This window comes from Pempheris klunzingeri, chromosome 5 (assembly GCF_042242105.1).
Source record: "Pempheris klunzingeri isolate RE-2024b chromosome 5, fPemKlu1.hap1, whole genome shotgun sequence".
NCBI classification, from domain to species: Eukaryota; Metazoa; Chordata; class Actinopteri; order Acropomatiformes; family Pempheridae; genus Pempheris; species Pempheris klunzingeri.
This window is the reverse complement of record NC_092016.1, coordinates 20,575,296-20,719,474: the sequence shown is the minus strand read 5'-3', so window position 1 is coordinate 20,719,474 and position 144,179 is coordinate 20,575,296. Positions and strand designations below refer to the sequence as shown.

General features: G+C 42.1%; 1 protein-coding gene across 1 annotated transcript; it reads right to left on the bottom strand.

Annotated features, from left to right (window-relative positions):
* Positions 1 to 35,248: 35,248 nt before the first annotated feature.
* Positions 35,249 to 123,101, bottom strand: tmtc2b (transmembrane O-mannosyltransferase targeting cadherins 2b). Its single transcript, XM_070831038.1, has 12 exons — positions 123,019 to 123,101; positions 82,501 to 83,077; positions 63,338 to 64,184; positions 61,597 to 61,711; positions 60,986 to 61,071; positions 59,040 to 59,224; positions 57,661 to 57,739; positions 54,598 to 54,719; positions 48,550 to 48,631; positions 46,914 to 47,028; positions 42,133 to 42,196; positions 35,249 to 36,256 (listed from the first exon to the last, which is right to left on the bottom strand). The coding sequence occupies exons 1-12, from the start codon at positions 123,099 to 123,101 to the stop codon at positions 36,077 to 36,079; spliced, it is 2,535 nt and encodes an 844-aa protein (XP_070687139.1). The 3' UTR covers positions 35,249 to 36,076.
* Positions 123,102 to 144,179: the final 21,078 nt, after the last annotated feature.

The following is a 144,179-nucleotide window of genomic DNA, read 5'->3' as shown; positions in this document are numbered from 1 at the left end:
ACATGGCAAGTATTTAACTGCCGAAACATGTGTGGCTTTTATTGTGTAGGAAATGCAACGTACTTGTCATCAAAAATGCATCTACAAAACAAGGCAGGTCTTTTTTTTTTTTTTTTGACAGGAGTTATAAATATTGCAGGGAGTTTATTTGGCTGCACTGTAAACCCATACGACATTTGCTCTTCTGTTGTATTTGTAACACAGTAGCAGCTCAGTGAGCGAGTGTAAGTTGTACGAAACTGCACCTGCCATTCCATATCAGCAACACATGGAAACCAAAACTGAAATAAAGGATTACAACTTTTAAATCACTTTATGAATGATAATGTGATATAGAAATGTCTGCATTGAGCTTGAACTGTCATCCATTACAGGCCAATCAAATCAGTCACTGCTCATGTTGAGAAAGATGAAACCGGAGGGAAGAGACGGCGGTTTCCGTAGAGATGCATGTGCACGTCTGGAATGTCTCTATGTGCGCATGATGTGTACTCTCTCTGTCCCACTGTGCTGTGGATCCCTGTGGTGGAAAAATCACTCAGTCTCCCCGCAGACATGCTATGCCTGTAGCACAATTTTATTCTCTGCGCAATTCTTTTTTGGCAGTATATAAAAGTGCCGGCTGCGGCTGCACAACTCATCACAGGCTGCCAACAAAGGTTGTGGCCTGGTGGAGGAGGGCAGTAGCCTGCTGGTGGATGTACAGCTGCAGTGTGCACTGTAAATTAAACATCAGATAAACCTGTATATGCATTCAAGGCTGTGGGAGTGTGGGAGTGTTGGTGCACAGGCCTTTGTGGGTCTGAATAGCAAAGCAGCTGAAGTCAAGGAGGTGCAACACATGCTGAGATGTGAAGAGGAATAAGCTGCTGATGAAGAATTGGGGATTATTCTAGAGGAGGTTTAGGAAAGGGAGGGAGTGCAGATGAATAAATAACTTGCTTGTATTTTTCAAATAAAGGGAACTAGTGTTCTTTCATTAACCCCTTCTGGTGGCAGAACCATGGAAAGCTTAATCAAAAGCAGACCTCAGAACAGGAGCAAGCGTTTCCCACTCACCTTAAAATGATCAACTGCCACTTTCAGTTTTTAGTCTTCACTTTGTATCTCATCTCTCACCTCAGCTGGATCAATCTGGAGGTCTGGCACCAGACATCCTGATAACGAGGAGAAAATGAGAGGAGCGGAAGCCGTGAAAGGAAATATCCCTTCAAATGTGCCCCCTTCTTCTTCCCTTGGCCTCCGCTCCCTCCTCCCTGTCCCCGCTCCAACCTCTCAACCTTTATTCCCAGGCTGCACACCAAGCTGGGCCCTCCATGGAGAGCAGGAAGCTGGACTGGGAACTGGGAGCCTGCTGTCTCCAAGCCAAGGCAAGCGGGTATGAGATGTCTGCCTAGGAGAAGGTGGCCACTTTCCCAACTATGAGACAGAGTCAAACTGACAGCCATGTTCAAGAGACCCAGGGGAAATTACAGAGCCTGAAAAACTTGAGTGCAAAGGGGCACAATGTGAAAACCAGCACCCAGTGGATGAGCATAATAACACACATTGTGCTCACCGGTCCCCTCATATGGAGAATAATTAAGCAAATCTCTATCTGGCACACCGAGAGCCTGGGAAAGATTTGTTGGGCTTATGTGTCTTTTGGGAAGATTGGTAAACCACAATCCAGACAACCTTAAGAATCCAAGTTTTGTCACCAAGTAAAAACCGCTAAACTTTATCCCCATGATTACAGATGTAGCCTACATTATTGTTTGTTTTTGCTTCCCACATGTTTTACAGATGATCATGATGAAATATGTTGCTCATAAAAAATTGGTGAATGTGTTTTATATTTTGGTGTCAATACAACATGTCAAATACTTCTAAAATCTCCTGTGCACAAAGAAGCTGTCTTACTGATGCTATTCAGTGCTTTGCCAGCCCTGTGTACAATAACATTGCAGTGCAGATTTCATAATTGTTGCTGTGGCATTTGCTTTTGTCAGATCGCACAAAAATGCGCATTTAGCTTGAGGGAGGGAGCCTATTTTTGCAGGAAAATCCAGTAATCCACAATCAGTTTGATCTGAAAATTAGAAACTTGTGACAAGTCTCTCTTGCTGGCTGATTAGCAGTGGGCGAACAAAGGCGAGTTTTATTTTCTGTGATTCATTGAAAAGGAGCACATTGTAGAGTCCAAGACAGGCAGCTAAATGAAGCAACCTATGGTCGAGTTGGTTTCATGTAATTGAAAACACACTGTTCACTTGCATTCTTGTGGCTGGGAAGAGTCTTGTTTTCAAGAGGTTAACCTCTCTCTTTTTGTCCTGTGTGTGTCATACGTGAATTATAGTGGAGAATTATGATTTAACATCTTCCACTCTGTTCTCACCCTTAGAGGTCCTTACGGATGTTTTCAACCACATTACCATTGTGGAATGTCTGAAACATTAGTTAGATGCTAAGAAATAGTTTTTTAAGCGCTGTGGAGAGCTGGTTTTTGTGTATCATCCAAGGGGTTTCCATAAAACATGTTTTGGATTTGAGATAACTGTAAATGTCAGCTCTGTGGGTTGATTTAGAAATTGCTATTTGATGTTTATTTATGACATGTGCAGATGGTAAAAAAAAAAAAAATCATCAATAACAGAAAAGAAAAAGATTAAGACATTAGCTAGATCTGTTTTAACCATAATGCCTCCAGTCTTCCCTCTACTTTCCTCTTAAAGGGTCAGTTAACCCAAATGATTTAACTTATTGCACCTCTAATGATAAAATATTTTTTTGCATGTTTTTTGTGTTTTATCAGTGTTGCTGTTACTCTGGATGATCCATGCTGTGAACACCGCTGTAGCGATGAGTACAGCCTCTTACAGCCACAAGCGTGGCTGCAGACTTCTTTTTTAAATCTAACTTTTCCATACCGTCAGACCTGTGTTCTGCATGACTAGATAGCCTCCCACAGACCCTTTAAGTAGCTTTAAAATCAGATGTGACACACCTACAACATCGCGCTCATATTCTGCCTCTGCTCTTCTTCTGCTTCACTGAAGCTTTGTCATACTTGGAGTGAAATAGTGAACTAAAAGCTAAGAGTCTCTGTTTTTATGGCTGCAACATCACATCAACTGAAAGTTCCAGATATGCTGTGTATAATTTATTTCCCTGACATTTTGGACATCTTTGAAGTCTTTGGAAGCCCTGGGAATATGTCAAGAGATGAAAATAAAGTATTGTTTAAAGTACTTGAACAATGCTTATTTGCACAGCACGAGTCTGTAACCAAAGCAACGGGTTTGCATGACTGAATGTTATCAAATATTAATTATTCATACTTACTACTACTTGCAGTTGCTCTGTGTTCAACACTAAAGGTCTACGTCTCGCTTATTCTTCCCCTCCAGCTGTTACACCCTCACAACAAATGATTGATCGTCCCAATGTCCTGTGAGAACTGACAGCTGGTCCCTTATCCCCTCAGTGGCCTTGCTAACCAGAGAGCTGTAATCATTTTTGACCGGACAATATCTATGAGAAATGCAGGCCGAGGGCAAGGTGTCCTCGTTGTGTTATAACAAAGATATTAAAGGAATCTGTCTTCATCTTCATCTTCGGGGGGTTTTGTTTTTAATCCACTCAAAGACAGATGGCAGGTTCCAACTGCGTGCTCTTCCTCTTATAGAATATTGAAGGATGGGAGACTTGACACACACTCATAAAGCTGAGAGAGGAGAAAATCCTGTTATTTGTTTGGAACATTACACCATTCCCAGACCAGTTTGCGAGGTCATGTAATATGTGCTGACACAGATAGCTGAAACTTCTCCCTCTCAATTCTTGGTGTCTTTTCATCGGCTGAAAGAGATAAACTTTGCCCATATCAACATGGAGTCTGGAAGCTTGGGATAAATAAGTAACTGAATAAGTTTGAGATAAAAACGTCGCGTGTGAGAAAGTAACTCTGAGGTTTCCGTCTGCATTTTTGGAATATTTTAACAACTACTCTGATTGTCTTTGCTCAATGCAAAAACATTTCAGCAGGTCCATAATTCAAAAAAGGATGACTAGATCCATAATTTAGGGCGTTCTGCACTTGTCTGCCAGAGAGAGCAACAACACAACAATTCTATTCCTGCCATATATGTACTGATACATAATTCAACAGGTAAACAGAAGGGAAAGTGTGTTATCCAGCCTTTTTTAGTTGGTGGGTATTCGTGAAAAAGTGTGTGGGAGACTTGAAGAAAGAGAAGGGTAAGGAGAACCAGATTATAGCATCATGAATCATTACAGATTGATGGATCGCTGCAAGTGGAAACTGGGATTATGCCTTTCGACGCGGCCTGTCATGCTGGAGTCTTCAGCTACTGTGACTGTGGGACTATCTGACTGTTCCTAATATTTCAAAGCCTCTTACTCAATGAGCGTGACGTCCAGGGACGGGCCCGGGCATCATGACGACTTCAGACAAGCTTGCCACATTAAACATCCAGTATGAGGGATTTAGCTTGATCTACAGTGGGACTAAAACCAAAAGTTAGATTGCTACTGTAGCACATGGAAGAGTCGTAGTTTAGTTTGATTACCAAACCTCCAAATTTGCTGGTACTTTTAATCATTAAGAGCAAACGTTGAGGTCTGGAAAGGCAACGGGATCCACGTCATTGCCCTGAATATCACCACTGACCTTTAGTTTTACTGCCAAACAGATGGTTTGTTTGCTCTCTATCTCCACGCTTTATGGTCATATAACCTCAATGTGTATAAATATATGCTGACAGTGCTCCTCGCTCCCTGACTCAGGGCAGCATTTGAGCAAGAAGCGATAAAGTTTTGTTGGAGAGCTGCTGTTATCACAGAGGGAGGTCTCAGCTAACCTTCAGGATGAAATAGGATGTTTTTTTGAATTTATTTGACTTTTACAGGACCATGAAAGTAGGGCAGAATTTATAATTATGTAATATGGGGCAAGAAGAGTCATTTAAAAGACACTATACTATATCATTCCCTTTTCCAGGGGAATTCTCTCAGCTTATTTACTCACTGGTTTTCTTTTTAAATGCATGCCTGGGTTTTGTGTTATCTGCTGTACTTATGCATTCAATTGTATTCTTTTGGTTTTATTGCATTACTCACATCATGACACAGCTTATATATATTGTACACCAGGCATATCATTGTAAACTACGTGACCTTCAGCTCTCAAAAAAGTTGGATGTAACTTCAACATTAGAGGCCCCTTCTTAATGTCCCGCAAATATTGCACAGGGATGCTGAAGGCTGTGCCAAAATGTGTAGTTTTCTGCAGTTTGTCCCTTCTCCAAAGCTGGAAAATTAAGCAGACTAAAAGAAAATGAGGATTTAATGAGGGATATAAAATTCAAAGGCCAGTATTTCATTCATTTAATACCTTATAGCTCCAGTGGACTATCCTTTTGCATCTGGTTTAAAGAAACCTACGGGAATGTCATCACATGGGTGGGCCTACCGTATTTAACACACACACAGTCACATAAAAAATTGTAATTTTCTCCATTCATCAAAAAAACTAGAAAAAATAGTAAACGATGCCTTTCTAGTTTGCACCAGCAGAGGGCTACACATTGCCTTCTGACATTTTCAAAAATATTCAAAAATTCTGTTCGGTCTAAAAATGTCCTCATGATATGGGAAATTAAAACATTTTTACGTTCGGTTCTGCTTTAAATGTGCAAGATCTGGAAATGTGGGTGACTTCGCAGAGTCTGGAAGGTTCAACTTTGAGCCCTTTATGACCGGTACACCCATACGAGATGAAGGTTGTGGTGGTGAGTACGGAGTCTGGGTTTCCCAGAGGAAATAAAGGCAATAAAGGACTTTCTAAATTGATATGGCTGGTTTGAATCATTTCATTACAAAGGCAGGGAAAACAGTTATTCTCTATAAACTTTTCCTCCAGACTGAACATTTTTAATGTCTTAATCTAGATAAATGTTTTGGTCATGAATCGCACTCATACATATAGGCAAGAAGTGGAGGAAGGTTAAATACATAACCAGTCGCTGTTGTACAGCACCATAGTGCATTTATTGACCAATCCATGTGAAAGAGAAGTGTCAACTTTTTTACTGATGTAAGTGCTGTTTTTCTCTGTTTCAACTTAATCAGCGACCTACTGTACAATATCACTCGATGTTCAGTTGAATTTAAGTGAAGCTAAATTCCAGCCTGAAATACGAGAAGAGAATAATCTCGGTTGGAAGTGTCCCTCTTTCAGCATCTCACAGAGTTACTTAATGAATGACTTGGAGAATATGCAACCTTGTCCTGTCACTGGCACGGATATATCTTTATCTGAGAGATAGCAGAATTCAGTATTTATGAAGTGTGTAAATACCTGAATCACCTTTTAAGACATCGTGTACACATAATGCCTGCTACATGTGCTGTCTGCAGTAACATACATCAGAAAATTAAATCAATCCGCTGGGGTTCCCCTGTCTCTCGTTGTCTGCCTCGTCCACTGCAGTCTGGCCTTCCTCCGTTGCTTTTATGTAAATGTGGCAATAAGGGGCCCAAATACATGTGCACTTGCAGAGTGGGTGCCTGCAGCTGCAGAGAGGAGCTGCAATTACTCAGCTGGAGTGCTTCAGAGCTTTGACTTCAGTCAGGCCTTGAGATGTTTGATGAGACATCAAACAGGTAAAAGTAAAAGTTGTGAATGTGAAGATTCTCTGACTCCTGGCTTCTCCTCTTTTGTCATCAAACGGATGATGGGTATAATGAGGCAGACATCACTACACAGGTGGTTTGCTTCATTTGTTTCCACCCAGCCGTCCTGCTCTGTGTTCATTACATCTGTTTTCAGTGAAATCTGAAATCACAGCTCTCTGCCCTTCTTCCCAGTTTTCACCGTAGACTGACTGTGCTTTTAGTGCCGGCCATCCAAGAATAGTGCCCTGCTCTTCGCGTAATGTGACAGCTGTTGCTGATTTCCTCATTTTTTTTAGGGCTCTGCCAGCTTCGCCACAGCAACAAACCCCCACTGCATCTTGGGTCCTTGATCTGGTGCTGGCATAGAGTCACTATGAGGGAGCTCCCTGAATTTACTTTAAAATGCACTTTTTTGTGCACATTGGACTTGGATGTGAAAGATTTGCCTTTATTTCAACATATTCTTATATATTCTGCTTCCTTGGTTGAGCGCAGACATTTTGAGGTTGGAGTAATGGGAACAATAAATGAATTAAAGGCAAATTCACAGATATTAAAACAAGCCCACACAGTCAGCCGGGGGCTTGTATAAAAATACTCCGGCAAGACACTTACAGCAACGTTTCTGCTGTATTTGAGAATCTAATATTACACCCGCACACGTTCTGTGGTATCACCCAGAGGCTCAGGCATGTTGAGAAGCTCATTAATCACCAACCTGCAGTCATTGCGTTTTGTGTGATAGATTGCAGCGTGAAGACAGCGTACAAATGACAAGGAGGAGCCTCTGCGTTTGAGTGCTGTGATACCACTATGTGTCTGTCCAGCTGTGTATGCGCGTCTCAGTTCACATTTAACCCTTTGCTTCACTGTGAATGGCCTGACAGTTGATCGCGCAGTGTGACTTTGCACAAACATGGCATGACTTACCAGCAGGGGTGTACGGTGGTGGCCACCTCAAAGCAGATGGCGGTAATTCTGTTAACATCTGTGTCAGCCTGCCCCTGCTGTAAAATAAATTTCCCTTCTAGGCCTGAGACAGGACTTTGTCTTCAGGAGCGTTAACATGCCATGTAATCACACTGGGTCTGTGAATGTCATTAGCTTCCCTTTGAAAAATTTAAGGGAGCAAGAGGAAGGAGGCTTCGCTTTTTAAAAAACAGGTGTGTGTGAACGTTTGCTTCCGCCTAGAAAACCCTCTTCGTGGTTTTTACACTCGAGACTGCAGTGTGCCAGTCATTTTCATAACTCACATGAAATCCATCTGAAGAAGCAGACAGATCCAGGAATGGTGCAGCGTCTCTTATTCGAGGACTCTGCTGAAATGTTAATCAAACAGTATATTTACAGTAGCCACTCCAGCAGCCATATACCTTACAGTGTATGAAGCAAATTGTGATTGTACACTAATGAGCCTTGAAAGAGAGCATATTCCACAAAGGTTTGCCTTTAATTTGTCAAGTTAATGCTGCATTCAGCAGAACAGGCCCCACAAGGGCTGACCTGGCAACCTGCAGCCCTTTACTTTCCCCTCTTTTTCTGTCCTTTCCTTTCTTTTCCATTCCTTTTTGTCCTTTCCCCTTGTTTCCTTCCCTTTCCTTTTTTCCTGTCCCTTTGCTTTCAGATTTTATATTTACACATTCAACGAATGAGACAAACGTCCCTTTTCCTTTAATTCGTTGTTTCATTTGCTGTCCTTTTCCTTTCCTTTCCTGTCCCTTTTCTCTCATTTTCCTCTCCTCTCCTTTCCTTTTCTCTCAGGTTTGACTACTTGTGTATTCCACAAATGAGACAAACTTTCCAACTCACACTGGCTCGGGCTTCTCTTTTAGCTTGAAATTTACGATGCTGAGGTGCAGCAGGGGTGTTCGCCGTGCGTACCAAAGGGAGAACGGTGAAAAGGGCATTTTTGCAAGCTGTCCTCTGACACGCCACCCACACGGCCCTAAACGGGGTGTTATCCTCTGGCCATAAATCACTGCGGTCATTAAATCACACCCCAGACACTCTTCTGCCCTTTCTCATCACAGTGGTTTCTCTTCATCTTTATTCAATTAGGGAGATTAATGGCCCGGGATACAGCACCCAGGTTGACATTCTGTTATGGGGGACATGACTGAAATGTCACAGTGTGAGGAGGACAGGATGTGAAAGGATGGGCAGGGGACGCCTATTTACTCTGAACACATGGTGATAAGACACACCGAGGGGGCTATTTTTCCCTGTTTATGGATACACCTGTTGCTACTGGCTTGATACGGCCTCAAGAGAACAGCTTAAATTAGTGTATGACATTTTAATGTCATACACAATATCACAAGCCTGTTTTTTTATATTGTTTTCGGAAGATGTGGTAGATACATTTTTTTTACTTCAACTTTCAAACATCCTTTCACTCTGACTCACTCTAAAGAGAGAGACATGGAGCTCGCTTTCCAAATGAAATGAAGCGGGGACTGACCACTGTTGCATCGGTCAAACAGTAGACCGCATGTGAATAGAAGCCCCAAGCAAAGGCTTTGAAGGCTCCTTGTTAGTCTTGCCACTAGATTGGCCACTGTAATGTAAATTAGGTGGTCAAAAAAAGCCTGTTAGGGTGGAAATATGAAAATGTGGAAAGAAAGGACACTAAATGAAAAGGGCACTAATTTCCTGATGTATTGTTCTGTTGCTAAGGAGAGCCGAGCTCTCAGGGGACGTTTCATCATGAAACGATCTAAATATAGATTTAAAAAGTATATTTTATACATTGGCCTTACTGTGATGATGGAATTTGGATGGCTAGACACTGAGTTGAAAGGCTGTAATGGTAGAATAAAGCCTTTCATCTCCCGTCGACTCAAATTTGTATCCAGCCATGTTAGTAGCACAGTGTCTGGCATGTACGTGGTACACTGAAGGGAAAATTAAGGGGCAGAAAACAGGATTTTTGTGGATGAATGGATACATGCTCTGTTGCATGAGACCCATTACTGTTTAAGGTATTTTTCAGCCAGACTAATGGCACAGCTCCAGAGATGGTGAAGTCTGTTTGTTGGTTGGTCAGTCATTTGGTTGGAGCCACCACTTTGATCCAGGCTGAAATATCTCAACAACTATTTCCATGCATTTTTCTGAAGGCATTCATGGTCTTTGGATGACTCTGGTGATCCCCTGACTTTTTCTTTAGCCCCACCATGAGGTTGATATTTGTGGTTTGGGGTGAACTGTCCATAGTATGTATAGCCATGAAATTTGGTACACACATTCATGCCCCCTCAGGTTGTAACTCTGGTTGTCCACTCAGTTTCCATGTAGCACCATCATCATTTCAAAAACTGTCTTTTGTTTCAGGCAAAAGATCCGCAAACCTAATGTCATTCCCAGCAGCTCCAGCTGTACTTTGTATTGCGAAGGACTGTCCAATGTTTTCCAAATTATTCCAAAACCCCAATAGTCTGAAAAATGTCCCATTGGACCCCTCTCCTGCACTCTTCGAAAGTCCCCCATGCATGGGGATCGATGCCAACGGTCCCTTTTTTTGGACTATTGGGGTTTGAGAATAATGGACTGTCGGAACAGTGGAATGGCACCGTGCTTAGTGCTAATTAGCAAATGTTAGCATCGTAACACACTAAACTGAGATAGTGAACATGGTAAATATTATACCTGCTAATCATTAGCATGTTCGCATTGCCATTTAGTTCAAAGCCCTGCTGAAAAACAGCCTTACAGAGTCGCTAGTGTAGGTGTCAAGTCTTTAATTGGAATTAAGTGTATTTTCAGCTTTAGTTTGACTGATTTATTTTGACATGTGAACAAGAAATCATATATATATATATATAAACAAAACAAAGTATGAATGTATTATTTATGAATGTATTATTATGTGTAGTATTATGTGGAGATTTCTATTCTATCTAAAAATAAAATCTATGATTAGATATAACCTCAGTCATTTTCATAAAAAAAATGTGTTTAATGTGTACTCTCTTTAAAAAACTTTGTAATCGTTAGTAAAAGATTAACAGTCCTGTAAACTCTTTCCATCTGTGGGGGCTTACCAACATATTTTGCATTTCACTTACAACAGGGGTGTCCAAACTTTTTTCCCTGAGGGCCACATACAGAAAAACATACAAAGGGCTGGGCCACTCACTAGAAGTGAGCTATGTTGCTGACTTTAATCCACTAGAGGTGATGTATATCGCCTCACCTCTAGTGGATTAAAGTTGGCAAAATCAATCAAATGTAGGTAGCCTAAATGCTGCTTGATAACTGAATATGATTCAAGAAAAAAAAAACAGCCTTTCCATTAGTGGGCTTTAATTTATTAGTTGTGGTACAAGCTGGTCTTTGCCTTGCAGGCTCTTGTTCAGTGTGTTCAGTGAGATCCACTAAACATGCCAACCAGAGAGGGTCACTGAGCTCATGAAGAGGTCCTTCTCTCTTCAAAACTGGTCCATTTCTGATCTCAGGGAATAAAACCGCTGCAGCACTTAGCCAGCGCACATGAGAACGGTAGAGCAGCGCCCCGCAACACCAGCACCAGCATCAGAGAGGGAAGCTTGAAATAGTCTGTGCTAGAGCCCTGGTGCTCGAATTAACAGCCTTACCTCCACTTTCTTGCTCTTCGGCGGACACCGTAGAGGCCTGTCCCAGCTGGAGCCCCATCCGTCGTACCTCCACACAGCTCGTCCCATTTAACTCCAATCACGACAACTGCACCTGGCACAGCTTCAAAAACATCCTCCCCCGTCATGGTGCTCTTTAGACTGCCAACATCAAGCAGCTTTTCCATAATGCAAAAGTGATCGTCATTAGTTATTAGCTGTGCTCTCATCACACACCGCGTCTCAAACTTTCTACACTCACTTACTCACATTTCCTTAATTCTGCCATTTTGGGTCACCTGTAGCACATTTCTTCTTCTATTACTCATTTTATAGAGAAGCTGCCTTGTTCAAGACAGTTACTCCACCTAGTGGTGAGACTAAGAAGTACAACACAGTCCAGTGCAAGTTCCATGTGTGGGCCGTATTCCAATACATTTTTAGAATTTCCTGCGGGCCAATGAAAATTGGACCACGGGCCGCAGTTGGCCCGCGGGCCGTAGTTTGGACACCCCTGACTTACAACATTAATTGTCTGTGCAAGTATCAAACTTTCCACTTCCAATGGATCACACATATGAAATGTCACTCCGTAAGGAAGTGTGTGGGGGGGGGGTCTGTGAGGTCTGAATGTCAAGAACACTTTCTGAAATGTGCTCTATGCAGTTGCAGGCCGCTTATTAAAATATTATGGTTATTATGATTCCAGCGTGGCTGTTTTCATTTCATTAACAACACTTTCGACATGAAAAAAGTGTAACGTGAGTTATAATAAAAACTGCAACAAACTAAAACATGCAGACATTTGAAATGATTATCAAATGCTAAAAAGTGTTCAAGACGAACTTTTCCTGCATCTGCATGATATTTCAAAAACATCTCATCCACAAAAACAACACACAGTCTTCAATCTCACCTTCACATAACCTACTTTGCCTTCCCACACAGTTTGGAGGCAGCTGGGTGAGGATGGAGGCATTTCAGTTGCTGTGTTACAGGTCTCTCATCATAGTCTGGAGTTGACTCAAGCAGCCGTTGGCTGGTTCGTCTCTGTCGTCATCTGGCAGGTGACTGACAAGAGCAAACACTCAGGCAGCCATGGTATTGTTCATGAGAGGGAAATCTCCTGGGAACCCTCAGCAGACTTTCCCCCCACATTTACAAACCCTTAGAAACACAGACGGGATTGTCTACCATTAGTTAGTATTCATTTCTTCCTCTGTCTGATTGTCAGGCTCTGGGCAGCCATTGTTCAGAATGTGTAGTGTGGGTTTAGATGCTGTGCAATGTGACAGTTATCGTTAGTAGAGCTGACTGGAGCCTGGCAATACGCTTTGCGAAAGACGAAATGAAATAACATTTGGTATCAAACAGTAATGAAATGAGGTGCCATAAGAGTTTTAGCACAAAATGCATGTACTACTACTAAGGCATTTTACAGTTTCTGTCAGTTTGAAAGCATAGCCTTTTATTCCACATTTTATCTGCAGCTGACACACAGGACTCCTTTGTGCATTGCTTATATAATTAACCTTTAGTCATCCGTGCAATCCAAAGCACAGTGGAGCAAAACAATCAAGCATACGTCTTCATGCTCACAAATACGGTTTGTCTCTGATGAAATGAGGAGGAGTGGAAAGATCTTGGCATGAGAAGTAATATGATTATGCAGGGACTCGCAGGTGTAACTTCCAATTACTGCTCTTCTCGGTTTAATCCAAACAGAACCACCCCAGAGCATCACCATCTACATGTTTATGAATTGTAGTTTAAAGGGTTGGCTGCACTGTGTGTTGTTTTTACTCTGGGTGGTACCCACTCAAACATGTTTAATCATCTTCTGTCGTTGCTGCAGTAACATCAAAATCAATCCTATTCTGTATTCAGTAAGAAAAATGAATGCCGTCTGGTACCAAAACTAAAACAAGGACTTCAGGCAGGGTGTTTCGTGTTTTTGTTGATTTTATTTCCCTGATTATAAGGTGTGAGCACCAGCTTGGCACTAGCTGCATATATTCAAGCTGTGAGTGTTTTGGCAGTCAACAGTTGAGATGATTCCAAAGCCAAGAAAAAAACCAAGCCAAACAATAGCAACTGACAGCTTATGGTAATGAAGCTGAACACTTGCAAAGAAAAGCAGACACAACAATTGCTGTCACATTTTTACTTTCACAACACTGTGATATCTATAATGTGATATTTTGAAGCAACGTCCCAATAAACAACTTACAAGTTACGCACACTTTGCACAAGTTATTGCAAAATTATTGGTTATTACATTATCAAAACAAACTAAAAGAGTACTCCTCAGATTAAGCAATTTACTCATCTAACGTTGGACTCATAATGGAAGTTTTGAAAAAAGGATCAGCAGACACGCAGCACAACCACAGATATTTTTTTTGTTTTATTTTTTTCTTTTATTACACACACTCATTTGGAGATTCTGATGTGTTAGGCTAATAGCGGCTAATGTAGCCATTGAGCACATAACCTCAATCTGAGATTAGGAGTGGGCTACAGAAGACTGATGAACTCACATCTTTCTGACTCCACCCCCTTTTTTTTTCAAACGCTCACCCAAGTGACATCACTTGAGGCAATTTATCAGGCTTCCTCTGGAACCACATATGGCTTAATACAACAATCCCAAGATCTCTAAAGAGACTTCATGCATGCGTAACATCAGCAGAGTTTCCTTTTAAATACACAAAGATTTTGTAAAATTTTTCTTCTTACAACTGAAGAAAAAAAAAACAACACAAGGGTTCAAATGGCTGTAAAAACAAAAAGTTTTGTCGAATGCATAGGCAAAATCATAGAGATGTTACATATAGATGATTTCTTTTCTGACAAACATAAAAAGGTTGTTATAATGGTGGTGGTTGGCATTCACCTGAGACACTGGTAGTGCCAACAGCCCACCTGACACTTATTTAAATGCTCTTAAGAACAAGAGTTTAAGCTGATTAAGTTATCATAGTCTACTTTAGCTGCCGGTTGCCTGTTCTGGTGTTAGTTTGAAGGTTAAGTAAATACTGAGCAAAATTGAGAATTGGTTTTGGATGGAAACATTTGAAATACACCAATATTTCTTACACGATAGTAGAGGTGCCAGTGAAAATATGGGTTGCTCCCTTGGTTTTCCAGTGAGACCACTGTTATGGCAACTTCGAGCACAATTACAGCCCTCTTTCCATTAAATGGCCATTTGTCACTATGGAGAACAAAATCCAGCCCCTCACACAGGCACGTCTTTTCAGGAGCTTTTTCAACTGTCTTCATGGCCAGCGGATGTCAAGGTGCGCCCATATGGTCTGCAGAGAATTACACAGGCCAATAGTATAAGTGAGTCTGTCTATGAATGACAAGAAAATGGATTTAATCAGACCATCCACAACTAGGCAAATACTACTAAAAGGTGAATGGAAAAGGTTGGACTTGCTCAACAGAGGGAAAGTGCACTTTCATGCCAGAATAGTTCATACTATGCTCCATGGCTGCAACAACATAAATGATGTCATATTGTCAATATTAAATGCATCACTTTGTGGCCAACACTTGATTGGATCTCAAGAAAAGTCTTTAGACTTGCCTGCCAATTCTACTCTCTGCATTAGCATGAAAAGCTGAGTGACAATAAACAAGATTTCTGTTAGTTCTAAGCCAGTTGTTGTCATCAACTTTGCACCGCTTGCCATTTCTCAGGAAACCTCAGCTTCGTAGGCAAATATACGCTCTGAGTCTGAGCAGTGATGCTTTCACTTTCCCATTCTTCAATAGGATTGATACTTAGAAGGAGGGGAGGCAAACAAGCAGCTTGGCAACTCCATTAGCATAATTGCATCATTAATTGAGAATCCCTTTCACTCTGAGAAATAGTAGCTGGTACTGGGTGCAGCTTCTAGTCAAGAAAAAGGCTTCACACACAGTGGTTTGTAACGAGCCAGAGAAATGCCTGCTGCCTCATTAGTGCTAGATCCCTGCAGGCCTCCTTCTCTGAATACAGGGGGGGTCTGACGCCTGTGAATGACAAACCCATGGTGTTTGGTAGAGTGGAGGCATTCAGGTGAAAGTTATTACACTTTTCTTCCCACACTCAGCCGCATAACTCTGCTTTAGTGTTTCCCTCACAGGGACACTCCAAGGTCGATTGTATCTCTCCAAGTAAAGCAGCCACCAAACTTGTGTTTGAAGAACTGCTGTCTCGTTCATAATGAAGACACTCTCCCAGCATTCCTGCATGCTGGTGCTGTGAAACAGAATGGAAGAAGGACTGTGTGAAGAGGATGAATGAGTGAGTAATTAGGAGTGTAAGGCTGATCTTGAATTAGCAAAGGAATGACAAGAGTGACAGCCGGCTCTTTATTTTTACACAGAGAGAAACCTAGTGAGTGGGCAGGACATGATTCACGACAGGCAGTGTCAACTGCATTCAAGAAACAAAGGAGAATGTGTAATGATGCACACCGGTAAAATGACTCACTTTTCTACATCATGACGCTTGTGAGATTGTTCTGATTGACATCTGAGTGCAGTGAAAGGAAGAGTTTGAAATTTGGCAAAATATGCACATGTGCTTTCTTGCTGTGTATTAGATGAAAAGATTACTCCCACCCTTCTGTCTGTATGGGAAATATAAAGCTACAGCCGGTAGCTGGTTAGCTTAGCTTAGCATACAGAGTGGAAATGGGCAAAAAAAACTAGTTTGACGCGTAGAAAATAAAAAAGGTGGATTGTAGCTCTCACACTTGTATAAAAATAAATTAATTATCTGGTGTTAATGGTTGAGCTTTAAAAGTGTTGGTTGGTAGATTTGTTGTCTTTGGACAGCCAGGCTATCGATTCCACCAATCCTCTCAGCAAGAAAGCGAATGTCAAACTATTACTGTAAGAGGATGTTTATTTTCAGACACCGTAGTCATGGTGCAATGTTGGGAAGAAAAATGATAAAACAGCATTTATAAAAACACATTTCAGTCTTTCTGGCCTGTTCTCACTCAACCATCTCCTCGCTTGGCCAAAACAACAGAACGATGAAGTGAGGGAAACGCTAATTATCATGGCCAAGCTGTTCAACAGTCCACATCCTAAAATGTCTGGTGGCTCCCAGATGAAAACAAGCCGACAGTATTAATGTAACTTGGTTGAAAACCGGTCTTTCATGGAGGCGTAAATGGTCTCTTTCAAAAGCAATTACTGGGTACATTTCCTCAGCTTGCATGGCTGAATAATTACTCAGCAGCAGTGTCAGAAATATGGCAAAGTTAGATGCAATGCAGTTCACTTGAACAAGAAGAGTTTACAAGATGTAAATATTCAAATCATTTTCAGCTTTCAATTACAACATTAAAGTCTTTTTTCCCCCTGCAGTTTATGTTGAAAGCAGCTACGAGACGACAACTTAATATTCCTCTTGCTGCCCTAAAATGAACTGTAAACATTTTTATCTGACATCTCGTAGGGATGTTCAGGGTTGTTGTGATGTTCGATTCATTATTCAGGAGAGATAAATAATGCAACAAGTGCCACAATGGGTCACATACGCTGCAGCTTGTGCTTCTAGTGGAACATGGGGGATCTCACACAGTATGTATTTTTTTTTTTTTTATTATAAAGTAGCTCTCTGTTTTCAGTGTGGAATAATAAATGATTCTCTGAACCTTCCCACTGATGAGGAAGTTACATGGATTTCTGCTATGTATCAAACGTGAGACAGAGAAGAGACTTCAAATGCGCCAATCTATTCATAATGAACAATGCCCACATGGGAGTGTGGTCTGACATTCATGGAAAGCCAAACACACTAAAAGGTTTGACTTTGCTTGTGTTGGATGGTGAAGTCTGTGATGAATGACAAGAGAATTATGATTTTTGCCAGTTCGTTACCACCCAGGTGTGAGTGACAAAAAAAAGATCCCTGAAAACTACGTCTGTGCTTTTATTGTTTTCAACAAGAAGTAATTCTCATACAGTTTATTTCATGACTTTTGTATCTGCATTTGATTTTCTTTTTTGTCAGGTTAAGAGCCAACACACTGTGTTGGTTCGCTGCATCCACAAGCTTTGTAAATGTCTAAAAATAAAGGTAATCATACATCAGGGCGCCTTGGAAAGTTGAATTTGTGGTGCTTCAGCCACCTCGGAGCAGCAAATCCTTGTTGAAATGCCAAAGCCAACAGATGTGTAAATGTTTAATTAGGGGAAACAGAGGGTAATAATTACTATGGTAATATTTAATCACAGTATTTTTCAATTCTACTTTGTATTAAGCTCATATTCTGTGATTTAGATTGGCACTTTACCATACTGCACATTATGGCAATGTTGGCTTAAGTAAGAATAAGTCCTTATGAATGAAACAGATGTATTTGCGACAGAGCCAAAGGTTCAAATTTAACAAATCTAATCTAATTGATATTCTCATGTATCTGCTCTGCTTCACCGGATGAATTCAGTATTTTAGAGGCAGAATAGCCTCATCTGTTTTGAACATTAACCAAATGCATAACCCTGTCAACTACAAATTATGCTTATATACTAATAAATATTTTTTGCCGTGTAATAGAATTGCTGTCTGGATTATATTCACATGCAATGGTTTTCCAGGCCGGGATATATTACATCCGTACACTGCACACAATTTGAAGGCACAGCGGTGCTTTGTGCTAATCGGCATGCTAACCTGCTCACAATGACGACGCTAACTTGCTGAAGCTAAGCAGGTATAATTTATACCATGTATATATATGTTAGCATGCAACTTGGAACATTAGCATTAGCAGCATTTAATTATCAGCATAAAACACTGAATACAGCTTAGGCTGATGGAAATGTCATTAGTTTTGCAAGTCTTCGGTTACACACTAAAGTATTCTGACCTGATTGCGGTCCTCAATAAAAAATTAAGGGATGGACCCACACTGGGTCATTTTTAACCCAATGATTTTTAGACTGTATCATCCTATTAGAAGGTGTTTCAGTTCTCAGCTATGTGGAGAAAACTCCTGGCAGCTTTCAAGTTTTTTGTTGATTCTGTTGGGCTAAAAAATGTGCAAAGACCACACCCAAGTTCAGTGAAAACATCGCCAAAGCATGCTGTCTTTCTGTTTAAAAGGTGGACTGTTTTTTTTTTAACGTGTATTGACATCATTTTTTTTTTTTTACAGTTCAACAAATGAATATCACTGTTGTCTGAAAGTTTTGTTCAGCCACTTAGCACACTGAGCTGCTGAGACACATCACTACAAACCATCTTAATGCTCTCACTAATACACTCGCCACCCAAAGAAGGTCAAACCATGGCAAATATCACAGTGATGAAACAGGAAGATCTATCACATCAGCATATATGGCCACTGTCTCCGCTGTCATTCCACGGCGTGATGAATGGGTGTTTCTGAGCAACGAAGATCGGTTCTACTTTTTCATGCTCATAACAAATGGAGCATCCTTCCCACCGGGAGCCTTTTAAGTGATAAGCTGCATTTATTTCCCCAATGCTTTTCTTTCTTGGTACAAAGCCGTGGACATCTGCTAAAGCTGATTACCAAACCAGACCTGTTTCATGCGTTCCTCTGTTTTTTCCTCCCATGTCGACCTTTGGGATTGTTTATTGAAAAAATCATGAGCAATGAATGGAGCCATCCAGGGAGAGGATGCGTATGATAAAACACAGATGGTGGATCATCAAATTCTTGATGATGTCAGTTAGTATAGTGCAGACAAGTGCGTTCTGTTAAGTGAGGAGTACACTGACTGAAAACTAATATATTTGATTAATGTAAAGGCATGCGTGCTGTAGACTGCAGTCTGGGTGAGAGTGTAATTCATGCTTGATGATAGTCAGGTCAGGAAGCTAAACCAGTATATTGTACACTAAATCTGGCTGTTAAATCACACTATTTGTCAGAAAATGTGAGACTTAAAGAAGACACGAGATAATAAAAAGTGCTTGTGTGGAGTTATAAATAGTAGAGTAGAGTCTAAGTCTCATAACGCTATTGTTGGACACAAAAAAATGTCCTTTCTCTCATGATCATTTCTGTGAACATTCATTACTATCCAGCTCCCTGTTTACTTCTAAATATTCTGAGGAGGATCATTTCACTTAAATGCCTTTAACCCAAACAACTGAAAATACTGTGGTTTCTGTTTTTACCTTCGTCCATCATAGAAACAACAATCCTCAAACCACAACCACCCTGTAGCCACAGCTGCCTCCCTGCCCCGAGCTCAGACCGCTCTCATATCTGGCAAAATGTTAAGGTGCCTCTGCGATACATAAACAAAACCCGAGCTCGCATTTCTCGTGCATAAACAAGCTCTCAAGAATTCAACATTTGACCAGAAAGTTAATCTAATTGTGTTTAAGTATGATGCCTAAAGTAGTGAAGCCTATCTTATGATTAGAGGAGATGATTACATGGTGAAAATCTACAATCATCTCGTATGAGGTCTGCACACCAGCAGCGATCCACTTTGGCTCAATGCTGAACATTAAAACAAACTCAGGCTTCTTCTAGTTGACCAAAACAAAGCTTCTCAGATCCCTGTCTTGGATGTTTTCCAAGGCATGTTTTGCTCACTTGTTGGACGATCTTGGTGTGATTGGTTAATTTCTCCTGTGATAACCTCGGGCACATGTAAAGACCCAGCAGAGGAGGTCGCCATGGTGGCAGGATAACTAGGGAAGATGGATGTCACGGAGTAAACCTTAAAAAAGTCTCAAAACATGTTGATGAATGATAATTTGGCACGACTGACCTCCTTCTCTTCTTCTTTCCCTCATCTGCCACTTAACTTATCCCCCCCGAAGAAACCATGTGCCAAACACACAGGCAGCAGGCACTGCAGAATGTTTGTGTTTACCTTACAGATTTACACTATAATCTTTTCTACAAAATTTGAACCATTTGAGTTGGATCGTGAACAGAAGATGGTTTGGATTATGTTTTACTGGTTGCAATGTTTTGTTTCCATAAAAGCAAACAGTATGGACGCATACTATTCACATGCACTGCTGCTGTTTATGAAACAAGGCCTGCGAGCGAGCTCAGGCAGTAAACTTGAACATACTGTTCCCTACAGAATTTATTAAACTTGGCCGATTCCTGAAAACCCAAGTATACATTCATTCACAAGGTATTTTAATGTCCAGCACTGACATTTTGAAAATTATCAGTATGGTAAAGGTTACAGTTGTGATTGTGGTAACACCAAATTAACTATAGTTAAAGGAGTATTACACAAATTTAGCAATGCGCTCCTATAACATTGTTTGGACAGTAAAGGAAAAATCTGAATCATTGCAGTACGACCAAAGATCTCGTCTTTTTTATTCCATGCTTTCCTCTTTCCTGTGCCACAATTACTCACTGTGCAACTTCACTGCTGACAATTCACTCAGACAGTCAGGTTTGTTTTCTCCGTGACAGCCAATGTAACCATGAGCTGCTAGCCTCAAGCAGAGATTAGGAGCAGGCTACAGAGATCTGGTAACATCACGTCTTTCAAACTCCACCCTACGCAAGATTTTCAAATGTACAGTCTTCAGCCCTAACCTATGCCTCAAGTGGCATCACATCAGTCAATTGATCAGACTGTGCAGTTCCCTTTAAAGCTTCAGTTCCCTATAATGTTTAGAGAAAGCTGCGTAACTTCAACACGTGAATGCTAATCTGAGGTTTGTGACAGGGCTCGACTTTCAAGCTTCTGCATGAAAGGTAGATGTGCTACTACATACATTCATCCACCAACCAACCTTTCCACTTCTTTTGCTACCTAATGGTACCCGACCTCCTGCATTAGCACTAAACACTGGTATTTGAAGTAAATCATGAGATGTGACCTCTTCACGCCTAGAATGCTAGATTAAGTCCTCCCCCTGCAACACATATCCAGCCCACCCTTTGCATTATGGTGGTGTTCATAGGTTGTTGGTGCCCTGCTAACTGTTTTGCTGCCACACGGCTCACCTGAATGCTAAGCATCCATTTGCAGCCACTGCTGCAGTTCACTAAGCATATAATAAGCTCTACCTCCACCCTAGCATCCACCTGTAGGCTCCAGATGTATTTCTATGGGAGTGATGAGGTTAGAGGCTAGATGCTGAATATCAACTCTGAACATATTCTTCATTAAAATGCACTCCATGCGGGTTGGTGGACTGAACTGGTCTAGTGGTGGAAGCTCTAAGGTTACGAAACATGGGTGTGAACAAAAGGTCACCACATCAATTCCCTCAACAAACGAGGAAAAGGGCAGGGTAAACAAAAAAGGTTGGGCTCTACCTTCTTTCAACCACTATTACAACAGCACCCTTGAGCAAGGCAGTGCAGCCTGCTCCCTCTGTGGCAGAATATAAAATCTTGCTTTTTCATCTCACCTGTACCTTTTCGTTCCATCGGTTCTCTCTCACATGTGGTATCCTGCACTTACAGCTAATAGGGAAGTCTGCCCAATATGGCCCACAGATGTTCATTTGAAGGGTCATTTGCTGTCGATGTTGTATTAACACAAGTGTTTTAGTTGACTGACCCAACAGTGATTTATGATCTCAAGGGAATTCCAGGAAATTGTGGTGAACGTGTAATTGTAGGGGAACATTTTTAGCTCCTTGCAGTTCACTGGACATCGTTGTCCGGTCAGGGGTCTGGCAATCAGAGTGGCAGTTGGTCGAAAAAGGGTTGTTGGATGCCTGTGAAGCCGTGGCTTTTATTCCTTATTGATACAATCTTAATTAATTAGGGGTTTCACATAATTAGTCTTTCCATAGAGTCCAGTAAATCAGGTGGGCTGAGCGGGGCCATGAATCACACAGTAAATCATACAGAAAAGAAGGAGAAGTGGAGTCTTTGAACCACAGGCCGGCTCTGCCTCTGCACCACCTCCATCCTCCTTCACGACTTCCTCCAGGTGTCCATCACACAAAGAGCTGCTCTGTGACTCAAACCATACCTGGGGTCATTACAAAGCAGCTCTCACACAAGGGAAGTCTTTGTCCAGGTGGTGGATGTTTTGGTGTGTTAAAAAAAATATTCAAATAAATTAAGAAAGGATCACTCTTAGTGCACTGCTTGTAAACTCAGCAGGCCGTCTCAGTTTCCTGTGGGGAAAAAACACCATTAAGGATACATCCATAAGCAGTGGGTTTTCGCCCTTTTGTGGATTTAACCTTAAGACTGATTTTTTTGTTGTTGTTGTTGTTGTCGAGCTGTTAACGCTGTAAACACTCCTGATCAACAGACAGCTCTAAGTAGAATTTAAATGTAAAATATCTGCAAACGGTCACACCACAACTCGTGGCAGTGTAACAAGACCGAATGCATTATGATATCGAACATGCTGTGGTGTGTGTGTGGCACAGTATGATGACAGAGAGCCTAAAAGGAACTATCTTTGATACAGATTGCTGTTATTGAAACATTTTGCTTCTTTCCTAAGGCTGGGCCATTTCAGTGGACAAGTCGAATGGATCCCTGCAGAGACGCAAACAGTCACTGAGTGTTTCTAACTAACAGAACGTTTTGGGTCTGGTGAAATTTCTGTATGCTGAATCAGTTTCTAGCATACATTTGGAGTCATAAATCATCAAATCAAACGTCTTCAGTTTAGGCACAGCTCTCAGAATGTCTGAAACTAATCTGTTCCCATTGGGCACACATTAAAACAGTACTCAGTCTTGTTTTTAAGATCCTGTTGAGTGGTTCAAAACACAAAACAGAGCTTATTATTGTACAAACTGTGGCTAATGTATTTCAAAATTCAACGTCATCTCCACAACTTGGTTTTTTTCATCATTCTTTTGGCAGCGTTTTTATAACTTCTTATCAGCAGTGGTTTCCAAAGCTGAAGGAAATAAAAGGTGGTTCAACACAAGTCATATCTGACATCTTGTGTGACCAACCAAGGAACAGGCCATGTTTCTGTTTATTTTACAAATGGAGAGGAAATCCACTTCCATGTGTGTGACCAGTAATGATTTGGCTTTAAATTGCCCTTGGGATGGTTTAATTCACTTAAATCCCTCTAATTAAATTCTTGAACTTTTCTAACTCACACACTCACATCTGCTTGGACGAATAGTTAATCAGCAGAGACTTAAGAGGATGACATTCAGCACAATATTCAATGTGATCAATATAAATCTGATTTCATCTGTTTCTTTTACTTCATTACATTCTAAATTAAAGTCTAACTGTCTCAAAGCTTTTCTTTTGTCCCACTGTAACATGGTACTATATAAATAACTCCAATGGCTGTGAAGAATGAGAAGACTCAGATTCCTTCAGAATTATCAGCATAACAGAAATAACAGAAAACATTTTTGCTTTGTCAAAAGTGCCAGAATACATTATCTTCTGTAATGCATGCTGCGGCTTAAATGAGGAGATAACAAAAGTTATTTGAGTGAGAAAACACTGTAGATTATGCTGGAGACTTGGAACTGGGAAACATTAGTAAAACATGACCCTAGAATTTCAGTGACTGTGTATTAAACCAAACCATTTTGCATCCAGTCTGCTGAAACAGCAGCATTTGTTTCACAAAAGTACAATGGCCAAATAAAAAAGTAAATTGTAGATGTTTTATATTTGCATACAGTCTGTTACATGGTCGATGCTGACTACAAAGACAGCACACGTGCCATCTTACAGTGTATTTAACTCAGAGAACTCCATCTGTTCATGTTGGATAACTGGACAGAGAACAGAGGAGGAAAATGTTATTTTATAGCTACTTTCAGTACATTGCTAAGCCTCAGCGCTTGTGTTGGACACAGAAACAGCACTCCTGATAACTGTAAGCAAGCTAACAGGCAGTTTCTCCCACAACAGACCAGAAGATTAACAAATGATCCACAAGGATGAAAAACAAACTCAAATGCAAACAAAAGAAAAATGCTTAAACTTCCAAGGCAACTGTTAGAATCTAGACCGGGATCAGCAGGTCATTGTGCTGCACATATTCACCAAGACTTCGCCTCTCGTCACTGAAAGCCCCCCAAACCCAGTAAAGCAATGTGGTTGAAGCTAATGAAGAAATATGACTGGTTTAAGGCTGACAGCCTAATGGCTGCGATAGTAAGAAGTTAACCACCAGCTGCTTCAGTGCCATTTTATGCTCGGCATTAAGTGAATATCGTTTTGCCAAATATATAAACATCTTCTGATTGCTTCCAGAGTTCACTTTTACTCTTCCCACCAGAATGGAATAACACACCAAATCCACTCAATTGATGACTGATGTGATGAATGAAAAACAGTTACTGTTCGCTACCTCTGGGCTGGTGACAGAAATATGTGAAATTACTCCAAAGGAAAAAGAAATCTTCATTTGGTGTCCAACAACAGCCGACTCATAAACTCCCCACAAAGACTGCTGAGGCTGATATGAGCCCATCCATTATTCATGCTATCTTTGGAAATGAGTTTTAGACGCACCATACATTTCACTGGGAGATGACAATTCAGAAGTTTCAGATAAAGCTGGACACATTTTATCGAAAAACTGGACGGGTGTTTACAAGTCTTGTCCTCATCAGTCTTGCTGTCGATGAACAGCATCAAAATCAACAGAACTTGGGTTTTGCTGCTGGTCTCAAAGGAGACTGTTTGTTTTCTCCCCTGCCTGCTTTGATACACAACAGAGGCAGTGGTGCGTGCTGTTTTGAGGATTTCTCCTCACATGACGGAGGTCCGTGGGCCTCGAGCTAGTTGCATGGCGGTGGATGGCAGAGCTTGACACAATCAAAGGCATCAATTACAATCAGGCATGTAATGGGGCTATCTGCATTGTTTGAAAAAGAGCTGATTTGCAAAAAGTCCTTTGCCTTAAGAGGGGGGAAAAAAAGGAGGAATTTCTGACAGGAGACACATTTGCGTGTGAGCAGAGAGACTCCACACATGTGAGTGAGGCTGCATTTAGGTTTCTTAGACGGATGAAAAACACAGACACGTCTTGGCAAACAATGAATCGAAATGTAGCCGTGTCTGTTAATTGTTTTAACAGCACTGAGTGTGTTTGAGCTGAACAAACACTTCATCATTGTAACAAAGTGAAACTTGGTCAGCTATTTTACTCCATCAGCTCAATGTTTAAGCGTCAAATGGTTTGTGTGCACTCATACCTCTGAAGGGCCAGATCCAACGGTCTTATCAATTCCAAGAGAAAAATGTTGATGGTAAAAACAAATGCACAGGAGATTGATTTCAGCTTAAAGAGGTATCCATTAAATAGCAGAGCTGCATAGTATTTCCTCAGATGCCTGGATAACCTTTTCATGTCAAAGGACGGATTAGTGTTCTTAGCGTATACTCTAGTGTCTGTGGCAAACACACACATAATTATCAGCACAAGTGAATTTCACATTTAAAAAAGCATCAAAAAAGGGAAACATACTGTTTTTATCAGAATAAACGGCCCCCAGGATTCTTCTGGAGCTCAGTCAGGCCCACTGGTAGATGTCCAAACCACAGCTTTGAGAAATTTTCCATCAGAATCCATATCGGACCTGTCAGGGGGCCTCTAGGCTGGAGCGCTGGTGCTGAGCGCCCTGAAGCCCATTTGCAAATTACCTCCTTCACCAGAGTCGAGTGTAGGATAACACATAGCAGCTTGCCGTCTGTCCAAGACCCAGCTACCTGGGTCAGCTACCGCAGGGAGAGGAGATATGGGGCAGTACTGAGGGGGGTGTAAAAGCTGGCTAACCAAACCCTACCGATACGAGACCTGTTGCTCCTTCCACATTCACCCACCGGTGTCCCATTTCTGTTATTATGGGATTTTTTCTAAAGGAAGTGTCCAGAGTTGTTAGCAGCAGACTTTTTACTGGTTTTTGACATAAGGGTATAATAAAGCAGACCCTGGTAGACTTGAGCGTGGTCTTCGTGTTCCAGATTTGCATGATGGATGGTGGCAGTGGCTGAGTGGGACAGGTTGCCTGCTCTAATGGGTCTCTGAGGAACTTAATCAGCCATTCCCACAGCGCTAAGGATAAATAACAAGCTGGACAACTCTGCTTTAGGGGGGTCCGGCCAAGAAAGAGCTGACTGATGGCACTCTGGCAAAAAATAGAAAGAGCTCCCTTTAGCAAGATAATGAGCTTAATCAAGAGTGAAGGCTGAGAAACCGAGACACACACCCTTTAAATACATCTTTCTTTCCAAAAAAGCCAGATGTCAGTCTGTGCACATTCACAAGGCATCTAAATCTGGGTTGTAGGAGAGCGTGAGGTGTGGCAGTTCTTGCTCAAACCACATCTTCAGTTTCTGGACAGTTTGCACAGAAAAACAATACATACAGAGCTTCACATACTCCTCATGTTCAGTGGAAGCTGGCCTGGCCGCAAAGGATGAGACTGACATGAGCTGTCAGAAGTGAAGTGTAGCTTTTGTCACTATTTCATATCTACATGCTCGTATGAATGAGCAATGAACTCGCAGTTGTAACATCAGCAATATCTGCTGCATGAACTGATGAACCGTAACAGAGTGCAAGCTAATTGATTTCATGACATACAGCCTATTTCATTGTATGGAGCACAGTACAGCTAGTCTGAACGCACTGGTGAGAAAAGATCCAGCCTTCAAAGTAGTTCTATTGTCAGACAAGTGAAATACATTAAAAGAGCAATGCAAAGCTAATAATAAGAACAATGTACACGCTGTACCTAAAAGCTGAAATAGAGTTAGAATAAAGTAAATTATTCAACAACAAAAACAATGTTCTCCTGGAGATGAACTGTGAATTGCAATTCAATTATAAGCAGTGATTATTGTAAACAAACACTCTGCGGAATGACAATTTTCTTCGAGACCAAAGGTGCTACCGTGCGTTAAGAGATTTGAAGACAAATAATTTTGTAATGTTTGGCTGTCTGGTCCATCAGCGTCAGAGGCTCATACAGACTGTGTAATGGAGAGATGAAAGATGGGCAGGGCAGTGCAGCCTGTGTTTGAGAGGGGTGGCTGTACTCCATCAGCATGGCCACGGCACTGGACAAATGGGAGCCCTGCCCAGACACCAGAAACCTGGAAACACTCTTCCTTTAGACAATCAATCTGCAGTCTCTCTCAGCTCAAGATGCATTTATTCAAGCTTTCCTTTGACTCGCCTCCTTTTATCTAGTCTTTGTAATTTGGTGTATTAAGAACTGTTCTTGCTTATGTTTTATTCTTGTTTCTTTCTACCGAATTTCTGATTTGTTTTCATGTAGAGTCTCTATGGTCATATTTTAACAATTTTTACTCTTGTGAAGCACTTGGTGACTTTGTTATGTGATAGATGAGATATTAAATATACTTTACTTACATACTCACAGATGTAAAGGCTCAGCAGTTGCATCCTGAATCCCCCCTGGTGCTATAATGGAGGTTCTGATGAAAAACCCACATCATTTCATAAGATTAACACAAAGTCTGATTGTTGATTAAATTAGCAAAAGAAAATAGTAAATGAAATTGAAAGTAAACATGGGATTTCTGAGTTTTCGCTAAGTCTTCCAATGAATTGACTTCCATATGATTACTTTGTGCTGCAGTATTCCAAAGTCAGTTTCTAGTCATGTCTCCACTCAGTCCCATTGTGTAGACATGTTTCCCTCATTCTTTGTGTTTGCGAGCACATTATCATTTTATGCTTTGTGTTTATCTCATTACGTGTTGTGAAAACGGCCTGACAACAACACAGATGACTGAAAAGATTGCTGTGATGTGGTTGTGGGTCAGTTCACTTCTGTCAGAAACACTTACATCACATTGGCAAACGGAGATGGGAAGTCAATTTGGCCTGGCGCTAGACTTCTAGTCTCAGGAAGACTCCCTGCTGCAGCAACACAGCAGAGCAATGTGAAAACACAACACATGATAAATAACATGCAAATAATCCCCCAGTGGGTATTAAGTCGAAGTAAACACCATCCAAGGTGCATACAAACAGAGCTGAAGCAGGACCAAGGAGCTTCTAACAACAGCAGCAGCCACAGTAAGTAAGAAACACAACTGCATTCAGACTGGATGTGTGTTTGAGGCCATTAAATAGTCCCCAAATCTCTGCACTTAAGTAAGGTGGCTGATAGACTTAAAAAATACTGTAACTGAAACAAGCACTGACTAAATTAAGAAACACCAATTCGACAATATGCGGCATAAAGAGAGATGCAGCCAACAGAGAGGAGGGAAACTTCAAACTGATGATTATGCTGCCCATTAGTAACCACAAACAGAATAGTCAGTGTTTCCAGTAATATCAGAGTAATGCAAGTAGGATGTTAAAACTAAAATAGGCATCGTTGCAGTTTTTTAAAGTTGTAATGTGTTGAGCTCTCTTGGCCACCACATTTAAGCGTGGCAATGTTAATCAGGAAAGCTGGGAAGCAACAAGCGTAGAGTAGGAGAGTCCAACCACAGTCAATGCGCTTATTGCGCTTGTCTTACACCATTCCACTACATAGACTGATCTTTTGATGGCTTATTGGTCAAAAACACTACAGGTGCGCACTCTAATGTTCCGACGGGTGCAACCTTGACCGGGCGTGTCATTTCCTCTCCTGCAAATCATTTAGTGACCCCTTACAGGTGACATGATTGCATGCAAAGTCAATGAAGTCAATGAAAATACACGATTAGACTTCTCTGTTAACTGTTGTTTCAACTTTCAACCAGGATTTTGTGAATCTGCTTCATGAACGTTCTTGTGAGAGGAAAAAGTAGATTGACTGGAGGAAAGCATCTGAAGTTTCTGAGCTGAACACAAACACACAGGCACACACACTGTTAGTGTGTCTGTTGCTAGCTATTGGCTGTTTGTGGTGAATAAATCTGATCAAAATGCAAATCAGATTTGCATAAATGACGTGAAGAGAAGATTCTCTGTCGAAATGCATCTTTTCACTTATCTTACAACCCCTTGTATTTCTGATATTCCATAAGCAATAACATCTGATCATCTCTCTGTCAAAACAACACACAAATTAATCACATATGTTTAAGTCTATTGATGAGACCAAACTCTATGTTTAAGATATGCAATCTGTTCACCCGCATTGTTGCTCACACAGTTGAGGACCTTCGTCATGGCTGTCAGTGTGTGTTAAATCGCCCGGAATCACCTCTCTGTACGTCAAATGAATAATTCTTCTCTATCGTTAAGTTGCACAACATTGATCTTCTGGCGGTAGCGAATACTGCCCAGAGGAGATCTGAGCTCACACTGGATCGCACACAACCCACCTATAAATATTGTCATGGAGTCCTTCCCTCCTCAGCATACATGCAGTCCATGTGATGGTCTGAATGGAAACCCAGCTGTCTGGAAAAGAGCCTGTTGTTTTGACAGTATGCTGCTGGATCTTCATATCTTGTCTCTGTCTCTGGAACTAATCAATCCTGACGCAGCAATATGCACAGGCTGCACCTGCCTCCTCACCTACCATACACACATATGGCATATGCACGCCCATACATACACATAAGTCCACACACACGCTGTTCCATCTCGGAGAACACTGCAGCACTGCCGCTGCACATCAGCGAAGGCAGAAGGAAGACAAAGTACATTCTGTCAGTGCACACATAGAAAAAAATGGAACTATTTCTGGAGATGTGTAGGTCACAGCTGCCAAAAAAAAACCCCACAAAATGGTGTGTTCACAAAGTCTCAAGGGTTTGGCTGCTAATAGTCCTGTGTAAATCCTCTGGGGTGGCCATTTTGGGGAGAAGGGGTTCTGGGTTGTGTCTCAGACTCCTTTTTCGTGCTAACATTGTACACCTGCACAAGCACACATTGCCTCCTATACAAGATTAAACACACACACACACACACACACACTGTGGCAGCTGGTATGTATGGGGATAACTTCCAAACAGAGAAACAGAGCAGAGAAGTCCTTCATCGACATTTAGTCAGAACCCATGATGGGTTTTTAGAGGATTCCTACATGTGGGTACTGATATTTGGGTGAGCATTGGCACTGAAACTGTAAAGTTCTGGGAATCACATACATCAGCAACTCTAGCTTCATACTTTTCAGAAGACATCTTCCAAAAACTTACACAATGTCACACTGTGTACACTTGTCAGTAGGCTGGTGTGAAGACTGGAAGCCTGCTGTAGAGTGCTGTAGTGTTGAAGAGAAGATTTATGGCATAGATGACAGAGAACCACCCAATGTGTTCATTTCCTGCAGCGTGCCAGAGCTCTCTCTCTCTCTCTCTCTCTCTCTCTCTCCACATACACACGCACGCATACAAATTTTGATGATAATATCAAAAACTCATTCCAGTCGGGTGTTATTACACAGTATATCTAAGTGTACATGTGATTCTGTGATTTGACAGTGTCATTTTGATGAATATGTTGTCATTTTATTGGACTAAATTTAATGAGTGGAGGATTCATGAAAAGGGAGGGTGTGGACTGTGTTAAGCTTTTATTATGACTCATTAATGATCGGTATTTGAGCACATGCATAATGCATGGATATATGCATATAAAATGTAGTTTCCCAAGGAATGTGAGAAGAATATTCATCTCTCAATTTAGGACATATTTCTGCAGCAGGATTTCATGTGGCAAAGATAGAGGGAAAATCACCACAACTTTTATGCATCTGTTGATTTAGCAAATCATCCAGAGGGGATAAACAATAAATTATTCTCAAAAACACAAATGTCAACCTCCTACTGGCGCTAGAAGAAAAGTCAAGTGGTGACCAAAATCATCAGGATTCATCCTCTGGGCACGATGGATATCTATACCAAAAGCTTTGGAAATCCATCCAATAGTTGTTTAGGGTTCTTCAGCCTGAACCACAGTTGCGGATCAATCAGCAGACCAACATGCTATACTGTTTAGCCGTGCTAACTTAATTATCCAAATTACCCAATGTGTTTTGAGGTCAGGGTGTGTACATTTTCTGAGTAAATCTGTCAAGAAAAGCATCACACACATAGAAATGACTTTATATTGCATCCTTTTTTGATAGTGGAATGTGAGGCTGACCCAACATTTGGCAACATGTGTTTCTTTTTACACAATTACTCCAAAATAGCTGGTAGCTTATCCATTACAGTGTATTTACCAAGAATATACTGTGAAATTTGACACAAGAACAGGCTTAAAGGCTACCTTGTGAACTTCTCCATGTTCTAATGAGCACTTTGTGTTTGAAAGCAGCTTCTGGTGCACTGGGCTAGAAGAAGATATTGCACAGTAATATAATGCCAAAGAAAGACAATTTCCTTTCTGGACATCAAAACACTTCAGTAATATGCAGCAGAGTCTCATCTTAATGCTTCTTCTATCAAGTAATAACAATGGATATTGGGTCCAGAGGGGAGGACTTCTCAGCATCACGCAATAGCCGTCCATTCTAAAGAAGCTGAGAGTGCCTGGCTCAGGCATTTCAGATCAAAGTGGTGATAGTTCATCAGCACATACCACGAAATATTTGCTTGATAGCAGCGGGCAGATTTGCCAGATCACTGCATAATAAGAAAAATTCCTTCCTACCAGTTTGAACTCCTCTGGATGCGAGAGGTCATATGAAGCAATGAAGTGCATTAAGATTTGAGAGAAGAGGGCGGACATTCTTGATTTCCTTTGGTGCTAAACACAGGGAATTGTTTTTATGCCGTGAAAGAAGTGTGAATATTTTAGTTTAATTTACAGGGTTTCTGCTGCACATAATGATGGTATCAACGGGAAAGGATCATTGACCTCATTTATTATTACCACTCCAATTGAAGCTGGGTAGTGCTAATAAAGACTGAAAAATGTTATGCCTGACAACACCAGTGTTGAGAAAATCAAGGGCGAATGAGGACACATGAGAGCTGGAAAACGTCATAGTTTGCTGTAAAGCCATTGATGCGGAGATCCAAATAAACTAATAAGCTTCATATGCATCTGCTTTCTTCATTTTAGAAAAGCTAGCGTGAGTCTTATGGCTGTAGTCAGGGGCAGTAGAACTAGTTTCTGGGAGGGGGTGCTGTAAATGCTGTAAACTAACCGATTGAGGCAGTGGTAGACCAGCAACGTGCACGTTCTGCGAGGTAAAATTACTGTTGTTGGAGCCTAGTGGATTTGAAGAAAGCATCAGACTTCACATATGCATGTGCACATGACATGAGGGAACAGGCTTATCATTTCAGACAGTCAGACAGGCTATGGAAGCCCATGCTAGCGTGGGTTCTCTCCGGGTACTCCGGCTTCCTCCCACAATCCAAAGACATGCACATTAGGTTAATTGGTAACTCTAAATTGCCCGTAGGTGTGAGTGTGAGAGTGAAAGGTTGTCTGTCTGTCTCTGTCTCTGTATGTGGCCCTGCGATTGGCTGCGATTGGCTGGCGACCAGTTCAGGGTGTACCCCGCCTCTCGCCCGAAGTCAGCTGGGACAGGCTCCAGCTCCCCCCGCGACCCTGACAGATAAGCGGTATAGAAAATGGATGGATGGATGGATAGTTATGAGATATATGCACTCAGAACCACAAATGTGGGCCTTGAGGTGCAAGTCAAGGATTACCAAAGTCATTAGAGTACATCATCTGGGGACCATAAATGCCTACAAAAGTTTGTACCAATCCATCGATGTTAAGATATTTCACAAATTAAGTGAAAACAAAAAAAAAGTGGGGGTGCAAGAGGAAAAGTAACAGGAACCAAAGTTATCATCTTCTGGCGAAAATTTCACGGAAATTTGGTTGCAGAGATATTTCAGTCTGGACCAATGTGGTAGACTGACTGACAGACATTTCCTAAAACAGTTCTCTCAGCCACTGCTGGAACGGCCATGTGCAATATAAGTCAGCGGTATATTTAACATAATATGTGAAGAAACCCAAATGCCTCCTGAGGCCAACATCAAGAAATGAAAGCACATTTCCTTTGTGGCGTGACTCCACGGCTCAACAAACCAGCAAGCCTCACTATTTCATTATTTGCAAAGATAAGTGAGGCTCACCTGTGTTATGAGAAGAAGATTCAAACTGGACTGGACAGAGCAGGCAGCCTCTGTGCATTCCAGTCCAATAAGGGAAGCAGGGAACCATGGTGAGCTCCGATCATGGGAGCAAACCTTCCATGTAGACATGTGAGAAACATCACAAGGCAGACTGCTCCGTTCTCAGGGAAGGGCCTTTTGCTTGTCAGCGGGGTTTGAAATGTGGGGGCGGTTGGAATCGAAACGCAGCAGCCATATGTAGACACTGCGCTACCCCTTCCATATGGGAATATTTACATGCCTTCTTTGTTGTTAGAACATCAAAGCAGAGGAGATCCATTTGAGTTGATTTTATGACACATTTTAGCAAATTTGCAGGGGGGAACTTTAAATGCCTTGTAAAACCTGTTCCACAGCATGCAAGACCACCCCATTAAGTCTGATATCCCACATGAATATAGAGGAAACCTGACTTAAAAGTGTAGGTGTAGCTTCAGAGTGTGAAGGGAATGTGTGTTTGCGAATGGTGGTGAATGTCAGAAATCCATAAATTAATCTGAGAGGTGATCATCTACGTGTACTTCAAAAACAGATGCACAGGAAGCGAAACAAAAGCAGAACACCATAAATTTATTGTGGAAAAAAAAGCAACGTTGGGAGGAAAAGTCTATCCTGGCACATTGTTCATCTTTATATTACAAAAAGGAGAAAAAGGCTACAAATCTTGATAATTTATACAAATACAACAACTTTCAAAAAATAAATCTTTAATTTAGTAAACGCTCTGTGAACACGTTTCTGCAATAACCCACTGCTTGAGATCCCTGAGCAGAGACACAGAGTGAAACACTTCTTTTTTTTTTTTCCTCAATCAATAACAATTATCAGTGTTTGTTCAGAAACACTTTATATACACAGGAGAAATGAGCACGCTGTTTGACTACGGGGTGGGTGAGGAATGAATGTGAGCTGTGATGTTATCTCTGTGAGCACATCACTAGTGACTATCACAAGAAACAGAACCGTGTTGACACCATTGTGACTACAACAAGTGACAAAAGTATATTCAGATTTTTCATCCCTCTATTTATGGGTGCAGGACAATTTATCCATAATGTGTAATGAGCCACTCAGCTGTACTCGGACATCATATCTGCTAACTTCCTTCATTTTACATGTAAAAAAAAAACGCAGTGCCAGCTGGTTCTGTTGCCAAGGTAACACAAAGCAATAACTCACCATGTATAAACTAAGGACACAGATAGTTCAGGTGGTTTGTGGCCAATAACAAAGAAATGATCACAAATATTGTACATATTCTCACTTCTGGAAAGGTGCTGTTTCACTTCTTGTATGCTGACATCAACAAACAAACAATGTTAATTACACAGAATATATACAAAATGAGACCTTAAGACTGAGTTTTGACAATATGGGAAAATACGTCATGTAACAAACCAAACTTGCTCGGCTCCCACTTTAAGTCTGGCTACTTTTTTGCTGCATGTTTTTTTTCTTTCTTTCTGTATACTATACACAATGTAGGTATATATTAGGATTCATTTGTACAAACACAATGAAATTAGTTTTATTCCAACACAAACATAGGCATTAAAACGTTTCCCTCAGACGTGCTTTGTCTGTGCATTGCTCTGTGGTGAAAAGGAGTGCATCGGCATAGCTTTTGTATTTGGTTAGAAGAACTCTTTCATCTGTTTTAGCTCGGCACACTCGTTTGCAAAAAGCGTCAGGGGAGACGGCGTAACTGAAACTACCGTACCTGCCTCTTTGTTGTCTGTGACTTCCACGGGAAGGTAGCTTAATATTTCCATTTATAGCTTCTTACTGTTGTCGACAAATAAGTTACCATGGTGACGTGAATTCTTTGCGAGTGCAGAACAAAAAGCAGTAGTGGTAAAAAAAAAAAAAAAAAAAAATGCCACCTGTGTGCTCCTGTGCACGGCTAAAGAAGATTCACACCTTTTATTATAAGGCATTACAATGTGAAAGGACTCTCATTTGCTTTGCTTTGGAGTTCTCTTGCCAAAACTTACTGTGTTTGGCAAAAACCCATCCTTAGTGGAGCTTTTAGAGGCTACTGTTGTGCTGAGATGGCTACCAAATTAAATTCCCTTTTTCAAGTTTTCACCAAATATCAGGACATCAGGACACGATGATGCTCATTTTCACATCTTCATTATCAAGCGCGTGTAATCTCATTAGCAAAACAAAGTGACCCACTGAAGATGTGAATGGGGATCTGAGGGATTTAAACTTGATTTTGGATGCAATCCAATTCTTCATATTGCCTCATTTTCTTCATTATCAAGATGGAACATCTGATCAAGCCAATAATTTTATGAAAGCGATGGAAAACACCCTCAGTGCAGTGCTATGATATTCTTTTCTCTCTTCTATAGTTTATGTCACACTGCTCAGGGACAGATTTCACCTCTTTGAACTACATTTGCTTATTTAAAAACCTCTAATTAATCACAAATGTTGAAGGATGTACCTATCTCACTTCAAGTTCAAGTGCTTTAGTTATTTAAAAAAAAAAAAAAAAAGCATGGTTCCTGTGAGAGCACTAATTCTGAAGAAAGTTCTAAAGAGTCCAAATACCACGTAGCCGCCTGCCAAACTGTGAGCAATGCTTCTGAAGAAAGCTGCTGGCCTGAGGTGTATGCAGAGCTCATGAGTCATTAGGAGGGCTGTGCGGCACAGTCATGGCCTCTCTGAGCAAACATCCTCCCTGAGTCTCCTCCATCTCTCCTGGATGAGAAGAGCGAATTGGGAACTTGTAGGCCGTCCTTTTCCCCCCAGGTCTGGCGTACAGATGGCAGGTAGGCGGACGGGGTGAGCTCAGGGGCTTGTGGTCCTCAGGCCCTGTTTCTCCATGATGTTCCACAGCTTACGCAAGTTTGACTGGGTGATGGAGTCATCCGGTTTTAGTTGAAGTGCTCGGAGGTAATTGGCTTCAGCTTCTTGCAGCTTCCCGTTGAGGTGAAGGATTGCCCCCAGGTTCATCAAGGCAGCAGGATACTGAAACCAAAAGAGAGTTCTTAGTCATTTTAGGACGAGATCAGTTTCAAAGCTTTGTTCCAAACATGTGCTGTCTTTCTGTCCAAGAATAGCAACCCAACACTCTACACTGAGAAGTAGGTACAATGAGTATACACACAGTGAGTCAGCTACTGAGAAACAGCAAGAGTGAGCCAACAAACCGACTGTAACAGTTACTCACCACCAAAGGTTTGTTAAGACTGAGGAACTATTTTATGAAAAATTTAAATTTTACAGAGGCTGTGGATGTTTGGTGAGATGAATAATGCAAAGGAAGACAGTCTAGTCACTCTTTGGGGGTATACATATTTAACAAGGAATGGAATTTGACCAGAAATGTTTCATATCACTGAGCCACATCCAGTGAATTGTTGCCCGGGCAACTCCAAACAGACAAACTTTAAACACTGAGAGTTGGAGTTTTAAAACACTACAAAATAAGAATTTTATTACAAAACCGAGGAAAATGTCTGAGTGACTGAACACAAAGTGCTACAATAAACAATTATTTCGACATTTAAATGACACTGAAAAACATTAGGTCATATTGCGAGGCGGTGCAGCAGCAGGCGCTAACATGTTATTGGATCCTGTTTGTCGGACCGTGCTTGGAGTTTGGTGACCATGCTGCTTTGCATGTCCCTGTGTCTTGTGCGCGACACAGATGTCAGTGGAAACACCACTTTAAAGTGGGTCGAGATGAATATACTGTATATTCCTGCTTGTGCTAAGGGGCAACATCATCATCGCTGCAACAGGCGGGTGAGTCATGACGACATAAGTACAGGAAAAGTGTCTGGGGTGCAATCACGGTAGGACCATGAAGTATCCAGGCCAAGGGAGGGGCCACATCTGATCTCCATTTTAGTTGGAAGTGTGGAAAAGATGTCTAATCCTGTAGAGAAGCTACTGTTTTTACTGCTTGAGACTATTGTAATTTTTGTAATTGTGACTCCTAGGAAACAAGGAATGTTCAAATAAAACAGTCTTAGTAAAAATGGCCAATCACGTGTTTTTACTGCACTGTTTATGACTTTTTCCTATAATTATCACCTCATACATCATTGTCACATGGAATGGCACATGATTATGGCATCTCGACATTTACTGATGTACTGTAGACCACAGCCCTTCATTTCTTTCTCATGGTAATTCTCAGAGCGCTCAGGTCTTTGAACGAGAGAATAGCGTTTTTCTATAAATGTGACGAGAAATCCGCAAAATGTTATGAGAAATGCGAACCATTAACAACAACAGCGGTGCTAAAGAAAAACAAGATTAGCATAAAAAAAGCATATGAAAACTATGACAGCATATAAAATAGCTTATAAAAGGAGAAAGGCCCTCTTCATGCACTGCACGGTTTATAAATAAAACATTTTGATCCAATTCAGTTACTGGGTTTATCTTTACAATAATAAATACTTAAATAAAATACTCTACAATGTAGAGTGAAGAAAAGATGACTTTTTTAACCTAAATGATTGCCATACATGTATTATAGAGAGTCTGAACGTCATATTTTGTATATTTAGGGGTTAGTCATCCATATTTTGACACTACCTTCTCAGAAGGGTTACCAAACACAGACACTCTCAGGTTGTGAGGTCATTTATCTTGCTTTGTTCACACTGTAGAGTAAAATGCCCTCCTTTGCTCGACCGTTCCACCCATGTCTACTACACTCACAGAACTCTGAAAACATCTTGCTGTTTTTCCAGTGTCAAGGTGGAATGAGTGATGCTCCATGCATGAGAATTTCAATAAGAACAATATGTCCTATGGCACTGCTTTTCTCATAGGGAGGATAAAATTGATAAATAAATCAAAGAGGCTCTGGAATAATGCGATTGTCCCTTAGAGAGGAGTCACATCGTCCCTCAACACACATAAAATATGCTACGGATGCCTTGGGCCGAAGTAAAGGCTGGCATGACCAACACCTCAACTACTGCTTACTAATTCCAAATGTGCAGCATTAAAATTACTAGACACCAATTCACCACTCTCCCTGCATATTGTGCAATTACGTTAATCCCCTAGAAAAACAATATTTTCTCTCTGTGTTTCAATTCCTTTTCACAGGAGCAGCCAGAGTTCTTGACTTTAATGGTTGGGGTAATTCTGAGGCTGTTTGCACTATAAATTACCTTCAGTTTGACCCACCATTTGAAGGTCAAACCGCAAAATAACGCTGGGGGATCAATTTGCAAGTTAGGGATTTTTACTACTCAGAATAATGCGAGGCAAAATATAACAGTTTATACATGTGGACATAGTTGAAAGTGACAGTGAAGGGGCCACACATAAATACTGCATCAACAAATTGTAGGTGACAAGTAGGTGCATATTGGAAAATTTGTGTTAATACTATTTAGTGGAGTTGGTGATCCAGTGTTAAGCGAACTACAATTATCCCTAAGCCTCAGTTAGTGTACCAAAAAATGCCACACATAAGAATTCCAAATACTTTTCTCTTGATTGAGACACACCAAAAATCTTATATATATCTTTATAGGAGAGTTATCATTTGAGAAAAAGTGCAGAACCCAGCAGGCGGTCTCTGCTATGCCTAATCATAAACTAACCTAAACCTGAGCCCAACTGTGGAGGGCACCACTCTATCTGATGGGGACTAACACTGGCTCACTTAGTCAAGCTGGAGGCAAAGATAACAGAAACAGTAATTTATTCATGACATATTGGGAGCAACTTTGGTGGATGATAACATATCTGGAATAGAATTAATCTACAGATGCTCCAAAAGGCCAAAGTGGGGCCTGCAACAGATTGGGTAAGGCTTGTTTTTAGCTAAGATAATTGCCTTTTGCTCTCTTGTGTCAAATGGAAGCAGTTGTTGATGTTTTCCGGCCCCTACCGGCCGGTTAGGAGGAGGCAGTGATGGTATAAAACAGTCAACACAATAGTTCATTTGAAACACACACGTTCACACACATGATCCCCTCTAGGTTCACTTCTGGTGCAGATAATGATGTTAAATGCAAAGGGGTGAGGTCTTCTGGCCTCGGTCTCTTTTTACCAGGTACGTCAGTCCATAAGGTCACATGGCTTAAAATAAATTGAGCCTCTGGAGGCAATAAATGAAAGAATGACAATGGCCAACTAATACCCTGCCAGCCATGCAGAAAAACACCTATTATACATCTACACATGTACGCATGTGTGGATTGCTGGCAAACGTACGCAGGCATGTTTCAGTGACAGTTCAAGCTTCTTGTATCGTTCTCCTTAGCCCATGGCAATATAGTGAATTTGTGTTTTCACATTCTGTAACACAATGGATTAGAAATGACAAAGGTTGTCTGCAAGGCCTATAGGGAGCAAGCGTTGAACAAGAGTCAAACACAGAGTAGGCTTCAGATGGATGAGAGGTTGGTGAAGATGTGTAACCACAGTTGTGGGTTTTGAAGATAGAAATTGAAAACTTTTTTCCAGTTCTTGGAGAGACCAATCTAGATAGAAAGTGTGTGAGAAGCTGAGCCTCATATCTGCACTGAAAGCCCTCTGAGACGGTTCGAGATAGATAGTAAAGAGTATTGTAACATAAGAACTTCACAAAGGCTCCTGAGTAGAAAATCAACTGGTGTCCTTCTTGGTGCAGCTGCAGCAGAGACTCGAAAGATCTTTTTCTCTCTGTACATGCAGAACTTATCAATTCCTGAGTTTAGTCTGCTTCCTCCACTCTCCCCTGTAGGCTCCTGCCTTTCCTCACCCAAGCCGTTCTCCCCCTACTTCATACAGCTAATGCTTTTGTGATTTATACCCCTACTCCTGCATTCTTCCTCACCTTTGCAACACTTGCAACACTCTGCAAAATGTTCCCTTGTCAAAAGGTTTCATTTTTTCCCCATTTCCTGCCGCTCTGTAACCTCTCTGCCTCCCTACCCTTCCCAAAACTGGCATGTAGCAGCAGAGGCACCGCCAGATGTGGAGCATATTAGTCTAGGCCGTAAAGCAACATATGCTGTAAAGGCTGCGAGAGTCAAAAGTGAAGCTAGGTCGGCGAATGACCTGACCATAATGACTTCAGATAAGCATTTAGGTAAAGAATATCTACATGGAATGAGAAATGTTCAAAGGCCAGATGTCATAGGGTGTAGAGATCGACCAAAGCAAACCAAGCATCCTATAGGATTTAGCTCGTCTAGATACAGGGAATTGTAGGACTTGGGGTCTAAATCCTTTGAATGGAAGGAATTGTCCTCTCTCACTCAGAGCGAGCAAACATATGTGCTTAATATAAAACAGCAGTGCCTCTGGAGAGCGAAGAGTCAAGCCGCTGTAAAGCATGAAATGACAAATGAAGATGGACAGGGTACATGGCTTAAGTCAAGTCGCATCGGAAAGAACAAAGGATTATGGCAAAGAAGATGGATGAAGATGCTAAATTATAATTGTGCCCCAGCTGTAAGCAATGCAGATGGCAAAAGGCATCTAAGCAAACGTGACCACACAGTTGCAAAAAAAAAGTGCCTTTGTGTCTGGATGCGGACATCAAATGCGTGTTTGTACACTTGCAGATGCCAAGAAACAGTTGTGAAAGTTACATGGATGTGGCCCCAAAATAGAACTGTAAGGCACACATACATCCTCAGCTTGTTTTTACAGAAGTGCATATCCATCAGGGGGCAGTCTTCTCTATGGTCAACCCTGTCTCCTCACGATAACTCCCACGTGCAAGGGCTAGAAGTTCTCTACACCTCATTCTCATATCATGCTGCCATTTATCAACTAAAAGCTAACAGGCCATATGCCAACAGTGCTGCCCGCTGCTTATTCTTTGTCTGATAGGTCACAGATGACAGGAAACTGAACAAACAGTGATCTGCAAGTGAAACCGTACACTTAGTTTGTTCTTGAGGGCCATTGTGGCTTGAAAGGTTTCTATCAACCTATGAGTCACACACTATCATATCAAAAATCCAAACTGCGCCCTCGAGATTTCCAAACGACTACGACTAACCCCAAAGGTTCTGCAAACTTCTATAAATAGAGACAAAAGTGAGCGGTGATTAGACGTAATGAAGAGGAGTTTGTGCTACTTACCGACGAGAATTCGTGCAAACATTCCCACAGATCACCTTAAACCTAATGGTTCTCTTACATTATTTATGTATGTGTTTGAACTGAGGCAATGAGAAAAAATATTTTTCTTACATCTGGGTTTAATTAGATGGTGAAAATACACAATTCTTTGGCAAAAGCTGAACACTACATCGGCAGTGAGAACAACAAAGAGGATAGGAGCTCAATTTCATGGTTTCTGCGGAAATCTTAAATTTTATCCTTTTGTTATGCTCAAGCTTTTGTTTGTCTTTTTGTTTGTCATTGTTTGTATATATCACACTGGGGTTTGTATGCTTGCAAAACCAAATTTTTCTGTATAACATTGTCCAGATATCATTAATCCTGAACTGATTTCTTCTAATCAAGACACAGGAACAAACAAGGTGACCACATGCCAAACATATTTTGCTCCTTCTGCGGCCCTCACTTACACAACTCGACCCCTCCTGCCAAAGCTCTCAAAGACTGGACCCCATTCATTTTCAAGATGTCAAAGTCCCCTGACAGAGTGTTATTATCATTATTCTTTTCAATCTACTTACCCTGGGCTCTCCTTTAAAGTTGGTGATGGATGCTACACAAACAAACCTCTGAGCCTAGTAAAAACCTAGCCTTCATTTTTCTGACATCCGCTGACAAAGAAAGCCGTTGTGACGGAGCAGACTGGGCAGTAATAATATTGGAAAGTGACCCAGATTGTGATTGCACAGTGTCCATCAGGGCAGTAATAGTAATGGGGATGATTAGCTAGCCATGCTTGTACTCACGTTGGGTCTCAGGCTCGCTGCTTGTCCGTAATACTTCTCGGCTGCCTCATTTAGGCTGGCTTGTCTGAAAATGGAAAACAGAGACAGGCAATCATTATTCATCTTTATTGCTCCTGACTTCGGATGAGGCCTTGAACTCAGCGTGTTTACTGGTGCTCAGGGGTCACTGGGAAAATAACAGGAGGGAACAGCATGAGGGATTAGAAAAGCCGATCTGATCACCGTTAGCTCTCTCATTCGATAGCATCTTTCATCCGATAACATCTGTGCTGAGCAGTGCACAGCAAACGTTTTCTACTCTAATTGAACTTTCAGGTCAGGACATTTGGCTTATTGGGTGCAACAACAACAAGCACCCAACAAACCGAGGCTGATATCGGAATATTCACTGTAAATTTCTGTTCACAGCCGGTGGGGTAGATTGTGTTTTGACATGCTGGATGGATACTGAGACACTGAAGGAATGCAAACAGTGTGGAAACACAAAGTCATTTAATCATGTTATCATAACGTCCAGGACAGCAGACTGGATGGCACAGATGCACAAAAACATGCTGTATGTGCCACACTGCGGCAAAATGGATTTTCAAGGCAGATGGCTTATCGGCATGACTCCCTGGAACCAGAAACCTTTAGTTCCTGCAGACATAAAACAGGAATGTCCTATATTATGCTTCTTATCTCTTTTTTTTAATAATCCCTTACTCAGCCTACTGTTATACACAAACCTGTGGCTCCTCTGTCACAAGACACTTCCTGTTATTAATACTCTGGTATCTTTAAAAATCACCTTTATTGTCTGCAGCTGCATGCTTTTTACTGATGGTAACAATTGTCCCATTGCAAACAATTTATCTTTGACAAAGTCAAGGACAGAGTCAACGACGGCTGGCTGTGGAGCCCCTCAAGTCGTAATGATCAAAGGAAGAGAGGCCGTTAGAACTGCAGTTTCATTTAGGCTGTCGCGGTCTATTAAAGGATCATCATCCATGTGGTTCAAAGCTTTTCTTTCAGGTTTACCAGTTCAGTGACCAAAGTAAACACTATTATTAATGTTTGGTTTGAAAGATATTGTCTTATGTGTTCCATTTTTTTTTATTATTCTTCACTGATCAATGACAATTCATGTTTTTTCACGGCCATGGAGCATGGTGAAGCTTTAATAACTTAAATGTATAGCCTGGAGCTTCCAGGCTTCGAGCTAATTAAAATGAGCTAAATCCTAATGTTTAGCAGGTATAATGTTTGCCGAGTTCAGCATCTTAGTTTAATGTATTAGCAAGCTAACAATAGTTAATTAGTATTGCACAAACAGTGGAGGCTGATGGGAATGTCATTAGTTTTGCAGGTATACATATTGTACAAATTAACATTTTGCCTTAATGATTGAGCTTGGGTTATGGAACATGGAAATGGAATAGATCAAGAATGTGTGTGCCACATTTCATGTCAGCACATGCAATTGTTGTTGAGACATTTCACCTAAAACCACAAATGTCAATGTCATGGAGGTGCTAGAGGAAAAGTCGGGGGATCACCAATGTCAGTAGGATTCATCTTCTTGGAACCGTGAATGTCTGTACAATATACCATGTCAATCTTTCAGACATTGTTGTTAAGATATTTCAACACGTGGTGGTTGACTAAGTGACATTGCCATCACTACAGTCAAACTTAATGATTTGGTTCTTAAAGAAGTTGTCCTGCATGTTATCCTTTTAAAACACATCAGATATACAGATGAATTTGCACGTTTATTTTTTTAGTACAACTGAATTTTTCCAGCTCTGTTCTAAAGAAGCATTTTACATTCCAAAGGCGATCCAGACACCGACTTGAGTTGCTGAATTTGTCCTGAGATTATAAATGTGGGTTTCACGTCCAACCACAACCATATGTTTGTTTGCCAGCATAATATTTAGAAAGCACAACCTTCCGAGAAAAAAAAAAAGCACAAATCTAATTCTATAATATCATTATCACATTTATAAACACATTATCAGAGGAGAACTGGACAGCTGCCATACCATGACCAAAGAAAAGAGCAGCGAGACCTCCTAAGGCTGTCTGACTGCGGGTTCTGAGAGCGCAAAGGACAATGGAGGCCAAGTATGTAAACCACTGCCTGGTTTCAAAGGAAGAGTCAGTTTGAGGCAACAAGAGCACAAGGATAAAGACAAGGAGAGGGATGGGAAAATGGAGTGGGAATGAATGACAAAAAAAAAAATCCCTGAATGGAAACATTCCTGGCAATATTTAAAATCAGCAACTCAACCACTGCTTTTTTTTTTTTCACTCTGACATCTTGTTGTCTGGAGATGGTTTATTAACCCCAGACTTGCACAAATCACAGCACTGACAGTCCTGCTTATAAGCGTGACATTGTTGGATTTTAATGACTGAAAGAACAAATGGCATTTTCAACAACAGCCAGATATTTGTGCTTAAACAGGAGCTGTCCCATCTGTCTTGAGCACAGAATTACATTTTTTTGAGATTCTCTCTGTTATAATGCTACAGTGAACACAGACATCTTCCCTAAGGGCAGTGCACCTAACGTAACTTGCTACCAATGTTTCCTTTTATTACCATTACAAGATTGTTAATTTAAACCACTTATACACTTTTGGGGAATTGGAAAAGCCAAATATGCTCAAATTGGCATACCTAACATCATGACATGCCAGTAATATATAAAGTAATCTTTCAGATATGGTGTATTATATCATTAAATAAGGCATGTGGTTTGGATGGGAATCTATGAGGTGAACTATGCATGCATAACCTGCCTGAGTGTTCTTTTTAGAGATGTGTTTTCCCCTTGCTGTCTGTGAATATCTACAGATTCACGTTACAGTACAATGTCATAGTGTATTTCTTCACTTTCACTAAAATTTCACACATTAAAGGGACGTGTGTCTCCATTGGCCTTTCCTGCCCTACATTCACACTGTATACCAATGTTAGTTTGAAAAAAAAAAAAAGAAAATGAAAAAGAAAACAACAAGAATTGTTTAAAGGAGTCAGACGGAAATTATTAGTTTTTAAGCAAAACAGTGAAAAACCGAGAGCCCAAGAGGGCAATAAAAGACATTTGCACATCTAAGAGTGTCTGCACTTCCTTTCAAGCTCTCCCACCCCCCACGCAGATTCACTTGTGTCCCCACCAACCGAGCGCCTTTCCATGTCTGCGTCCAAGACAAACATATAAAGAACATGAGCTGTGGAGGAGGGAGACCCCATGCCAAGCAGGCGGAGAAAAGTTCAGCCTGAGCGCTGCTTGAAGTTCTCTTTAGCTGCCAGGGGTCTAGACCCTGGAAGAGACTCTTGATACTGAAAGCTGTCGGTGGCGAAGATCCTGTGTGATCAGACGGGTGGGGGAGGAGCTATGCTGTGAAGCAATGCTGTGCTCTTTGGGTAAGCAGCAGCAGCCGAACTCTGATAGTTACCAAACTCTGATGACTCAAGACATGGTTTTCATGGCCCTACTGGAATACTTACTCCAGTATATAAAAAGATATAAAAAAAGATGACACACTTGGTTTTATGAGTAGATTATTGCTGCATTTATGTGATACCAGCAGAATATAAAGCACTTTATCGTGACTTTGGAGTGTTCATGCAATATTCTAATTATTCCATACTTCAAATGAGCCTAAATTAGCTGCACTTTGCTGTAAAATCTGATGCAAACTGTACACATCTCCTTTTGAATTTGCAGCGCTGACTGTATCAATATAATATTGGCTTCTGTTTAGATGCTGCTGTTATTGTGCCTTTGCAGTTATTTGCTCGCAGGTTTGTTGACACGTCTGTAGCACTTTTCACCACGTGGGAAATATTGTCGCAGACAGAAACTCCTGATTTTTCCAAGTTGGAATTATAACTAGTTGGCTGAAAGGAGTAGTTCAGACTCAGTTACCCTTTGTTACTGTCAGAACCTCGTAAAAGCGCCATATGTGCTGCACTCTTTCATGGCTGGACTTTTTTTCACTGAGGTTTTTGTATGGCTTTAACCATAGAGGTAAAATTGGAGGTGTCAGACAAGCTGTTTTCCTCTGATTCCAGTATTTATACTAGCTAAGCTAACTAGCTGCGGGCTGCGGCTCCATGAGAGTGATACCGATTCACCTCACCTAACCTTTTCCTTTCAGCAGGCAGATGTCATTTAGAATGCCCTGGGTTACCCATGACGAGTTTCTAGCAACACTGGGTCATACTGTATAATTGTGCAGATTTATTTTGTCACTGGGGCAGCATACTGTTAGTTGGCACATGACTGTATTTACAAATTTCCACGCATTGCGTGTGTTCAGAAGAACAACAGCTTGTGGGCGGCTCAAGCTTTGCCACTCAGGCTCATTAGCTGAACCGAGCACAGATATGGTAGTGCACTTTCAAGCCTGAGCCAGGGACAGCAGGGAAAGAGTGAGATGGAGTGGGAAAGAGCATATGAAGATACATAGCTGCACAGCACGCTAAGACAAACCAGCAGCTCTTGGGCTGGCACTGCAGCGAGAGAAGAGGATTACAAAGTACAGCCAAGTAAATCACAGTGGCTGAGGAGTAGTGTAAGCCTCTGGATAAACCATGCAGACAGGACACCTCCCTCTCTCATACACAGCTTCCTTTCTACTCAGCCTTGGAAAACTGTGGCCCGCCCATTCCAACTACAAAGAATGAAATATATTCAGTGTCTTTGTGCGTGTGTTGAGGCTATGGAACTCATCAAACGTAAAAAAAAACAACAAAACACGGGATTATTCCAATCAAACACTCACCTGAGCATGTGGGCTGCACTGAAGACCACATCAAACTCCCCGCTGTCGAGGCGTGCAGCTTTCTCTGCCATCTCCGCCGCTTCCAGCAGCCGCGACTCTTCCAACAAAAACTGACCTGGAAGGGCAGGAGAGAACAGCACCGTTGTTGAAATGCTGAGGGATCCCCACAGAGGCACAGAGGGATACACAGTCTGCAAGTGTTGCCTTTGGCCCTGGTAGAGGGACAGCCCGGTCTGCCCCTGAAATAATATGCTGAAACACTAGATATGAGCGAAACATACCATCACTCTTTGGCCATTGCTCAGAACCATTTGCTCAGATTAGCCAACCTTGGTAGATCTGTTTTTTTTAGAATTATTTTTTTTTCTAACATACGGTTTGTGTCTTATTAAGGGAGCAGTTGTGTTGTCTGTCAAACTCTGTGGACACGGCGCACGATATGGGATTGTGGACGTCTGACAAGGCCATGAACCAAGGGTGGACCCCTTGGTAAGGGCCAGGTTTAGAGAGGAATTAATACCCTGTTGACTTTGGTTAGCCCCACTACTGTACCAGGATGCTAAACCACTATGTGAAACTAAGCATATTTTCCTTAATAACTGTGGATGAAATTGAAGCTGAGAGTACAGGCCTGAGGTGAGAGACAGATGTAAAGTGAGACTTAGGACCATGACTGAGTGTAAAATAGCTCCAGGTCATGGAGGGTTTATGATATATCAAAGCAGATCTATGGGTAATAAAGGAAAGACAGTCCCTGCATCAATAAATGCCAGTGCCCTACTATACCTTTAAATATTTTATAAAGGTAGTGTGCATATACACACTCTGATACTGCAATTTATTTTCGTTGTGTGAGAGCATGACTTTTGAGGAAATACTGGAAGATCTAGTTTTGAACTGTGAAGTACTGGGTTGCATCTGAGGAAAAGGAAATAATAAGTTTGCATAATGTGGACGCTCCACTTCTATTCATTTTTTAATTCCATGTCTATCTATCGTGTTCTTTGCTTCTGCACTGACACTCTGTGAATCAATACGATCAATCTTATCTTTAACAGAGTTTTTAACCTTTAAAAGGTGACAACTTTGACATGCAGTGCTTCAAGAAAACCTGGAGTATTGATCTCTTTAAATGTCACATAGCTGACACCTCTGTTCATCAGAAATGCTGTTTCAGACAGACAAGGTTTTAAAGACTTGCAAATGGAGGAAGCAATTAACTTGTCAGCTAATTCAAACGCAATCTTACTATGACAGTAATTATACATCTAAGAGGTGATGCTGCGATCTTAAGTCACGTGTGAGTCTCGTGGAAATAACGCAAGATGAGAGACGCTGAAGTTGTCACGTTCCATATTTCCATCAAATCAAAGGGAACAATCTGAGGAAGTCATCCTCCTTTCTTGCGATCCTCCGTTAACCACGTACAGACTGACACCATGGCCGATTGGAGGAAGAGATAGCACAGAGGTCAGCCAGTAGTGTCGTTTCAACAACCTCCCAAGGTGTGTGAGTTCCTGCATTGCACACAAAGCATGCTGCCCGCAAGTGCAGCGTGTTTGTGTCGAATAGCTAAATTAAGTGTTTGAGGATGTAAGAATGAAGTCAGAATATGTAAAAAGGAATCTGTGCTTACCGTAATGCATGTAACAGTTGCCTTTTGTGGGATCCAGTTGGATGGCCTTAAGGAAGTACCTCTCCGCTTCTGTTTTCTGCCCCTGAGAGAGACAAATTAAACACAATGTTATTATTGTTTCAAGTGTTCCTCAAAACTAGCCATTATAAAAACACCACACTCAGCTCAAGGGCCAAAATACCTTTGTGTATACCTAATGTCCCTCTCCAAACCACAGACCTACTTTAACAATAAATCTTAATAAATCGACATGAAACACATGGACCACGAGTGTTATTCTTTCAAGCTCATGTGTCATTCTGTCAAAGTACACACTGTCATGCTTGGCACATCGGACCAGACAGGGCAAAGGCTCATTCATTACACACTTTTATCTGTGCATATAACACTTCCAGAGCATAACCGCAGATTGCCCGTGTGTGTGGTCTGACCGCTGTGAAACAAGACAGGGAGCAGTGGATGGAAATGGAGTGGGAGGGTGGGAAGGAGAGGGAAGAGACAGAAAGAGAGAGAAGCGGTGAGCGCAATCAAATATCTATAGGGATCTATAGGTTCACATAAGCGCACACAGGTGCACGGAACACACACTCTGAGGTTTTTCTTTTTCAAATCTATGTGTTGCAGAGTTGATCCAGCCTTCAGAGAAATGGAAGAATCCATACTGGAGGGGTGAGCGTAGCATGACGAGGAGAAGCATCAGTGAAGCCCCGTGGACCTGAAGAGCTCCCACGGGTCCTCTCGACTGTGACATGTAATCACAGCGCAAACAGAACAAGGCAGCTGGCCAATAACAATGCCAGCTGGGACTTTGACACATCCGTACTCTCAGTTGGGCATCAGATGCCATCTGATAAACGATTAACAATGTGTACTCATCTATGAAAGCTGATGTTTTAGCATTACCAATGCAACCATACAGGGCATGCTTCATTAAGAATAGGGCCTTTGCATTAATAACAGTATGATAATATTGTTAAATTGGAGCTATAACAAGTGTAGTAGGTTTGAGGTAAAATGTCAGAGCATCAGAAATAATGATGGAAGATTGAACAAAGAGATTGTATAAGCCAGGAAAAATAATGTATATGAACTAAGTGTGAAATACAGCAAATTACTTCAGTTTAGTCAAATAGAAGAATGGGCTCAAATCCAATCAGCACAGTGTAGCATAAATGACTGCATACTTACTCCAGCGTATACATTTTCAGAGAGCTGTAGATTCAATAAATACACCATTTTCTAATGTAAATATCTGAGTGGGGTTTCCATTGATGCTGCGGAAAATCAAGCCTGTGCTAAGTACATGTTTAATAGAGTTGCTGGTGTCCAAGTAGTGATCACAGATCTGGTCTGAAAAGTATAATCTCGGTGTATTTTTATACCCGTATTCACAGATGTAGGAATGTATATGTTTGAAAGCCAGCTGGTTTTATAATAACAGAGGCCTACGTCTGTTTGTTAAACCTAAGAATTAAGCTTTCACACACTGAAATGAGTTGCAGTTGTGAGTGGATAGAAGATTTGGATTTTGACAAGTCTAAGAAAATTGATGGATACCATGCCCAGAGTAAGCTATACAGCAGCTAAGAATAGGACCTCAAGTTGCTCATTTCTCATATTAAAAGAAATGTTATTAGAGATCTTGTTAATCCCTAGAGAGGCAATTTGTTACACTACTTGTTAAATTACTTCACTGTTTTACCCCCTTAAACTGGCAACAGCATTCTCTTTCATTTTCATATTTCTGGATCATAACTTAAATTTGGCTCACCTGTATGTCTGCTTGAATAATCATGCACTAACAGGCAATTTTCTGTTGTTGTTTTCCCTCCGCAAAGTCAAAATCACGGCACTGCTTCCAACTCAACATGAGGGAACTACTCCACCACAAATCATCTAAGAGAAATGAGCATGCTTTTCTTTATTCAGCATTTTTTGTTTGGCTAAACATGTGCTGCATAAAGTTTTTGTGAACATGTACATTGCCCAGAAGGAAGGGAAAAAGGGTAGAGCCAACGTGTTACACACACTTGGCAAGCTAACAGTCAGTAATCAAAAGATGGAATGAAGCTAAAATATAGTTTCGGGATCTTGGGTTGGGTCTTAAATTTGGCAGTGCCCATCATGCTCAGTTGGCACGTGTATAGGTCGGGTTCAGGTCCCATGCTAGCAGCTCTGTGATGATGTAGGTACAGCGGTACATTGAACTAAACGCTAATGTCGGCATGCTAACGTGCTCACAACGCTATTGCAACATGCTGATGTTTTACAAGTAAAACGTTTACCATGACCATGATGCATCTAAGTTAATGTGTTGGAAAGAAAATTGACCTGATGTGTTGCATAAAAGCACTTTATGAGGCGGCCATTTGCAATTTCATGATTCATCCTGTCGAGTCTTGATAATGTGGAGGGATTGTGAAGGCAGAGTGTCTTTCAGAGGGGAAATGCATCTTATGTTGCTTGTTTGCTGCCCAGGAATTGGGAACCTACATACTGGCGACGAATAATATCACCTGTATGTGGCTGATGGAAGGCGCTCAGGCAAGGACGAGGATCAATGAAACCCATGGATAGCTTGCTTGCTGTAACTCCATTTCCACACTTCAAACCAAGCTCTCCGACTAAATCCACTTCTCATTCCCTTCAGCTCATTGTGTGATATAATATCCTCCCTTTGTCAACACACATGCTGAGCTTATTGGCGCGTGCCTCACACCTAAAATCTCCTGATAACATCAGATAAACTGCAGATGTAGGTCTGGGTCTGTGGTCGCTGCAGTGATTATAAATGAAGCCTGCATTGTATTAGCTGAGGAAATGACAAGTAGATGACTGAATCCAATATTGCAAGCATCGAGCCTGCCTCGTCCATCTCTGGCTGGCGGTGTTTACAGAGAGCCGGAAACACATCCTGATCTCCCGGAGTGTCAAGCAGAGGTACGGAGAGGTCAGCCCAGCGGGGGTGGCGTTACTGATCTGTGTGATTAACTCTCCCTTCCTCCCCTATTTTGTCCTCCCCTCAACCACAAGTCCCAGCAACTGGTTGCTCTCTGCGCTACCAGCTCAGCTCTGTCGTCCTCCTCTCACCCTCCTCTGACCCTGCTGCCAAGCCTTATCTTGCAGTTTCTCCACCTCTCCCACAGGGATCTGAACCTCAAAACCCCTGACAGCATATGAAGCATCTTCATCACTAACAGCGGTGCCACAGAGAGTGAGGAGGGAGGTAGGGGATGATAGAGGTGGGGGCTGGTGGGCAGGCCAACTTCCTGCACTGGTTTTGATCATGCTTAAATGGTGCTGTCATCAGGCACAGGGGCCACAGCTGCATCAGGAGAGCATACACTAAATGGTATCTTAACTTGATTTCATTGATACAACCTTTCTGACAATTAAAAAAGTCTTCTTCCTTTCGATTTTTTTGTCTCATGGAGCTCCCTTTTCTGATGGCATATTTACAATGACAAGATCATGGGGTCTCACAACCCCTCCACCATCCATCATGGTCAGAGACCTACAGATACTTATCCCTATAGGTTTCAGCTCTGCTACTTTCCTCTAAAATCAATAACACCTTCTTAAATAAAATGAGTTTCTCTTCACGGCCCACTGAATTCTTCCTTGAATCCACTTCACCAAGTCTTAACACTCTCCTCTAAAGAATTGTGTTGGTACCCTACTTTATCCTCTCTGACAGTTTGGTTTCAGATCGTTTTTCTTGATGTCCAGCGACTTTTGTACAGAGAGGAATTCATGTCAGCTTAACAAGCTACTTTCATCTACGGTGTCAGCTGAACCATTCTTTAAGCTCACCATCAGTCTACTACAGATAGGAAATTCAATCTAATATGGTGCCGGAGCTCAATTTAGACCCACAATGATCTATGACCGTGAGACTGCTTCTCCAAGTAATGTAATGTAATGGCATTATTGAGCCACAAATGTACATAAATGACATTCACATGAGCAAGAACTAACATGATTTTAGCTTGACATTTCTCTTTGTTGGAGAGAATTAGATGAGTAGACTGATACCATTCCGCACAGAAAATATTAGCCTAGCTTAGCAAAAAGACTAGAAACAGGAGGAGACAGTTAGCCTGGGTCTATCCAAAGACATAAAAAAAATCATCCTCCCAGCACCTCTGAAGCTCACTAACTCGCTCACCAGAACAGCAATGTCATTTTTTACACTTTTTACAGTTTTTGTACGGACTAAACTGCTACAGTATAATGTATAATTTGTGAGCTTTGGAGGTGCTAGCAGGTGGAGTGTGATAGCTTTGCGGAGAGCCACGTTAGCTGTTTACCTCTGTTTCTAGTCTTAATGCTAAGCTAAGCTAAGCTAAGCTAAGCTAACTGTGTCCTGCTCCAGCTTCATATTTCCCTACAGATAAGAGAGTGGTATCAATCTTCTCACTTAACTCTCGGCGACACTACACAACAAGATGTAATGTGTTACTGATTGAGCTTTAGAGGATTTTCTCATGGACAGAGCCAAGCTATTTGTTTCCAGTTTGTGTGCTAAGTGCAAACCAGCTGCTGGCAATCGCTTCATATTTGCTGTACAGATATGACAACGGTTTCAATCTTCTTCTTTCATCTAACTCCCGGAAAAGAGCGATAGCATATTTTCAAAAATGTCAAATTATTCCTTTGAGGGCTTAATAGACAGTAATGATACAAAAACTGACAAAAATTGTTAAAGCATGCTGGAAAAAATACGTTTCTTCCGGCAAGTCTTGGTAAATAATGTTTAAGCCAAATTCTTCCAGTCATTATCAGCTGTGAAACACACAAACTCATAATTTTGGAAAGACTATAAATGAAAAGAACTTGAAAAAGACTCGGTTTCCATAAGGGAAATGAAAAGGGACAGGGCTGGGAAGACTTTCTGTGGAAATCCAGATCCCACTGCTTCAGGCTTTTGAACACATTTACTTCCTTTCATTAGGGCCCAGACTGTGGGAGAGGGGGGTGTCTGCTGAAGAGAAGGCCTCCACCCTTCTTTTGACCTTCTGTGCAAATCTTCTTCTAATTTGTTTTCTCTCCTGACAGTCCTTTTCAGCTCTAGCTGCTGCTCTCGGTCAGCTCTACTCCAAGTACGCATATCTAGCTGCGATCTGTAACGGATGACTGTATGACCCGGCCACATGACCGTGTCTTCGTAAACCCAGGGACTCTGGAAACTGCTTCTGCCCCTGAGACCTTTCCACATAGACGATATTTTCTTTGGTTGTTGAAATACAGGTCAGCTGCGTCACCCTGAGAGGATATTATCTCTGCTGTCCTGGAAAATGCTGCTCAGATGTAGATTTCCGTCTTTACACTCTTCAGACATTTCAGTTGTCTCCCTTAGCATTGCAAATGTGCCAAATGCCTGATATATGTTGATTCAAAGTTGCAAAAGCAGCCTTAACTTACATGGACCAATAAAGGACAGCCTGAACAAGATTTTCTCGCACAAGTCAAGAGCATTTTGAGAAATGTGACCATCTTCACTCATTGTTCTTATATGCTCTTCCAATCTTTTGGGTCTCTTTCACCCACACACTATTGATTAACTGTAGAGACTTCAGAGGAACATTACGACCATCAGTAAAGAGCTGGAGAGAACTGATGAAAAGCCAGCGGAGATGAAAGAGAGTGCAATAAAAAGAGAGTGCAATAAAAAAGGAAGTGAAAAGCGCTGAGAGAGCACAGGTAGAGAATTAGAAGTGGTTCAAGGAAGCAAGACGTTAGATGATGTGAGGTCAGAAATGTCCACAAAAAGGACCTCAGACGAGAAAGTCACCAGTTTGATGCAGTGGACTGGCATAACCTTAGAGCCTACGCATGCAGCCGGTGTAGGTACGGTGAAGCCTCTTAACGCAGGAAGATAAATCCCACTGAGCTGCACAATTGACGCTCCTGCTCAGTGGTTAGCATGGCTGTGCTGGATTAAGTAAAAGCAAGAGTTGTTTCTTTTGAGTTCAGCTTAAACAAGAGAATTTGTTATTCCTTTTTTCAACGGTTACATAGAGACAAGACAAAAATCAAAAGTCTTACTGTAATAGCCAGGAGTTTGCCATAGGTGAGGTGAGCAGGAATGTGGTCCGGCTTGGCCCGCAGGGACTCTCTGTACCAGTGCTCAGCATCAGTCAGCTTGTTCAGTCTCATGAAGGCCTCTCCTGTGAGAGCAAAGCCAGGGCCGAGTCAGGGGTCAAGCTGTCAGAGGTTAAGTCATCACACATCTTCCTATTGTTCAGCTGACAGTTTCCATGACAATGAGACCAGACAGCAGTCCGATGGGGCACAAAATCTGACCTCAAACCCCATGTTGTTTTCAAATTTTATTGTTACTTGTGTATTGTCTGGCACTGAACGAGGATAATGCAAACAGTGCACGACATACCAGTAAGAAAGTTTTTTTTTTCTTAAAAACTGAAATAAGCTGCATTCACTGTGTGACTTAACCCTCCAGAGTCTCGGGGTAAAATGGCCGTTTTTTACTACTTTTCATTTTACCTTTGTGTTTCCCATTAAAACTGTTTAGCTTGCTTTGTTTGTGTTTGCGTCTTTGACGCCGACGGGCGGTCCGAGACTCTGAAGAGTTAAAACTAAAGGAAAGCATTACTGAGTCTATGGTGAACTCCTTCGCTCTCCCTGATCTGTCAGACATCATCTGATACCTCCCCCGCCGCCAGATCTGACCCTCTGCCTGCTAACACCTGAAAAAACAATACCCTCTCTTTCATATCCATCCAATAACACTTGTATTATTGCAAGACTTTGACAACATCGACTGGCAATTGGACACAACACAGTTAAAATGATCATTATGACACAAGTAATGAAAGAATAACTGAATATATCCCAGTTATTCAAATGTCACTAGAACTTGGTTTATATTTTAAATGAGCGGACAAGTAGTTTAGGCTGGAGTGGACTGAAACCTCCCTGATCGGAAACCGCGATAAGCAACAGGTGTCACACACGTAATCACAACATGGGGACCTTTCTTGATGATTTGAAAACACACTTTCTCCTATTACTGCGAAAGGGAGATAACGCTGTGTAATGACACCTTTTAACACACAAGCATGTAAAAGACATCAAATTTAAGACACAACTTCCTTTTAATGTGAAAACAATTAAAGCTCCAGGCTTAAGACCATTCCTCAGAGATGTAAAGGAATATATGAGAGTATATATTTCGAGACGATATCCATCAGCACTGCCTTATGTTTCCAATTTAAGGGTTGGAAATCCATGATATTGTAGCTACATAATCAAAAACGCCCTTGTCAACAGTGGATATCACACAGAGCAAAAGACTGGATTACAGGATATCACAAATCGGTCACAAAATAGATATTTTAATTTAAGTTTCCTATAATGGCCAGCTTGTTATTTTTTTCGATTCATGCCATTTTACAAGTGCATTGCATGTTTTCTTTTTAAGTACAGTATATAACCTTAGTTTAATAAATCTTAAATACGTTTAATGGACAGGATTATCTGGATTTCAGAGGTTTATCACCAACCACTGAGCTATTTAAAAAGAATTTATGTAAAGGTCTGTTTTAACATGACCTCTCTATTTGCTGATGGGTTTAATAGCAGCAAAAATACTTGTCTCGCTTTACTGGCAGCGGACCTTCGTATGAGATTAGCACAAACATCAACGTGCAATTAGAAGTGACATCGAATCCAAGGAGCTGAAAACCAGCTCCTCGGAGTGGAACATTCCTCGGCCCACCAGAGAGTGTTGGAGCGAGACCAGCAGGGTGCAGATTACCACCCGGGTCTGCCTCTGATGAAAGCTTCTGCTCCTTGGCGTCTAACAAACAGCATGAGAGCAGCACGGTGACTCAAACTGCTCAAACACATATAGGCAGGTGTGCCAAATGTGCAAATCACTTGAGCGAGGAAACAACGCTAAGCTGCAGAAATCGCAGATCTCTGGCTCAGTGCCTCCATTACAGACGCAGTGCTGCTCCTTAACGCTGACTGGAGCTTTCGTCAACATTTTGACATAATCTCAGTCGCTTTGTCAAATCGCATTTTGCCAACACATAAGCGAACCTGTGGCACAACCAAGTCTGGATTACAGGCGTCCCAGGTTTCACAAGAGTGTGTTTGAGTAGCTGCATGTGTATGAGAGAGGAAGCAGGAGGTAGACGGAGAGAAGAAAAAAAAAAAAAAGCAAAAAAGCAAACAGAAAGCAGCTATAATGAGCCTGAGCAGCTGCTCTACAGCTGTAATCTAACAAGCTGGGTTGTTCTTGTAGTGAAAAGCAAATTAACTCTAATTAACATGATATCGTAAAGCTTACTAATGTGTGGTCAAAATACTGTTTAACAGCAATAATCCAAATTACATTTCTCAAACATGGATTTCACTAATATACATTGATGTAAATGGCTATTTGCTTGATGTCTATCTGATTTAGCACAACTTTCTGACTATACACTGTATTCTAACACTCCTCAACCTTTTTGCATCCCTGGCTTAACCTAAACACAAGGCTCCACGAAGTGAGTGAGTTTTACTTAATTTTCATCTTGATATTTATTAAGCCCCAGGTTTAGGATTTACTACTGGAAATCTGAACTGTTTTCTGATTTCTCACAGCACTCTAGCAGCACGACGAATCTTTGACCTCTTATTTTCTAAACATGAACATATTTAATCAGAAACAACAGTCATTCTATTGGTTTTGTTCCAACTTTTACAAGTGCTTTTTCACCTGCGTTTTAGTGACAAACTCCAAAACGTCTGCACCACAGACGGTGTTACTGAGCCCCAGGCTATCCCATATACAAAGCTCCAAGTGTAAAACAGCCAATGGGACTTGAAGCAGTGGTCTTACTTGCAATTAGTGACCCCTAATGCTTACATAAAGTGTGGTTCAGTTAAGATGCTGCATGTTCAGAAGAAACAAAAAGGTTAATGTGTTCTAAGGGACCCAGAGGAGAACTGAAAACAGAAACGCATACATCATATTCACCAAGTGCTCCAAAATAGTTCAAAAACAACCCTTAACCCTCAGTTCCACTGTGTTATTTTTCTTGGACTCTGAAACAACTAATTCTATGCTTGTGGTCTTGAAACAAAAGCAGCTCTTACCCATCATGTTGTAGAGGCTCTGTGGTGCAAATTGTCTTGGCATTTTCTGTATTGCTTCTTTAAACACTGTGAGGGCCTCCTGTGAATGAAACAAATAAAAAGGAGAAGGTGGGGGATGTTTGCATTAGAGAGTGAAGAGACCCCGCCAGTGAAACGGGTGCTGGGGTAACTAGTCGTTCCTCCCCTGCAGCCGGGGCCCTGGCACCGTGAATACTCGGCGTGGAATTGGGGGGTCGCTGGGGGGCTGGTTCATAGAGAGTGGAGCAGAGAAGGTCTATCTTCAGTGTCACGGCTGTTAAGACGACTAGAGCCGTGTCACACACTGACTCTGGTACGCAGTGTAATTCAGTGATTCCTGTGATTCACCTCAGAGTCCCTCAGAGTTTAAACGGTAGAAGGGGCTGGAACTACTTTATTGCTGAAACAAATGTCGTGGTTAGAGGTCGGAGGAAGTGGGATTGCTCTCTTTTCCCCGGCATGCCAACAATTTATAAAAGGCTTTATTGAATCTCCAGTACCACTGCTTCAATCATGATTGAATCAGCAGCATCAGTGCTTGTGTTCAATATAAATGTGCAGCATTGGAAAACCAGTTACTGAAGCCAGCACTGTAGGTCTTTAGGGGCATGAAAGAGAGCAAATTTGTTAAAAACTGCCTGAGGATTATCTGCTCAAAACACTGCGTCCCCCATGACACAGGCAATTTTGGAACATGTCCATTTAAAAAAACCAAGCATTTTCTCAGTGTCCCCCGAAGGCTCCTCAGGCTGCTGCCTGCATTTTATCTCAATTCACAAAAGGTTCCACATTTTCCAGCATATACTGTATGTAAAGGAGCTCTCATGTCAGCCATGGGGCCGTTTGTTAGTTTGTGGATATGTTTCAAAATATGCACACATGAGCCACAATGCACTCAATGGTACACCTGCACAATCCATTAGAAAGCAATAGAACAGCTCTACCATAAGTTCTACCTTGAGAAAGTTTACAAAATTCAGTTTTTCATCACATTGAGTGGTGTGTCAAATGTTTTGTCCTCCATATTTACATACACGAGAGGGGCAGATTATGAGAAACATGATACAGTCCAGTCCAACACAACCACTAACTATGACCTCAGTGCTAATACATATGGCAGAACAGTTGTATTGGATTGAATTATAATGCACAGGTGTACATACAGTATAAAAGTCTCCACTTATGCTATTATAAATGCATGGAAACTACAGTACAGTTGCATGCAATCAATGTATATATCTTTATGGTAAACTGAATTGAATTAAATTAAGTTAATGTCAATGCACAGGACACTAAAATATTTTCAAACATACATGTATCTCAAAGGACTTTCTAAGCAAAATGTCAGATCTGTTTTCTACCTCCTGGTGTCCCTGTTCATGCAGCAGCTTTCCCAGGTTGTACAAGCAGCTGGTGACTGAGCTCTTGTGGGCGTGGGGGTCCTTCAGGTTCTCATCTGGGATATCAGCGCATGTCAGGAAGGTTCGCTTGGCCTCATCTAGGCGACCCTGATTCATCAGGATGATGCCTGTGTTCAAGTAGGCCGCTGTTGTGAAAACAAAGCATAAACATTGGCGTGAGCTCAGGATCAGCGCTTATGTTTGGCTTGCAACAGCTGATTGGGTTAACTGTTTGTCTGGTTATGTATAAACCTCATTCCCTCAGGTATACGGTGCCACTATGACCTGCTGATGTGCTCATGCCAACAGCGTTTGCTTTCTCCACCGTCCCAATCTTCTTTTTGTTGATTCAACCTTTAATGTCCACATATGTGTTTATGACGGGGGGGGGGGGGATTAGCTCTCCAAGCACAATCCTTGGATTCTTTAAAGGTTACCTCAAAGAGAAGAGCCATTTTCACCAAATCTATTTCTATAACCCTAAATGGTGAATTCCTTGACTTCAGTGTGTCTCAATAACCTAAAGCCACAGAGAACAAGGGTCTGGAAAGAAGAGTAATGAGCATTTCTATATGAAATGCACCGTTGAGGTGGAACAATAAACTGTTGTTGACTGTATTCACGCTTCACTGTATGTTTGACCTTTGCATGCATCCTGTGGGATACTTGTTAAACTTTTCCTTGAGTGGCCAAAGACGGCATCTAATGATCAATATTCAGCTGGAGAGTAATTAGTCTCTGTGGACCTGCCTCTCTAAACAACTCCCCATTAGGTCTGGCTGTTGGAATAAATTAACTTGATACAGCAGATCAATCTGGAAGGCTCGTCTATAGGGTGTCCACGTATAATCAAGTTTTTTCCCCACCAAACAACTTATCTTCTTCCTCTTCTGTCCTTTGAATGTGTTATCTCAAAACCCTCACATTATTTTAGTCCACATCCTTACACCTCACAGTCTTATCTGGCCTGGATGGTGTTGCATTTAATGGTCAATATTTCTTTCCATCCCACAGATCTGCACTGAAAGTGGAACAGATAAGAAAAACCACAGACTGACAAAAGCAAGTTTAAACCTTGTTTGTCTGCGTTCTAAACTGATTTTCAGTATGCAAAGAAAGTGACAGCAATCAATAGCACTTCCTCACAACACAGGATAGCTCTGCATATCAAATAAAAAAATGTTAGCTCCCAACGAGGCAGTGAGTAATGGTGTAACCTTGAAAAAAGCTTTAACTGTCACATTGTAATTCTGCCTTCAACATGTCTGCTGCTGCTTAAGGTAATTAATTAACCTTGTTATCGGCTATAACAGATTGAATAATTGCAGGCTGAATGGAAATTTTGTAGTCTAACCGGGATCTTGATTAAGTCTATAATTAATCCGGGGAAGAAAGGAAGAGACGTTTAAGATTCTCAGTTTATCTGTCATTGATTGATGACTAGAACAATGGGGAGCTAATTTATTGCATGAGGAAAGATTGTGAGCGATTTGTACTAATCAGGGACTGAACCTGCTCAAGATGACACTATATGTAAAATCTTATTCCAGGAAAAGCAGCAAAACTGAGATGAATCCTTGTGGGCAGGGGAGGAAGAGTGATGAGCAAAGATGAGAGAAAGAAGTAGATGTAGTGAACGTAGGAGGGATAAAACAATATGCGAGAGTCATGGCCTGGATTCATAATAAATGGCGTCTTGCAGTTGCTCGATCTGTTGACATTACTTGGCTTTGAATGCCAGTCAGACAGCCGTGTCAAATGTTGAATTCAGCCGTATACCCGCTGCCCTTTGCCACCTATTCCTCTGCTTTCACATAACCACAGCCTGTGTTCACTGTTGCCTGGACAGCACAGCCACAATCACAAGAGCTGAAGACTGTCAATAAAAAACGAAGAGCTGTACTTACAAGCCAGAGTTGGCCGGCTTCCAATGGCCAGCTTATAGTAGTGGAGTGCCTCTGCGAACTTGTTGCTCTCCTGTAGCAGCAAACCGCTGGAACAGACAAAAGGAAAGGCAGTACAGGCCGTTCAGAGCTTAAAACTCAAAAGAGGGGATGTGTAAAGTTAAAAAGCCACTGTTAGGATTAGACAAGAGCACAAGCAGCTGATAAAACGGAAGAGGAAGATTTAGATCTTAGCAAACCACAGACATTTAAGCACACTGTGTGTTGGCTGGAAATGTTTTGTGTTTCCCCCTCAGGCTTAAATAGCATCATTAATAAACCTGTCAGACAGACAGCACTCCAGAGAATACAAGACAAGACGGCACTTCATCTGAGAGAACAGCCCTGATCAATGAACACATGCATCTCAAAGGAGAACTCGTCCATTTGTTCGAACACACTCCAAAGTCATAGAAACAGCTACGAATGGAGACACGAGAACATCAGGCACACCAGCTTTACAGGGACACGTTAGCAGATAATAAACTAAATCAAAGGAAAACAAACCTGAGAATGTAAAAAGGACAAGACAATGTAAATTTACTGCACGAAAATATAATAAAACACAAACTTACAGGTTATACAGCATGTCAGCCATGTTGCTGCGGTAATAGAGGGCATTTCTGTATGCCTGTTCAGCCTCCTCCATCTTGCCCTGGCTCTTCAGGACATTTCCGAGGTTGCCCCATGCTGACAGGTTACAAAAGAAAAGGTTAATCAAACACAATGAAAAGAAAAAAAACAAAACGGTGACTATTTCAGAATCTTAAAACGCTTTTAGATTAAACCAGCAGGAGAGAACTTTTCTGTGGCAAGTAATCACTTCTTTTGTTATTCACAGCCACTTTCTGACACTGACTCAGTGCCTTTTAACCTCCAAAGAGAATATTGTTCTGCTGCAGCTGGTATACAAAGACATTATGGGTAAATGAGATGGCACACCAGGGGAGGTCTGTGCCAAAACCAGCAGTCATTCCTATAACTGTGTGAATGAAAAAAAAAGACACTATAGTGCTATTTCACAGCTAATGGCATTAGTGTTGCATGGCAGCGACTGACAGGTGAAATTAAGTTGCTAAGAGCTTTTGTACATTTTGTGCAGAGACTGTGGAGTGTGATAGAACAAAAATAAATTACCTGGATGCAGAATAGTAATAGCCAATACTTGTTGCTATGTAATATCATAACAATAACCTTCATTGAGGTGTGTTATTTTATGGTATATTTTTGGTAATGCACCTTTACATCTTATGGCCTGTCTGGTTTTTTTATTGTGTAAATGTGCAACACTAGTATGTGTAAAGATATTGCTTTCTCTTGCATCGCCACTCGTCATATTGAATAGGAAGATAAAAGTTCTGGCTCATGCTGCATTTGTTGACATGTGTTCAAAGTGATAAAATATGCAGTGTCCCTGTAAGCAATGTATTTACAATATTTAGTTGTTGAAAATCGCATCATCTATGGAATCCCAGAGGAATATTCAGAATAAACAAGCAAAAAAACAACCCAAAGCACACTTCATTCAACTGTGTATCCTGTTATGCACAGATGGATTCATGAAGTTTCTTTTACAGGAAAGAGCTGCTTTGTGCATCCTGAAATTTTACAGTTCACACGATCCAATGAGTGTGTCCGTGTTTGAGGTTGGGCTCTGTTCAAATCTCATATTAGCTATAATGAATGTGAGTCGGGGACATTGCTGCTGCTCCGTTTGGCTGATGGCCTGCCAAAACAAACAGCTGTCATGCCTCAGCTCCGCTGTAGAATCTGAAAGGGAAATTAGCTAACACAACGAGTCCCGCTGTTGCCTTGCGAGTACCCTGCCCTGCTTCCCTCCTTAACAGCTCTGAGACCCTCGCTTTGGATAGGACGCTGTGTCTGATGACCTTGACTGTGAAGGCTACTGAATATTGTATCTGTTGTTAAAGGTGCCAATGGGAACGTGTGATGGTGCCCCTCCGAGTGAGAAGGGGCATCTGGTGTCATTAAACAGGTTGCATGCTGGGTAAAAGTTATGTGATAAAGAGGTACAACTTGAAGTATTCCTTGAAGTGTTTTCAAGAAGAAATTTAGCCTTGACTAGTACAACTTCTAGGACGCTGAGTTCAACTTGTGAGCACTCTTACTCTGTGGTAAGGCTGAGTGATGAAGAGACGACATATTGAAGCAGCTTTACTTTAAATTATTCAGGACGGCTGCAGAGAGAAACCTTGCCTAAAAGCTTGTTCGCTGTTCAGACAACAGAATATGATGGGTGAAAGAGGTCACGGTGTGAGAGTGTGTATGAAAGCAGACATCCGAGCTCAGGCTTACCTTTAGCAGGATTGACATAAATCCCTGACTTGTAGAGCATCTCCTCATTCTGCCAGTCCCGGTTCCTCAAAACAGTTTTGACACTAAAAAGAAGAACCAGAGCAGCGCTGCAGTACACTAACATCATCCTGGAGGACCTGCGGCGCAGGCGGACGTACAGAGACCTCATCCCCACTGCCACCAGCAAGCAAAAGCCCATGCTGGGGATGTACAGTACTCTCTCTGCTATCACAAACCCCACGTAGAAAAACACATTGGTGGCAGGGAGGAAAGGGATAGCCAACAGGCCAAGGGAGAACGCCACTACATTTTCAGAGGTGGGCAATGGAGTCCTGCTCTCATAGTGGTTTTTGGTACCATTTTGTGCACTATTAATGTGAGCGTCTGTATGGGAGTGGTTCATATATTCAGAATTGTTATATTGGTAACTATGTCCATTACTGTTTCCATTTCTGCCATTGGTGTAATGATGGGCTTTGCCATTGGTTTCCTTTCCCTTAGCCGTCTGGGGCGTCCACAGGCTAAACCAAGCCAACAACAGCAATCCAAGGTAGAATGCCACTGTGTGAATGTTCCTCCAGTCAGCAAGGCTCCTGATCAGTGGCAGGGCGTCCATTGACCAATCAAAACTGAGTGTGTCCGGGCACAGAAGGAGCCAAAAGTTGATGGCAGGCAGGTAGAAAAATGTTAGCGTCCTGGTGAGCAGCGAGGGTGAGTCGGCTGCAGGGTTGTCAGAATTGGAGAAGTTGGGCGGTTTGTTGCCCATCCAGTAGAAGCGGCCGGCCAACAGGACGGCTCCCCAGGCTGCCAGCAAAAATACATTTAGCAGCAGGTGGATGTTCTTTCTCTGAAAGACAAAAAAAAAACACAGAAACAGGGATCAGACCCTCAATCCATTGGAAAGGAAAGGAACAACCGCTGGGGAAAAATATACTGCACATAAGACAGCATCAAGCCTTACCTAGTTTTCTGGGTGGTTGTAATATTTATGGCTCTTGGACATTTACGTTTACTCTGACCGAGGCTATAGGTTGGAAATTGACCATAGGAACGCCTGATCTTACATAACTTAAGCTCTCGGGAATAAAATGGCTACTACCTAGAACAAAATGAGGGTTCAAGGACAATTTTGACAATTTAGACTAAGTAGAGAAGCTTTGATATGTGTTTCATCAAAACGTTTCTTTTGGCTGCTGTGATTTTTTTTTTGGATGTGAAACAAGAATTAACTCAGTGCCATTTTCTTTTCTTTTTTGTTATTGACTCCTTAAACCACCTGGCAAGCCGACCGAGACGAAAAAATGGCACGTTGCTGTAACTTTATTAAAGCCAGATCATTCACAGTGAGTCAATTCATTGATTGTTCATAAATGAAGGTGACCTTACATCATGACATTCTATTCAGGCACAATTTTTCCTCCACGGCCCCCTAAGACATATCAAAACAAACACAACTATATGAACTCCATTCATCATATTACAGATGTGATATTAAACACTTTCTCCAAATGCTGTTTGGAAACGGTTATGAAATATTTATAGTGTGTTTGGTTGTTTAAAACTTTGCTGGCAGAGAGTTGAAAAATGACTGGACATATTTCCCCACAAGCGTTTTCCAATATTACGACCAACTGACCTCTCTCATTGTGTTCATGCTGGAAATCCAACTTGGAAACATTTTGATCTTTTTTCTTAAATCACCAGCTAAAGCATGTATTACAGCGTCCACTTGTGTCCTGCAGCATTATTGTGTCCCCCAAAAAATACACCAAGAATCGGAAATAAATCCCTACCGCAGAACACAACAATACATATTATCAATACAATGAATTATGCACTGATGGCTTGTTCCATTGGTGCAGTCTGAATCTCCAGGGCATCGTAGTCCTGGATGTGTTCTCAGATGTAATCTGCTTCATTGTCTAAACTTTAACCCAAGGCAACGCAGGCTAACCTCATGTTACTTTTATTCTAATGGATGTGATCCTTATCTCCACATTCCAAAGTACACAAGAGATAATGCCATGGTAGCATGAAAATGATCACCAAACATCTAATCATAATATTTGCTGTGGTGCAATAGAGTGGGTGAACACAACAGCAACAGCTGAAAATACAGTAAGTTTATATGTTCAGTGTGGAAGAATAGCTCCTCTTCAGAATGGTTCCTTTCACCAGGCTTTTGTCAGTCCGTTCTGCATTTGCATACAGTTAAGTGCTTTGGAGAGCACCAAGCGCAGCCAGTATGACACTGTGGAGCTGACTACTGGTGTAAAATATTCATAGCAATTTAAAAAAAAATATCACAAACATGAAAAAAAAAAAAAAAACCAAGCATAAGGTCAGCTCTGTCAAAAGCTTCGGGGGAGACCTGACAACAACCCAAAGGGCTCCAGTATTTCATGAGGATATGCCGCTACTGAAGAAGTTATTCAGTCGCTTGGCAACAAAAGGTCATCCTTTCAATTCACGTCACTATCTCTCATTAATTTGAGCAACTGCCAAAGGTGTTACAGTCAGCTCCTCATGACCTCCACATGAAGTGAATCACAAAGATGTTTTATATTGTACAGAATATACAGAAAGCTGGAAATATGACAAATATTATCAGACCCTGTTAAAAATAATGCAAACGTACAGTATGAACCATTTCAAGCAGCCCTAATGAATCGACTTCAGCTGGAAACCCACTGCGACAACGGATGTTCTGACATAGAAACAAAAGACCACAGCTAGGCAACTGAACACAAAACATTAGAGTCTATGCCTAACACTCCCAATTAGCTCAATGTCATTAAAAATAAAAAAGGGAAAAGTACTAACATGTGTCGGGATCTCCAGATACAACCGATAACATGGTGCAAGGTTCCAAAAATGGAACCAAAGTGGGGTTTTGTCGTGTGAAAATACAATGTGACTGTAACTGTGCCAGTTCAAGTGAAAGGCACATGGGCCACGAAGCAATACATTTTGTTCAAACAGTCTGGTTAAACACAAGTAAATAAGCCCCACTTCCTGTCAAACAAAGCTTAACAGTTAGCCGTCAGTCACACACAGGAATGCAGCATCTGTGGGATTCGCTACTAAGGTGTGCTAAAAACAATCACATACATAAGAACTACATCACATCATACAGGTTAAAAGAATAGTGGACATTTGTTTGTTGAACATTTGTTTCCTGTCTTAGTTGAGCTAACTTTCTGCTGGCTGTAGCTTCGTTTGTATCGTAAAGACGTGAAAGTGGTATCGACCACATTCTCGAATTCTCTGCAAGAGGCATATTTCACAAAACGTCAAACTCCTTCAAAACTTTACAAGATGTCATCATTTTGACTCGTCTTCTGTTCATATTACATGAGGTCTAAAATAGCATATTGAACTTTTACAAATTATAATCTTAAGTCTCACAATACAAAGCTCCAAACAAACGGCCGCATTTATTTGGGCATGGGTGCATAAATTAAAAATACAATAAAAGTTTGCACTTACGGAATAAGAAAAAAATTACTGATGTAACTGCCCACAAATATCAGTGGCATTTAAAATCACCAGTCCCTCAAAAGTAACAGCTACTACCTCCTACAGCTCTAACTAAGACTCAGTCATCTGCACTTCTTATGAACTCTTAGGACGGAGGGAGATCATCCTCTTCAAATCTCACACACAGGCTTTCTGTGTGCAGTTAGAGTCAATCCCTAAAATCACTGGAGTGGAGAAACAGAGGTCCTGTGGCAAGTTTTCAATCTAAGCACGTGAGCAGAAACTCTACAAAGAGATGAAGTGGACTGAAGTGGTCTTTGAGGTCCCGGGGCTGTACTTTGTGCAGACTTTGCCACGGAGGCTTGCTGAGCAGTGTTAATACATCTCAATCACTGCATCGGGGAGATCCAGCTTGGATTTACAAGGCTCTTCTACAGACTCTCCAGTCGCCTCTCAGGCCCAAGCATGGGCTTAGGAGACACCACCTCAAAGTTAACTCGGAGGACTCTTGAGGAGAGACTGGAAGAAAAGCTTCTTCTATTTTTGGAGCGAACAGGTCATCCAAAATGGGGTGTTATATGGACGGGGGCCCTTTGCCAAGGTCCCAACAAGACAACACCCAGATCTCCTCTCAGCTAATTTCGCTGCTCTTTATGGCTGATTATTGCAGCGCCTTTGATTCTGCAAAGCAGCTTTGCTCCAGCTGCGAGGAGACCACCGTCCGCAGGGCAACGAGGCGGTGTGTGTGGCTCACGTTCTTGTGCATTCACCTCTGAGGGCCTGAAAATGCCGATGCTGACGACAACCTGGCACCGCTCCCGTACACGCTCATACCTGGCACAGTGACAAACAGATATGTCATCCTGACTCTTCCCAGACACAGCGCACACTCAGACACCACTACCTTAACCACTTCCATATGTTGATACAGAGGGCTGTTTCATTTACATTGCTGTGCTGCACTTGCACATTAAGATTTCAAGTCCACTATACAGAGCAAAGTCTTTGGGTAGTTTTGAGAACATAAACCAATCCTTTGATTGCACTTCAGCGCATATTTGTAACCCCACTGCTCCTCCTCTTGGCCCACTTTGCCAACAGCTCTGACTTTCTATGGAATATAAATGCAAAACCAAAGAAGTATATAGGCAGCAAGCTAACAGGAAGTGCTCTAGAGATGTTCTGCAGGACACATTACTGCTGGGACAACATGAACCCAAAGTCTATTATCTCTTGAATAAACAAACATATGCATCCTCCCTTACATGCCTGCGGTTAATATGTCTACCATTCAAAAGCATAAGTTCAATTACCAGCCGGGCAACGGCTCCGCGGGTGCTAAAGCTCCATTATGCAGGAAAACCAAAGCATTGCAGCTCTGTGTCTTTTGTCTATAATCCAGTTTAGTTTGAAATAAGTGGTTTAGCACAACCCCATAGGAGGCATGAGGGCAGTGGTTTTTTTTTCTTCCCTTTTGTGTTTCAGGAGCAATCAGTTCAGAATTGAAACAATTTAGTCTTTATAAGGCAAGCGTGTGAATAAAATATCCTTGGAGATGAAATGCAAAACAGGCCAATTACGGAATCCCTATTTGTGCCTTTTTTCCCTCTGCACTTTGATTAGGTTGAATTGACTGAGAAGAAAACTCAATCTTAAAAGTTTTTTTTTTTTTTTTTTTTCAACATCCTGCTAGGGTGTTGTGAAAGAAGTGTTGTGGCAAAATAAAATGGAACGATCTCAGGGAGAAATGTAATTAATTAGCTTGGAGAAAGTACCCTATTCTCTGGGTGCACACTGCCTTTTTTGCATAATTGTCTGATGCACACCGTACCATTTTTCAAGGGAATTTTAAGAACAATCCATCACATGACACATCTAACTAGCCCATCAAACTCTAATGCCGTGACTGGCTCACAGTCCAACGAGCACCTCAGAGGAAATCCTGTGAAAGAAGAAGTGGCGTGTCTGACCTATCCCCTCCTCTTCATCATTACTGAGATCAATTGTCTGCACAGGGCCTTTCATCAAGATCCTGCTTCACATTGATAGACTTGTAATGGAAGTGAAAATGAGCTTTTGGGTACGAATCAGAGAGTATAACCACCTTCAAAGCCTTCAGACACACACACACACGCACAACACAACACACGCACAACACACACATGCACAACACACGCGTGCACACACACACACACACACACACACACACACACACACACACACACACACACACACACACACACACACACACACACACACACACACCCAGACAAACAGAAAGCTCAAATTTATTAAGGACACCACATCCCCTTAAAAAAATCTGCATAAATCTTTCTAAAGGTTTGATTGATGGATAAAAACTCAGCTTGTGTTCTTGTTCCCTGACTGCTGGATCAACCAATCAAGCTTGTGGTTGATGAACCACAAATTCACTTCTTTTCTCCTTATCAGCTGCAGCTGTTGTGAGACATTAAAGAACCTTTGGGTGTAAAAACCTGCTTGTTACCAGGCAAGACAAGATAAGAGCCCGACTATTTCACTTCCTAACAACGTGTTATGGATTACCAACAGCTGGCTCATGTTTTCAAAATGTGATTAAGCTGATGTCTAACAATTACTTACACACAGGATGCTTTTTGTTTTGACTAATCTATAGCCATTTATGCTACAATACCCGAAATAAATTATGGGACAATCTCTGGCAAAATGGGGGGGGGGCTGTTTTCCCTGTCCTCCAGTACTCTTGCTATGCTAAGCTAAGCTAAGAGGCTGGCTTCATATTTACTGTACAGATATGAGTGTCAATCTTCTCAACGTACATGTGGCAAGAAAGTGCCTACATGTATTTCCAAAAATGTTTAACTATTCTTTGGAGTTCATTTGATCAAAATGTACAGCTGAAAGGTGACAGATTTCACTCAGTTGCCTCAGACAGTTAGTGAACACCCAAGAAGTGACAGTTTTTCACAGTCTACTGTATGAACAGAGGTTTCTAGCAAATCAGGCCGTAAATCACCTCAAGGCCCATGCGATAAATTCACATTCCTAAATTTGTCACGAAGTTAAGATAAGCTCCATCGGCCCTGTCATCACTTTAGGATAGATAACCCACTACAAACAACTGTGTGTAGCTGCACTGCACAGTTTACTTAGTCAAGTGGACAACCGCCAGATCATGGGTCACATGGTGCAAAAGGTCACGGAGTCAAACTCCACAGCGGACCTGCCTCGCACTGCTCATGATCAAAGCTTTTAACCCGTTTGAACCCATCAGAAAACCCACACAGTCAGCTACTTCGGCTGGCGGATCGACAGAACACAAAGACGGGAGAGGGAAAGGAACTGCGGCAGAAGCAGCAAAGGCCATGGAAGACTTTTACTGACTGAAATATTAAAGATAAGAGAATGAAAAACATGCAGTTTCCAGCGATGAGGGAGATATGTGTGAGGCCACAAAGCAGGTAGCAGAAAGTGGGAGAGAGACCAAGACATCTCCAAAGGCCTACCGTAAAGATAAAGAGTTTGATTTTACATGCATGTGGCGAAAGCACAAAAATCCGTGCAAGAAAATTTCCAACCAAGATGCCGTAAAACATGCCAGCTCATGCTCCCTTGGTCAGCTTTTATTAACCATAATCATTGAACCAACACGGGATCCATTTCTCTTCAAACCTTCACTCAACATTCCAGCTCGTCTCACCCAGTCTCACTTTCAACACACTTATTCTAGATGTCCCAGCCATGCTACAAAATAGCTTCTTTTCATGCTGAAGCCAGATGATCCTTGTTTAGGGGTCAGAAGAGGTCTCCCTCTCTCTGCGCTATAATCAAACTGCATTTATTTTGTCATCAGTGGCAATCAGACATCTATAGATTTATAACAGCATAGGAAAGACCTATCTCATTCTGACAAACCATGAGGGTGCCTCTGGAGGGGATGAAATCTGAACTTCTGGTTGAGTTTAAATGGTGTGTTATAGGTAGGCAGGATGAAGATGAGGGAGGGCCTGAGGCAAAGATACACAAACAGCTAATCAATGGAAAAACCTGCAGTTTGCCAAGTTCTCGTGGTTTCTGAAACTTAAGTTCCGAATATGTGTAGAAAAGCAGCAGAACTTCTCACAATATTTTCCAACAGCCATGAAAGTTTGTCCTCTTGAAGTTCAACTCACGCACCAAATCAACTCGTTGACTCAAAGTGGTAAGAAAAATGCCCATGTCATTTTGTTTTCTATTTTTCAAAATGCATTTGCCGGGGTCACACAGCCACATCAAGGTTATGCATCGCAATTCATTAAAGTAACTGAGGAGCACAGACATGAACTCTGAATGCTGCTTCATTAGTATGCAATACAACGTGAAGTCATATTCGGAAAAGGCAAAAGCGACAGGCAGACCAAACAATAAGGGCATAATGACAATGGAAAACCAAAGCCGACTCGAAACCCTTAACATTTCATAGGAGATATTTATTGAGTGAAACCACAGTAATGGTTTGAAAAATAAACTGTATGCTCCTGATTTCTGGTCTTTCGTTTCCCATATTTATTTGTACTGCGATAGCCAACTAGACTGTGTGACCACTACTGCAAATCTGCTGTGACAAGATGCTGATGCAAGCTCTACGGAGGGGGAAGAACTGTGGATTGGAGGGAAGTGCTTTATGCTCCATGCTGCTGGTGGACTCTGAAGGACTTGACAGCGATAAACGGAAAAGAAAAGATAGAGAGAAAAAAATAAATAAAGATTTGCCGTTTTTGATGCATGCTGCCAGTTGTGTGTTGCCAGTTGTATCCAAACTAGATTAGTCCTGTCCATGCACGGATTCCCGGTCATTACTATGCATTTGGGAGATCAAAGCCATTGTACTGCAGGGTTTACAGAGGCAGTAAGCTCCTACAAAACATGCATGAGTGAGACACACGAGCGTGAGCAGATACACTGTCAGAAGGATGTCAGACGCTGGATGAAGAAAATTGTCTCTGTTGCATTTTTTTCCCTGAACTAATTTTTGAAAATAGCTCTCTGGTGTGTAACGTTACCGTTGACCACCACATCTCGATGACAGCATGCCATTTGTTGCTGTTTATACTGGCTTGTTACAAGCACGAGAGGAGCTCGGCGAATGTAAAAAGATGACTTGTGGTGTGGGATGATGACGAACATCAGAAACAAGCGTCAGTCATAAAGCAGTCAGAGATTCAGTCCGCGCTTAGTCATCAAATGATAACGTTCCACTTTTTACCAGTGGGACCATGGATGGGTTTTTTTTTTTTACAGATAAATGAAAAAAGCTAAAATGTGAGGTCATACAAGCTTTAAAAACACACAGCTAGTAGTTCAGATAGAGAATTCTGTTCATGAGAAATAAAAGACACAACAGGCATACAGACAGTGCCGTTCATTTTCCAAAACCAAATTGAAAACATGGGTCTTTCACAGAATGTCGAGCAGGTAGAATTAACTAGGATTACCAAAAGGGCAGTGATTGATTTGCAAAGGAATGGAACCATAAATCGGACTAATGAAATCATCATAAAATCATAAAAGTCACTAATATAACACAGAACTACTTTTAATTTGTAGTTTTCAGTGAGAACGGTAAATCAAAGAAAGCCACAGAGATTAATGTAATAAGAGCTTGAAAGGGAATGACGAAAGAAACAGAAAAGACAAAAAGAAGGAGAAAAAGCCTTGAAGATCAAATAGAAAACCGAGAGTGTCAATGTTGTGGGAGTATGCTGGGCATGCCAGACGCCTTTCTGTAGGTCTGTAGAAGCCTCCACATGTGTCTCCATGCAGGCATGATAGATCAATTCTACACTCGCATGCCCCAAGATTACCAATGAATCTGGGGATTGAGGGGAGAATTCCTAGATGTGCTGGCACAAAAGTCAGGCACCTGAATGTCTCTCGGTGCATTCATTCAGTCCTTCTGAGACCAGATCGTGATGCACAATGCAAAGACTTTTCTACATTTGATCAATTACAGGCCCTTCAGCTACTTTATGTGTCTCGAGAAGAAGTTTTGCTGTTGCTCTCAAAATCAAGGCACAAATCACATGATGAAATGATTCAATCAATGGAAGTCTTAATATTACTGAAATTTCCTATTGCAGACTCTACTATGAAGAGGGATTCTTTCCACAATTTGCATCCATGTTTACAACCCGTGGATTGTCCCGTGTGGCTTCGCTTTACCACCGCGATAATCATTCCAATGTGTCACAGAAGAGAAATTAGAATTGGGCATGGGCCAGAGTCCATTTAGTCCACACGGTCGACTGAATGTTTAAGGACAAAAACTGCAACTCAGCAGCCAAACAAGAATGGAAAACAATTAGAGAGCGTTGTAAGAGCAAGAATGAGGGGAAAAACAGCTGAAGAGCAACACTCAGTCTTTCATGGCTGCATCAGCATGCCCAACAATCTGCATGTACTTAATCACAAAGGTTGTTGAAATTCAGGGCAGTGCATGAGAGAGAGAGAGAGAGAGAGAGAGCTCCTTGGCTGCTCATGAATCACTTTGGAAATGCTCTCTGGGATAGTAGCAGATAATCTGAGAGGGCGACAGCAGACCTTAAGTGACACTCTGGGTTACACCGAGGAACTGGATGAATAAAAAAAGATGTGATCATTTGGAAGAGAGTGTTAGAGTAGTTCAGGGCTGAATGTGAAGATGGTTCCAATCTGTTCACAGATTCCTTGCTCAAAACTCACAAGGCCTTCTTTTTATCGAGGCCAGTGACATTTTGAACTGATTCGCAACTCCAATTTCCAAGATCCACTCACAATCCCCATGTGACAGCAAGTGCGAGTCATAATGACTGCACATCCTCCTCTGCCTAGTGCACAAATCCATCGGAGCATATGGTTGCCATCTTGTGCAAGACATGAACAGCAGAAATCAATCAAATCGAAGTCCATGTTTACTACATTCTGCCAACAGTTACAACAGGTAACAGTGTCATATGTAAAGGTTCCCTTCCCCAATTTTCCCCCCCAAAATTTTCTTGCATTTCACAAATATTTTACCCAATAATGCAAAATTATAAGACTCCAATCCATGATGTGAAGGTGTGTGAAAAGGAGAAGAAGAAAAGGAAAAGCAAACGAGGAGGAGGAAAATAAGAATTATAGCAGACTAATACCTGAATACCTGAAATCAGTGTGGCCAGCCAGGTCATTTTCTAGGAAAGAAATCCTCTGAAACAGAACCAAATGTTGAACCAATAATACTGATATTCTTTAAAGGTTGGCATCACTGTAACTAGGGGTGACACACCTTTAACGAACGGCTGTAACACCAGCCTGGTGTTTGGGTCTATCTCTACTCTATGCATCCTAAAATAGAGCATCCAGTGGCTGATGGTTCACGGGGTGCGACAGGCCATCTGACAGAAGCACTGAACATCGACCCTGCCTCCTGAAAATGTCTACAGCAGACTCTCTTTCTCTGCCTCTCTCTGTCCCTTGGCTGCCCCGTCCGCTAATGTCTCTCTGCCTTCTCTTCAACGTTTGCTAAGTCTCTTTTGCACATGCCTTGTTTCTCCTCAGTCCTCTCCCTCTGAGCTGGGAGCGTCCACGGTGATGATAGGACCTCTGTGAGGACCTCACAAAGCCCTGCAATGGCCCTTGTGCAAAAAACATGCACAAGGGCCATTTCTGCAGGGACTACAACCTTTTCAGGTAATAGACTGGACCACTTCACATTCAGAGGCTTGTGGGAAAATTACAGAATGTGATGAGACGATGCAGCAGTGAATTTAAAGTCCTACAGATAGTCCTACAGTTGTTTCCCCTTCCTGTGTTTGTTGAAAGTGGCAGTTTGCCCGTCCCACATCTGAATGACTTCATTACTCTTGTCCATCTAAATGATTTTGGCAGCAGCTTGTACTTTATTAGATATCTGATTATGCTTGTTTTTAACAGGATTACTAAAAGCTGTTTTTAACTGTACAAAGCATACAAACGACTGACAGAAAATTCCCAAGAGCACTGTCAACTGGCCACAAGGCAACTGTTTCAGTTTTCATATTCATCTTCCTTCTAAGCTTAACATGACAGTAGAGTCTAAAAACTAATTACGTTTGTGAAAAACGTTTGCACTTTTATGTAAAATTATGTACATAATCAAACAGTATCGTTTCTACTGAAATAGTTTGAGTTTAATTAGAGTAACAAAGTGAAATAATTCAAAATTATATCAAAATAAAATGTAGATTAATTGTGAAATGCCCTGACATGCCCACATGAGGCCTAACAAAGGCTTTCACTGGTCTGTTTTTAATGGTACAGTAGCTGGATGTCTCTAGCAATGCAGTTCTGGCTGACTGGTTTTACATGCCAGTTTATTTGCTAAGACCATAAAAAGGAGCCATAAATAGGAACATTGGTCAGCAACTAAAACAAAGGCCCAAACTATATTTCACTTGTGTTGAAGTTCTAAACTATAATTCGCTAAACGTTAAATGTAAAAAAAAAAAAAAAATCAATCAATCTTGCTTGAAGAGTGGCTCAGCTTTAGTTCACGGCCGTCCAGAGAAAGAAAAGATGTGAAAAAATGATACTGATAGAATGTCTCAGTTAATTAAAATGAGGTGAATTTATTTACTGTGGGCCTGCGATTCGCTGTAATACTTCCAGATGAATCAATTATCCCTTGTGAAAGCTTAATGATTTTGGGAAAAGAGACAAACCAGCAAATCTATACACGTCTCCATTAAGACAAGCATGCACTAGAGCGATACTGCAGGACACTGGCGCTGTGGGACATTCCTTCCAGCACTGAGGTTTTACATAACATGCCACTATCGATTCACACACATGCTGGCTATAAAAAGAACGGGGTACTGTATGCAATCATTGTCAGTGAGAAGTGAAGCAAGAGACAGTGTGAAATATCTCAAGCTGCATGCTGTAATTTCACATTTGGTTTTTTTTTTTTCATACCAACATGCTGCTTTATTTTTGGGGATTTTCATTCTCTCTCTCCATTTCCATCTTCTCACAGCAGGCAGAGTCAGGGTCACAGTGCTGGCTGTCGCTGGCACCCTGTCTGTCAGGTTCACTTATGCCCGACGAACAGTAGGCTGAGGCAAACCCAGCTCAAGTCACTTTCTATCACTGTGGCTGCAGTTGCCTCATTTTACCCCAAAGCGAAAACATTCAGACCTGTTCCATCATTCGTGTTTTGGATGTCTCCTACTGTGTGTGCTATTCAATAAAAAGGCATGAAGCAAGAGCATCTTTCATACAGTTTCAAGCCACATTTTAAAAAGGAGTGGTTTGACATTTTGGAAAATACGCACTTTCTTTCTTGCGGAGAGTAAGATTAGAAGGTCCCCTCTTTGCACAAAGCTAAGCTATTCTGCTGCAAGCCTTGGCTTCATATTTACGATATAAATATAAGAGGAGCATCAAACTTCTCATCCGATGCTGGGCAAGAAAGCAAATAAGCCGTCACGCTATGTTCAACCTTTAAGAGTTATGTTTTGTTTTTCTATAAATGTGTTTCCATTATACATGTCTGCGACTGCCCATCTCCATATCCAGACCAGAAGTGGTGGTGTGTATTCCCATGTGAGAGGCAGGTGGGTGAGGGCAGGGGGCACTTGCTGAGCCCACCGGGCTCAATCCATCACACGGTGACAGGAGCCATTAGAGCATGGAGGAGCATCTGTGGAGCCCCAGGTAAGAATGTATTGGCTGGGCTGTGTTTCCCTTTACCGCAGCTACTTCACAGCAAGGGTATGTATGGATGTCATATTTTGTATGCAGGGTCTATAGCTCACACACACCCCTGCATGTACACATGCGCTGCACACATACATGTGTTCGGAGGTACCTCCCATCTCACATCTGCCCTCCCCGCTCTCCTCCATATGTGACATCATGAGGTCAGGTCTCGCCGGCCCCACCAGCTCCACAACACCTGAGCTCTCAGTGCAGGTAAACTCTGTCAGCTCCGTCACACTCAAGACACGGAACGCACGCACACCGCGAGCAGTGACCTTGCGCTAATAGCCTAAGTGTGAACAGAAAAAAACAGAGGGTGTGAAAAGATAAAGCGTGTAAGCTTGACATTCACCAAGGGCCAGCTGGGTCTCGTCCCAGTTTTGAAAAATCATTTTTCAGAGGCCGCCTCGTCGGATCTTGGATGCAAACAAAAGCGATCGCAGAGCAGCGTCTCAAGTTTCTTTGAAGATGTATTTGAGCCCTTGTGTGCTCAGGAGCCCCTGATGGATGTACAGCAGTGACATGACATCACCCGAGATAATTCCTCTTCATCCAGTTTAAACTTTCAAGCATCGGATTTCTGCATTGTGTTTTCAAGGGGTTGTTCTCATCGCGGTCATGTCAGCGGTGTCAGCCCCTCAGGTGCTCGTACTCCACCTGTATGTATTGTCTTCTCCAGCGTGAAAGGAACAGCACTTTCTCTTTCTGGTTGAAAATATGGACAAGCAGTATAACATTATGTGGGCAGGACTGTCTACATTCGCACAAAAGAACGACAGACCCCCGTGATTACACAACACCGAACATCAAAAGAAAAGGAGTGAAATTGAAGTCAAGACGTTTAGTTTGAATTATAGAGCCAAACAAGTCTGCTTTTTCCCATCACTGGTGCTTGCCCTCATTCCAATTTCACTTGTTCAATTGTCCAAACATTTATTTTAATGGTCAACTAAAAAACAAAGAGCACCTCAGGACAGACAGTTTACTGCATCATGCTATGGAATAAACACAGTGAGCTCACATTAAAAAGCATTCCTTCCTCCACAAAATTAGAAGCTCTAATTGTGTTTCACTATCTCTTATTGAAAATGAGCCTGTTAACTAATGCTGTGCAGGAGTCTCGTAAAACACACGTTTTTCCACATAAATTGTGGTTACACCACACACTCGCTCCACTGCCAACTATGCTACATTTGAATGCTATAAACTCATTGCCTGGGAGTAGCTCAGTACATAAGAACACATGGCCATAAATGCTTTAATCAGGCACAAATGCAACTGGAGAATATCAGCACTGTAAAGGTCAGCTTGAGTAAACAATTTAATGACAGGTTTTTTCCACTTTTGAAGACAGCACGCGTCTTGGAAAGTACTAATTAGAATGCACAGTGAGCTGTGGACTTGGTTATCAACACTATAAGGGCTGGTGGGCTCCACAGTAAACATACACACTCAAATGACTAGAGGGAGGAAAAGGAGCGGGGGAAGCTTGTTGAAATGTATGCAGGAGATTATGGATCATAAAAAGTTAAAATTGCATTCTAATGCAGGCATATTCAGTAAGAAGAGAGGTGCTTGGTATGTATTTATTCATTAAAAAACATCTTTCAAAATGAGCGACTTATCTAAAGCGCACTGTGTTTTTCTTAGAATGGTCAGACGAGCATGCAAAGGTCGAACCAGATCTCTTTATAAAAGCTTTCCTGAAGTTTAGATGCCAGAGGTTGCCAAGAGCTTTGACTCCAGCGTCACCGTTAACCCAACATGTGCTTATTCAATTACCGTTTGGGCACTTTTGTTTCCCTCTTGCCGTCTCTGTTTTCTCTTTGATTCTTTCAGCCTGAGAAGTTCCTGTACTGGTAACATGTACGCAGGCAGGGGTAGCCCTAAACTGTGCATATTCACAGAGTCTAATTGGAGAATGTAAAGTTGGCACGCGTTTGTCTAATCCTTTTTAAGATTTTGCATTCAATTTGATGAATGTAAGCTCTGGAGCTGACACCCCACAGACAAAAGCCTGCAAGACGAGACGCATGTGCAGTACACAAATGAATTACAGTCTATTCAATGTGACAACGTGTTTTGACCTAATTTAAATATGGCACGCTCTAATGTGTGATGTCACCTTAAAGAAAAGCTTTTATTCCCTATTTTTATTTTTACATATGGTTAATTATAGAGCAGATTTTCCTGTTCCGAGATCTGTTTTGAAAAGTTATGCAACACATAACCTGTAAATCAAGATAATATGCATGCATTACATCTTCCCTCTGATTTATATGCATTGAATCTGCAGTTAGTCTTGATGAAATGAGTTATGAACCTACTTGGAATTACAGTGAAGCCCTCAGTCTCGACTTCCTTCAACCTTGAAACAGCACACAGAAGCCGTAATGACACAACGGGAGATTTGCAGCAGATATAAAACTGTAATGTAATTGACTGAGCGCCACAATCAGATAAGCAGGCCCATTTCACCATTTGGAAAAGTTCAATGTCAAATGACTGTAGCTGAGTGGAGAACTCTGTGATAAAGAGCAGCGCCAGCCCATTGTGGCCTGTCAGTCACGCAACAGGCTGGGCTATATAGTCTGACTAAGGAGCGGGTTTTTATGGGCTAAAACAAGGAAAAAGCTGGGGCATGGTGACAGTTCCTTTTTCATGCTTTTGTGCCACGTTTGCCTCTTATCACACAACATTAATGCCACATTGCTGCTTTCCCAGTCGCACACTTCAGCTTCGGCCAACTTTTCAGCTCTTGATAGGTCTCGAGCCCCAATCTCAGGATGGAACCCGTTCTTATTCTCACTGTGATGATTTTCAGCTTGGTACACAAGTAATGTTCATGCAGGCAGCCCAACATGGCCTGAGGAATAACTCCCTTTGCTTCTCGTCTGTCAAAGCTACTGCCTCTCTCCACAGAGACAAAGAGAGAGAGACAAATGTACCCGCTGCTGTAGCGGACTGTTTGAAATGAGGATAACAGATCAGGTCACAACACTCATACATATGAATCTATGCTCGCAGAGCACCATTATATTGCCATCAGACAAGTCTCATATGGAAGAAACCACCCAAGTAAACGTGATTGAAGTGATGATGACAGCTCTCTGTGTGTGCTTCCTTTTATGTTGTCTGTGGTGTGACTAAATGACATGCTACGATAATGACAATTGTCAGCTCAAAGTTGCACGTCAGGAAAATTGAGCCCTATATGGCAGCCTCGCTTCCAGAAAAATACGCTGTTTTACAGTCTTCTCTCAACAGAATGAAAAACTGTAAGTTGTTTTGCAGAGTGTTTCCCAAAGTGCCTGACAACCCACGCAGCGCCTTATTTGTCTCCTCAACTCAAAGTAACCCACTGTGAGCGAGCTGCAGCCGCACTTTTCCTTTGTGCTGCAGAAAAAAAAAGGGGTTTCTGTTTTCAGACTCCATCTAGTGTGTTAGTTTAATTCGTCATTATGTCAGCATTTGTGGCTAATTTATATAAAACTAGGTTGCAGTGTGCAGCTTTAAAAGCAAAGACGCATACCTGCAGCCTTCTATGATTTCATTTTGTTAAAGTAAAATTGCCTCATCACTTCAGCATCCACATTACCAATATTAGTTATATCTAATAAATGAAATCTTTTTGCTGTTGCTATTAAAGGACAACCGTGACACTGCTTTAACTGGTAGTGTTACTGAAATCAGTCAAGTTAGACAAAAAGAGGAATCAACATTATTACAAATTAGGTTCAATCGGTGGCAAAAACCTTTAGGTGATTCCAGCCGTAGAGATATATCAAAGCTCAGACTACACTGTATCTTGTACTTTCTGATGCAAAAAGATCAATCTTTATTTTTTAACTGGATTGCAGTTAAAGCAAAGAAGTATGGAGAGGCAGCCTTTACTTTTTATTGACCAAAACTGTGGAACGGGCTGCTCATTAAGATTCGACATGCAGCTTGCAACTGTAAATTCTTCCAAGAAACCTCTTAAGATTTGTCTTTTGAATATTGATTTTATATAGTTTCTTAGTGCCTCACTTATTTTACTGAAATATTCTAGTCTCTACTCAGTTTAATTGCATTTTAAATTGTTTGCAAACTTTTCATGTTTTAAACATGTTTTGTGCAATTTTTTTTATAAAACCCTTCGAGCTGCATCTTAAGTATGAAAGGTGCCATAAATTTCCCCGTCATGGGACTAATCAAGGAATATCTTATACAACTAAAGTTTATTATTTACTCTTCTAATCACCACTGAGCAACAATGATATTTTTACAAAGACTACGCAGCTAAAAAGCATCCAGGAAAAAACACTTTTCAACACTGGAAATGCGGCTCTGTAAAATTCAGAAGCTACAGTGAATGTGCCGCGCTGGAATAGAACACATCTGCCCCTGGGGGACACTTGCCAAGTCAGTTAACCACGATGGCAAACCATGAAAGAAATCTGTAGGACTTGCTCCATGCCAGAAGTGTAACTATCTGCCAGTCCATTTTTTTTCCCAGAGACAATTGGATCAGCAGGCTTTGTGGATTTTCAATCAAAAACTTGAAAAACTGTCAGCTATGAGGCATCCTCTCCTTTGGCCCTTTTGGCCCTGTTTCCTCTCTAGTCTAGCCATGCCTGACAAGCCATTAGAAAGCCTGTCTGCCTGTGGCAATGGATGGGCCATACTCCAGAGGACACAGGGAGTCAGATAAGGCTTAAATCATGAGACGGCAGCATGAAGAAGACAGCAGCAGAGGCACTCACTCCTCATTTCCACACTAGGCTCAGTACTAAAAGGGAAGGGAGGGGAGATTCACTCTTTAATGAAACTATTCTCTTTAATTGTTTCTATCTTTGTGACCGTCTCTGTCTCTTTTTGTCGCTGACTCCTGCTCCTTCTTGCATGTGTTGTTCTTTGCTGGGGTGTGCCATATAGACACCGCCTCATTGGCTGCTATGGAGCCCTTTTGTCACGTTCATGCACACGTCTTGTTGAATTTGTTATGATGGGTAGAGAGTCATGGACGTCACATTGACTAGACAGAAAACAGTAAATACTTCTGACAGAAGCTGTTGGGGGAAAAGGCTTCTTAATGGCTCAATGCTTCAAAAGCAACACCACATCATACAAAATGGCCAACAGTTTTTGTTATCTCAGCAATTTCTCTTGAAAAATGTCTTTTCTTCTCTTTCTCTTGGTGTGTGCAGTGTTAATATACAAGCAGAAGTATCAACTTTCACACACACACACTCATATATATATATATATATATAGTGCACACAAATAGAGAAGAACTCCACTTGCACATGATGATTTGTTCCAAAGCTAATGTGTACCATGTGGCAAACAGCTCACTGTTTACATACATAACCCATTTTAAACTAATAAGCACTAACAGGTCGGTGAGCAATTAGCTCTTCATTCTCACAATGGGTTTGGTTTAACTGATTTGTTATTGATCAAATAGTTTCTTAATTCATACGTTCAGAATTTAGTTTCTACTCTGTTTCAGGAAGTGGAAAATAACGTAGGAGGGAGCCTACTGATTACTATAATGATTTAAAAAGGGCATAATAATACTCGTTATTCTCATTAATCACATTCATCTCAGATTACCCATCCATATTAGTAGATATGCATGGCCACGGCTACAGTGCAAAACACTATTAATGTTTGTGCCTTCTGCACTGACACAGAAAAAAAATGATTCTGTTTGCTTTCCTTGCTTTTAATGGAACACAAAACAGCCTGACCTGAATGACACAGCTGTGCATACACCGGTGAATGTTTTTCAAACGATATTGTGATGAAAAGCAAACAAAACACACACACATAGCGCACGCAGGCACAAACGCCTATCAACTTTCCACTGCTGTTTGTCAGATTCTTAAGAGTCAGGGAGCACTTGCAGGAAATCAGATACAAGTGAAAAAGCAGCACGACGGCGAGAAAAAATTGTTTACCTTGTAGAGGAGCATGATGATCTGTCTCAATTTGAGCCTGTGGAAAACGCAGACGTCGTACAGCGCCGATACAGCCAGGACGGTCACTCCGAGCTCCTTCCACAGCATGCTGCACGCAGCGCAGCCGAGGCTGCCCAGGAACCAGGCCACTAGCCGCCAGGGCCCAGCGTGGCCCCGCAGCTTACAGTGACGTATGTAACACAGCAGGGACAGCAAGAAGAACAGGGCGGCACCTTCATCAGCCCGGCCCACGACGCCCGCCACCGCCTCGGTGTGGATGGGGTGAGAGGCGAAGAGCAGGCCGGCCAGCAGGCTCCACAGGCCTCCTCCAAGCAGCAGGCGAGCCAGGGAGGTAAAGAGGCCTGTCACAGCCCCGTGGATGACCACATTGACCAGGTGGTAACCCCAGGGCTCAACCCCACCCACGGCATGGTTAAGGCGGAAGGAGAGGGTGCAGAGGGGCCGGTAAGACTTGTGGCTGCCACTGTGTGTGAGTAGAGTGCCCCAGAAGTCATCGTAGAAGATGTTTGTCCAGGGGGTTTCTGGAAGCAGGTCCTGATTGGTCTTGATTGCACGGCTGTAAAGAGAGCACGGGAAGATTAGAAGTGGGTACAAAAAACCTGATGCATATAATGAAGATGGAAATGTCAAATTAATATTTGATACAGTACTGAATGCCGACGTTTTTGTCAACTCAATTTATGTCATACTGCTTCACTGCAGGACCACTTTACTGCCCTGCCACATTCAATAAAAGTACTACGTCTGAAAACAGTGTTTATGGTATACACTAGTTCTTTTGGCAATACACTGCAGAGTCTCTGAGGAGGATGCACAGCTATTCTTTACCAGTGCAGACTAAGCAGAAAATATAGGTTGCAATGAAGTGAAACTTTGCATTTGCTTACAGCTTTACCCCAAGAGTGTGGTCTTGTGGCATTCACAAACAGAAAATCAGAGGGTGAGCTTCAAGCTCTGGGCAGCTTTGCCACCACAGCCACAGCTCTTACAGCTGTGGAATTGGGGATTAAGGAAGAGCACCACGCCCTTAACCACAAACAAATACTGGCACGCAGTAGGGGAACGCCATGCTGGCAAAATGCAGCCTAGAGAGACGGCGATTTATGGAGACAATCAACATGGCAGCTCAGAGTTTGTGTGCTGCATACAGGGGACGAAGCAGCGGTGGTGCAAAACACAGAGTCCATGTTTGCGTACACTTCTAAACACCAAATGTGCACTTTCAGCCCGTCTTGGCAAGCAAGGGGCCAGTTTGACTTGAAATCGGTCAAACGGGTTGACTTGATGTGACCCTGCGTGACCTAATCTAATGATGCTACACCAGCCGCAAGCTGTGTGTGTGTCAGTGGCTGGGGGGCGCAGCCAGCAGGGGTAAACGGAGGGAAAAAGGAAGGCACGTTTCTCCCTCCAGGAGTCCTTCGATATTAAATGTTTTCTTACATCTTTTCTGCTTTGGTACACGGTGCCTGAGAGAGCAACAGGCCTCTGCTGCTTTCACCAGGAGATGATGGGGCCAATGATTTGAAGGCAACAGGATGAGCCTCCACAGAGAGAAGGTTGGCAATAGCAGAGCAGAGGTGTTGTAATTAAAAGCGTGATGGATGTGACATGACGTGATAACAAGCCAAGTGCACCAGATTGTGTTGTGTCCTCACGGCAGCCATAATTAACACACTCTGTCAATTCAAAGGGGAAGGTTGGAGAAAAGGTGAAAAGGAGCCACTGACAACAAGGAGAAGTAAATTATTTTTTTTAACCATGAATAAAATAAATCTAAATGTGAGAAAAATGAATGCCGTTCTGAAGCCCAGAAGCGTAACAATTTACTTTGGCACCAGATACTTCTCAATACCAGACGGCTCACATGGAGCTTGGTGCGGTGGAGCGCAGATTGCAGCATTCATCACATCACAAAATGCACCAGCTCTCTCTGCGAAGGGTGAGCCCACACAGCCCATACTAGGATGGATCTAAGGGAAACAAATACTACCTGGCCTCAGGATGTTAGACGGGGTATAGAAATAATCAGCTGGGATATAGTAGAAATGCCTTGGAGCGCACAGATGATTGGGTTTCTTTCTCAGCTTCTGTCGTCAGACCAATGAAGGCTCCAGCACTCCACCAGCAAGCTTAAGAGTCAGTAACCCAGCTCTCCACTTCATGACTCAGATATGCCAGTTTATTTTCTCTGGCCCATTTGTCAAGTGAGATCTTCATTCCACCGCAAGATGCTCACATAAGAGGCATTATGGTTCAATTACATCTCAAAGCCATTTTGGAGACAAGTGCGCTCTTTTTCCATTGCACGGTTCGGTCGAGCCAGAGAGGACAGATACATTATATATTGCCTCAAAACCGCACCAGATTTTTCTGGCAGCATCGCACAGACAAAAGCCAGTGCCAGTCACTCAAAAGCCCACCACGTTTCCAGCCATGGCTTCCTGAGTCACTGTGCATGAGGTCCACCACTCAGATTGTCTCCTGCTTATATGTCACAGGCGAGCACCTAACATACTGTGGTTGACAAGCAAAGAATTGAGAGCAGAGATGGGGGGTGTAACCTCTTAACCCACTCTGCAACAACTACTCAGAGCAGATGAATGGGATACACTCACAGCTGATTTAACACATTTGCATTATAGTCCAACTAGTCATGGTTAGTCCTCTCAATCTATGGCAAGTCATCAATCCACTGCAGGTCTTCGTCATCATCAGAGCCTACTGCTCTACCGGCGAAGAGGCCAGCTGGAGAGGTAGATTGAGTTTCTGCGGCTGGCTGCGCCTGTTTGTCAGTAGAGCTGGCGGCGAGGAGGACCTCTCTGTGCACTGCAAACCCTTTCCAGCCGGGAGCACATTCCTGCTGCAAACCGCGCGCCTGCACGGTGCGCTGGCTCCCAGAGGAACGAGGGGATCATGTGCCCACTAACAAGAGACATGCTTTTTTTTTTTTTTGTTCTCAATCGTTTGCCTCAGTCTGTTACAATCACAATGTAGACTGCAACACAGCGTGAAGTCAGAAAGTTTTATCCTCGTTTAGAATTTTTTTCACATGAGCAAAGTCTTATGTAAAGACTTGTTTACTTATGTAAATGCAGTGTGGAATATGCAATAAGGAACTGCTATTATGTAATCTTTCTGTGCCTATGCATCATGCTGTACACAATACCACTAATTGGAATGACTGCATTAAACCCACGGACCCTAGATATCTTCACAGCATTTTCTCAACTTAGTATTTTTCTTAAAGTGTTACATGACTTCCCCGAAACAAAGACGTGTGATCCCGCTGAGCAGAGAAAACAAAGACAGGACTGTGTCTGTTGCTCATGTAAAAAGCCTCACAAACTCTTCTTACAGCTTCACAAAAGAGATCACTTTTACTCCAACACCACATCAAAATGCACACACGGGACGACAATAGCCCACTTCTTCTACAGTGCAAAGACTATCCCCAGTTTGTAAAAAGCTGTCAAGTGTTATTCAAAAGTCGTTTTTTTTTTTTCAAATTATTAGTTTTCCCTTTAGATCAAACTGTAGACATCAGCCTGTATGTAATTTAGCATTTTCATAAATGAGCTTCTAATGACAGATAGTGGCTTACACAGAGCTGCAGACCGTGCAATTATAAATCCAGAGTAAAACAATTTCCTACGTGGGCATACACCGAGCCCTTTGAGTTCAAACGCATTTCCATGAAAAATGCTCCTGCTATCTCTTTGGCTGAGAAATAATCATGTGACAGCTAACCTCTTTACCCCTGGAACAATTTCACTTATAATGTAAAGGCACCAGCAGGCTGGAGAGAAATAGGCAGCTCCATTGACTGCAGGATCCCACGTAAAGCTGCTATCTGAAAGTGAAGATTGATTGGCTTTTCGGTGCAGAGTGGGCACACACGCGGGAGGTGAGACTGGATATTAGCAAGGAGATTGAAAACCAAGGACATGCCATCAGGATTTTCTCTATACAACTACTCAATGAATTTGAGATGAAGCCGTGAGTGAAATTGAGCTTTATGACCAGAATAAAACATTCATTAAAATCCTCCTGAGCCTGAAGGAAAAATAGGAAAACTATTCTCACCAAACAATGCACATGCTGGGCATCTATCTACACACCGCACACAAGCCAAGACATCAAGAGAAAGACATTTTGTATGACATGGAGCAAACTAAAGGGCATTTGACCAGTCCAGTAAACAAATTACCATTCGTAATTATACTCCCCTCCTATTGGATGAGTTGGAGAATGTATTAAACTAAGTAATTCTTCAACATTTTGGAAAATGCTCTTATTCTTCAAAGTGTTAGATGAGAAGACCAATACGACTCACATCTGTGGGTTTACTATGGCGATGGAGCAAACAACTGGCTATCTGGTGGTTAGCATGCCCTAGCTTAGCATAAGGGAAACAGGGGAAAACAGCTAGCATGGTTCTGTCTAAGGGGAACAAAGTCTGCCTACCAGAACCTTTAAAGCTCGCTGATTAATACATTATATCCCATTCCTTTAATCTGTCCAAAAATGGGAGTATAAACATGTCATGTTGTGGTGTTATGGGGGATTATGTGCTAGACTATTTCTTGTCCAGGAGCAGTGAGTTTCTGAAATCTCTGCTTGTTGCCTGGCAACCTCATGGCGATGACAGGACTTCAGGGAAGTACCCCTCCCCACCAAGAAATAGTCCCCGTTTCTTTATGTTAAGCTAAACAAGGTGGCTGCTGGATTCAGCCACATCTAACTTTTGGCAAGCAAATGAATAGTGTATTTCTCAAAATGTGCAAGTATTCCTGTGAGGTTAGAGTTCTACACTGGCTAGTAGCAAAGCTTGTTTGAGTTGAGACTCTTGAACCTGCCAAAATCTCTACCACAACAATCCACAGGCAATCGTCCACTGTGTTGCTTCCATGTCAGACCACCGCCTGCTTGGTGCCTCCTTTACCTAATCTTTTTAAGTAGAGAAAGCATACTTCTCTCACAATGTTGCATTTTACAACACTACCTTTCACAAGAGAGGGAGGAAGAGGCAATAAGGAAACATCAATCTTGAGCACAAAAGACAAATTATCACCCAAGATCCTCAGAAACTTAGTTGACACTGATAACAAACAAAAAACTGACAAGAGGAAACTAATTAATAACATTAACACTAATTCCACAGCAAGTGGCAAAAGTACAGACTAACTAGTCCACAGCTTGGGTATTGAAACAATTAAACCTGACTTTAGAAAGTCAGCCCTTTAAAGTATAAGGCATGTAGAGATTTCCATTTGTGACAGCATGGGAAAAGAAAATCTACTCTGGTGGGAATTTGGAGAAAGTGATCGAAGGTCTGCCAACAATATGTCATCACCCAGCTTCAATGTCTGGAAGAGGCACAGTGGTATTTTTAGACTGCCCACAGAGACACTGGGGTAGCCCGCTCACCGTTTCCGGCAAGCTTTTTTGTCTAATGTTTCTTCCCATGGGCATGCTAGCAGGTCATTAATGGCATACCTCCACTGCAGTAAGGTACCTGATGGAGAAAAAAATAAGTATTTTCCTACAAGAGCACATATTCAATTTGTTTTCTTTGCTAAATTGTTGTATAGCTAAGACAATTAATTAAACACAATGTCTTAACAACATAAATCTAACAGGCTATATTATGCCCTCAAATCTCCTCATGAGATGAAAGATAAATGATGTCCTATTTTGTGCCTTTAGGGTACTGTGATTAATGCATTCAGTGGCATCAGAAAAGCAATGCGACTCTCAAAAAGCTCATTTGAATACATCAATTATTAATGCAGACAGTGATGGAGATGAAATGAGTGAAAATAATTTGCTAAATGAGAGGGGGAAAATTACTGTTTTGGGGCATTGTCACAAACAGCTTCCCAAAGCACAGGGATATGGATGAGACCCGCAAGTGACTGGCAATGGCCAACAGACAAGATAAAATGTAATCAAACATTAACATTTTAACATTAGCCCAGTAGGGGAAGAAAAAGAGAAAGCGCCTGGGACCCATTCCACATGAACAAAAAGTCCACATTTGTTTTGGCTTACATTCAGAATTCTCCATTTCTGTATCTTCAGGCTGAAATGTAATTAATAACTCTAGTGTCAAAGTGTCTCTAAATGTTCTGATGTTTTAGCTTCAACAAGAGGGCAGCGCACTGAATGAAAGATGAGGAAGGCAAGAGAGGACAAAAAGAGACAGCGGTTGTGGGGTAGCCTCACTGTAGTCAACACACCACCACTGAGGGTGCTGTAAAATCCCTATTGTTAACAATGAATAGCTGCTTTCTTCCATTTGACATATGTGATTTGTAAGCCTATAATACAAGCTTGATAAAAGAAAACAGCCTCAGGGAGCTCTGAAAAGCCAATTTTTAATTTGATGAGTAAATATCGTATGCTCATTGAATGCCTTTGTCTTCCAAGAGAGAAAAATAACACTTGCTTTCATCTTTTTTCCCATCACACTAACCAATATTAAATTCCTTTACAGCACCAGAAAAAAAAATAACGCCACAAAGCTATCCTGACTTTATGTTCACCATCTCTGAGAGGAAATTAAAGTGTTACACTATTATTCCTGGCTGCCTGTGGACACCTGGTGCCTCCCTCCATCACTGAAATTGATGAAAGGCAGGAGAGCAGGGACAACTGAGATAGTGGCAGTGGACAATCAGGATAAAGGTCAGGGACTGTGCCAATTATGGGTGGATCTGGGCTGAATCTACTATGTGCTGCTAATGAAAAATTCCTTCATTCTATACTCTTATACTCCATATCAACAGTTTGTGTCATTACTGAATAATACATGCTGACTTTTTGGGTGTACAGTGGCCAATTTCCCTTTACGTGCTCTGTTTAGGTAACATTTTTTTGCAAAATCGTTATCATATTGCAAACCTGTGTGCACATAAAATGCACAAAAAGAGATCTCGATAAAAGCTCAGCAAAAAGGATCAAAGTGTTTCTCAGAGTGCAACATGCAACTCCATGTCCAATTCATCCAGCAGCCTTCCTGAGCTAAATGGAATCGCGCTTCCCTTCAGGGAGCGTATTTGCATTGCTCCATTGGGACAATCATACACACTCACTCCATTTCGTGGCAGAGCACATAAGCAAACACTGGGACACTGAGACGCTGATTCTAAAGCGGGGGCAGACTCATCTAGCACCGCAGTGTGTTTTAGCTCAGTGAATACCCATCCATGCCTGCTGCTTAGCATCCCTGATCAGCCCTTTGTGCTGTACAGGATGGGCACAGTAGGGCATGACCTGAATACTGATCCCCGGAGCTTACCAGCCAGAAAAGCAACCAACCAGTGAGCCACACTTCTATCCGGCCAACCAGGCTGGCAGAGCAGGAATCCTGGCAGGCCAGCATTGAATCCCTTGGTGTAAAGTTGCCAGGGGCACGTACGAGTCCTGCTCAATCCTCTGATGTCCAGCAGAGGCCTTCGGGCCAATGTCCTGTCTGATAAAGCTGTCTGGAAGTCTGTCTCTATTACGCTCTGACAAACAAGGCATCTAAACCATTTTCCACCACTTGAGTGATACTTTGTTAAAGAATCTATACCTTAATTTCAACAACTTCTGCTCATACAAATGGAAACAATATATTTCCTTCAGGTAGAATACTAACTAACTTTAACAAAGAATGGCTGGAGATGTTGCTAGAGTGCTAAGCAAAAATTGAGGAGGCAAAGCCTTCTAAACAAATCACCAAATGTCCAAGTCACATTTTCAGGCCAAGTGCAAAGTAGTGTGATGTTTATAGTTGATTCCAGGTGTAGGAGCCAATTACAGGAGCTGCCTGTGCAGAGCAGAGCAGGGTGATATATACTCTGATTATTGTATCCAATAAATCTGTCAGCATGTGCGGGGCTGTGGCAAGACAGCAAAGAGCTGCTGGGTCACCCCTGTAGGCCTCTCACACACACATCCCTCTCCTTTCCCAGGCACTAACTCTTCCCTTTACTTCTGTACTAACAGAAACTGTTGCTTTGTGTCCGTCGCTACCTCCATCATCAACTGACTGCCGTGTTGGGAAAGTGCAGTATAAGAGTTCCCCCTCCTTGGGGGCAAAATTCAACTGGAACCCCTTCACTTCCACAGATTGACGGCCAAGCACCTGTCTGTTCAAAAAAGGAAAAAGGAATGCCAGCAGCTCTGTGAGGCTATATTTGGGCATGATATGTAGCCCTCCACTCGTGCAGTTGAGGAGAAATTATTCAAAAAAATAAAGGGAACAAACTGACAAACCACCATTTGATAATTCCTAGAATAAAAGCTATTACATTAGGATCTGCAAACCACATTGCTGAAAAAAAGGCTTTATTACTCTATTAATCATAATTCACATCTTAGAAACTGGAATATTCTAATGAACTTGACTGCCAATATTCTATTGAAGTTTTTTTCTAATGGTCACATAATGGTCATCAAATTGAAAAATTACATTTCTTAGTGTCTTTTTAGCCAATTTAACAGTAAAGTGGAAAATTTAACCAAACAGGTTTTATTAGATAAATGTCAAAGCCACAGAAGAATCAAGAACAAGGTCTTTGTTCTCAAACTAGTTCTACCTCCATGTTTCCCCTCAGCCTGACCCATGTCTAATGCTGCGTTAGTCAGCCAGGGTCAGTTTGGAGGGGGGGCACTCCACAGCACTCCTCCTCACAACAGGAGGGCTTTTGTCACGCTCTGACCTTTTCGGCCATGAGGTGATAAATTTGTTTGATTTGTTCCTCCTCTTGTGTTTAGAGTGCTTCTCTTTCACACAGAGAAGCGCGATCAATGCAGGGGTGGCCACTCTCCCCGGGCTTGTTGCTGTGCTGCATGCGAGACCCATAGAGCCTGGCCCACCACTGGGCCGCATTCTGGTTGAATGCAGGAGAACGTTGACCCATGGAGGGGTTTAGTGAGGCCAGCACCAGATGGAAGGGACCAGCAGAGTGGGATGGAAAAATCCTGCACAAGCCAGAGCTCAAACGTCTATGCAGGTAACAGGCAACAAATGAGTGAACGGATCATCTGTCTAGCATTTGCCATTCTACTTCCCGAACCTTTTTGCGTGGAGGGGCTTTACGAGGCACAGCAGCCCTGAAGGATGAGCCTGAATCACGGCGCATGGATGCAGAGGCCTCCGCTCACTGATGTTTATTGCATGGGAGCTTAAGTGCAGGAAGACCTTTTGAGAATGCCAGCGGAGCAGAAAGGAGAAGACATCTTTAGTGCCCCGACCATCTTACATCTTCAGCATTTGAAACAGCTGTGTCTTGTCCCACTTTTCCTTGCGGCTATAAGGCTCTTCTGTTTAAATATGAAGTTGCTGTCTGAGTGCAGGAGGACTCAGGGAGCTCGTCTCCCTGCAGGTCTTGTGATTAGTGGCTGTTTTCTAGAAGCCCTGTGCAATCAATCAAACCCAAACAAATATGAGCGAGAGCCAATCAGCTAAAGGGAGTAACAGCACAAGAGAGAGTGGGCAGATGGAGACGAGGAGAAAGACAGCAATTGATTACTTTCCTCTTCCCTCATAATGTGTTGTCATTAGCTTTATAAACACCTCTAGCAGACTTTATGTAGCTTCTCTCTGCTCACCACAAGGCAGCAGCTCCAACACAGCACGAACGATTATTTTGTGAACTGGGACACACACACACACACTTCCACAAAGAATCATTACATTAATGAATGGCAGCACTCAAGGATGCAGCTCTGAGTGATCTCATTAGATACTATCACAACAGGCCAGTGTTCACACACTGCTCTCAACCCAGCCTTTTTAACTCTTCGCCATTTGGGCTCCAGTTCCAGGCCGTAATTGAAGGCACATGTAGCCTACTCACAAAGACATCGAGAGCCCCCATCGGCAGCCACGTGAGTGCATGGAGGCTGTCAGTGGTAAAGTGGAGGGATGGGGGTTTGGTGTTCATTTGGGGATCAGCAAAGTCTTTATGACAGACTGGGCTGATGCACCTCTGATAGCTGATATCACCGCCTCATTAACTTTTGCTTGTTCTCAGATAGTCAGGGCCAATGTGAACTGGTGCACGGGGAGGAAATCAGGTTCAGACGTGATGGTAATCTGGTATTTATTTTAACTTAAATTAGAAACGGCTTTTTGAGGGTTGATGCTTACATGTAGCAGAATTACTCTACTCTATTGTAGGCTAAACGTTGTTTAAATGTGCAGCAGAAAGAGTTGAATTCTGAACAGAGAGAAAAGTAATAGATGAATGTAAAAGGAAACAATGAGCAAATTCATATCAGGTCCATCGCCATGGCCTGAAGCCACAAATGCAGAAGGAACCTAAATATCTCCAGCGCCGCCTGCCATTGCGTGAGACAGCATTGCCTTGTAAAACCTCTAAACATGCCCAAGAGGAACCCAAATAGCCTCTTACGTGTTTTTAAATGCTTTGTCTTCCACATGGTGTCAATTTGCATTTTTGCAAAGGAGCACATTTACGCATTCAAATCTTTATGGCCACCAAATCACACAAACCGCACCGCCTCTGTAACCAGTGCCTGTGCTTTTTACAGATTTTGGATTTCCTCACTTCTTTCTCCACTTAGAAAGTGTCGAATCTCTCAAATACATAAATCAACACAAGTAAACACATTAATCTTACAGATTCCATGTGTTCAAATCATTACTAAAGAGCTTTGTAAGTGCTCCCTACCGTCTTCTCATGGCACTCAAATTCTTTGTCCTCCATTTCAGACAAATGCAAAACTGTACAACTTAACAGCATGTGCACAGTATTCAGATTACTTACACTGCTGAGGTGCAAAATCATTTATTCACAAAGAAAATATCAACACCCGTCTGGAAAAAAGACATCCAAATCAGACATTTAACTGGTACAAATTCAGTGTACGTGCATCCAATAATAAGTCTTTGTGCCCTGATGACAGAACTAGAAAACCTCCTCCATTAACAGTAATGTTTCCTCCTGTGTCTTCATGTCTTTCTGTATTGTATTGTCACTCCTGTCACTGCACCACAAAAGACTTTCCCCGGCGAATCTCTCTCTGAGTCAATAACATTCAGAGGCAATTTTCTTCAGTTCCCATTGTCGAGCCAAATTGAATTCCAAACAAAGATACAGCATATACTGCAACAGTCAGCACAGTTGAACAAATGGTTTTAGAAAATCCAATAATTTTCTAAAACCATTTGTTCAACACACCCTATGGTGGGCGTACAAAATGCCACATTCTGCAATGTATATAATACAAAAGAAATAAACTAGTCAGAATAAAACAACAAGAATCAGACATACTGTGCATGTTGATGAGGTTGTATCGTTAGCTTTGAATTACTGTGGGATGAGCTCTGCAGAATCAATTGGATAAAATGGGCAGTAATCAATGTGTTTGGCTGGGTCTCCCCTTCTGAGAGCAGGTATCACACAACGCAATCTATAGACTCTCTGTCCTGAGGGCAGGCTGCTTGTTAAACAGACAGCTGCTTGTGTTCTTGTTCCTAACTGGCTGGTGTAAATGATCACGTGACTCCACTGGGAGAGTTGCTCGATTTCAATTTTTCCCTGAGAGGCTTGTATTGAAAGTGAGAAACAGCCCCAGGTATTGATGGAATATTGAGCATTCACCTGATTTTTTTTGGTTTCGGGTGAGGTCTGTGCTGAAAGAAGCTCAATTTTAAGAAATCGCATTACCAATGGGAACATAAGGGCAGCACGCTGCCCTCAGAGGTTTTTGGAGCTCGTATTTTTTTGATGAGGGGTTATAAAAGTTTGGCTTGACTGAGATCTGACATTACAGAGAGTTGGTGGCAATAAAATAACTTTCAATAAAGCATGCTGAAAATTTTACATGCCTGAGATGGATATTCTGAAAAGAATCTACCCCTGCTTTATAGATGGATGTTTTTTTAACCCTCCAATACCTCAAAAACTTACTTGGTCTTTGTAAAAACTGTGTCAAATACTACAGACGGCATGGTGACCTCAATGAGTGGAGCAGGGGAAAAAATAGCATTTTTTCAAGGCTAACTAAGAGGTAGCTTTGCCTTTGATGTTTCCCCTATACTGTATTCCTGGTTAGCGGAAAAACAACAAAGGACCATGTGGTGCGGTGGGCCTATTACTCGAGTGGACCGGCATCAATAACTGCATGTTACGCTTCACTCTTGCGGGTCTGTGCAGGCAGCATGGACTCACCAACTAATCAATGCCAGTCATATGGTAAACCAGAGCAAACTGGTGAATGACTTCATGAGGTACATAAAATTACATCCATTTTAGAATGGTTACAATTGAGATCCTAGTCAAACAAGGATGGGCATTTCATTAAATTTACATCACTGCCATCCTACATGCCTCATGTTAATAAAGTGTCAGATTGGTAGCATCGCTACAGGCAATGACAGAAGTTTTCTAAATTAGCAAGGGCTCCAATATAATGAAAGAAAGAAGAAAGAAATGTCCACGTGTCACACATCAAAAAGCTCCACTCTACAGATAAAAAGAAAAAAAGGAAACTTAATAAGCCTTGGATATAAAGATTTATGGTTGCAAAGTCAGACATGTTAGTCGACGTGGAGTCAGAGACAGTTTTTAGTTCAGTATCCAGACATGTGACGCCTGTTTTTTTGGCTCTTTATTTCAGTCAAGTATGATAAATATGTCTACAGGTTTGATCAAAAAAAGCCCTCTCTGGGATTCATGTGGTCTGTGACGGAAGTTACTCGACCACTGGGGACTGACGTCTGCACCATATTGTTGAGTTGCCTGCAATTAAAGCACGCATGAGGTTTTAATCCACTAATGAGACTTGCATTTCATTCAGAGCAAAGTTATCTGCGCCACATAAACAACAATCCCTCATCCAGGAAAAATGTTAATTAAACTCCAGCAAGAATCTCATTTAATTTTGTCTAAAAGTGGGGAAAGGAATGCTGGGATTTTTGTTACGTATTGTTTCCCAATGAATTTATCCACATCATCAGCTCAGCTCAATAAACAGCCCAAATCGTCAGCAAAACCTCCTGAGCAACATGAAATCAAAAACCCCTTGTCTCCTTCTTTACTTAGGCACATTCACACTGACAGAAAGACTTGCATTCATTGCATTTCTGGAATACTTGTTGGTGGCATATTGTAGGTGGACTGAACAAAGCTGAGGGAGTGGACGCTGAGGCGCCGGGCCCCCAGATAGGGGGACAAAGGGCCCGGCAGAGCACAGGCAAAGTGAAAGGGGCCCGGACAAAAGGCTGAGAAGAAGAGCGCTTTATGGGCCCGTTTGGAGGGAGAGGAGGCAGAGCCGGGGCCTGTGCCCACGCACCGAGGCCCCAGGTCGTGGTTATCCGCTGGAGCACGACCATGTGTGGTCCATTATCACAACCAGCAAGCAGCGAGCACCCCGCCTCCCTCAATGGGAAGACGGATGCCCCCTTGCTGATTGCCCCAAAACCTGGTAAGAAAGGCTCGAGGAACAAAGGCACCCGCCCCGTTGGGAGAAGGCCATTGAAAAGGTCGCAGGAGCATGCCTGCATGGGTTTACTCTTCTTCAGGGGAGCACAATGGAGCTGACAGGTGTTGGAGGAAGACAGACAAGAGGAGAGGGCGAGGGAGAGGGAAAGGAGATGGATGGGTTTGAGTGTGGAGGTGGATGATGAGCTGAAAGAAAGGAGAGGCACTCCTGAGAAGCAAATGGCTTCCTGAGGGGAGCACAACAAGTATCTATGTCCTACATTTTCAGCTGGCTTGTTTATTGATGGAGCAAACAATGGAACCCTGCCGAGTAAACATGGCGATGTTGAATTAGTTAACAGTTATAGCCAGAAATGTTGTCAGCGGAACTGTGTATTGTCTGTGCCGATCTGTTTATGATGATGCCTGACACAAAACCACCCTGAAAGTGATTTAACAAATATGCCAATATTTCCACTCTCACGCGTTCAAGCAGAAGGACTTGTCATAACATGAGAACAAAGCCATGGCTCATCCTTCCGTTTATTCATTTGCCTTCAACTGATCTGTGAACGCCGCAGCCTTGTGAGCAGGAAACAGATGGAGCCATGTCCTCCATCAGATCAAAAACCTAGGGAGGCAGGTCAGGCCCTTCAGCGCCTCGTCTGCAGCCCCTACAAACACAGAGCCTCCGTCTGTGTCAGCTGCTCTCTGTGCTGTTTCCAGGTCAGCTGCCAAAAGGGGTCAGGGAGCAACTCTACTCAGGAAACCTTTCCTTAAGGAATTAAGGCCATTACTCGGGATCAGAGATCAGGGGAGAGTGGAAGGAAGGACGGGAGGACACTTGCGTCATTTCTTGTCCCCTCCCGTCCCGTCTTCAGAGATCAGGTCTCTTACACAAGAGGCTTTAGAGATGCATTATCCACTGCTAACAGCAGATGAGGAGAGGGTTCAGGGAGCAGGCTGATTTTGCCGCTCATCAGGCGCCACAATCCCTGTCCTGGATGTCCAGCAGGCCATTTCTCACAACTGTCACTACACATCCATCAGCACTAAGCATGTAGAGCACATAAACACGCACGCTTCAAACAGCACTCAGCAGCTCGTTACAGTGTGTGACGGATGCCTGGGAGTGGCCTGGATGTGCTCGAGAAGCTTAGCAGCACTCCTGTTTCCATGCAACAGGCCGTGTTTAAAAATCTGCTCAGATAAGGTTAAATAAACTACAACACAGAGAGTGCGTTTCACTCCTGGGCTGAGTGGTGCGTCTCGCTGTTGTGAAATATGATAGTTAATGCTACGCAGCTGTAAAAGCAACATTGTTTTTTTTTTTTAATCCAGGCTGCTCTCATGGTAGCATTTAAGTGATAAAATGAACGAGTCGGTCTAACCGTGCCTTCACACCGTGAGTAACGAGATCAACAAGTCACAAGAGGGCCATTCGTTTCTTACAGAGAGCTGAGTGAGCAGGGAAACTTGTGTGAGGAGCCTGCGGGCGGAGAAAATTCACTATGTCTGACCTTTCAATGGACACCAGCCACTAACAGCCAAGATCAGACCTGCATGTTCTCCTCGTTTCAATGTAACATTCATTACATAATTATTATTTATTTGAATAATCAATTTTCAATTAATGATGCCTAATTAAAGCTTCCCAGTAAGATTTTGGCTACGGAAATAAATTGGCCAAGCCAACCAATATCAGCTTTTTGCAGTGATATCAGTATTGGTCTATATGCCAATAAGTGACAAGAATTTACAGAACAGATAAACCAAACTAAGAGTGAGGCCTGTAAAACATCCCTTTTGGTAAGTGTTTTGATCACAGTCACTGATAGCTAACAAATGTAACGGATCTGTATAAAGATTTTTAGTTCACGGTAATGTACTTGTGGTTATCTGATTTTTAAACTCTTCAATATCGGTATCTTCCTCAGAAATCCAGTATCTGCTTTGCTTAAGGATTTAGGTTTGGTTTCAGAGATGAGGACTATGTTCTCGCTGGACTAACAGTATCTCAGGGAAAGTTTCAAAAGAGGACTGGTCTGAGAAAGCGTTTCTCATTCTCAAAAAAAAATCGATGTACAAAAACGAGGGGTCATCTTAAAATGAAAACTGTCTCATATTTCTGGACAGTGTGATCATGCAGTGCGTCTCCACATCTACTGTATGCTGTGGGACCGTCTTGCTCCACCCTCAGAAGATAACGTCCCATCTGGCTCACATTGTGAACACACTGTGAAAACAGAGGTGGTGAGAGCTGATGAGACCATCGTTAGAACATCTGGAAGGGAAATATCACCGTGACATTTTAGCGGCTTTGTCTGTTGAATTGTGTGGTCAGCCGGTTAAACGCCCCCGATGTGTCGGGCTCTGGAACCACAAAAATACAAAAACAACATTTGGTTAATAAACGAGATGCGGTAAACAGGCACACTCGGCATCGCTGTGGGTGTGACCACCCAGGTCTCGCATCTGGGATCTAGTCTAGAAATGGGTTAAACACAATCCAGCACTGTGCAGCACAAAGGCTGCCCACATGTTCTTCCTGTGGTGCAAAGTCAAAACTCTTCCCTCTAACATAAATATCACGCAACAAGAACATCTTTCATCGTTGGGCCAAATGTGGAGGGGAAACAATCATTTTAGAGTATGTGCAAACATGTATGCTAATTTCCAAATGTCTAGGGATGTTTGAGGAGGAACAACAATGTGACCACTGCCAAGGCGCTTCCACTGTATCGGTTTCCAGCCACTTCAGTGTGCTAACCTTTACAGCAGAAAATCTCTCTGGACTGTTTGCATTAGCCTGGGATATGCTGTATCACACCATCAAGACAGGAACATTTAAACAAGTGAAACTGAGCCAGCTATGGCGAAACCCTCCACGCAATCTGTCTGGCCAAAGACAAGGTGATAAGTTCATCCTCATTCCATCTCCTTCACTCAACGTCACTCCCACCTCAACGGCAGATAAAGACGTGACATCCAGATATAAACTGTAAGAAGAGATCAAAGATGTTTGAGTTGAGCTGGCCAGAAATACCACTCGGAGGTGAAAGTTGCTCTCCAAGCATTAGTCCAAGTAACAAACTGTCATTTCTGGTATGTGCTACTGAATATAATTGGCTGGGAAGTCCTTCATAAAGGTATATTTTTCATCCTGCAACACCTCCAGCTATATTTCACACACAACCCTCAAGCATATGCAGAATATTAATAAATCAAGACAAGAATCATCCACAGTGCTGCTTTTGGATGTTTCGTACACACTGGGGAGTAATTTGTTTTTGCAGGTGGGCCCTTACAAGCCCAGTGTTCCTTCTCAAGTATCCCAAATAAAGAAAATAAAGCTGCTCAGATTGGAAATGCAGCCTTTTCTTTCCTTGCGCTACACAGAAAGCATAAAACACAAAAAGTGCAACTTTTGATGATTAAATACAAACAAAAATATATATATTTTTTAACCGTTTTCTTTGTTGCTTTCCAAGATTAGACTGATGCCAGGCTTGTGTGACAAATACTTTGCATAAGTAAATTCACAGAAGTAGATTAGTCTGTTTCTCCCATAATCCCTCTGTTGCCGAGAGGGAGGGATTTGTGGGTCAAACCTGAGGGGGTGGGTGAGTTCACTCTGTGTCCACCCACAGCAGTGTGGAGAGAGAGAGAGGCTACGATGCTTCAACCAGACAAGCAGGCGAAGCCCCCGTGCCTTGCTCCCCCCTCCCCCACCAACACACACCCAGACACACACACACACACACACATGCATACATCTTCCAGCAGACAGACCAGGAACAAACCATAATGGCACAATGACCTACAAACCACAACCCCACAGGAATTATTCACAAGCTTTAAAATCAGATTCCATTAAAAGTCAGCTGCAGCGGCAATGAAGGAGGGGGAGGATGGGGATGAGGGTGCATATCCCAACCCCACCCCACCCTGAGCCCATGCATTCTAACACACCATCACTTAATGAGCTCAAGCCAAAACAAAAGACATTCATGATAAACACTCCTGCTTTGTCTCCGACACACTGTACTGTGTATTAGTCAGCCAGAAGAGAGATTACAACACAGCTGAAAAAAAAAAGTCATAAAAAAGTTGAAAGCAGCACAAAGAGCAGTGGTAGAAGAAAAAACAGACAGATGGCAGATTTTTATGACAGCATTTTGTTTTTCATATGCTGGTGAGTGAAAAGATTCGACTTGTTATCACAAAACAAATCATACGCTTTAATTTCCAATGTTCATATAATCTTTTTTTCTGGCTGGAGTTATTAGCATAAATACAGATATTATCACGATTAAATAGAAGTATTGTTGAAGCAATTAACCTTACTAAACCTAATTAAAACTTAATAGTAATTGTAATTTGAGATAAGGACCTTGCTTCAAACACAAAAAGTGTAGTTCCACATAACGCAGGTAAATCAGTGAAGACTGTGAAGACTCACAGCCATTTACCAAAGCAGCAACTGCAGCTGGGAGCAAGGCAATAGCTCGTTTCATGTTCCTCGTATCCTTTCAAGACTTGGAACTCAGTGTGAATTCAGCAAAGAATTAAAGTTTGACCCAGCGGCACCACTAGATGTGTGTGAACTTTAACTCATAACTAAAACAATGGTGCAGAGGTGAGGGACCGAATGACTGAGAGCATATTGCCAAACTCCTCGCAAATAAAAATCTGTTTGGAATCTCGAGCTATTTACTAATATAGTTTCATTACTATTACTTTCGTTAACAGTAGAGAAGAAAGGCATTTAATGTTAAAAAAAATATACGATTAATACAATACAGCACATGCTTAGTGTGTGGACTACTGGGTTTCTTACAAATACATCAAAGCAATTACTGCCTATTATAATTTTCTCAAAATATGTAATAAACCCATGTCGTGTACACTACATACACTGGAAGTGCAACTGGAAACAATTAACACTTTTACAACTCTTTTCATTTCCACTATATAAATTGCGCCCCTGTTTTATAAGTTCTTCATAGCGGGATCATGAAAACAGCTTGTTCACAGTAGAATTCAGACAGTGTACGGCATGTCAGCAGCCTTAAATCAGTCAACCACCTTCCAGGTTTTCTGAAATTGTTTGATCATTTACTCTACAAACCACATAGCATCTCAGGCTGCCAATCGCTGATCCAAGAAATACTGTGTTTATGATTCAATTTCCTCACTAAATGGAGAAAAAAGTAGCACTGCTGGTATAAAAACAGCCTGTCTACACACAGAAAATAAGCAGCTTACGTACAAACAGTCTAATTCCTTTTGTTCTCAGGGCTCTGATGGACCACCTGTTAGACTTGATGCTCATTAGGCTGGAGACTGCCAGGCCGCCATGGGGCTGTTCTATCAAACGGCCCGACTCATCCTGGAGGAATCCGGCTGTAAAACGCACTCTCACTGGGAAATCACTCAGACGAGCTCATAAAAAGGCACACACAAGCGTTTACTCACACGGGCTCGCGCACACAGTACCCCAATACGCCCAAACAAACAAACACACACACACACACACACACCGTTGAATTTGAACTGCTTTGTGATGAGCGCAGAGGCAGTCGGTAACACCTATCCTAAAGGATTCAAAAGCCCATTATCCAGCGGGCTGGCTTTTGATTTTCTGTTTGGTTGGCTCCAGTGTGACAAGTTGCTGGTGAAAACAGATTACCTTACCAGGGAGTAAGAAATAACTTCCTTCAGCACACAACGGACGATGCCTTATAAACATTTTGCAATCCCATTCTTCTGACCAAGTATGTTGTCAGCATTTACCGGTTCCCCGTACTATTGTAACTCTAGTGTATTTTCCCAGCTTTAGATTTATAAGCCAAAGTTTTTCACCTCCATAAATCATACCTCACCACACACAGTTTAACTCCAATTACAGTACAAAGGCCACACTTTAGGAAAGAGGTCATAGCCATATAAAAAACAGCTTAGATAGCAGCACTCTGGAAGTCCCTTTGTCTCCTTTGATTACTCAGAATTCCTCTAACTGAAGCGAAAAGACGACCTCGGATATTTCATAACGGGCACGTGCTGTTTCTTTACACCGTCTTCCGGGCCGTTCTCTATTTAATGTGACTCTTCTTGAGAAACAGCATCTCCTCCACCAGTTCATGGAGGACTTTAAGTCTCCCGCAAACTATTTTGAGTCTCGGGATCAGGTTACACCGTTTTACATGAACACGGGAAGTTTTTCCAGGGGTAATGAGAATCTGTGCCAGCCCAGAAAAGTGCAAAGCGCACTCAGCAGGCCCCAGGGGCAGACAAAACAGCATTAAGTATTAAGGCTGCTTAAATGGAAAGAAATTCACTGTGTCAACCCAATTTCCTCATGAAGGAGCGAGGAAGTCATAATCTCAAAAATAACATGTTGACAGAAGGTGTATGTTCATGTTGCTACCAGTGCTGTGGTGCTAATGACCAAAACAGTGGGGTACCGAGAAAAAACACTGGCCCGGTTTTGTGATCCACCGACTCACGGGCAGATTAGTAATGATGAAATATTCAAGACTACTGTGGGAGCGAATAAACTTCCATATCTATTCATCGTGCAACAGGAAATCAACCGTCAGCTATTTTATTTACATTTTATTACGATTAATGATATCAAATATTTTCTTTTTCCTTACTCTCAAATGTGAGGATTTATATTGTTTTAAACTGGATAACTTTGACTTTTGGACTGTCAGTTGGACAAAACACACACATTTCAAATAAAACAGTAATTGACAGATTAATCGATAAAGGAAATAATGATTAGTTGCAGCCCTGAAGCCATTAAAAGCCAGTCTACAGCCAGTGTAAATGCCAATGTTAGCGGATGCTAAGCAGGTATACTGTTTATCATGTTCACCATCTCAGCGTTGCATGTTAGCATGCAAACATATCAATAAGGACTAAACACAAAATACAGCAAAAGCTGTTGGAATGCAGGCGTGTGGCCATTAATGAAAGTATTGGACAGACATACATTAGATGTCTGGATGTATGGTCAGCAGAATAAATATAATTTAGAAGACGAGCAGCTTTTTCCTTCATGTTGCAGCCATAATGCTTTGTTGAACAAATGTGACATGATTTCTTCCAGAACAGCACCTGCTTGTCACGTCTCTACGGGGTTTTTGTGGTCCAGTCTCTTAACTACACTAAGCTAGGATGCTCAGATGATCTGTGTTTACATACAATATCTGTGCATGAAGGAGAGACAGAGACAGACAGACAGACAGTCATCTGTAGCGAACTGCCAGAACAAATCAGCACCAGTCCAGTGAGCCCTTAATTTAGTGATGTACTTAATTACGAGCAACCTCCATGCTTAATGATGAAAGGGGGGACACAGTGGAGGGCAGGACGTGCTGAGGTGAGAGGGAGACAGAGACGGATCATGTGAGACACAGCTGCATGTAGATGTGAACAAAGCAGTGGGGTTTAATTATATGAACCTGCTGGCATGTCAGATCACTGATAACAGAGTTCAGAGGAGGCCTTCTCAGAAAGATTTACCGGACCGTTCGACCTAGAGGAAGTCGGTGAATGAAGAGTGGGAGGAAGGGTTCATTTCAGACTCCTACCTAGTGAGCCATATACAATCCACAATGACGTTATGGTCAAACATTTTTGGCTATTTACTGCATATTCCGGTCAATCTCCCTCTTAGATCTTGACTTACGGTCCAGGTGCAGAGCAATGCATTTATCTTATTAATATTGCAATTTTTGTTAGTAGCCACTTTTTTATCCTCACTTGCAGCTTGGCTCTATGACTCACAGCGCTTGTTGGGCTGCCACATGGTCCAGGCTGAAATATTCACCACTGAGTGGATTGCTATGAAATTTTGTACAAACATTCACGGTACCCTGAGTGATCTCCTGAATTTATCTCAAGCGCCACCAAATGTCAACAAGTTGTGTTTGTGGAGTGAAATATCCTTACGGCTGTTGGGTGGATTACAGTTGCATTTCCTACAGATATGAAAAGTCCCCGGTGAAGCGTCCCCGGCTGATTGATGGTCAGGCTCTCTGACCGATGGTTTTCTTTTGATGAAGAACATTTCACACACTTGAGCATTACTGAATGCACCTGAACGCACCGTAAGAGCTGGTGAAAGAAATAAAATATGCAACTTAATTACACATATATCCTTGAAATACAATTAAACTTAACTAATGACAATCTCTATGTTTGAGAGCTTAATGTGTGGTATATTTTAACTAAAACATTAATTTATAACGTTACATATTTTCGGAGGAAAAAGCAAACTTTCATAAGACCAATGCTAGTGAAGAGGGTTAGCATGGCGATATGTTAGCTTAATTCACAAGCATTACTCCATCTGATAAGCCACAAAACCGAAATTAGAGTAACTAAAATACGCACAATATGAAATAAAACATTGACAAACCTTGTCCCCTAGACAGCCAGGTGCTAAATAATACCAAACATTACTATCATAATTTATAGACTGAACACCTTTCCTCATTTTCCGTTTTTTGTGTAACTTCCGGGTTTTTAACCTTAAAAATAAAAGCACCCGCTTATAAAGGTGGAAACGAATTTAACATAGAAAAAATAACATATTATTTGGGTCATTTACACCCGGAGTATAAATTGTAAGCCTTTTGTGATTCCCTTGCCTTTTCGTATCATGCCATCATTAGGTCAGAATTCAAAATTCAGATATTTCAGATAATTGATACGACTATTGTCCTCTTAAAACTATTTGCACTAGTGTAAAAAATGACTTGGACCACACAGCGCTAGCTAATACAGCAGGTACATGTATGTTGGGAATAATGGCGAAACAATGTGTTCGTCTGCCCAAGAGTGGTGCAGAATAATGAAAGCACTTACAGCAGATGCAATGGAGACCCCACTCAGTGCCATGCTTGTTATTCTAGTGTAACAGAGTGCATTCCTAGAGCTTAGCACATATTAAAAATTCAAGTGACGCAAACTGGGTTAAAACACTACACAGTGCACACATTTAGTTCGGCTCAGTAGCCAGAGGTTCAAGCCAGACTCGTGGCAAAGGAATACATGCTTAAACACTTTGGAGCGTCGCCTGGCAGCTGTGGCCGTCCAGAAGGACAAGAAAGCTCAACTATCACTCAAAAAACGAAGGGGTAGAAGAAATTCTGGATGTCCTGTCATTCTTGTAACACACCCCGAAAATCGCGGTTTATGGCGAAGGACGCAGGGAAGAGGGATAAACACACACGTCGGTGATGTGAAGGCATCATCCTCTGTAGCGCCCTCATCATCGCTTCTGTAATCCTCGGGGACTCCTTTGAGGGCTGCAAGTGAGGGACCTTCAGTGAGAGGCCTTCAGCAGCAGCACTCGAGGTGTGCTCGCAGGTTTTTATGAGGTGCAAAGTGAGCTATTATTCCCTCAAACCCTTCAGCTGCCTTTCCTGCACGAGGGCGAGGAATTCTCTCTTAACCCGCCCGTCAAAAAAAAAAAAAAAAAACACTTGTATATGGATTTTTATGACTTTAGAAGTGTACTAGCAATTGACCTATCCCCTCTTTTTGGCTGAGAAAAGCCGAGTTGGACGGCGATGCTGCCAAATACTGAACTGCATTGTAGGATTCTACACTGTACTTGCAAACAGAGGAATGAAGCACTACAGCTAGTTTCAAAGTCTTGAGCCACAACCTGAATTTGAAATCAGGCTCACACTGTCGCTGCATCAGTGTCCTTTACTTGTATTATTTATGTTATGCCAAGAAATTATTCAGGTCTTGCTTTGGGCACATACCAGTATTTGGTTATCATAGAGTTCATAGACTGTATATAAAGATGAATGACCGATCTCCATTTCCTCCCAGGGTACAAAAATAAAGCCAAAATATCTCTGAATCTGTTGCTGCCATTTTACACTGGTGACACTAAAGAAGTCCGCAGGTGTCTACATGACTATTCCACAAAGAATAGTGTCATGATGTCATAACCCCTTTTTTTATTTCATTAAATAACTAATTCAAATCAAACTTAACAGAAAAATTATCACTGACTATAAATTAGTGTGATAAGAACTACCAATAATAACCATCGACCATCTTTGGGAAAATGTTATTTGTCCCATTCATAACAACGGAGGCGGTGGGGTTTATGACCTATACTGCAGCCAGCTTCCAGGGGAGACCAAGATGTTTTGAATTCACTTGTGGGGAGCTGTCATGTCATCCATTTATATATGCAGTCTATTGTTGAATTAATGGACACCATTTTCCCCCCACACATCAAGTATCGTATACTGCAATCAAACACACATCTCAAAGATGTGAGCGTGTGGTCATTAATCTTTATGAATGCTTCTAATGTGGGATTTCAACAATACACAACAAAGCATAGATGTGCAATGTCTCCATCCCTTTGTAGTGGGGCTCCATGTCCTGGTAAATCAAAAGCCTTTCTTTGGGATACACATTGCATTTTATGTCCTTGATAATACTTACAATGATGGGCTGTTAAAAAGAATGATTCTCCGCATGTAGTATGGAAAACCACATGGTCAAACACATGGCTAGTAAAAACAAATGGCCTATGTCGCTGTTTTTTCTAATAACATCACAAGTGTAGATTGGCAAAATGGTTGGTTTATAGCTGAGGCCTGAATGAGAACAAAGAGCTGCTGCACCATTTCGACAGCCTCATCATGTAGTATTGATCTTCCTGTGGGTCATGCCCCCCCCCCCATCCTTCCCTCCTCCCAACTACGCTTCAGGACTGTACTTGTCATCTCATTTCATCAATCCAGTAGGGGGGCTTTAACAAATCAATTACCAGCCTCTTGCTGGTTAGATCTATTAGAGGCCTCCACCAGCCTTTGGTCTGGGGCAAAACACTATGTTTCAGTCCACCAATACTGCTCGATGTTTGACTCATTCAAGCCCGTGAAGCTCCACTAGTGCTAACTGACAGCCAAAGTGAAATACTTTTGTATTGTACTCAGTATTAACTTTGACACCAAACAACAGATCTGCCATTGAATAAAACGTCAGCAGTGGTGTATGTAAAGATATCATCTCACAGACGATCATTGGTTTTAAGGATGAGGCTGACAACGTTCTATATTGTTTTCACTGTCAACGAATCCCATGAATAGACCAAAACCAATTTTGAATTTATGTATGTATGTATGTATGTATATGTAGCCAAAGCCAGGTACTATACCTTATTTCTAAGTGCCACAGACAGCGGTTGTTTTCTGTTTCATCAGTGAGCCGAAGCGTTCCACTGGCTAACCTGATCCATCATTATCATCAGCATGGGAAAGGAAATAACAGAGGAAAATAAAAGGATACATTTGTGGCCTTTTCTTTTAATATTTACATCTTCAGTCATAAAAAATGGGTTTTTGGAGAGTAATGCCATCCTTATTCTTTAAACTGCTATTTTACCACAACAGACAGGTTCAGGGATGTGAATATTAAGGATTAAAAAAAATAATGAGGATCATGTTTACTATGTTTGAATAATGCATGATATCGCAGGCGGTTCTGTTTCAGTCTATTTACAACAAAAGCTTTCAGTAAAAATACAGTATGATAATTACTCTGCACTCGTCAGTGTCAGCCGTACTTAACAGTTCCTCAAAATCAGAGAGCATTCAGGGGAAATTATCAGGTACGTTCTGTTCCGTCTGAGCCAGGTAAAAACATTTCATGGTTTTCCATAAGGAAGCAGATGATTTAGCTGTACAAAAACTCTTGAGGTAAACACAGCTGATCACTGAACTGGTGTTTCATCCAACTCATAAATCCTACAATTATCTAAGTGGGCCTACCGTATACAGCAGAAGCTGGTCTCACATAAACTGCCTTAAATCCTCCTCAAATAAACACAGTCCCAACAGCCATAAACACATCACCAATTGAGCTAAAAACCCAAACCGCGACGGAAAATAATGCAAGCAAGTACACGCTGTCAAACTTTGTAGGCACACATTTTATGAGGAAATAATGTTTACCCCTGGCATTTGGTTGACTGACACGGGAGCTATGCCAGGATATGTATCCATAGTAATGAGCCCAGTTGTGAATGATTAGAATGAGATTCAATCATTCCTGCTAAAGTATTGAGACAGTACATGTTGTTTTTGTACTGTTGGACTGCCTCATTAACCTGCATAATATGCAGTAAACACCATAAGGCATCAGGTGTGATTACATGTTTTTCTGCTTTCATTCGACACACTGTGTTCCTGCTAATAAAGTGTGTTTGACCTCCTAAATATTTGCTAATGAGGGCATGCGAAAAGAGTCCAATTTGCATTCCAAAAAAAAAAAATAGAAGTGGAAAAATGAGAAAATCAGCTCAACATCAAATGTTTATGAAGGCTTGTGTGATAAGCTGAGACGAGTTTTCCTGTAAAAACTAATGCTGGCTACTGCACGAGGTTGGCAGGAAGATAGACTGATAGATCAGCCAAAGGTTGCACCACACACAGCTAAACTTGCATCATAGCGGCTTTTTCTGAATTGACAAGGTGAAGGCTCTCAGCTGCTCCACATTTTACATTAAAGGTCTTGTCATTCTGCACCCAGTGTTTTGATAGATGGTGTTTACTGAGTGTGCTGAGACTGACAACTCAGGATTCATTATGATACACAATGCACCTTTATTTATTTATGCAGAGAGCAGTGGCCCCGTGCTTTGTTTGTCCTCATCACGGCAACAACCACACTAGATTATGTGCAGGCATATGAAAATGTTTATAGCTGAACATCCAGGTAGCCATCAGGTCAACCACACAGAGGTTTATGAATATGCAAGAGACCTCCGCTTCAAGGTTTAGTGCTGTCAGAAGGTGTAACTGTGTTGAGGTGGAAACATTGTGCATGCACTCATAGAGGAGAACTGGGTTTTATCTCTGCATCTCCAGCTGGGGTCAGTACAAAATGTCGATTCTTTGATCATGTAAGATCAAGATGTTTTGTTACGCTTTGATATCAATCGTTTTGGGGTTTTTTTGATGAATTTTCTGATCAAGATCGCGTGCACCTTGCGTTCAAAGGCCTTCTTTTTTTTTTAAATCAGCTTTCAGTTTATTCATTTAAAAAAAGCGACTGTTACTTTCAGTTTTGCTGATTTCTTAAAAATTCAAAAACTTCAACGTCCACTCTTGCATGGAAAAATCTCCTGCAAGAAAGGCATGGATCTAAATTAAGAGAAGTTTAACAGCCTCTCGCCAGGGACTAAAAGGTTTAAACTCTTAATCTGGTTTAGACTGTGGGCGTCTACTTGTGCAGCAGCTGACTCACTCCTGGGAGTCCACTCACAGTTACACAGAGAGCCTCCTAAGTCGGACAAATCTGCAAATAATTAAAGCTTTTGGAAGAGTTTGGAAGAGTTAATATATCCCAAATCTATTTTGAGGATGCAACTGTTTAGATGAGAAAAGCGTGCCGTTTTATCCATTTGTCTCGTAGTTGTAAAAAGAAGATGAAGGGACATGCAGAACCACGTATAAGAGTCTGTTTTTTGTCATTGTGAGCAACACTGGAGCTGTGATGCACATATAAGACCGGGCGATGCAGAGCAGTCAATGAACCCGTGGCTCTTCTTCAACTCTGCTCAGGTTTCCTCTTCCCACAGCATCACATTCACTGCCATTCATTCCCAGGCTAAGGATTCCCCTGCTCACAATATTTAAAGATATTGAACTAGTTGGGGTATAAGCTGGAAATGCCATACTGTGATGAGGAATGACCACTGGTGGCTTCCAAAAATAAATAAGCAAAATTTCATATTGCAATTTTCTCCATTAATCAGATAGTGGACATGATGTGAGACAGCTGAGCCAGTTTCTTGAAGGAAACCAGAGGTCTTCTTAATAAATGCCATGAGATCATTCATAATGATGATTATGTGATTATGGCACAGCTCGAATGTGTCCCTTCCAACATCTACTCAGACGATGTATTGTAAAACTATTAGGCCTTGGCAGTGCGACTGTCGAGACAAAAGCCTGAGTAATGTATTGAGGAAGCACCTCACAGTACATTATTTCAAATTTCAACTTAAAATATTTGGAATATTGTATAATTTTTGAATAACTACAACATTAGGTCTGGTCTTGCGTTGTAGCAGGTTCTGGAGACCAAACATAGCTTAATCACGGCCCTCAGATGGGAAGTTCTGATTGCGCAGGGTGAAAGCCAAGTTTGCAATTTAGTGTAGAACACAAACTACCCATGAAAGTAGCAGCCAATTACACTGGGAAAAACAAATATGTAACCACAGCCAAACTTAGAATGAGTAATAATTGTGTGTGTTAAATAAATAAATGCAATAAAGATTAATAAACTAGCCACGGCAGCAACTGTAAATTGTCTATAAATAAGGCAAGTGGTCGAATAATAGAGGCACAACAGAAAAAAAGGATCATCTTACTAACAGATACATCTAAACTCTACTGCACTTTCCTTTTGTATTCTTTTCTGTGCTTTGCATGAAAAGTCCCGTGAAAAAAACACCACTTCTGCCTTTTAAAACTTTTACAAAAACACAATCTTTGAAAGAAAAAACACTTAAAAACAGGTATGTCTTAAAATCACTCCTCATATTTGTCCACAGAAGTCTGATTTTCTGATTTCCAACAACCTTTAATTTGCTGATGTCAAGTTGTTACCGCAAATCAAAAGCTCATTGAGCAGGCAAACATGCCAGCGTGTGTCCTGCCAACTCATCTGTTCGTTGTGACAGCCTGAATCCATCATTCATCCACGTGATTAACAGACAAATGTCTCCGACAGTAGAGTGTGACATACATCATAATCTCCTGCATAAATCTGAACTGTACTTGTTGGCCACATGCAACAGATTTAGATTAACACTGAAGATTTTGTGAGGTCTTACTACCTCGTGGAAGCAGATCTTGGTACTAAACCTACCCCATTTTTAGGATATTATCTGCTGCCACAGTGAATATATTCTACATTGAAAATGCATTCTGCTGTGACACTGCAGGCAATAGATTTAAGTCATTCATTCCCCATTATGGATTTACACTTCATCGAATGAATGAATGGGCTCTGCAGCAGATGCAGGACGAAATAAATGAAATCCTTATTCACCTAACAAGGGCCAGCCATCTGTGTGCTCACTAGGAAACTATGGTTGATTATTCCTTCACTAAAAATCAATAAGCTCTCAATGAGCTGCAGCGGTGGATGCAAGCTCCTGAGGGGAGTGAGAATATGAGCCGCAGGACGTGCGGTTTTCGAGGTGGCATAATCATACATATAATCATACCGCCAATCAGGGTCTATTGTCTCCGAACAACAGGGCCGCGTCTCAGGGGATCGAACGAGCCCGCGTGGCAGGTACCCGAGGCCTGCCTGCTTTACTTCAGCTGTCATGTGGGAGAGTCATCAGCTCCATCAATCAAGTGGAGTGATGGGCGCCCTGCATTAGCAAATGTTTCAGAGTAGTACTAAATGAGAAGCGGAGGCAGGGGGAGCCCCACGAAAGTAATCTTGTGTTTAGTGCTGATAATGTATTTTTCTTTGCACAAGTGAAGGAAATCTGCCAGCAGGGAAAGATAATTTCACTTCTTCCCAGACAGAAATGGACTCGCCATAAGACTTTTCTTGATATAAGTGTCATTCTCCTCACAGTGTAATTTGTCTTTTTTCCAGATAATGGCATGTGTTTCTAGAAAATAAAACAAAAACCCTGACAATGAGGCTAAAAGAATTGCTAAGGTCTAAGGTTTTTTTGGGCAGAAAAAGGGAAGGCTTGAGGTTTCTGAGTGACAGTTTGTTTGAACAGTCGGGAGCCTCGTGTGTCTGAAGCTCAGGGTCTTCATCGGGGACCCCGGCAGTCACTCACACAAATGAAAACAAAGCTCGCAAGCCAGCAAGGCTGTGGATGGATTTCCCTTCAACTGCTTCCTAATTAAAACAGCCGCTGATGTTTCTACCATGTGGTGTCGAGAAATGTGTCTACTGTACAGGTTGGACACGTTTGGAAGAGCCACTTGGGGGATCCGGTGTGGTTTTGGACCCTCTTAACATCTCATCAGGTAAATGCTGTATGACCATAAGCAGCTGGGGGTCACAGTCAGGACAGCACCAGCTCGCCACAGATGGAAACACGTAGCCTCAAGGCCTTCACAGTCACACTTAAACAATCAAGGATAGGACCTTCCATGTAAAGCCATGCCATAGTGCTGTATCAGTCAGTCTTTATGTCTTGCCTGCTCTGCTCTTTTCTCTTTCGCAGCCTCGATCTCTCTCTCAGATGAAAAATGGATTTTTCTTGAGAGCACATTTAAAGAGTCTCATTATTCTGTCAGAGCGGCTGACAGTGCTTCTCCCCAGATCCTCAAACCTCGGGGGCTGGTAAAGGAAAAACAGTTGTGCACACTTTCTCCCAACTTAAACATCCTCCTTAGATCAAAAATAAACTCGGGCCAATTGCGTGTATCCACCTCCTGCCGAAGAGGAAGACCTCACTTGGCAAAATAGCCAGAGGGGAAAGTCACACATGCGAAAGGTCAAAGACGAGGAGAAACACTATGGCCACAGATACCAAGGGTCAGTGCTCAGCCAAAATAAACCACTGGAATCAACCCTGTAAACCATCATGATTCCATCAATCTGTCACTGGCCTGATTTTATTCACGATGACAGAGAGAGAGCGGGAGAGTGAGCGAGGGAGAAAGCGAGCGAACGAGAGAGTTGGCTCTGCCTGTGAAATACAATACAGCACAAGCTGTTTTCCATCTGGAGAGATGTCAGACTCGTCTGCCTCACCAAGCCATGACAAGCTACATTAGAACTGCTCAATTTACACCGCGTTTGATTGGATTTGGTAATGACACATATGATACATATACGCAAACACAAAAAATACATGGCTTACAACTTTACTAAATCTGACTAATTAAAAATAAAATCATTTCTTTAAACAACTTTCAATATCCCACAGGTGTAGCTGGACAGGGAACGCAAAAGCATGAGCAGAAACAGTAGCGAAAAGCCAGCACCAATAGCAGAAACCTATCTGGTTTCATTCTTTCATAACCCACACAAGCATTTAGTGAAAAGCCCCCTAAGGCTGAGATTACAGCTCTGGATTGGATTCAACTCTTGCCCTCTCTCAGTTTAGCTATTTGATGAAAGGCTTGGCAAGGGTCACATCCATGTGCGGTGGGTATTTAAAAAAAAAAAAAAAAACGACTTAAACGAAACTATACGAGAACCTGCACCAGACTGGTCGTCTGGTTGTAAATAACCTGTGGTGTCCCAGAGGGTGGCATACTGCAGGCTGTTGTGCTTTGCACGCATTTTGCAGAGTACTAAAACCACGCACTGGGTTCCCAGGGCTCAACGGTATCAATTAGAGGCAGCTTGTGAAAAGATGTGCTTCCTCCGTTGCTCTGGTCTGGTCAGAGGTAGGAAGTGAGGGAAGAGAGCGGGAGGAGGCAACTCCTACAGCAGAGACCGTTCGGGTCTACAAGAAACATTCAGCTTTCAATTTGCTCTGCCAGCTTGAAGTCCATAAATAAAGCAGAGTACGCAACAACACACACCTGACCAAGTGAGAGAAAGGAAACAGGAATGGACTGAAGGGTACAACGATGTTCCCTCTCGACAGACACCTCAGTTCAATGACTTCAGAGAACACACAGCATCGGAATAAAGGCCACAAGGGGCACATGTTTAGTTGTATCCCAGCGTTATAAGTCAGGGGGGAGCAGCAGGTTACCCACAGTGGAGAAACCTGCCAGACCACAGGCCCTTTTGCGCTGCATTTGACTCACCACACTTAGGAAACACCGGATACTGTAATCATATTTGAAAACCATGTTAACCACAACAATAACACTTGTCAGAGAAATTCCAACATTTGTCTCCTTTAAGGAATGAATCTGAGCCTGACAAGACAATGATAATATCAACTTAATAGAACATTTAGCACTGTCACTTTACTCAGTGATGGCCTGCTGTACAGTGATAGCCTGTTGGTTAGCTGAGTCAGTGATTTCCTTCCCCTAGTATCACCAGTGGCATTTGCCAGGTTGCCCCAGACAACAAGATTTAGACCATGGTCAGCCATGTCATTTGGTTTGGTTGCCACTGTTACTGTTAAAGAGGTCCAAACAAGTCCTCTAAATTAAAAGACAAAACACGCCATTTGCACTGCCTTTTAAAACGACACATAGAAGCGTTTTCTATTGTGATGCCCCTTTAAGCAGGAGAGGATAATCTGTCTATGCCTTACAAAACCGTTTACCATTGAATTACCATTACCAAAACAGATATATTTAATGATATGACCATGCTATAGTCAAGGTTTGGTTAGGTTCAGGCACAAAAATGACTTGGTTAGGTTTAAGGAAATATGGTTTAGATTGAAGTGATTACGTCGTTAAGGTTAAGGGAAGCTTGACGTCATGGTTACAATAATAAACATGTGGTTAAGGTTAGGGAACTATCGTGGTTATGCTTATTGTTGGTTTGAAATGGCAAAGGAACAGCAGACTCCTGTGGTTAAGTCTGATGTTTTGTTCGGGAGCTCTTCCTCAAATTCTGAGGCGACACATGGCTGATAAACAAAAACAGAACTGTAACACAGCGCTGCACAGCAGTGCACCACCACACTTGAATAGAAGAATGTGAATGCAGAAAATCAGGTTACTCCTGAAAGCTTTACCACAGTTAGAGCACCAACAAGTGGACTTTGGTTATGGAATATATGTTTGATCATTCTTTATTTCACTTTTTCACTATCAAAATATGGCTTAATCCATTTATAAACAAATTAAACATAGCAACCATTCTGTCAGTTTTGGCAACCAGAAGCTGATGGCTGGTATCCAGGCTGGCAACCGGCTCTGAAACTTGTCGGGCCGCATTTCCCCAAGTGCATTAACCGGCGCATCATCTTTACAGCTAAACATTCCTGCTACGCAAAACAGACATGTTGGGCTGGCGTATTCATAACAAAGAAGCTTCTGTTAGCTCACTAACTGTGAATCCCTTGCCCTCCTTCCTCCATCTGGCCACTTGAAAACGCTAACCAGAGCACGTACGACCGTAATGAGTCCACCCAATTGGTTCTGACAGGTTTGGTCCGCAAAACTGCAGCAGTTTTCTGCTCTGTTCAAACAGTGAACACTGAGGTCTTGCTTCTTTGTCCTTCATAAACAACAGGCCAACACAACCAGTGCCTAATTCCCCCCTGTTTGGGGACAAATGGCCTCCTTCATTGGGTCCAGGGAGAACAGAGGGACCACACAGCTCTTTATTTTTACAATGGACAAAGGCAATGCTCCTGAACCGGCCAACTTGTGTCATAACCTTATCGAAACGAGCCAGTGCTCCTTGTCAGAGAATAAGGCCACGTAGATGGAGAGGCCCAGTGAAGAGGGGTAGCCTTCTCCTCTTCCTTACTGAAAAGGGCAAACTATAGCATCCCTGTTGGATATGGGGGACAGGGGAGTTTTTGTTTCTAATGGCGTGGGGTTCTCTGCTTACACGTCGTGCCCCCTCTCATCCGCAGGCCTGTTAATCCCATTAATATGAAGAGGGCCAAGAGCCTGAGAGTGGCCACGGCTTAAGAGCCATCAGCCAGCATTAGCCCTCGAAATCCAAACCCTTGTCTAGACCCATTAACAACTTAGCCCCGCAGAGTCAAACCATTTGAGACCCATGTTTAATGATGGGAGCATAACCTATAGCCAGCACTCACTGATCACCAAACCCATTCAAAACCTTGGTGTCACGAATGTACCGAACTGACAAGCAGTGATCGTCATCATGCTCTTTGAATAAAAATCTGACTAATCTCATTTTGTTGGTCAAAAAGAACATTTGAGTATTTTCTTGGCAGCTGTAAAGCCTTTCTCACATTATTGAGTAGCTGTATTGAATGTCTGCCATGAAATATTGACCATGTGAAGGATTTGCTTATTGGATGATTCAGCCCGGTATTACACATTATTCCCATTTAAGGAGATTATTATCGTGTGTGTGCGCGCGCGTGTGTGTGTGTCTGTGTGCAGTATACTGTAAGTGTGTGTTGCTGTATCCACATGATGTTTTAGGGGAGATAATCTGTGGGCTTTTAATTAAATAGCCAGGCGAGGAGCACTGAGAATACCCAAAGAGGGCTAAGGTTAACGTCTTGTGCAGTGCAGCGAAGATGATCTCTAATGCCTCAATCCACCACCACGCAGCCAACCCGACATCTACATATGGCCCATTTCTCATCCCACCGCATACCAGTCGGGTGATTTAAAAGCATTAGAGCCTGATTAATGCAGCTTTGAAGCAGCTTGCTCTGGCCGGGCTGGAGCACAGCTAGGGCTTTCAAGAAACGATGGGCACGGTGACTGCTCACGAACAGCCTTGAATCCCACGGTGAGACCTGTGACCTGCTGCTGTAGCGCATCGCAAGTGACAATCGGCTGAAGATGGCAATCACCGGAGCTCCCTACACCCTGCTTTACATATTCAGTTTCATCCAACAGCAAATACCAGTTTGCTGCAGTAATGAAGGGATTCAGCTCCATGCTATGAGATAAAGTCCAAGTAAAAGAAACTTGGTATATGGCATACTGGCGCTACCACCCTCAGCTCTACAACCTGCTACTGTTCACACACAGATTTGGCGACAATTATTTTTAAAATGCATCTTTTACTGGTAGCATAAGCATTTAGAGTCTTTATAATGAATGCAAAAATTTGTGACTAGTTATATTGTGATATTTGACATATTAGGACAACAAAAACAAATATATTTGATAAGGATCTTTTAAATGTATTACTTTTGTTCAAAATTTGTGACCAAATCTTAAGTCCACATCTATTCTATGAGACTGTACATACACACTGTGGCTCTTTGAGCTCAATGTTACATTATATCAGCAGCATTGTTCACATGGTCACTGTGAACATGTTGAAGTTCAGTGTGTATGTTTACCATGTTTACCATCCTATTTTACTGTGTTAACACACTAACATTTGCTGATTAGCACTGAACACAAAGTACAGCTGGGGATTATGGGAAAGTCGTAGTTTTGCAGGTGTTTGGCTGTGAGGTATTACAGAAACTGACCTTTTTACCTTATTATGACACTAGAGGAAACCCCAGGGAGCGTGAATGTCTGTACAAAGTTTAAAGGCGGTTCGTCTGACAGTTGGTGAGATATTTCAGTCTGAATTGAGTTCCTTGTGGAAAACAAACCTTTCACTTGCCAGAGCGGCGAGAGAGCTGCTGTAAGGCAAAAGTTTGCCTAAGCCTGGGGTCTCTCCCGCTAATACACACAGATCACACAGTGGACGCTGCCTTCACACTCTGGGCCACGCAGCAGCCCGAGGAGCTAATTTCAATGTTTTGACAGTCACTGAGAAACCTGGTCCATCAGGTTAGGATGCAGGAATGCAGTATTCTGCTGCAATGTGTGCCTTTCCGCACGTTTTTACATGTTAGGAAGTGCACCAATAAAACACTTTCTCGGGTTTAATCGCTATTGCACATTTTCCAAATATGCAGGTATTTCTGATTTTTCCTTTCTGCCCTGACCGCAGGGAATGCAGCACTAAGGCCAACTTTTTGTAAATGAACCTTAGGAGGTGAAATTCAATAACCAAGATACAGTATAATGAAGTCCTATTCTGAGCCTGATGACAGTGAGGGAGAAAAGGGAGCATCATATCTAGTCAGCTGTTTCCGATTGACCTACATATGAACTCACTCTATCCAAGACTCAGATGCTTCAAGTAATTCTGTAGGGTTTTGTGGGTGAGGGAAGCAACTCACAAACATATCACAACCCCTCATTAATGGTATTTTTAGAAACAAATGAATTTCTGCCAGGCTAGCTTATCTCGCAGTTGTGGCAAGGGTGAAAATAACCGTTTCTACCCTCATTGGCTATCTCTTGGAAAATGAGAGCTCAGGAAAATGGAGATCCAATCTATCTGTGGTTAGACGCTGAGCTGATCTTTCCGGGCTGGTGTAGCTCAAATATAAATGGTCACAGTGTATTCCAATAAGGCATTCATCTATTTCTGTGACATGACTGGATGGTTGGAGATTAGCTATTGTTCTGTGATATCTGGGCTTTCTTGAGAGAAAAATGAAAACAGAAATTGCTGAGTGAAGTTTGTTGCTGCTACTGTGCCTGGAATGTGACCAGAGACAGGTTGGCACACAGTAATTGTATACTGTGTACAGTTTACAGTGTCTATAAACGTTGCTCAGAAATCACAAACATCTTCTTCTCCTCATCTGAGAAAGTCGATCAGAGAAAGTGTGGGGCGAACAAAATTGGACAGGACGCCTCACACATATCTCCTTCCTCTCCTGCTGCCAGATTGTACTGTAGTCTGAGGGAGGAAATGCAGGAACATCACAGTTTCCTCTGGAGAACAGACACACTACACACTGAAAATAGACACTCCCACTTTAGTCATCACCAAATTCATCGTTCGTATTATTTTTTTTTTTTGCAATAACTGATTTTACACATGTTGCACAGTTATTTACACATCCAGCAGATACAGGGGGGGAAACATTAGCATTCATTCGGTTAGCTCTGCTTTTCCTCTTCAAGAAAGAAAATTAGTCTTTAGAAGCAAAAATACAACCCCATGTTCGCTAGCTAGTCACTTAATTTGTCTGTCTGCCATCTGATGCCGAGAAAAAAAGTGCACAGTGGGTTTTCGGAGCTTTTTCCTCTGAAAACTGCTGCCTGCTGTGGCCTTGAGAGCTGTGAGACTGAACCCTTTCAAATTATTCACTGCCATTTGATCCACAGTTGTAAATCAAATTCTAAATTGAAAATATTAATTATACCAACATTAAAAAGTCGGATAATATGACTGTATGTGCTTTTGCCATCTTCACTGGCTCTATTAGACTGTCTGTGTCATCGGAAACTTTGATGTCTCCATCATGGCAACTACAAGCAAACACAGCATCCTCCATTTGAATTCAATTCAAATCCTTCAAACTGCAGAGGGGAGAAAAACCCTGCTTACCAAACGGGACCATCTGGAGGCAGTCGTTGGATGATGGGAGCTGGAGGCCTAAAAGGCTTTGGGGGGGTGGTTGAAGGCAGAAGGCAGAAAGAGAAAGAGAGAGAGCAGCTACGTCTACCACACGATGCCGTGAGTCCCTCTCTGCAGGCAGGACAGTAATTACAGGGTGCAGACAGTGAAAGCCCGACTGGGAAAAAAGCAGAGATACTCAAACTGCTGGGTTGCCGCCCTCTACATAACCGCAACCAGCCCATCCTACAGTATAGGCCACGAGAGCAGGGTTCCAGCTCAGTGCACTGCCGCAGAGCACCAAGGAAGAGGCAGCCATGGGTGAAGACGGAGTCCACGTCAGACCAGGTGGGTCAACAAAGGCTGGGTCACCTCACACGGACCACACAGAGCCTTCAGATTGTTAGCAAGGGCTCGATGAAGACTTCGTTGGCATGCCTGGATTTTTAGATCCACTCGTATTGTCAGTCACAAGGCATCTTTGAGGAAACCGCTCAACATAAGTGGCGTAAAATTGAGCAAAAAATACACCAAAAAAATAAATAAATAAAGATTTGTTACTGTTTTTTTCCCCCCTGTAACCGGTTGGTACGATCATTAAACAACATGAGTCACTGCCCCAAAGCGCTCTGTGGCTTCTTCGCCGTCATCGACTCGGAGGCTCACATCAAACCGCATCAGTGTGAAGTGCTTGGTTCGCCCCCGATCCCGACATCTCTAATAAAGCTTTCAGGGCATGGAGCACAGCAGCGACTCGCCTTTACCAACTGTCTGAGCGTTATAAATCATCGGCCATGCCCAGGGAGGCTGCGTCCTTCAGCGTGACCCGTTACCTTCACACATCGTCACACAGTCAAACCTGACGACATCGCACCGGGGCAGAGAAATGAGGTGGGTGGAGTTCATCACATCCGTCACACTGCTGACAGGGAACGATAATCAATAAACCCAGTGTGTGTGTGTGTGTGTGTGTGTGTGTGTGTGTGGGGCTAGGCTACAATATACCTCCAAGACAGCTCAATGTCTTCCTCTGTTAAATGGAGAAAGTGAGAATCACCATTAGTTTTTTCATCTCGTCTGACCTGTGGCACAGGTCAAATCAGAAAGTTTAAGGATTGTGAAGTAAATTTCGTCACCTGCTATCAAGCTAATAATGCACCGATGCCTTTGCCAGGTTTTGCTGCTATACCTCATGTTTCTGGTGTGCAGGCTTACAGCAAGTCGCCGAATATTGCACCAATATTTCTCCTCTGACATTTATCTGGGCTCTCCCATTCCTTTACTCAGTCCTAACTGTAGATTATAGCACAGCAGAGATATGAACTACGTGACGTATGATTCCCATTTTCCAGTGCAGGTGTCAAAGCTGTGTACGTGCTAATGATGAGTGTGTCCATGGGAGGGGAGAGGAAAAGCTTCCCGGGGCGATTTGGCACCATGCAGCAGGCCACTCTTCCAGGCTGTCATTTTTATCGAGGGAAGGGCCGTGACTGACTGCAGGGTCAAAAAGCTGCCTTGCATGGGATTATATTTTTTTACAGCCTGGGGGATACAGTTTCTTTTAACACATGTAAACTGTTTTTTTTTTCCTCTAACTGTTACCTCCCAAAGGCCTTGGTTACTACGAATGGAATGCATGAAGTTTGCTCAAATTAATGTGTAACCAGTGAACCTACCTTTGATAAGAGGTATAAGACTGAGCATGCTCACACACACACACGCACACACACCTCCCTTTTCCTTTGACACTCCCTTCACCACGACAAGGATAAATAGAAAGAAAGCAACAAATGGAGACTACAAGACTACCACTCAGTCGATTGCAAATCCTCGGGTGCCTTTTTTTTGCCGACTCTGTAGCCTCTAGACGTTTTACATGCACCCAAACACACACCACAATTCAAAATCCTCACTTTTAATCACTAACAGTTAAATCAGTGCATTAGTCTCACAGCCGGGAGCAAAGGAACAGCACAATCTGTCTTTTCACAGGGAGGAATCAATGCTGCACTTTGACAAAATATCCATAATTAATTATTCTGTGACTATTTATCATAAACATTCAATTGGAGACGCAGAGTTTCTCTTTACTTTTAAAACTACCTGTACTAAACAAGACATCAGCTACAGATCTTTAAGCGTGAAGCCTCGGATTCAATAATACTGATGTCCTTTGAGTTTTTGAAAAACATTATGGGAACGATCCACAAATTACAGTCAGGCTCAGTTAAAATAATCCTGCCTAGAAGCTGCAGGGCCTTGGGTAATGGCAAGCTCGCAGTTTGATTTATCATCATCCACGCATTTTTCTACACAGCATTAGCTTGTTAGATCTGTCTGTTTGTCCAGAACTGTTTTACTCAGCAAAATCCTGTATCCCTGTGGCACCCTTCCGTCCTCTAGCTCCCTCCGTCCCACAGTGGAGCCCGAGGGGACAAGCGACGGCTGCTAATTACAAGTCTGAACCAAACACATGGTGTTAAAAACAGATAATGCTTGAGGACAGATAGCCGGCGATGGAAAACATGTCAGAGACAGAACACGTCAGAGAAAATCTTTTTGGCTGAGATTGGAGAGCTCTTGTCAGTCATCTGTTTCGTAAGAAGCCTGCAATAAGTTGGAGCAAAACTCAGATGGCAATAAATAACACTGTGCTAACATCTCTTTGGAGAATAATCGGGGCTTATCTTTCTGTAATAGATTAATACTTGGAGGCTGGAAGTTCTCCCAATCTGCAGCAGCAGCAGCAGCAGCAGCAGCAATGGCCTCTCACCTCCACGCCAGCGCTGCCACTCCCTGACAGGTTTATGGACACAGAACACAACCTTTCTTGCACAAGAGTTGCAAGAATCACCTGACCATAACAGAGTGGAAGAGCACAGCGACTCTACAGCGAGAAAAATGTCAGACTTTCAGCAAAAAGGCCTCAGGGATTGTGCTAAGCAGGAAGCGTTCTATATACGGAGCTTGTAAGCGGAGTTGAGAAGGAAACACACCACCAGTTGATGCGGAGGGTGTTAATGTACTGTTTCTTCTCTGAGCTGCATCCTTTGGGTGTGTTTTAAAAGCTGCACCACTCCTGGTACAGCACGCATGCACAAGCAGCTGGTACAAAAGCACATAATGAGCTCCACTTTGTTCTCTTCAGAGCAGGTGTATTCTCCCCTAATGTCTAGTAATATTCAGTGATTATTAACCAGAGTTTATTAGCTATAAAAACATAGCGAGAGGCGCCATAAAACGACGATGCATCTGACCTACATCAAGGAAGGGATGGTGCATAAATGCGCCCGAGGCACTGACAACCATTCAGCCATCAAATATCAAAAGGCCAGCTATGAGTAATGCATCGGCCCTCTGAACCCAAGCTCTGCGCTCGCCTACTCGATCTGACAGTTTCAAGTGGAGGGTGACAACTTTCTGCCTATTTGCGAGCACGTTGATAAAGAAAATACTTTGCTCAACGTCTCAGCAGGCTGCACATTCGGAACACTTTGGCAAAGTCACTTCTGCTGTGGAGCGAGAGGACACATTTCTCCTCCAGAGATCAATTATTTTCTTCAGCGCAACTCAAGAGTCAGAGCAAGTTCACACTCTGGAGACTGGATCACTTTTTAGTAGAATGAAAAAAAACTATAGTGGTCTTAGGAAGGTATTACTGCTGCAGGGACATGGTAAAAATATATATATGTGTGTGGAAACACTGAGTGATCATGACCCTCGTAAAGTCACTACAGCACACAAGTGTCTGCAGGAGAAAGGGTGTCAGTAGGGTGTCAGTAGAGCAGGCGATCACTCTGCAAAGCACCAGGATCTGGTGATGAACTGACTGATATTCGCTCTCCAGCTCAGCTCACATGATTGAAATGCCAGAGCACTGCAATAGTGCTCAGTCAGAGTTCTGGCTACATGATAAATGGATCATCTACCGCCTGTCGTTAGGTACTGGGGAGGGAGGGAAGGGGCATACAGTGGTGTAGGAAACACGGGGCTGGTTGTCATTCATTCACCCAAGTACCTGTCATCGTAGCAGAAATCGGCGCCCAGAGTGTTGACGTACAGGACCAGAGCCACGGCGCCGCACAGCAATTCTGCAAACATTTCTGTCTCGCACACACGCGGGAAGTGAATAATAAAAAATAAAAATAAAAAAACAACAACAACAACAACAAATAAAAAAAAACAAAGATGCAAAAAAGCGAGATCAAGGGAGAGGCAGCGAATCCCGACCTCCGTTCCCTCTCAGTCCGCGTCTTTGTCAGGATGTCTCTGCGAAAACAAGTCCATTTCTCCCCCCATCACCCTCGCTGAAGTGCACAAAGTGGATAATCCACGGGTCGCTTTCCTTCTAACCCATGCTGGGTCCGCGCCGGAGAGCTTGTTTTATATCCTGCAGGGAGTTGGAGCAGAAAATGAAGCAGGAGCAGCGTTCAGTGGATGTGTGACAGCGCAGGCTGCAGCACGCCTTCCCGACACGGAGGAGGATCAGCGCTCTGATGCTCAGCGGCCGCTGCTGGATCACCGTCGTGATTGAGACCTTCCGTCAGGCTGGCCGCAATCACACCCCCAGCTTCCGGTGGGCCTTTTAAAATAAAGCTCGCCGATAAAGCTTCCATTTTTGTAGGCGATTTAAAAAAAAAAAAAAAAAAGATGATGGGGTGGATAGAAATCCAGTATCACCCTCACTTGGGCGGAATAAATACTAATGATAAAAATGTGTCTCCAGGCCACTTTGTAAGCAATGAATCCATTTAGCCTTTCATTTTATTTGGATGCATGTAGTTGTATCTGAATAGGTCCGCATCTGCGTTATGTTTCTCATTTAAAACAGCCATTCATCCATTTCTGCATTAGACCTGATGTATTTTAGACCTGATGATATTTTACATTTTGTCACGTCAGTAGCTATTCTCAGCTAAAAAAAAAAAAAGCAATTAGCAGGTAGGCTACAACGTAAAATATTGATTTAAGTTGATCTAAATCACAGCTTCTATCCATGATCATTTCCCCGCTGGATTTATAACACAGTGTAGCGTGCTTTAATAGTGAGAGTAATCTGCTTCACTTCCGCTCCTGCTCTCTGTGTCTCTGGTTTGTTGACGCAGCCGCAATCCAAACGCATGTGGTTAGGAGATCTGGAGCGCATGCGCAGTGCCCCACCTCCGGAGATGGGAATAAATCACACTACGTGATGCTGAGTCCCGCTGTTAAGGGTCACTAAGTACCACTAACAGTAGTCTATAATATGGAGGTGGTCCCCGCAGTGACGTTCAGGGACATCAAGGAGTTATTCAGGTGGGTACTAGGCATGGATTCTGTTATTTCTTTCCCCAGGGGCTCCCACCATAATGAATGGATTATTATTACAATCAGATGTGTCACTCTCCTCATCTACCACTCACAGCATCATAGACTTCATTAAGATATAGATTAATATGTGTGTCTTATTCCTCAATTAAGACGGGTCCACATATTAATAACTAAACCCTGAAGCCATATATATTAGAAAAGCAGGGCTGTGAAACCATCCAGTGTGTGTTGTGAATGATTTTAGTGATTCTGACTACTTTTATTATAATACCAATCTGGCCTCAATAAATGATCACAGCTGCAGAGAGCAGCAGCTGTAAAAGGAACACTGTGCATTTGTGCTTTGACTTCTGTTCATTGAGAAAGAAAGACAGAAAGAAACAATGAAAGACAGAAAGAATAATGGTAGAAACTCACAGTTGTTTATTTCAAGCTACTTTAGGTCCACTGACTAGATTCTGTCAGCCTGATTGTCTGATTGAATAATAATGATAATAATGGGAAAAACCTTTTCCTTCAGTTGATGTGATGAATATGTGACATTGTCATCGCACTGGCCAATGAAAGTCTCTTCCCTGTGACTTCTGTAATTGCTTTGTATTGATTTAGGTGTGACCAGGCTCAACATGAGTGGAGCTGCCCTCACGGTGGCCAGTAGAGGGCTCTCAGTGAATGATGTCAGTGGGGACACAGTCATTATTAAAGTCTCTGCTGAACGCCCACAGCTAAGTGCACTGCTCTCAAATAAAACAAAACAAAACTGTTTCCATTACCATCCATTTAATATGTCATTGTTCTGAAATGACCCATTTAAAACACTGATAGAATAAAATAACTAAAATGAGTGTTCAACCTCAACGTCTGGTAGTTATTATATTTTTCTAGATTGGATCTCGCATCATCAATTTCATGATGAAGAACGTGTTTTAATTTCCTAAAACAATACACAGCATTTCAAAATCAAAGTCCTCCGTCGTTCATTACTGTTAAAATGTTCTTGGACTCCGCCCCATAGAGGTTATTGCACAATATCAAGACGTAAGAGACCAGCAGCAAAGAAAGGAGAACAAACTGCTCCATAGACAAAGCCAGCCTGGCCCACTGCATATTGATTCAGGGTTGTTTCAATAGACAGACCCCATCTGTCGGAGCAGACTTCAATGTAGCCTTTCACAGGACAGCAGCAGGACACTGCGATGTAACACATTTCAAGAATTAATGAGAACGATCAGAGCAACCAGAACAAGGTCTTTGCCTCTAGTCTGCAATTCACCGAGGACTGATTAAATATCCAAACATGGATGATCCAACCATATTTTCCCATTAGGTTCAAAGCACATGTGCTGGAATGTCTCACTGTGTTACACTGCGAGAAACCAAAACAAAAACCATTGCTGTGATCAAAGAGAAGTTATAATGAATTTATTATCAGAGGAAAAAAATGATCAAATGATTCTGCTTGTTGAGTACACTCACCATGTCCTGTAATTCCGTTATGTGCATGTGTAGCTGCACGTCTTTGCTTCATAGGTGTTTCTCTGTGTCTGTTTCTTTTACTTACACTCATGGAAGTACAACTTTGAGCTACTTGTACATCAATGGATAATTTCATTTGATGCCACTTTGTGCTTCTATTTCACTGCGTTCCTGACATGACGAGTTCATTGACAGAAGAAGAATCAGCAAGTATTTTGATGATGATTCATTATTTGATTTTTCAAGCAAAAGTTCCAAAACACGTGGAGAGCTAATAAAATATCAGTGGTGGATGAAGTATTTAGATCCTTAACTTAAGTAAAAGTACCACAATACCACAGTGTGAAGAAAAACCATCCATGACAAGTAAAAATCCTGCTTTTAAAATGTTGCTGAAGTGGAAGAAGTATTATCAGGAAAAAATATAAGTTCTTGATGCATAAAAATGGCAGCTGTGAGTACAAGTTTGTTCAGACTAAAAATCAGCCTCAAATTTGTACTTAAGCACAGTACTTGAGTAAATGTACTCAGTTACGGCCCATGACTGTAAAACATGATGCATTGTTATGGGTGAAATTACACACAGTAGATAAAGTAATTAATATTAACTATAACTGTAACATTAAAATGCTGCTCACATGTTGCAGTGATAATCCAGCAACACTCTCTTCTGCTGTGAGCAATGAGTATTTTTGCTTTAGATACTGCAGATTTTGCTGATGAAACATAGTACATGTTATAGTTTACATTACAGTATTTTGCTTAAACACAGAATTGGACTCATTCTTACACCACTAACCACTGGATGCTTATGTGACCTTAGCATAAAATGACAGCTCAGAGCAATTTGATGCCATTTGTGACTGACTTCAAATTAAAGGGATGAAGATTTATTTATTTATTTCTACATAAATGCAGTTAAATGTTTTATAGACTAAAGCATCAGTTAGTGTTGAAAGCGTTTGCATTGGGGCTGCTGTGTGAGGTTATCATGGTGACTGGACATTATGATGATGAGTTCTCAGCTTCACACGTGTGAAGTGTCCACCAAAGTGAAAACATGTGTGCATGTGTGTGTGTGTGAAGGAGAGAGAAGAGGTGGTGTGGGGGCAGGGGGGTGCTGGTTGCCTGATGTGTGTGACAGCGGAGGACCTCCCTGATTGTCTTTGGATCCTGGACAGTTTGAAAGAATTACAGGGACACTGTTCTGGTTGTTAGATAATTACAGGTTCTGAGCTGCGTCTGAGGGCCAAATCACTTCTGCATGGAAAAAAATGGAAGACTAAACGTGAGTGTGGTAAGACAGAAAGTGATGCTTAACGCAGGCTCTCTTAAGTATGGCTTTGCACGAAGCAAAGAGGCCTAATCTTCTTTGTGGGTGTTTTGGAGGGATTGACGTGGAGCAGAATATCAAACAAGAGAATGTATGCAGCAGCATGTAATGATAGATCAGCCTCCAAGAAGTACACCTGGGCGGTGAGGGCAGGAGCAGCCCAGAAGAGACTCTCTAGCAAACAGGGGGGGAAAAAACACCAGAACATTAGTGTGAGACATTAACTCTGCATATTCATCGTGACACAGCTGACTCAGCAGTAAACTATCATCAGCAAATTACTTTTCTCTTCTGAGTCGGTGGCGCGGCCCCAGAGAACATAGTGATGACGGACAGATCGCAGAGAGGTGGAAGAAGAATGTGTCTATCAAACAGGACCCAGTGGCATTTCTATTAATATAATTTGTCGTTCCTTTTCATCAGAGAGGCTACTAGTCAATCCAAGTGGCAGGTCCATTAACCGAAGGGGGGAAGTGGAGGGGCAGGAAGTTTGATGGACCTTCTTCCACGGAGCCTTGGTCCTGGGAGAGTCAAGCTGCCTGGCTGCGGGATGTTAGGAAGATTACACTGAACCTGGTCCTTCTAAACATATATGGGGATAACTGCTTGAACTCAGTCATGTGTGGCCTCTCCCTCCTCCACATCTCAGTACGCGATGGTGCGTAGAGAACATTTCTAATTTAAAAAGCAATTAAATTCTGAGCAGAGAAGTGAGCAGAAAATCCAGTGTATTATCAAAACACCCAACTGCAGCTTGCTATTATCTTCAAGATGAACTTGCGTAAATCAGTGGTACATATCCTGAGGTTCTTTGGCTGTTTTGAAAGAGCAGCACTAGTTTTCTTCATGTCTTCACCACCAGCTTAGGAGTCCATCAGCACACTCCGTGTCTGGCTTTGAACTCCGATGCCCCCCTGCAGCAGCAGCCATGCTGAGTGAGAGGAGTCTCAGAGAGGGAAAGTCTTGATCTTTGGCAAGGAAAGGAATCGTGTTTATTCTCCTTTAAGTCCTAACTTCTGAGGTGGATGCTTGTTATTTGCCAGGTAAAATAAAAGCAAGCTGCAGTGGGTAAGCCAAGATGCGAATAAGTTTGAGCCACCTCAGCTGATAAGTAGGATAGAATTTATTTATTATTTTTTTGCACAGTTTTCCATTCATGTGCAAAGCGAAGCTTAAAGTGATCAGTGGACGCATTTCACAGCAGCAGAAATAAATTTTAAGAGCTAACAAGATGGAGGAGGGTGATTATTTATGGCACAAAGACAATAAAAACAGTTTAAAAGAACAGAAAGCCAACGAATCATCTACAAAATGAACAGTTTCCATTGTGTGTATTTCAACACTTTGTCTGAAACCCGTTATATTAAACGTCCACTTTAATTTTTATAATCATTAGCAATGGAGGGTTCAGAAAACTTCCAATTCTTTTTGATTAGGCACCAAATTCTCCACAGGATGAAAATGCCAACACAGCAGCAGCCTGCTACAAATAAAAAAACAATAGATCCTAAAGGAAAGTTAAGCTGGAGCTCAGCAGAGCCAAGAACTCCCATCTGTTTATGCTATACAGACATAGGCATTATCAGAGGAATGCTGTGGCTTTTTTCTGAATGCCACTTTTTTTTCCTGTCAACCCAGGGAAAGGGGATAACTGCAACTGTAGTGGTGATGGCGGCACACTTTCTGCAAGTGTATGGATAACTCTGCCAGCCCATACATGTCCTGCCAGCCGCACGCCGCCTGTGTCCTTTTCAGCACGGTCACAAGCACAGGAGCGCTCACACTCATCTGCATAATGAAATTACCCGCAGCAAGGTCTTTCCACGGATGAATCAGCGTCTCCACTCCAGAGACAATTGCTGAAACCTCTGTTATTCCTAACCTCTGCTTCTGTAACCCGCACGACTGGCGACTGGCAGCTCCCAAACACATCAGAGCTCCATGGATTCATATTGAATCCCTCTATAACTTTTAAAAGCTGCAAAAAATGACAGTTTTTGGACAAAGGACATTTGGCTGACTGCATTTCCGTAAAGCAAAATGACCCTCTGCTGCAATAAGCTTTGAATTTGAATATCCTTTGGAGGTTGAATGCAGCCAGACACGATGCTTTTCTTGGAATTAGACCTGAAGACATTTCAGTGCACCCTCCACTCTAGCTCTCATTAAAGAGTCAATAAAACTGCTGTGGTCGATAGAGAAGTGAAATAAAACACAGAGATTGTAAAAACATCAGTATGAAAGAAATATTTAACTTTATACACAAAATGCAAATAGTTGATTTACTGTAAAACTGCAAACCACAATCTGTTTGATCTAAAGCAACAACCGCTACTATAAATCCTATAAATAATCGTTTTAATGAGACTCTGCGGACTGCTTAAGCTAAGCTAGAGTATCTCTCACCTGAACACCCTAAATATGCTCAATAAGAGGATGCTTACAGCCATTTTAATGAACACACAGCTCCCTGAACCTGTCCTGGCAACCTGAGCAGAGTGGGAAGAAGCTGATTTTTGGGTCAGTGGTTAAAGTTTGGGTTAGATTAAGGTTAGAGTAAGGGTTAGGGTTAGACAAGTAGTAGTTATGGTCAACATTAGGACAAGTCGCCAGGAAATTTATGCGAGATGTGTGCCAGAGAAACAGGTTGTGTGTGTCTGGATGTTTTGCACGTACACACAGACTAGTGTTTAGGAGAGCATGTGCTTATACATCAATCCCAGTCGTTTTTGATGTGTAACATTCGGTGCTCGGCCCGAGTTCCTCTGATGAGAACCACAGCTGATCTGGGTTAATGTGTTCTGCAGAGGATTGAAGAGAAGAGGCGAGTCGAGGGAACCTTTAAACGTCAGCTCAGGTCTCCTCTGCCTGCTCCTCGTGCTATCAGCCTCAGCTCCTCTGGTAAGTGCACACCAGAGGAGGGCTCACTACGAATAAAAGTCTTATTGACGTTGAGGAATTGTGTATTTTTAGATGTCATGTCTTGAGACAGAGTTAGACAGAATTACTGAGTTAGACAGGGCCTCTTGGCCCGGCTGCAGTTTAGCAGATGTTTGAATGAATGGCCTTTTCTGCAGATAACAGAGGAGGAAAACAAGGAAGCGTGTTCTTCAATGAAGAAAAAACAACACATACATTTTCTTAACTTTTACAGACATGTTGACTTGTCATTGCTGGAAAAGCAAAGGTGTCACTGTAAGCCATGACTGACTTGCACCTGTGCTTTTTGTGCTGTGAAAACGGCTTATTTCCATATTATTTTTATATATTATATGTTATATTATCATTATATTATAAGTTCCTGCACATTATTGACACAAAAATTAACAACAGCAGTGTACCAGAAACAATTATGTTTAAATTGTCCTGCCTGTGAAGCGACAGGGCAGTAAGGGGATTAATTATTAATTAATCAATAAATATGAATGAAAATTAATAATTACATTAATTAATAATTATCAATTAAGCAAAGTGTCGAGACAACCGTAAAATTCTGAGAAGAATATAATCAGTCAAATGAGGTGAAAACACCTGTGTGGGTGTGCCACAGGTGTGTAGGGCCCTTAAAGCTTCTATTTTTAACATTTTTAATGGGGAATCAGAGTTTTATAGCATCTTAGAACATCTTAGAACACCTGTTTCAATTCACTCTTATGACTCTCATGGCGTTGTTTTCGAATGCAAGCGAAACACAGACAAAGTTAGCGTCTAGCTGGTGAACATAGAGGGGAATTTAGCAGCTAGTGATCCAGATAGTTGCCGGGGGACTCCTATGGTGCACTGGGCTCCTCTCTATTCTCTATCCTCCTCTTCCTCTCCATCATTATGTCTCATGTCAGCCAAATGTCTGCCTCTAACTTGCTATCTTCCCCGGAGCCTTTCTGTGCTTTCTCATCTCTCAGGTTCCTGTGGATCCTGTGGATCCTGTGGGTCCTGGTCCTGCTGATGTGGTTCTCTGCTTCATGAATCACTGCTGTGGATCGTCGGCCACTTTTCAATAATATCATACTGCTAATCTTTTAGTCACATTCCTATTGTTAGTGCTATAGTCACTGCTAGTACGTTGGTTGCTGTTTGTGTTGTCTCTCTCTCTCTCTCTCTCTGTCTCACCTCCACCCAACACGGACCCCTACAGAAGCTGCCCACATTGAACCTGGGTCTGTTCGAGGTTTCTTCCCGTTAAAGGGGAGTTTTTCCTGCAACTGTTGCTCAATATAATATCTGATGCTGCTCATGTGGGAATTCTTGAATCCTTAATTTTGAATTCCTGAATCGTTGGGTCTCCCTCTAATTAAAGAGTTTGGTCTAGACCTGCTCTTTATGTAAAGCGTCTTGAGATAACGCTGTTGTGAATTGGCGCTATATAAATAAAGATTGATTGATTGATTGATAGTTCCCCCAGGATTTAGTGGAGAAAAAAAGCCTAGCTAAAATGAGAGTGAACAGTAGACTTTACGTCACCATGTGACCAGAAACAAAATGTACAAAATGAATGATAAAGTCTGGTGGAAGGGTAAATAGGCAACTGCTAACATGTCAGTGTTTTCAGTGCATTTACAGCTTGTTTCCACCACCACAAATGACTAAAGAAGCCAAAGATTTAATTATACTTGTGTCAGCCTATCAGATAGGCCCTTCAGTGCGAACCACACTTCAGCTAATGTGACCATGCAACTCCAACTACAACCAATAGTTCTCTGAAGTTACGTCAAAATCCATTTGGGGACAGACTGGGACCGTTCCCTGAAATCTTCATGGAGAACAGTGAGAGCCTGTTAAACTTTTGAATGAGTTGATATTAGCAATGAGTAGCCAAAGACTCTGTCAGAGGGAACTCTCAGAAGTTGATTGAATTTCATGAATTACTGGAAGACGTTCTTGGCAAAAGAGCTTTTATTGTCTGTCTGATGCCAATTATCAGTTAGATCAATTTCATCAAGATGTTCTTCTGAATGTCCTTAGTACAGAGAACGAGCTCAGACTGCCGGCTGTGCACATAAAATCAAAATCAAATGTGAACTGATCAGAGTGGTCTCATGGTGTGCCTTGCATCAGCAATAACCCCACAGTTGGTGCACTCCTAGGCCGTAAACACGCTGTGTGATTTATAGCGGGGTGAGCATAGTGGAGAGTGACTCGTCACTGAATGCTAATGTTCCAAAGTTAAGCCTTGCATACAAATGTCTTCCCCCTCTCGCCTTTGCCAACGCATTTCTCGCACTAGTTTTCTTTCCCTACCTTTTCTCTTTTCCCCTTTTGTGCCCACTCTCCCTCTCTTGCTGTCGCTCTGGCTCTTTTGTACTCTCTCTCGGGAGACAACACATGTAGTGGAATAGTTTCAGTGGTAAAGACAACACGCAAGAGAGGGAAGGCAAGTGGTTCCAACGTTTTCCTTTGTTGTCCCGCTGCGTTCTTTTCTTCTCAGCTCCAATAGTGTCCGGAGCCAGATATTCACATGGTGCTTCAGTGTTAAAGTGGAGCCACACACCAGGATTGATATGGTGGAGACACACAGTGAACTCTGTTTGGGGCCACCAGAACTTCACTTAGGCTGTAATTTGTCCACATAATGTGGTCAAGGGGATTATGTGTTATTATACATCAGAGAAAACCAACATCTTTTACACCGCTAATAATGTCATTTCATGTGTAAAAGAACAGAGATTGGTGTCATCGGAGACAAACAAGTACATCAAACAGAAATGTTCAAAAATCAGCTGTTTTCCCACTAAAGACATAATAAGTTTCATGTGTCATGTCGCTTTAATCCTGGGATTCAGAGACATACTGCAGTGATTTCATCCTTTCCTTGTTGATATGAATGTGCATTATCTGTGCAATGCACACTGCTCGGGACCCTGCTCAAATATAACATACTATAATAACATGTCTATTGTTCAAAGATCAGAGAACAAAGGGAATGCTAAACTCAACTGGATTTGGCAATTTTCAGCTGTTCTTAGCTCTCGTGGGCCAAGATGACAGATCTCAGTCACAGCAGAGTTGGAACAGTCGGACACGTGCAACTTGAAGGACTGAAAAGGAGATCAAATTTGACAGATCAGTCTTGATATAACAAGATGCACAAAACCGGGGCCTGTGCATTAATTTAACATGTCTTCAGTGTACAAATCTTATCTGACAAGTCTGAGCCCCACAGTGCATTTTCCGAAACAAGCTGAGGACAACAGCACAGGGGCTCTTGGAGCAGTCGGGTTTGCCAACTCACGCAATGCAAGGCGAAGAGATGACAGACACTAAACAAAGGCCGAGTGCTCAAAATACCACAATACCACAAGCAGCCTGTACATATTTTCCGTCATATGTAATGAAATTGGATTTAAATGTTGCATATACACAAGAACGTCTGCTCGACATACACGGGCTCAGGCTGTGAGAGGACTGAATGTGACAGGCCAGTTAAAAAGTTTTTTGTTTCTTCTTTTTTAAAATTTAGATCATTGGTTTTTTTTTTTAGAAAACTAAGAATGTGTTTTTCAACTCAGTCCCTTGGTATGTTGGCGTATCTCTGAGCTCTAGCTGAATGTTACAGCAGGCTATTTTCCACCATCATAATTTCTGGTTTCCAGTGAAAAAGAACGGGGTGCAGCAGACGTTGTTTGCCCCTGATTGCCATTATTCGTCCTGCCCAGTGCTGGCAAGCAGTCCATCTCATGCCCAATGTTTAAAAATGAAATTCAGCTCTATATGCGCCCCTGGAGGAGATATTAGAATGTACTGCGGTGGTGCACTTCCAGCATACTGATGCGATAAGTGCAGCAGCCCATTATTGTTAATCAGGACTGAATCAGTGACATGCAGTAACACTGTAAATGAGAGAGTGTGTTTAAAAGTGCACAGTCCATACACAGACTTTTTCATCGCCAAAGGCTGGGAGATAATAAGAGGAGAAAAATGGATCCAGCTCCCATATAAAATTACAGAGAGTGGCCCGATACTGCAGCTCGGCAGCCTCATATCACAAATAATGACCATGAATGAAATTCCTCCACATGCCATAATGATGTCTTTTGTCCTCGCTGCTCTTCGGGCGCCGTGATATTTCAAACTGTTTATATCGTCAACTAGGATTACACAGAGCCTTTGTCCTGCAATTCCACCACACTCCCCTGTGATATGGGATACGGTGTCACTGAGGCTGTAATGGGCCCTTTAATCTGCACATCCTTTCAGCAGCGCAGCCAGGCGCAGCAGACATGGGTGGGGACAGATGTGGAGGATGTCAAGGAAAATATTTTGACTCGCGATAAACAGTGGCCTTGATAATGTTTGGACGTTTTTCTGCAGCGTTTCAATTTTGAAGGAGATTGTGTTGTGCAGGTTTGTGTGTTTGTTTGAGTTTTTTTTTTTTTTTTTTTTTAACATCTGGAAGTGATTCAAAGAAGAATTTTAACTTTTCATGTGCTGAGATCAACTGGTTTCCTTTTACTCAATTTGATGTTTAAATTTGATTTTTCTCAATAACATCTGTAATTTGTACGCACACACATCACCCCCATACACCTCCCAATATTGCAAACAATATTAATGTGCAGCCTACTGCCGCATAACATGTGACATTTTGACTCACCTAAGTGAATTGCCCACTGAGGTTATCCTGGGGAATTTCCCACAGGGATTTTCCCAACCACTCCGAAGGACTCAACCTGCCCTTTTCTGCTGTATGTCCACTGGAGAGTTTCTGAACTTACATCCAGTAAATTATAGTCACAAGTGCACAGATGGGAACACTTTCCCTAGAGTCTTCGAGGACTGCTAGTGCTAGCACCAGCAAGAACACGCGAGACAAAGACGTGGCTCTTAAAAACTTCCTACAGCCACAGCTAAGCCACAAATCGGCGAGGTCCAAGGTAATCATGGCACATATAGCCCGTTTTATTGTGAAGGACTTCAGACCTTAACATGTAGCTGAAAGGAATGGCTTTCGTGACATGATAACTACACTATACACCCGAGATATATGATATCAAGTAGACAGCACTTCATCGACAAATGCGTAGTTCACTATGTATTTTTTCATATTTCGTACAGCAGGTCTCTTTTGTTTGTGTCTATTTGAGTAATAAAACAATGACGTTATTCTCACATGATTTTTTCCATAATAATACATTCAGATTGTATCGTATCGTATCGTATCGTATCGTATCGTATCGAAAGGTATTGTCCCTGAATCATATCTATCTATCTATCTATCTTGATCCGTATTGGATCGGCACATAAGGGAGAGGTGCACAACCCTACTGTTGAGTGATGAACTCTTCTACTTGTGAGCTTCAGACAATGTTCAGCATCTCCTCTGTATCGTTTGTCCGATGGAGTGTTGACCAGTGCATCTGCACCTCAACACATTCACCTCACATTGCAGAGGGACAACTTTTATGACTTTATTTATCACCACATTGGAAGCAATTCAAACTGCCACAACTCCTGCTGTGTAGTGTTTACTCACCATACTTTACAGAGGAAACTGACGAGGAACACTTGACTTTAACACTGAATGTGAGTTATGGGATCGTATTTTATTGCGGACTCCTGTCCTCCTGTACTATGATGATACTAAAGCTACACAGATGCACCAAAAATGACTCCTGCCGCCGTTAAAAACACTGCATCATTTTTTTAAACTTGCCAACCTCATATATTGTGTGCTACTTTAAAGGGATGCTCCAGCAATTTCACACATGAAAGTGATTTTATTTGTCACAGGGAGATTCTTCTTATACTGTAAAATAGTTGCATAATGTCATCTGTGATTCTAAAGGGAGCTTTCCAAAGTTAGAAAAAATAACTTTCATGATGTCACCGGGGTCTAATGATATACATTATTGAGTTGCATGATGGGAATTGTTTGAACTCTCTATTCCCTGTGCAGTATCAAATTGCTGGAATACTCCTTTTCACGTGCCCCTTACTCGTATTCTGAACTCCAAGGTCCAGCTGCATCGCATGCATTGTTTGCATTACAATCAAAGGTCACAGTGTTCATAAATGCACCCTAAACCATTCATCCAATGGCCAGCAGACATGTCTGACTGGACTGAACAATTATCAGACGCATATATTAGTTCTCATTCAGTATAGGCTGTCCTTTACGGATTGATTGTAAACATTTTTCCATGTGGAATTGGCAAGGTTCAGTTTGCTGTGAAGGTCTGTGTGTCACTTATTCATCACTGGGGTTGTTGCTGTGAATACTAATGGCAGACATACTTTGCATGTGTGGAAGCAATATCAGGTTAATGATGATGATAATCAGTGGGTGGATCAGCCTTGAATTTTTCAGTGTTGATTATGTAGCAAATCATCTAAGCAATTTTCTGTCCTTACCGCCCTCTCTTAGTGCAGGTTGTCCAAAGTTCAGGTTAAAATAATGTTTTCATAATGGGAGGAAAATAATAGATGTGCTCTAATGAAAAAAACAGAATACTTTGTTCCACTTCTGCCCAAAGTCAAAAAACTTTTAATACTATACACTGTCCTTGAATGACACATGCAGTATGCGGCCAAATGTTTGTGGACGCCCCTGTGTTGGGGCTTTTTTGAATGGTTTGTGCTAGACATTTTACCTCCAATTAGGCCAAGAACTATTTGAATGAAATAAATAGAAGTGAAAAAATAAATTAGAGGCATTTAAAGTTTATAGACGTGATACACCTTTCCATTGACTAAAGAAAAAGTGATATATCATGCATATTTATGTGCAGGGGCGTAGCACCAAATTCTGGGCCCTGTACACTCTCAATGTCAGTGGGCCCCATCCCAGTGGAGCCTATTACTATGACAACTAAAGATAAAGAGAAAAAATAATATAAAAATAAAAAAAATCAGATATTGATTTATAATGTGTCAAGTGTTGTGATGGTTTCTCTCTCTCTTTCTCTCTGTCTCTCCCTCGCGAACCAACATGCCAACGTAAGGGGGGGTCGGAGGGGGGAGCTCGCCCTTGAATACTTGAACAACGATCTCACCTTGTCTTTGCTCATCTCTAATCTCAGCCTGAGCCTCATCTTCAGAAGAGCCGCCAGGACTGGCCACTGCTGCTCCTGCTGCTCCAGCGCCACTGTTTGTTTCTGCAACTGGTTAATGTTGCCAGCTAACGTTAGCTGGCCCATAATTGTCTTTACACGTACAGCCGCAAGCAGCCTGGTTGGCAACTAGGTAAGCTAAAGACTTCACGTGAGCATACAAACATCGTTAACTTTAATTGGACTTTGCATAACAAGCAAACTCGGTTCACCTTTGGGAAAGAAAGCAGTCAACAGCTGCCACTGCCTCCCCTCATTCTGCCTTCTTTCTTTTTCTTTCCTCTTCTGATACCATGACTTGTGCTCCTTGGGCAGCATCATGTCTAGCCCCCAGCTCATTCAATCTGGGCTCACTGACGTTACACTTGTCGCCGGTCGCTGTCGGGCGGACTAAACCATTTTGCACCTCCAAGAGGGGGCCCCCAGAATGTCCAATATGTTGGGAGGACTTTGACATAAAGTTCATTCTCTCAGTTGATGTTATCAATATATTTGAAATAAATTATGACACCAATTAATTGGAGGGCCCAATTCATTTGAAATGAAAACATCACAAAAAAAAAAATATCAGGATTTTCATGGGCCCCTCTCCCTACTCAGGCCCTGGGTAGTCAGGTCCACTTTTCCCCCCACTACCACGCCCGTGTTTATGTGAATGAAATCCAGAAATCCAGTACTGCAGCTCCAGCAACTATGATGTGTGCGCTATAAATACTACAGCATACTAGTAAATTACAGGTATATAAATGTGTGCAGTGCATGAACTACAATACAATATATTACTATAGTGTGGACAAAAGGTACTGTTGTTCATATGCAATAATCAGAGTCCAGACATGCAGAGGTGGGAGAGGCAGGAAACACACATTAAAGCTAAAGTGTCCACATACTTTTGGCCTGTGCTCTCCCCCTGGTTTTTATTTTCCTCCCCAGTCCTCCCATGGCTGCTACATCCAGCTCTCTGTCAGTGGCAAATCTCTGTTTTCCTGGTCTTGACAGTCAGTGAATGTGTGTGTGGCTGAGCCTCATACTCCAAAACACAGGTCCTTTTCACCTGTGCTTGGCCACTAGAGCCAAGAAGAAATAAGTCATTCTAGGTGGTTTCCTCCTTTTTCACTGGAACAAAGATGGGGAATGAACTTTGGTCCAGTGAAATGAAACACATGCTATTTTAGAAATCTTTGGCAACACAGAAATGGGGACTCTAGGCCTTGCCTCAGGCTGTGTCGATCTGTGCTCAGTGTGCTGTTTAGTGTGCCTAAGACTAACTAACCCAGCAGCACTTGTTGCTTTGAAACCATGAACGAAAGTCCTGCAATATAACAATATGACACGGAAACTTTTTATGCCTTTGGAGTAGGTAACTAATTTGTTTAAGATGTTGAAGAAGACCTCTGGCAGCCAAAAAGACTCATTTTCCACTCTATTTGTGCAACAAGTTCTCCACTTTCCACTTCCCATAAAAAGCTTTATTTGGCTCCAGCACAAGTTGTCAAGTGCATCTCCTCCAATACTCCATTTCTTTTGCTCCTGTATCTGGAGGCAGTGATGGACTTTGTTTACTACTGCCAGATGCACAAGGACAGTGTTGCTATTGTATATCTGCATGCTTTGCGTGAGTATCAGAGAGCCGGGGAGCGCACACCATTACAAGCAACAGGATGTGACAATGCAATGCCCCGAGTGGCCCTCTCTGTCTTTCGGCTTTAAACCAACATACGGACATCTTGAAGCGCTTAATCTCATCAAGGCTTCTTTTTTTCCACTTCGTGAAGCCGCTCTCCTTTAGAAGTGGCGGGCCGGCTGGAGCGAGCACACCCCACCCATATGCAGCATCCCAGGAAGTGTGGACCAAGGCCTGTGAGAAATCAATTAGCCCCTGGCTAAATCCTTTGATGATAAGGACCAGTGGTTTGCCCACACGGTAGGAACAGAGCAGAGGAGATATTCTTGGAGCTATACAAACAGCACCTCCTGCAGGAGGGAATGAGTAAGGAAAAGGAGAATGAGGCTGAGTGCAGGTGTAGCATTTTAGACTTTAGGATCAGAACTACAGAGGAAAAGTGATCCATGGCAAAATTCACACCCAAAACTCAAGTCAGGCAGTAGAATATGTAGGATTGATGTGTCGGTGGAATCACAATGATTGCTTCATGTGTTTCTTTTCTCTGCTCCCAGTGTCTCAGAGAAGAGCTCAGGGACAGGCAGAGCAAACCCTCCACAGTGTGGAAGCAGCAGCACTGAGGTCAGATCTCTCTCCCATCCCACACACTTGCATTACAAAGCCACTGTTCATCCATAAATCTCCAACATCCAGCCATCTGGAGCCCATCTTCACACTCTGACACACAAACCCCTCTCACAGGCATTGACCTCACTCGCACAAGTCCCATGTACAAGAGCCCAAGCATGATATCACTCCGGTTTATCTCATTATGCAAACACAGGCTCGTCTGTGCGCACGCATGGAATGTCTGCATTCGAAAATACAATGCACACATGCATGCACACGCCCTGTAGACAGTGAACCAGGTGGGAGGGGTCATGCAGTAAACAGTGAGATGAGTTAGGAGTGGAAAGTTCTGCGAAATTGAGCATTGCATTTCCATGCTTCAAAGGAAGAGCCCGAGTCTGTGCGTTCAGTTCGACACCGGCTGCTGGGTTCAAGTAACTCATAGCTGCGTGTGTGTCAGGCAGGTATTCGTTTACCTCTGTTTCAAAGTCTCCCGCTAGCAAGCTACATTTCACTTTGATGGTTCGCTGTTCAATGTTTCATATTTTCAAAAAAGCAAACAGGTGCAGGTCCTGGCGGTGCACCAAAACAGAACACATGCAGGAATCTAAGACTGTTGCTCAAAATACAGCCTCTGACCTGTCACATAAATAAAATAATGATCCGAGGCCAGAGCTTGTGTGAGAGCAGGGCTGTGTTAACACGTATATATCAGAAGGTGTCCACAGTGTGATAAATGAATGTGGGGATGCAGGAGCTGCCATCGGAAAGCTGACGCAAGCATGATGTTTGCAGTGATTAGTGATGGACAAAACATTGCACATTCACTTTCACCTGGACTACTCAGTCTAAAAGAAAACCATTAATAGTCTCCATAGTGAAAATTTGGATTATTATTTATAAACATCATCTTTTCACCAAACAAGAATATCAAGAACAAGAAATATAAAGAATAATTTCATGTCAAATAGCTCATCTAAGCAATCCATGTCTTTTATTTATCTCTATGTTAAATAGTAACTCACATTTTAGAGTTTATTCAATTTTATTTTTCAAATTCTCTCCATGCAGATTTCATAGTTATCATTGTAAACAGCTTTCTATAGTTCCTATGAAAAGTGTTGACAGCACACTGTGTGAATTACCCGGGGTAAGAGGGACACCTTTTTGTAATGAGGATGAGCTGACCCTTTGAAAGACAGAGGTAGTTATACAATGACAGCATGTTAATGCTGCATAAAAAGCTTGGCAGACGGGTGAACCTTTTCTATTTCATGTATACAGCACTGTTATCATTAGAAAGCAGTTGATCAATGAGACCCAGGTGATAATGACCAAACACGGATTCATTTATGTAAATGACATGCAAATGATATACACCGACACCTCGAGATGATGCCTCCTGAAGTGATCTGACCTGTCTGATCTGCCTTTGGAACAAAACTATGAGCATTCAGCAGTTCGGTACGAGGTTGTATCTCACTGACAGAACAGAGTCAGTAACATTTAAAGGACACGCAAAGATGAATGTCTTCTCTGCAGTAATGAAGCCTTTACTGTGGGTTCTGTAATTACTGCAAATGTTACACTGACAGATGAATTACTGCTCCATTGTGCCTGTGTTTGCATATGTGTGTGTTCATGCATATGGCCGGATCAACCAAACTCCACCTCTAAACCGCTCTAAAATCAGTTGTGTTGAGCTGAGATTGGTCAAGTTGAGCTCTTTTCATTCTGTTCTATGTTAATTGTGATGAGAGCCAAATGAGCAACGGACCGATGCATAAGGGACAAGTGAGGTCATGTGATCTGAGGACTGGCCCTGTGATGCCTCGCTGCATTAGAACAAACTTGGGACTTTTGTGACTCTGTGTTTTGCAGTGATGTACTCACTTTCTTGATAGTATAACTTTGCATTTCCTGATATGTGCACTTTGTGTCCATGTTTTTATTGTTCTATCTCTTGCTATAACTAATTCAATAGCACTACAGTACATAAAGGCTTATAGTAATGGGCTAAGCAAGCAATTAGCTGACACATGCTATAAAGCTCAGTCAAGCTTGAGTTGAGCTACAGATTTAGCTGATTACTCTCTGCAGGTTCATTGCTATGACAGATCCCTTTTACATTGTCACATTGTTCTCGCATTGTAATTCACATTATCATAAAACTAATCAGAGCTGCTTTAAGTGCTGTTGTTTGGGCTACATTTTTGAGCAGCTTTCTTTTGTCTTGTAGCTACATTGCCTTTTTATTTTTTATATTCAGACCTACTCTTTCAGCATGAGTTAGGGCAGATACTCATTAGCATGTAAGTATACAGTGTATTTCCTGTCTCTCATCAGAACAGCTCAGACAGTGGTGCATTTGTGGTCCCTTGTGTCTGAGTCTACTTTACTGAAAACCACAATGGTGGAGGCAGTTACTGCTGAAATTAGACACTACGGCTGGAGGCTGGATATGTGGATGCACCACTACTATTGTGCTCACAGGACACAGTTAGAGATATCTGGAAAATTTGCTAAAAAGGAAACACAAACGCATCTTTTGCTCTGTTGCCATTATGTCTGATGAGCCCATTCACACAATATACCTCTAAATTTTCATCTGGAACAACATGCTATCCATAGATTTGCTATGTTAAGACCCCCAACCGAGGAAGAGGATTATTTGACGTGCAAACAATGCAGCAGACTGAGGAGGGCTTTTAAATCAGGGCCATGTGGGAACCATCACTTCTCTATGGCATTGCATCATGTCCATAACTCACCACTCATACTCCCACACAGCAATAGACTGTCCTCTGTCTTAGAGAACATGAGGTAATGTATGGTCTTCATGGAGGAGGTTCAGCTTTTCTCCCAGCCGGGTGGAAAACACCAAGGCCCCAGGTGTGAGTGTTTATGGAGCAATCATTTGACAAGGAGAATTCCCTGTGTGTCGGAGGCACTGTCGCATCCAGTCGACTCCATAGCAGCGGGCTTTCACCCGTGATGGGTCGCTAGAGAGGTGTGCTGTTCTCCTGTGATTTGGGCTGTCGTCAAAGAAAAGCAATCGTCTGTATTATGTATGCAGAGAACTGGCAGATGGCTGAGGTGACATACTGGTCTCTCCAATGAGAATAGTATAAATAAAAAAGGTCAAAATGCCAGTTGTCGAATTATGACTCAACCTTAATATCACTTGTAACATTAAACAAAATACCAATGGAAGTTTTAGCTGTTGAGTTGATTTGTTGCAGGGTAGTATTCTTTAATGCAGTACAGGAAATTCAATACAATGAAATCCACGAGACCGTCGGTCGTAAAAATGAAGGATAGACACACACTGAGAACTGACCTGATGGTCGGAGGTCCTCAGTCTGGTCTGAATGTACTGTTCCTAAACGAGAAACAATAAAGGCTCTGATGTTTATGCTGATCCACATGGTCCACATTCCTCAAAGGGGATAACCATGAGCAACAATGCACTGATGGTAAATTTACCCTGCAATTAAATAAAATGAAAAATAAAAAAAGAAATTGTAATTTACCTTTTGTTGCACTACATGGGATTAATATTGGATTCTTTTCCTGTTTTTGACATCCATCACTCCCTGTCTGATCTCAGCCTCCACTGTTTACACATTGTGAACTTATTAACAGTATCTATAATGACTGATCAAGGCTCCCCGAGTGGCTATGAGCTTGCCTGTTTCACTGTAGACACAATGTTCCTCCTCCCTGCCCAGAGACGAGAAGGACAGTGAGTCTTGGAAAACTGACAGAGGAGGCAGTTCATCACTTAAGAATAAAATGGAAAGTTAAAGGCCGACATCCAGCATCTGTGATCTCGCTGCTCTGAAAAATATGATGGCACAGTTGTCTGGTGGAAGACACTCAATAAAGAGTGCAGAAGGCAGAGAAAACCTAATCCTAACCCAGCAAGAGGGAACTGAGAGGGTGAGAGCCGCTGAAGATGACTGGAAAGAGTCCAGTGATCATTGAAAGTGGCAGAAAAAGATAACGTGATCAGCAGGACCAATGACAAAAGACGAACTTATAATGAACGCTCATGATGGCCAAGCTGAATGGCACAAAGTCAGCTCTAAAACATTGCAAACTGCCATGTGACACTATTGAGTAGAAAGTCTAAAAGCAGCTGGCTGAAAAAGAAAGAGAAAGAAGAGCGCCTCAGGAAGGAGATCTCAGAGAGAGAGACAAAACATTCAGGAAGCTGCTGGCTGAAAAATAGGAGAGCTACCAGAAAGAGCTCTCACAGAAAAGAGAGAGATTCAAAGTGGAGGAGAAGAAACCTGGGGATATCAGCTCTCTGAGAAAGAGAGGAGAGTTTCCAGAAAGAGAGTGATGAAGGAGCTGTCTACATTATAAGAGAGCACAGCAGGTTTCTTAATTATAAAAAAAAACAAACACCATATTTGTAATGTTACAAAGGCCGTTACACTGAACACTGGTTTATCACATGCAGACTAAAAGATCCACTCTAATGTAAGTGATGTGGATGTTTTTTAGAGTCTCTTAGCTGCCAAGCCGAACATGTTTGTGAACCCACTGTTTTAACTAATTGCACCATTTACACTCGTGTTGACGTGTCAAAAATCATGCTGATATTTAGCGAGTGTGTTGTTTACCATGTTTCCTGTCTACCTTTAGGGAGCTTGAGTGCTAACATTTGCTAATTAGCACTGAACGCAAAGTCCAGCTGAGGCTCATGGGAATGCCGGGAGTTTTGCAGGTATGGATCAAAATTAGATTTTTGAAAAATCTAAGTTTTGATGTTA

Excerpts from the sequence above, each read along its gene's own strand:
- tmtc2b (XM_070831038.1), bottom strand. The coding sequence starts at position 123,101 with ATGTTTGCAGAATTGCTGTGCGGCGCCGTGGCTCTGGTCCTGTACGTC. Across the intron at positions 59,225-60,985 it reads AAGCCGGCCAACTCTGGCTT|CGGCCTACTTGAACACAGGC; the intron begins GTAAGTACAGCT and ends TTTTCACAACAG. Across the intron at positions 48,632-54,597 it reads GCAAACTCCTGGCTATTACA|GGGCAGAAAACAGAAGCGGA; the intron begins GTAAGACTTTTG and ends TGTCTCTCTCAG.